This window comes from Alosa alosa, chromosome 7 (assembly GCF_017589495.1).
Source record: "Alosa alosa isolate M-15738 ecotype Scorff River chromosome 7, AALO_Geno_1.1, whole genome shotgun sequence".
Classification (NCBI taxonomy): domain Eukaryota; kingdom Metazoa; phylum Chordata; class Actinopteri; order Clupeiformes; family Clupeidae; genus Alosa; species Alosa alosa.
Window position 1 is genome coordinate 20,928,231 of NC_063195.1, and position 125,000 is coordinate 21,053,230.

The 125,000-nt window shown below is 42.9% G+C and overlaps 9 protein-coding genes, 1 long non-coding RNA gene and 3 other non-coding genes across 16 annotated transcripts in view; 9 read left to right on the forward strand and 4 right to left on the reverse strand.

Moving 5' to 3' along the window:
* Positions 1-12,900: 12,900 nt before the first annotated feature.
* LOC125298161 (alpha-lactalbumin-like) lies at positions 12,901-18,985 on the reverse strand. Of its 3 annotated transcripts, none has more exons than XM_048248873.1 (4): positions 18,615-18,985; positions 18,454-18,514; positions 18,298-18,348; positions 12,901-12,996 (listed from the first exon to the last, which is right to left on the reverse strand). In XM_048248873.1, exons 1-4 carry the CDS (start codon positions 18,769-18,771, stop codon positions 12,972-12,974), a joined length of 294 nt encoding a protein of 97 aa, XP_048104830.1. In that variant the 5' UTR covers positions 18,772-18,985; the 3' UTR covers positions 12,901-12,971. The 3 variants fall into 3 exon arrangements, with proteins under 3 accessions (XP_048104830.1, XP_048104829.1, XP_048104828.1); XM_048248872.1 differs by lacking the exon at positions 12,901-12,996 and adding an exon at positions 17,758-17,944; XM_048248871.1 differs by lacking the exon at positions 12,901-12,996 and adding an exon at positions 17,758-17,963.
* Positions 13,355-16,801, forward strand: LOC125298160 (small integral membrane protein 28-like). Its single transcript, XM_048248870.1, has 2 exons — positions 13,355-13,722; positions 15,707-16,801. The coding sequence occupies exons 1-2, from the start codon at positions 13,612-13,614 to the stop codon at positions 16,127-16,129; spliced, it is 534 nt and encodes a 177-aa protein (XP_048104827.1). The 5' UTR covers positions 13,355-13,611; the 3' UTR covers positions 16,130-16,801.
* A 5,060-nt stretch (positions 18,986-24,045) lies between the features above and the next one.
* Positions 24,046-27,673, reverse strand: LOC125298148. The gene is made up of 6 exons (XM_048248855.1): positions 27,576-27,673; positions 26,381-26,613; positions 25,343-25,828; positions 25,017-25,086; positions 24,801-24,851; positions 24,046-24,282 (listed from the first exon to the last, which is right to left on the reverse strand). Exons 2-6 carry the CDS (start codon positions 26,565-26,567, stop codon positions 24,207-24,209), a joined length of 870 nt encoding a protein of 289 aa, XP_048104812.1. The 5' UTR covers positions 26,568-26,613; positions 27,576-27,673; the 3' UTR covers positions 24,046-24,206.
* A 1,844-nt stretch (positions 27,674-29,517) lies between these two features.
* LOC125298191 lies at positions 29,518-33,808 on the reverse strand. The gene is made up of 5 exons (XR_007194178.1): positions 33,689-33,808; positions 32,892-32,988; positions 32,509-32,583; positions 32,202-32,368; positions 29,518-30,426 (listed from the first exon to the last, which is right to left on the reverse strand). It is a non-coding gene; the product is annotated as an uncharacterized LOC125298191 (long non-coding RNA).
* Positions 33,809-34,534: 726 nt separating this feature from the next.
* Positions 34,535-51,769, forward strand: akt3b (v-akt murine thymoma viral oncogene homolog 3b). Of its 2 annotated transcripts, XM_048248850.1 has the most exons (16): positions 34,535-35,007; positions 36,882-37,400; positions 38,911-39,036; positions 41,330-41,512; positions 42,692-42,701; positions 42,886-42,917; positions 43,674-43,711; positions 45,057-45,188; positions 45,398-45,463; positions 45,733-45,801; positions 45,906-46,028; positions 47,441-47,569; positions 48,318-48,532; positions 48,963-49,050; positions 49,316-49,418; positions 50,443-51,769. In XM_048248850.1, the coding sequence occupies exons 2-16, from the start codon at positions 37,352-37,354 to the stop codon at positions 50,526-50,528; spliced, it is 1,449 nt and encodes a 482-aa protein (XP_048104807.1). In that variant the 5' UTR covers positions 34,535-35,007; positions 36,882-37,351; the 3' UTR covers positions 50,529-51,769. The 2 variants fall into 2 exon arrangements, with proteins under 2 accessions (XP_048104807.1, XP_048104806.1); XM_048248849.1 differs by lacking the exons at positions 34,535-35,007; positions 36,882-37,400; positions 38,911-39,036; ... (1 more) ...; positions 42,692-42,701; positions 42,886-42,917 and having other exon boundaries at positions 43,687-43,711; positions 45,054-45,188.
* A 1,851-nt stretch (positions 51,770-53,620) lies between these two features.
* pus10 (pseudouridine synthase 10) lies at positions 53,621-61,954 on the reverse strand. Its single transcript, XM_048248802.1, has 18 exons — positions 61,823-61,954; positions 61,277-61,411; positions 60,739-60,999; positions 60,367-60,453; positions 60,152-60,186; positions 59,837-59,948; positions 59,601-59,662; positions 59,168-59,213; positions 58,953-59,017; positions 58,745-58,830; positions 58,082-58,207; positions 57,624-57,680; positions 57,158-57,234; positions 57,001-57,056; positions 56,742-56,859; positions 55,375-55,517; positions 54,525-54,624; positions 53,621-54,249 (listed from the first exon to the last, which is right to left on the reverse strand). The coding sequence occupies exons 2-18, from the start codon at positions 61,400-61,402 to the stop codon at positions 54,211-54,213; spliced, it is 1,596 nt and encodes a 531-aa protein (XP_048104759.1). The 5' UTR covers positions 61,403-61,411; positions 61,823-61,954; the 3' UTR covers positions 53,621-54,210.
* A 260-nt stretch (positions 61,955-62,214) lies between these two features.
* On the forward strand, positions 62,215-69,812 carry cct4 (chaperonin containing TCP1, subunit 4 (delta)). Its single transcript, XM_048248801.1, has 13 exons — positions 62,215-62,504; positions 63,107-63,159; positions 63,258-63,347; positions 63,443-63,551; positions 64,051-64,315; positions 64,712-64,844; positions 65,279-65,418; positions 65,848-65,944; positions 66,580-66,690; positions 68,070-68,200; positions 68,605-68,839; positions 69,179-69,292; positions 69,664-69,812. Exons 1-13 carry the CDS (start codon positions 62,387-62,389, stop codon positions 69,676-69,678), a joined length of 1,611 nt encoding a protein of 536 aa, XP_048104758.1. The 5' UTR covers positions 62,215-62,386; the 3' UTR covers positions 69,679-69,812.
* On the forward strand, positions 65,056-65,181 carry LOC125298685. The gene has a single exon (XR_007194260.1). It is a non-coding gene; the product is annotated as a small nucleolar RNA SNORA23 (small nucleolar RNA).
* Positions 66,007-66,178, forward strand: LOC125298683. The gene has a single exon (XR_007194258.1). It is a non-coding gene; the product is annotated as a small nucleolar RNA SNORA23 (small nucleolar RNA).
* LOC125298684 lies at positions 67,648-67,819 on the forward strand. Its single transcript, XR_007194259.1, has one exon. It is a non-coding gene; the product is annotated as a small nucleolar RNA SNORA23 (small nucleolar RNA).
* Positions 69,813-70,359: 547 nt separating the features above from the next.
* On the forward strand, positions 70,360-80,047 carry fam161a (FAM161 centrosomal protein A). Its single transcript, XM_048248899.1, has 8 exons — positions 70,360-70,667; positions 71,939-72,207; positions 72,711-73,829; positions 73,874-74,059; positions 74,789-74,956; positions 76,494-76,593; positions 78,749-78,903; positions 79,269-80,047. Exons 1-8 carry the CDS (start codon positions 70,512-70,514, stop codon positions 79,570-79,572), a joined length of 2,457 nt encoding a protein of 818 aa, XP_048104856.1. The 5' UTR covers positions 70,360-70,511; the 3' UTR covers positions 79,573-80,047.
* Positions 80,048-80,484: 437 nt separating this feature from the next.
* Positions 80,485-98,523, forward strand: xpo1a (exportin 1 (CRM1 homolog, yeast) a). The gene is made up of 25 exons (XM_048248783.1): positions 80,485-81,193; positions 81,983-82,112; positions 82,284-82,385; positions 82,518-82,590; positions 82,770-82,831; positions 82,946-82,990; positions 84,637-84,818; positions 85,120-85,168; positions 86,227-86,346; positions 86,977-87,105; positions 87,824-87,982; positions 89,147-89,344; positions 90,056-90,194; positions 91,086-91,267; positions 91,741-91,897; positions 92,089-92,252; positions 92,743-92,877; positions 93,386-93,569; positions 94,044-94,150; positions 94,466-94,660; positions 94,830-94,998; positions 95,759-95,893; positions 96,554-96,713; positions 96,966-97,062; positions 97,789-98,523. The coding sequence occupies exons 2-25, from the start codon at positions 81,987-81,989 to the stop codon at positions 97,933-97,935; spliced, it is 3,216 nt and encodes a 1,071-aa protein (XP_048104740.1). The 5' UTR covers positions 80,485-81,193; positions 81,983-81,986; the 3' UTR covers positions 97,936-98,523.
* A 5,808-nt stretch (positions 98,524-104,331) lies between these two features.
* usp34 (ubiquitin specific peptidase 34) overlaps positions 104,332-125,000 on the forward strand; it is a 68,572-nt gene continuing 47,903 nt past the window's right edge. The window contains 8 exon segments of the mRNA XM_048248898.1: positions 104,332-104,692; positions 111,285-111,372; positions 117,355-117,877; positions 118,540-118,590; positions 121,887-121,999; positions 122,001-122,031; positions 122,416-122,483; positions 124,611-124,803. Of these exon segments, the coding sequence (XP_048104855.1) occupies positions 104,650-104,692; positions 111,285-111,372; positions 117,355-117,877; positions 118,540-118,590; positions 121,887-121,999; positions 122,001-122,031; positions 122,416-122,483; positions 124,611-124,803 (1,110 nt within the window). The 5' untranslated portion in view covers positions 104,332-104,649.

The window sequence follows — 125,000 nt, forward strand, 5'->3', positions numbered from 1 at the left end:
GCCACTTTTATTATTATAGTTTAATTATTTTTGGTGGTATCCTTAGTCGGTACGTTTCGGAGGTTGTGGTAGGCTGCGCAATCGGTCTGCTGCGTCCTCACGAGCTCGACGTTTAAAGTACACCGGGTAGGGGGATCCACTGAAGACTAGTGAGGTTAGTTAGTTTTTTTTTAAAATTGGTAAGTAGGGTTGGGGTGTAGCAGCGAATCTCCCAGTCCTCCGGTACTCTGTTTTTGTCTTGATTTTGTACTGCATTGCATATAGCTTACTGTAGTGTTTAAACAGGCTGAGGTTGGTTGCAGTGATTTTCGGGGCTTTTGCCCATTCGTGTGTAACTTTTCCTCAACTTGTCAGTAGCCTATTGTGGCGTGGTCATTTTGGGGATTTTGCTGACTTTGTTTAGATTTTGTAGTCGTGTAGCAGCCTGTAGGCCTAATTTGTTTTTGTTTTATTTTGGATTGTTCGGCTATATTAATCATGTCTGTGGCTCTCAATTTTTTGAAATTGAGTTATCCGCTAATGACACGCCTAAAACAAAGTGTAAAAACTGTCCTGCTACCAGTTTTGGTAGAGAAAAGGGTTCTGCCTCCTGTTGATATGAGGGAATCTATCCGTTTAAAGGAGCTTTCGATTCGGGAGAGAATTGGATAACGAGAGAATTGTTGCGCTTAAAAGCCACAGAGAATGAGCTAGAGATTAAACGTTTGGAGTTTAGATCTAAGCAAGAGAATATTGACATTCACATTGGATCTTTTGACGTTAGTAAAAACATTAGGCTTGTGCCACCTTATATTGAGCGAGATGTGGAAAAATATTTTCCGCACTTTGCGAAAGTTGCGTCCACATTGAAATGGCCCAAAGAGGACGCTTCTAATTCAGTCAGTCTTAACTGGCAGAGCTCAGGAGGTTTATTCATCACTGTCACTTGAACAAAGTGCCGATTATGATTTGGTTAAGGAACATGTTATTCGCTGTTACCAACTGGTTCCCGAAGCATACAAGACAGCGCTTTCGGCAGTTTAGAAAGACGGAGCGTCAGACTTATGTCGAGTTTGCACGCGAGAAAGAGGCTTTATTTGATCGGTGGTCTTAGTTCATTCACACAGGAGTCCAATCTACCAGTCGCTCAGAGCAGGCATGTTTCTACTGTAAGAGGCCTGGGCACTTAGTGGCAGAGTGTCCTGCGTGACACTGGTGCTGCGCAATCGTTCATCTTGCACGGTGTTCTACCTTTTGTCTCGAAGAACAAAAACTTCCGAGAATGTGTTGGTCCGTGGCTTCGAGATGGGCTTTACTGTCGTTCCGCTCCATCTCATTGACTTAAAATCCAGTGTGATTACCGGCAGCGTTGCTGTTGGAGTTTGTCAATCGTTGCCCATTTCTGGCATTTCATTTATACTGGGCAATGATTTAGCTGGCGGCAATGTGTGAAATTGTGTGGGTTCTAAAGTTCTCCATCGGGTGGTTGCTGTGCCTGGCAAGCCAGCAGACCATAGGTGCGTGGAGAAGAATCCCAAAGGTATACCTTCCCGCGCTACTACATGCGCTGTGTCTAAAGTGAATTTGAATCTCAACTCCCCGGGGAAGGGAGAAAGCTCGTCCTCTCTCGTTCATTTCAATTTTTGTGATTGTTTTTCTAATTTGAAGAAATCTTGCCAGCCCTTATCCACAGATCGACACTTTAAAGAGGGCGATAAAGTGCGTGTGCAACTTCCTTTCCCTGCCCGTTTCAGTGGTCCGTATGTGGTAAAGCACAGACCATTTGAACCTGCATGAAAGGTGCTTGAAAGCATCTGATGCATGGAGCTTGATCATGCAGCCTTTTAACATCAAGATCAAGCTGGTACTGATAAAGTTACTATATTTATTAGTACCTTAGTCAATGTTTTTATGTCTGCTGTTACTTTGTAACTGTTGTCATGTGTTTTTTTTTTTTTTTTTTTTGTTTTTGTGTGTTTTGTGTGTTTGTTCGTGTTTCAGAATACAGCCTTTCTGTACATTTCTGTCTTGGAAAGTGTGTTGCACGCATCACTGCTGGTGGGGTGTTTGTGCATGGCAGACGAGTCACCATTTTGGTATGGGGGTGTTACGTCCCTCCACTACCTTTGGTGGTGCTGTTTCCTTCACTGTTGCTGTCTCCTTAATTGTGTGCAGGTGTGACCTGTTAGGAGTGGGCGGAGCCACCTTTAAATATCTGTGCAGCTGTGCAGTCCATGAAGACTTGTGTTCCGCTACCACGCCTATTGTTGGTCTTCCTGTGTTGGTCCTATTCTGTTATAGTTAAACTCCCTTTTTCTGTTTTGTAATTTACCCCATTGTTTAAATAAACCCCTAGACAAAACGAGCCCAATTGACATTTTTGTCAGTCTATGTTGTGGCCAGTGCACCTGGTCATAACTGTGTGTGTGTGTGCTTTTTGTAAGCTCTATTCACCACCTGCATTTGTTTGGACCAGAAGAGACATGTTCAGCTACATTGCATCACATTTGCCCATTTCATAAGATGCCACCAGTCCTCAGGAGAGACAGAAACAGGAAGCTGTTTCACCCTGCCAATTAAGATCAATCATTAACATCAACGAGGCAGGACACCTGGACACTGAAATGGGCTTATGCGTGTGTGTGTGCGCGTTGAAAGTTTTGTGAATCCACATTATAACTGTGCATGTACTTGTGTATTTCTTGTACTTGTGTGTTTTCTTTCTCCTTTGTTTATCCTTGAATGATTCAAATTCAATGGGAGCCTATCTAGAGACATTTTGTTTATCCCCTGGTGTGTTTCTCTATTGGGGGGGGCTGCTGCTATCATTTGGTCAAATGCAAATTAGGGTGCTGGAGGATGAGCTTCATGAGTTAGAACAACAGCTCACTCCCCTCTCTGTTGTTGTGAAGCCTGTGTCTCTCTTGATGCGCATCATTGAAAAGAATAAAGCCTGTTTCCTGTTTGACCTTCACCCTGTCTGAGTTTCCAGATAACTCTGGTAGGCCTACTAGGAAAATTACCATCAGTGTGTGTGTGCTGTCCCTTTCCCAATCACTCAGCCACCTCCTTACAGTGCAGTGTTCCTGTCAGATGGGTCTTGCATAACAGCAGTTGCCAAGAGTGATAGAACAACACTATACATAAATCTTCACTTCGCAAAATGAATTGTGAGTCAGCGAATGGCAGATTGAAAAACTAGTTGCTAGTTCTTCTTTTCTAGCATGCTCTCTTTCTGAGTGTTGGTGATTGTTCTCAAGAGTGATAGAACAACACTATAAATACATCTTCACTTCGCAAGATGAATTATGAGTCAGGGAACGGCAGATTGAAAACTAGTTTCAGAAAAACTAGTTGCTAGTTCTTTTTTATGTTCTAGCTCGCTCTCTTTTCTGAGAAAATGTTGGAGATGTCCTATGGTGACTGACACAATACTTGGCGATGAACTCAGTGACTGCCATTTTGTGGGTGACTGAGGATGGCTCTTTCGAAAAACTAGGTCCTGGCTTTTCCGAGAAAGGGTTGTCTTCATTAAGGTGTTTGACACAGTAGCTGATGGTTGTACATACATAGGAAGCATATAGACTTCTCCGGAATTGAGGACAGGAGTGAGAAAATCTGTTTGTGGTCAAGCCCTGTTGCGTAACGCCTAAGATGAGGCTTAACGATTCATGCTAAAAGAGCATCTATATTAAAAAGAAAGAAAAGAAAAACTGAATGGCTGACATGAAAATGCAAAGTGTTTCAGCTGCAGAGAGACGAGATGGGTCAGTGATTGCACTGAGGGTATTATAGTTAATCCTGCTTAAAAGGATAGCAGTTCTCTGCAATGCACATATATATGTGTCAAATTAACACCTGTGTTAATTTTCACACCAGCAAAGTGTCTATATGTATCCACACTCTATTGTTTTAACTTAACATTTTTGAAAGTGTTAAAAGTTTTTGTTGATTTAACACTCTATATTGTTAAAACTCAAGGTAACACTTTACGGTAAGGGTACATGAATTTTCATGCATGAATTAATTTATGATTTATGCATTACTTCATTCCTTTATGTCATGAATTATCAGGAATTGACATAAGTTCATAGTTTCTCATTCATGGCCTCATGCATGAACGACACATCAACTAAACCATTAGGTAAGATGGCATGAGTTCATGGCTCATGAGTTCATCATGTTTGTGGCCCTCAACTAAAGTGTGAACAATGGCATCCCAGATATAGCAAACATACACTGGGACGGAACTGGGCCACACCTACCACAACGTCCGGCACGGATCTGCATAATGGACCTGATCCGGCGTCCAAACGCACATCGGTCCAAAATTGGTCTGGATCCGTTTGACGGATCTGGTACCAATAAGGGCTAAGACTGGCCCAGTTCCGTATGGTAGTCTGTGTTACTGACGTGTTCCAGATCTGTTTATCATATGCAATACTGGTCCGCTTATTGTGTGTGGCACGGACCCGTTTATCAGACATCAGCCGGCTTTATTTGACATGTGAAATGTGATTGGTAATTAGGGCTAATTATCCTGAAAAATCTGTTTGCTACACATTTGCTAACAGGTTCGTTATAGGTTCACCCAGGCTAAAGTTAAGTAACGTTTTCCCAACAGCTCAACTGATAAACATATGCTAGGCTACAAACACAAGGGGTAAAAAAAAAACTTACACATAAGTGTCTTATTATTTTTTTTTATTCAACAACCTGGCTGTAGAAGTGCAATCCCAGACAAAGTTTACGTCGTGTTAATTCCACTGTTCCCATCGATATTCAGGCGGTCTTCCTCAGTTATCTCCATGGTCAATCTGAAACAACAAAAAAAACGCATGAGCCATTTATTCCTTTTTGAAAATAGGTTAAGTCACAATTACACTCGTTTTTTTATCATCAGTGATCCTGTTGGCGTTAGCTGTTACCAAAATAGGCTAGTTATTGTGATGGCTGTTTTGCTCAAGCTAAGCTAGTAGCCTAGCCTATATTGCTGGAAAATAATAGTATAACCTTACAGTAAAGTTATCAATCGCTCGTTTGCTTATTGTTGTCTCTGAATAAACCAACAGAGATAAAAAGCAGAAAAGCAGAGCCTACCTTGAAAAGTTGGGCTGTCCTAGTCCAGGCTGGCAAATCATGTCAAAAGATTGACAGTGAGCAAACCAAAGATTCTTGATTAACGTTACTGCTTGGACTTCTGCATGCGTGGCAAGAATATGGGGTTGTCTCATAGCACTGTTTGATCTGACACAAACAACAATTGACTACTTTACCACTGCTAGGTAATAATAAAAATAATGAAACGAGCATATGATCAATATTGAGCCAACTATATCTTCTTTTCCAGCCTTACTGTAGAAATGAAGTGGCCATGGGAACATAGTGCACCCCCATGGTTTCTAAATTTGTGCCATTCCAAAATACCTTTTTTTTTCTTTAGCAGCCAGTTGACAATGAAGTAGGGAAAGGTCAATTTAGCAGAATCAGCACCTTAATTAATATCATTACCACCTGGGTCTGCTGTGAAAAAATGGTCCTTCGGCTCATATCCGTATCACAGATTTGGGCCAAATCGGTGTTTTGTATTTTAAACGCATCTCCTGACTTCCAGTTAAGTTGCGGAAATTGGACCTGGGACAAATCTGTAAACCGGTGATAAAACAGCATTGCTAGCAGAGCTGAAACCTGTATCAGGAGCAGACCTGGCCCACAGTCAGATACCGTATGTCCGCTACAGGCGGATCTAATGGCTTTTATGCGGATCCGGCCCAAAGGAAATTGCTATCTGGGATGTGTTTAGAGAACTGCACAAGTTGTGTTCAAATCAGAATTTGAGTAGTGATGACCAATAATGATCATACTTAATCATAAATCATAATGATGTGCCCACCGTACTTAATGCTTTAGTTCATGTGTTGTTCATGTATGAGGTCACGAATGACAGACTCAACTCATGTAAAGATATTAAGGAATGAAGTCATAAATCATGAATTAATTCATGCATACTGTAAACTGTAAAGTGTTACCAAGCTCAACACTACACCAGTAAATCCTGCTGAAAGGATGGCAGTTCGCTGGGATCAGATGGTTGGGGTCTGCATGGCGGTGGCTGTTGTAGCTAGTCTGCAGCGGAGAAGAGGACTGAGAAGCGGTGGAAGCTAAGAGGTGAACCATAAGAGTCACGTTGCAAGGGAACACAAAAAAGAGGAAGAAGGTATTTTTGGACCTCGGCTTTTTAAGATGACATGGCCACTTTTACTAGGAGAAGCAGACCGGACAGACAGATGGAGGTCGAAAGGTCGACAGTAACAATCATCTTTCCATTAATCCTGACGTAGAACAGCAGTGATGATGTTGCCCGCTTTCTGGGAAGAGGCGGGAGTGTAAAGGAGTTTGCACACTGCTCCAGCAAACCCCAATAAACTCCACAAAAATGCTACCAGAGAGGTCGGTGTGCACCATCAGCCCTTGATGGTTGGTCTTTGTCAGATGGAGTTGTTCCAGTTTGACGCGTCCAAAAGTCATTCTTTTGAATTACGGTGTTGGCAATGTGAAGCTTGAAGTTTGTTTTCTAAACATTCTCAAGACTGTAATCAATTACGGCCAAATTTAGAATGTTATCATTTTCTGGTACAACGTGAAAGCACCATCAGAATGACGTAGACAACCCATCCAAAAGACCTCTTCTTTTATAAGGTGCACTTCCGCCTTATCAGTCACTATCAGCTGACCAATAGCGTTGATGGATATTAACCCTTGTGTTGTCCTCAAATCTTACCAACACTCTTTATCCTTGGGGTCAATTTGACCCCAGCTAAATAAACCCTCAGAAAATGATTATAATTCATATTGTTACCCAGTTTTTTTTGTGACAGGTACTTAACAAGAGTGTAATAACCACCATCAAAAGCCCTACAAAACAATCCCACCCCCCCCACACCCCTTTATGAACCTTGGAACCTTGGCTGGCAATATTGCCCATCCAGTGTCAGCAGCCCAAAGGCTTGCTGTTGCTTCCCCTTTTGACTTATACAGTCCTGCCAAAATGACTTATATGTAATAAGTACTTGTGTATGTAATAATGATAATAACAATATGTTCTCATACTATTCAAATAATAATATCCATAATGTGTCAAATATTCATGTATCTTATGTTTCATACAGCTGGGATCAAACTGACCCCAAGGAACATCAATGTACAAAATATTTGTACAGGACATTGAAAACATATTATTGTAGAAATTTCATGCTAACTCTGTTGTACCATTCAATTGAGGAAAAGCCATGAAACATGAAGCAAAAAAAATTAACCATATATTTTATGATGTTAAACGTTGCTTGGGGTCAAATTGACCCCAAGGATAACAGGAGGGTTAATCAGCAGGGTAGGGCAAGTCAGAAATGTATACTGGACAAGGGGAACTGCAGCTACAGGCAGAGGACCCCTTCTCAAGTGGTCCATGTGTTGCATGTGGGCTGTGTTTCTCCCCTTCAGGGCTTTGGTGTAAAATAGCTGTCTGGTCTCAGTCAAATTTCCCTGAATAAACAAATTATTATTATTATTATTATTATTATTATTATTATGTTTCTCCCCTTGTACTGTGTCTGAAATAAACAACTGTTTACTTGTATATTATCATTTTGTTTTATTTTGTTAACTTTGGTCAGTGAAAGCTGTGTTTTAAAAATGTGCTTTAAATACAATTTATTGACTTACCACTTGCTTACTGAACTGTAGCCTAAAGTCTCTGCTCTGGGGATTGGAAAAGGAACGCAGATTGTGAGCGATTCCCCTTCTCGTGTCTCGTGTCTCGTGCCTCATGTCTCATGTTCAGGTCTGTTACGCGTCATGCGTCACTCACTACAAAACACGACTGCAACAGATGCCCCAAATATTACCATATGCTTTCATCATTTGACCCTGTTTTTGTCTTTTGGGAAAATAGGTTAAACTCCGAAAAAGTCTCTACCTACTTTCGGTCATTTCAACTCTGAATGGCCTTTATCCTCGTCCTGTCATTCGAACTCTGAATGGCCTCTACAGGGTTCATCTCTTTTACACTCTGAATGGCCTCTACGCCATTTTCCTCTGCCTGGAGCTGACTCTCATATGCGCACACACACATGTGTGTGCAGGCATGCATGTGCACATGCAGATAGACTCTTGAACACTGTCCCTCGTAATTATTTTAAATGGCATATTTAATTATGCGTACACACACACATACACACTCTCAGTTCCACCACAACATAAACATTAATCACACATATATTATGTGCTCACAGATTTACACACTTAATCACACACACACAGGCTTAAATGGACGGATAAACACACACACATATGCACTCGCAGATTATATGGGAATCAACGTGAGAATCGACCCCATTTCAGAATCCCACTGTCTAGTTGTGAGCACCACCATCAGTGTTGACAGCAGGCTGACCTGGACTCTTCCCCTTTCTCCCTGACTTGCTCTATCTATCTATCTATCTATCTATCTATTCAATTAAATTCAATTAGCTTTATTGACATTACTAGCTCTCTCTTATATATATATATATATATATATATATATATATATATATATATATATATATATATATATATATATATATATATATATATATATCCCTTTCTATCTCTCTCTCCCTCTCTCTCTCACTCCCATTTCCCCTCCGTCTGTCTGGTTCAGAGGTCAGAGGTCGGGCGGCTGGCCCGCTGTGTCCCGTCCTGCTCTGTCTGATGTCTGTGTCTGGTGACATGTTGGGTCTGGTGCAGTGTCGGGGCAGGGCCCTGGGGAACACCCAGTGGAGAGCTGGACGGATGGACGGCTGGACGGAGACAGACAGACGGCTGGATGGATGGACGGAGACAGACAGACGGATGGATGGATGGACGGAGACAGACAGACAGATGGATGGTGTAATTGTGGCAGGAAGAGGCATGTAGGGTAACTGAGACGGGTGGCTGGTGGGGTGGATGGAGAGAGAAAGAGAGAGGGGGGGGGGTAGAGATGTGAAGAGACCGAGAGTGATGATGCCACATTTGATGACCTAGATGGGTGGCTCACACACACACACACACACACACACACAAACACAGACAGACACGCACACAGACACACACACACACACACACACACACACACACACACACACACACACACACACACACACCTGGGCCAAAACCCTCATGAGCCATGACCTAGTCTGATCTGCTGCTCTGGCGGAAATGGATCACCTGGATGAGGGCAGCCTGGACAGACAAGGGACATTAACGGATTTCATGAACGGAGGCCCCTTCCCTGTGTGTGTGGGGTTTCTGTAATCTTTGGCAGTGCACCAGCAAATATTAAAGGGGCAGTATGCAAAAATGTACCACTTTTTGAAGAACATTTTCATTAGCAAATACCGACATTAGAATTTTTATTTTTATAATTTATATTTTTCTAATTTATTTACAATTACATTTTTTATAATTCCAGTTTTTCTTGGTCGCTTTGGTGCATTTCTCAAATCATAATGCACGTTTGCACAACAGTGCTTCTCAAAATGCAAACTGGACCACATAGTGGATAACCTGCAAAAATATGTATCTTTCTCAAAATGCTTAGTTTATGCCTCAAAGCAAATATTTATGCCAACAAAATGGTAAGTGCAATTCATGATGCCATTGTTTATTTCAAGATAGTCAAACTGTTTTGTCTTGTCGTCAATATGACAGTTTACACTGTAAGCATTTTCTAATGAAAAATGTATAAGGCAGCACTATTTTCTATTTCAAAACTACAAAGTTACACATTATTACAAAGTTACCACTGTTGTCACGTTCTTGTTCTAGTTTTCTGCATTTCAAATGACACAGTGGAAGTGGGAATTATTGTGTGTGGAGGGGGTTGATTGCGAGACAGTGGATATGTTTCAAAGTTTTTTCTGTTGACAAGACCTGTAGAGGCCATTCAGTGTTCGAATGACAGGACGAGGATAAAGGCCATTCAGAGTTGAAATGACCGAAAGTAGGTAGAGGCTTTTTCGGAGTTTAACCTATTTGTCCAAAGACAAAGAGAAAGAGTGCAAGAGGTGTGCATGAGATGTTGTGCAGCTGCAGAGCATGTGACGTTGATACGTTGGAAAATAGTTGATTAGTCATAAAGATGAGCAATACTCTCAGCTAGTGTTTGATGTAAACAGAAAAAAGAGGAACAATAAAAAAAAAGTGAATGAAAAGACATGAATGAGTAAAAAGAAAAGTCGACCCCATGGCAGTCTAACAGGGAACAAAGCTTTTAGAAGGGGAAGTGGACAAAACGGAACGAAACAACCAAAATAAATAAATCCATGAGAAGGGAACAGCGTGTTACTCGCACTTTGCCACTGTGCTGTGTCCTACAGTACCGGCGGACACTAACTGGGCAGAACATCAACCTAATCGGCTACAACATTTTTATATCTGCTTTTGGGATTTGGACACCACAGGGAGGCCATGGCGCCATCAGCGATTTGGACATTTGGGAGGGCAGGGGAGGAGAGGCACATGTCCCTGTCTGGTCTTGTTTTATTTATTTATTTGTTTGTTTGTTTGTTTGTTTGTTTGTTTTATTTTATTTTTCCATTAAACTCTCAGAGGCACAACAGTGTCGTTGAGGAAGCACAGAAAGTACTCAAAGTCAAAGTTCAAAGTCTAGCCTGGCCAGACATACAAAGGCCATCCTATATCTTTGAAATGTATAGTCTGGAATCGAACCATTTACCATAGACAGTCAATAAAATACTAGCAAATAATCCAAGGGGACCTCAGAGAGAATTGTCTTTCAAACTGCCTAAATTGTAAAGTGTACAAGTGCAAGTGTTCGCAATAGGCCAGCATCCTTACAGCTTGGTGTATGACCATATCCGCCCAGGCTTCTGTATCCGGGGCAGGCAAACGGCAAATACATCCTTCTTCGAAAGGAATTACTTAAGTGCATTGTGTTGCTCAACTTTCAAAGAAAAGCACAAGTCCAACTCCTCCAAAGTTGACGCCAGATTCAAACAACCGCTCTTCGTTAGCCATAGACACCTTCCTTGTTATTCACCGTCACAGGACTGTCGTTATCCTGTTAAGCCAGCCTTAAGACTCTCTAACAAATTATAGTGCTGTGATTGGATGAAGTCCACGGCGTCAGCCAATAGAAATTCCTATGGTTTGATACTAGACGTACAGGCTGAGCAAATTAATTTGCCGCCGCTAGGGTGCATCTAGATTTCTAGGCTAACTCGTGTCCAGATTGGAATCAATTTGGGCCATTGGCAGAACCTGCTGTGGAAAGGGGAAGTGATGAGATCAGATCACAGACATCTGTTTGGAGAGTAAGATGGTCCAACCTGGGGTGTATTCCAAGTACGTGGTTTAGTGACAACCCTGGGTTAGTTAACTCAGAGTATGGGGTAAACCTCCTAATAGAAGAGCTGTGTGGCTTCTTTTTCCTAACAAAACAATGCCATAGGGCTCTTGTTGTAGGAGGTTTACCACTTACTCTGAGTTAACTTACCCAGGTTTGTCACTAAACCACGTACTTGGAATACCCCCCTGACCTGCATAGCACAGCTGGGTCAGGGGAATATAGCATTTGATCAGAGATTACAGGCGATCAAGCCTAGTCATTGGTATCATGTACTATGTGAAATCAAGACTATTAGTACTTACTCTGTGAGTATACTTCTGTGAGTATGTGAGTATACTAACAGTCTAGGGTAAAGACAAACTAAACCTTTTACAAGGACATAACTACAAAAGGTAATCCAACCTTCCTTTGGCTCTTTTAGAAAATGGAAACAATGCAAAGTCTACTCAAAGCTACTCAAAGATAAATGCTTGTTATAAAAAAAATCAATAAATTGCTCTGTCTGTCTATCTGTCTGTCTGTATTTGTGTCCGACTCCTAACATGTGGCTGTGCTGAAATGGTGCAGATGTCTCCACACACCCCCTGAGGAGAAAAACATCAGCTCATGCCAGGGGTCCTCCATGCATCTCCTTTATCCTGATGTACTGTAGCTATTTTAAAATAGACTAGACAGATAATAGAGGGCAAGCAGCACAACAGAGGGAGAGCTTTGTGGGGTTTTATTATGCTCTTCTTGCTATTTGTTTATTGTTTGTTTGTTTGTTTCACTAATTATACCTGAAAGTATTAAAAGTCACATTACAGTGACAGCTGCAGTTAAACGGGGCCTGACTCTGTTAAGGCCGGTTTACAGCTGCCTATGACTGATCTAGTAAGTGTTGGTGAGGAACTATTGATTTGAAGCTGAAATAACATTTAACAAACTCCGAAACGCTCATTTGATTGTGATGAGTGCAATGCAGTGGTGGGCAGTCCAAGGAGGAGGTTTACTGTAGATCGTATAAGCTCTGTAGTGTAGTCATCACTTCAAAGATGTCATTTGTGACTGGGAGAACATAATATACTGTTTAAAGAAATGACTGCATTTAACTTTCAGAAAGTGACAGGTATCGTCTGATCTTGCCTACGTTACCATTGAAGGTTTTTCAATTAATTTAAAAAAATGCTATAAGGCTTAGTGAAATATTTGATTTTGAGGGCATGACAATACATATTCCCCATCCTTGTTATTGCTTTTTATCACTCTTCCCTGAGAAACAATTTGTGTGTTGCCATGCATGGACAGCCACTGATTACATATATATATGCCTGAGTGTTTATTTATAATTTGAGTTTGGACAATGGCCATTGGATGATGGACCAGTAAATGGGTAACTTGAGAGATGACTGAGCCTGAGCTTCCCTGAGTCTTCGAATAGGGAACACATTTTATTAACATTTTATTTTATTAACATTGGATGATACAATTCTAGACTTTACACGTAACAGGATAAAATATTGAACGAATTGCATTTCGTTGTGGTTGTGTGGCAGTCCACGTGGGCGAGATTCAACTGACTCCGCAAAACAAAGCAGTCCGCGCGCTCATCCCTCCAAACTCAACAGATGTTTGTGACAGTGTACCTAGAAGTTCAAAGTGAATCTGATTACCACACACACAGTATTGCACACATACACACAGACACATACATGCTCTTCGGTTTGCACAGCTGTCAGGGTTATAAATGGGGTTTCAGAAGTGTGCTACACGTGCTTGAAGTTTTTTCTTTTTTTGGAGAACCACGCCCCTATACAGTGGCACGGTTGGCTATAAAAACCGACACCCATGGCTCGCTTGCATCCATGGCGCTGTAGGCTATAAATACAGACCAAATCCTGATGCATGCAGCTGTGTAAATCCCCTTCGTGAAAATTGCCTTGCGGCTTTTTTGCCTTGCGGCTTTGCCCCCGCGCGGTGTCATTGGCCGCCAGCTGCCCTGGATACTGGTGGATCTGCATGTGTGTGCGTGTGAGTTGCCGCTTATCACGCCACATCCCCTCCCTCGCGATTACAATCGTCTCCCACTCGTTTATCCGGCGGTTTCCCGCGCGGGTGGGTGTTGTTTTCTGTCTCTCTCTCCTTCCCACATCAGACTTCGTTCTGTCAGTCCACACGGCCGGTCGTGGTTCCACGCTCTTGTCCTCTCAGGAGGCATTCGCTACTGTCTCCGCCACGACTTTGCTTGCGCCACCAGCACCATGCGGACTCTGAAAGAGAGTAGTTGGATGAAATTTGGACCGGCCGGCCGGGGAACCTACGACTGGGTGACGGGGGCTCCATCGCCACCTCCTCTGGAGAAGCAACTCCAGGTGAGTAAAGTTCCCATTGCTCGAAGCTTCTGCCACAATCAACTTTCTTGAGGCCATTAAGGTATATTTAGACAAATTTGATTAGATTATCATTGATCAAATCCTTAACCCCAAATCAACAGGTGTAAAAAAAAGAAATTAGAAGAAATGTAAATCTTGGTAATCAGTGTGGCCATTGGTGTAACACACGCAGGGCAAAGTCTTTCACAGCAGTGCAATGTCTTTCAGAAATATATTTTTTACAAGGTTAAATCCACCATGTCGCCTGTAATGTTGTGAAATTGAGCAAAGATACTGGGTAGGCAGTAGGCTTGAGGGAGACACGAGTTCTGTCGAGTGACATTTTCAGCACCGCGTGCGCTGTCCATGGCGCTTACTCGCGCAGCTGGTTTAAACTCGGCAATTCAAGTTCAAGTTCAAAGGTGAGTTAAAGGAGACGTCATGGATTTCGCAGGAAGTCGTGTTTGTTTATGATTTATCTTTATATTTAAATGTATTAGCAGACGCTTTTGTACATAAAAAACATACATGTAAAAACATACAAACGTAGCCTACATTATATTTTAAGGACCAACGAAAACACGGCAAAGAGGTAGCTCACCCCTAGGCTATTCCCAGAGAAATTCCACCCAGGCGTTCGTTTTTGATTCGGGGCAGGCTGCCCCCACTATATGTTTCCAGTTTTCGGAACCGGGGCTTTTTTGTAGACAGTGTAATCACGGAATCGGCAGCTAGCGGTCGTGAGGAGACGATTGCTGAATGTGACAAAAAAGGGCTTGAAATCGCGTAAAATCTCTGACTGCACCACCACCTGCACTTAATCGTCTCTTCACTACAAATACACATAATCTAGCCTACATTCTTCTCTTTTAGACTTGCAATCAAACTTTTAATTAGGCTACTATAAAAAATATATATTATTTCATTATTTGTGCAATTAGCGGTGGTGGGCCTGCATTGGAAGACACTGAATAGTTTTCTGCAAGGATTTAGTGATTTAGTTGACAAACTGCGATGCCACATAGGCTGGAAAAATCCAGACTTTCACGAAGTGAATAGAGTCTGGAGACTCTTGATTGGGAAACGTTTACAACACTTGCATCTCGACGGACACTAACTTTGAAACCCAGCCTTACCAATCACATTGAGATTCCTAACAACACTTCCTACTTCGCCTAAACTTTACAAACTGACAATAAACAGCATTAACATTAAGGAAACAATGTATGTGGGTCTACCTTTGCTGTAAATACATTTCTGTATTTTTCCAACACATTTTTCTTGTCTGGGGGAATCGGTTATGAACTATGGTGTTCTAAACCTTCTTGAAAGAAGATGGGCGGGGCCAGGCTAGATGCAACTGGCAGTAATGGTGGACCCTCAAACCAAATTCCTGGTTCATTTGGGGATATTGGAGTGCGCCGCAGAGTGCCCGAGGATTGAAAACAGGGCCAGAGTCATCAGGCGAGAGAGGGCGGCATTATGTGATTAGTGATTAGACGCGGATGGAGGTTCCGCGTGAAATATGGGACACGCTTAACTAGACATGAAAAAAAAAAAACGTCTCAAGGTCACGGTCACTCATACTGTTGTGGTTTGTTCATTCAGTGACGTAGGCCTATCTGAGAGCTGTGTTGGGCGCCGTAACCACTTTGCTGATTGCACTGTCAAAATAATTCCACACAGAGTGCCAAGGCTGATCATCCGGCGCCGAATGGCACAGCCTAAAATACAAAGTCAATTCCAGTCTGGAGAACACAGACACTTAGACCCACTTTCAGTGCATGTTGACAATGATATCCTCACCATATCCTCACTGTTGATTGCCACTACAGCAAAACGAGGACTTGGCCTCACCATGCATTAACTGAATCAATGTACTCGCTCGCTAATGACATATAAAAGGTAATTGATAGGCCTGATATGTGTCGATGCGTTAATTGGTTGTTACTATGTTAACTTTTACATATTGTTTTCATTTAAGGGTTACCATTGGAACGAGCTCTCCAACAATGAGGACACCAGTTCTGAGATTATCCTCTACATCGTCCTGTCTGCAACGACCCTTCTCGCTCTCTGCATCTTGGTGTTACTTCTCTATCGTGGGTGCTCGCGGAGCAAGCTGAGCCTCGCCAACGTCATCGCGCTGGACTTCCAGGACGCCGAGAGCGGAGTCGAGATCCTCTCCTCGCTCACCGGCAAGTCCGAGAGGCTTCCGAGCACCAGTTCCGACGTGTCCGACGGCGTTTTCCTCATGGTGTACCTGCCGCCGCCCTACGAAGAGACGCTCACCAAGATCACGCGGGCCGCAAGCCTAACCAGCTCCAAAGACGTTGACTTCATGAAGATAGAGGACCTGGAGGCCAAGCTCTGCCCGGAAATTAAATCCAGCGGGCGCTACGTGTGACTGTTGGGGTAGTGGGGCTCAAATTAACCATTCAACCGCTAATTTCAGTTAAGATTTCTGTCAATCTTCATTTGTTTTTTCGCAGATTTAATGCCCAACAGTCGATAAGCAATGCTGAGTAGCCACGAAAAGGAGAACGAATTGTGCTGGACAATGGGGTTCCAACCTCAGCCTAATGTATGGGATGCTGGAAACCACACCATTGTCTTTGGATTAGACTACTTAATAACCACCTGAGCAGCCAGCAGGTATTGCTCTTGCATGGGGCCACGGGACAACTCACTCTCCGGAGAATGGTCGACTATGAGACGTAGTCCTAGGAAGTAAGACTGTGATGAGGTATTGGGGTAGACATGTGTAATCTGGTCCAGTGCAGGGGATCAACTCATGGCTGTGTGCAACATACTTTGGTCATATTAGTCCTTTTAGCTTAACGAATGTCAGTTTTCACTTGGTCATTCAGGCTTGAGACAAGTCTGTTTCAAAATGCAAGGGAAGATGTCGGGTCAAGTTAGCTATTATACTTAAAGTGTAATGCCCATTTTCCATTTAATTTTTACTTCCACCCATAATTTATCTATCTATCTATCTATCTATCTATCTATCTATCTATCTCTTTGCATCATCATCTGATTGTGTCTGCATAATGTGAATGTATAACATTGATTGTAACATACCATAGATAACATGTAAACAACATGTTTGCTATTTTTTAAATAAAGTGTTTAGATTCACATACTGCCATGTGTATGCCAATTAGCCAATTAACCACATTACATTAGAACACATAGACTAAAGCATTTCATTCATAAGGAACCATTCACACAATATACCACTCCACCATGTCAGTGAAAACCAGGTCTCAACTTACACGGTAAACTACGTCGATTCATAAAGGATATTTAAGAAGTAGCCCAACTAGTTTCTCCTTAACTCTACAACTATGTTGACAGTCATGGTACTGTTTAGCTGTCGCTAGTCTATGTTTTTTCAAAACAGTAACCTTTTAAAGACCATTCAAAGAGCACTCCATGGGAATTGTTCCTGCTTTTTGGGGTAAAATGTGTAATCTGTAATGTATAGCCTATGTATTTCAGTGGCCCATTTCCTTATTCTTTGTTTGAAAAGTTGAACACAATGTAGGACAATTATTTTCAATAAGCTACAATGTGGTTTCACATTTCCCTTTCATAGCCTCCTGAGGCGTTGATCCTCTCCGGACACAGAAACATGACCTGTGCCTTCTCTTCTCCCTTTGACTGAGACAATAGGTCAGCAATAATCCAGAAAAGTCAGCTTTAGTTTTACATTTAAGAATGAGCAAACGGGGTATCTCTCTCTGTGTGTGTGTGTGTGTGTGTGTGTGTGTGTGTGTGTGTGTGTGTGTGAGAGAGAGAGAGACAGGGAGAGGAAGAGAGGGATTTTGTGAAGCGACCAGTTGAATGAATTGAGATTGTTACAGTACAAAGGGACGCCTCTATAACACCTTTCATCTGACCTGGGGGCAGTAGTCAGAAACGTCTCTCAACCAACCCCTCTGTGCTATCTCCATCTGAACAATTTGTCTATTTGAATTGGACAAACTCCAAAAAACTCAAAAAATAAATTTTGCAGAAATCTATGCGTTTTATTATTTCTTTTGAGAAGGCGTGATTGCGTAGAACTGTTGCAATTTTACTACTCTACAAAATGCAAATAGGGAATGATTGCATTTATCCTACTCTTACAACATGGCCTTGAGTTGCTCACTGGCAGGCGGCAAAGAACTCCTTGTACTTTACAGCGCTGCATTCCGGCTGGAACAACAGCGCCATCCTGCGACAAGAGAGAAAAGCTAAACAGATGTTGGCATAGCTACAAACTGGCAGCTTGTGGGGCATGCAAAGAAAACACGGCGCTAGATAGGCTAGGTTTGGTTATTCATGGCAATCACCATTAAATACGTTTAAAACAAAAAATGTACATAATAACATACAAAAATACCGTGTTTATTTTAGGAAATAACCCCGATTATATAACTAAGCGATGTTGCAGACAATAAGCCGCATTTATTTATAGGCGAAGCGATTCAGGCTACTGCAATGTCCTTTCCTCAAACAAGATGACAGGCCGACTTGAACACTTGCCGTTAGTACTGTAAGCTATAGCCTTATTTCTGCTATACTCACATTTTCTTTAAGAGAGCCTTGGCCTCTGTTTGTTCATCAGGGTTGGACATCCTGTTTATGAGATATAAAATATCCGACATGAGAAGAAACATGTGTTGTGATAATTCCTTCTTTGCAAACAACCACAGTGGCCTATGTTATGTTCATCCCACTTACATTTTGGGTATAATTTTTACAGCGCAGGCGATATCATCAGCAATGTCATCATCCAGAAAGGCTTAGGGGGGAAAATAAAATACTGTAAGAATTGAGCTGACAATGACATTATTGCATCCTAAATGGCAACGTAATATTAGGCTATGACTTTTTTAAGTTACCTTGGCAGTCCATCTGACAGATGTTCAGTGATGGCACGGAACTAGAATTGCACATGACGCGGTCGCTCAGCTGGAAAATGCCGTAGAGGGTCCACAGTTCTCCGCGCTGCTCAGCCGACTCCTCGCTGCTCGGCCGACTCCTCGCTGCTGCTGCCATCACCAGGTCCCTTCTCGGACTTTGAGCCCATGAACATGGAAATTGGAAACCGCGAGCCTCCAGCACCGGCTGACCGTCTACCCCAGCGGCGCCCTCCTTGGCTTCCAGAACCCTTGGAGTCTTGGGGAACCGTTAGCTGGTTCTTAGCGCTGGTGTTGAACCCAGAGGTGAGTTCAACGTGGCAAACGACTTGAAGGCAAACAAATAAATAAAATAAAATGTTGCCTGAAAACAAGTGACTTGTTGCCCTTTATAGGCCTAGATCGCAGCTCAAAGTCCATTTGAAGCCCAATAATAGTCAGTCAGTCATTCTTTTTCTTTGCTGTTTATGTTATACCAGCAACATATCCGTCATAAGACTGGCAGCCTTAACCCTCTTACCCCCACAAGCACGCTATAGCCTATATGCCTCTTTGTCAGATGTCCTGTCCTCCTGTACAGGTGTCAATTGAAAATATTTACTGAACGTCCAGAATAACATAGTCCACACTCTGTTAGACCCAGTGTTCAGAGCTTTGTAAGTAATTAACACGTTTGTGTTCAAGGGTGGTCCACACTCTGCTGATTCAATTCACGGAACAGAACAGAAGACAGTTAACAAAAACAGTAAGCTAAACTCTGTGTCATGTCGGCCCAGACATAAGAAAACCCGCCCATGCAGAGATTGTATCTCTGCAGGATTCATGTAAGGCAGTGGTCCCCAAACTTTTTCTTCCGAGGGCCAGCTCACTATGCCTGGCTCTAAGAGAGGGCCAGAGACTCGGAGTATATCAACCATAAATAGCTTAGTGCTGTGAACAACAGCAGTCTACCTTAATTGAATATTCCATTACATTTAATCATAGGCTACTGCAATTTAATACCATTGCTAGCTGTGTTTATGTTGCCACCATGCCATATCAGTGTAAAATGTAGCTCAAATGAAATAATACTAATAAAAAGACTCAAGTTAAGAACAAGCAATATCCTACAAAAAAATTAAAGTTATCAAACTATGAGCGTTTTATGAAGTCCTGGGAAACACATCTGAAATGACCATTCTAACTTTCACTCACCTGATGAGAACTTTGAACTCTGTATGAACATTTGAATGTGTGAATAAAAAATAGAAATAATTATCCCAGAAAGTCCCAGAAATATGACTTGAATAGAAGTTAGTTATTAACGAATAATTTATAAACTTTTAGAATACTTTGAGCACTGATTCAGTCAGCATAGGCCTCTTACATTGTTTGCAGGTAGGCCTATATTTCATTCCGTTTTCGATGGCAAACGCGAAACAGCGCCAAAACAACCACCAGTGGCAGGGGCGGAGCTCGGGTATTGTGTGAGGGGGGGCGGGAGATGTTTGCCCCCCTCACTGATTGTTGCAGTAACCCGCACTGTTGCGTTGGCTTGCACTAGCGTAATTTCACCAACCTTTCCATTCACACATGTAATATGCAGTAGCCAACCAACCAAAATATTTAATATATGTTTATTCCAGGAAAAATAAAAAATAAAGCCTTTGATCATAGCTCCCTGTTCCGGTCAAACAAACAACAACTTTGCTCAACAACTTCAACTCATTTAGCATGTTAAAGGGACAACAACTATCCCATCCTTTTTAAAGAAAAGAAACGTAAATGAAAACAATATCCCATAGCCCTTGCCTAACAGAAAATGAGCGACTGTGAACTCAAGAACGTTAAAAGTTGGCCCACTTTTAAGAATTTCTCAACAAAGGAAAAAACAGACACGTAGCTTTACAGGCCTAAAAGGACATGCACACTGCAAAAAACATTTAATCTATTTTGAGTTTCTGCATTCTCTCCTTCATGTTTGCAAATCTGTCAATAACTTTATCCTTATTGACCTCAATGTCTCTCTCGATACAGAGGAGCGCTAAGTCTGACAGCCGCGACTCACCCATGGTGGAGCGCAAGAAGCTCTTAATGAGTTTCAGTCGGCTAAAACTTCTCTCTGCCTTCGCGCTGCTAATTGGAATCGTCAAGTAAATACGATAAAGAATGGCAAGATTAGGAAAAGCCCGATCCATGTCGTTTGCGATGAGAAATGGGAGGATTCTGTGGGTGTTTAAATGCATGCACAGCTCACTGTACATTGCACAAAATGTAACAAATTCATTAACCACTTCGTCGGCATTGGATAGATCCTGTGAATAAAAGTCCGCAAGCGCTCTAACTTTTTCAGGCGCATCAGGTAGAGTAAAATGTTTCGGGTTCAGAGCAGCAAATTTTCCAGCCATTCTCTTGAAATCTGCAAATCGATGTTCAAACTGAGAAACAAAGACGTCAAGTATGTGTTAAAACACATCGACTCTGAATCTGTCCCTGCTGTCTTCTAAAATCTCATCTGCGCGTTCATCTGAACACAAACGCTTTTTCTTACGAACTCTTCCCCTATCAAAATCGGTAGTTCCCTCACACAGTATAGCCAGCTCTCTGGCTGTGTTAAACAGACAAAAACTATGCCTAACCCAGCCTACATATATTTTTATTGAACATTTAAGTAGTAAACAATTCCGAATGGATATATGGTCAATAAACTGTATTTAAAAAAAATAAAAAAAATCCTACCAGTGGGGGCCCCCCCCTTGCGGCGAGGCCCCGGGTTGTTCGCGCCGCAGCCCCCCCCAAATCTCCGCTACGGACCAGTGGACAAAAAGAGTATTACATGTCTACTGTTAAGACTCGCCGTAGAGAATGAATGGGGAAATTACGGAGGTTATAGTTTGACGATGTCGTACTCCCGTGCGGGCCAGATGCTATATACCACGGACATGTTTGGGGTGCCACCTAAAATGAGTTGGCGGGCCGTAGTTTGGGGACCACTGATGTAAGGTCTAGTCAGTGTTGCGGCACCTGTCACTGGATACAGGCATTCGTGACCTTAACGAATTTTGAACACCCATTGTTGCAACTCTACGTTTATATGGCTCTGGGACATCCCCTCCCTGCAACCACATTATGCTTGTGTGCGTATGTGGGGGTCACACGTTTAAGATTTCAAAACTGCACAATGTGTTTTATTTATAAACTAAACTAAACTGTCGGTCATTAAGAAAACATAATGATTGTGTCGTTGTAGCTTTGTGTAACCCAGACATCAGCAACGCTCATTTTATACGACCAATCACTCTGGTGGCTGCCTGCACTTTCCCTGTCGTCACGGCTGCAACTCGCACTCGTTTTCTGCTTTTTAGTGGCGTGTTCATCAGACACCCGTCTGAGCCTCCATGAACCATGTCAACAATGAATGAAAATTAGCTTATTATCAATGAGTGTTATCAATTTGAGCGAGTATGCTACACATACATACATATACATACAAGGACTGCTGCAGACAATGAGCTGCCAACCATCATAATGTAATAGCAACCCAAAATAATGAACTTGCTGTCCGTATAAAAAAAGAAAATAAAAAGTTGGTCACTTGGTGACAATAGGCTACTCAAGGGAATAAAGCAATTAGCCTAATAAACAAAATATTTGTCTCACTCAGTACGTATATCTCGTAAATTGGTGAGCCATAGAATATCCCACCGTCAAGATTATTATATTTCAAGATTCCAATCTATCCCACCTGAATATGAAAAGTTATTTCTACTGACATGCTTCCTGGTGACATAAAAACACACATGGTTTCCCTTTGATATAAAGGCTGACATAAGAGACATAGCTATGCAAGATGGGTACAAATCCCAGACTTTCCTGAAAAAGGTCTCAAAGGGTTAATGCTTCTTTCCACAAAACTCACCAGAAGTTTATATTTAAGGGGTTATTTTTTAAAAATGTCTTCTGGGGAAGCATGCCCCCAGACCACCCTAACTAAGCTGAGTTACCAACCTTTTGAAGTGGGCCCTTTTCACATCTAGGGGCCCACTGGTTGATAATCCGTACATGTGTGCACACCTTTTGCTATATGTGCAAGTTTTACACAGTTATTTTAGTACATGGTGCACTTACCTTAGTAAATAGTGCACTTACTTCAATTCAATTCTACCTTCATTGAATGAGCACACGATTTAGCACACAAGTAAACATTTTAGTGAGTGAGTGAGTGCCCCCCTCCCAAAAAAAAAAAAAACTCACTCCAAGCTGAGCTCAAAACTTGAGAACCCTGCTAATAACACAGGTAATTAAATAATTGAAAAACCAGGCACTTTGTAGGTAGATTAAAGTAGGCCTATAAAGGCTTACATATGACAGTTCCAACGAGTTCCACAAACCATTTATCAGCCTGAGTGGCCCATTACTGTAATTAGTCATAGGCTAGGCTATATATATAGCTTATCAACATAAGACTAGCTTGTGCAAGTTTCTGCCTAGCAATAACATCAATGCTTCAGCTCCGCTAACCTTTCTCTCTGCCTTCCATCCATGTGTAAAATAGCAAGCAACCACGCAAATCCGTCGACTGTCAAAAATCCTGTAGTTTTCCCATAGACAGTAAGACTTTTCCTCGAACTTGATCGCTTGTAGGGTCATGCCATTAGACGGGGGCCCGCTCATTTATCCCCCTACATTTCTGTAAATAGACTTGACCTGCAATCGGTTCATTGGATAAACCAGAAACACATTCCCCATTCCCAAGAGGCTTTGCTCCATTCTAGCCTAGGCCTGCGTTAATTTAAGAACAAACAAACGAATTAAATTGTCTTTTTTTTTTATTGGTGACCATGAAAGTTCTGTAACGCCTGAATAAGACAAAAATCAATTAAAATAAAAAATGAAGGCTAGCCTTCGCAAAAATCAGCATGGGAGAGATGAGTGTGCAGGGTAAACATGAAGACAGTGAGCGAGTGGTATACATATTGGTTGGATTTCTAAGAACTTTGAATTGTATGTCACGAAGATTTTCTATATGTATTTCTCATGTACGACTCACGGCCGCGTTAAAAGCTGTTTGGGCCGGCCGGCCCACCGGGAAAACTCCCGACCATCCCGATTGCCACTCCGCCCCTGACGCTTGCATTCTTTCATAGTCCACACTGCAGGGATCTCATTGCCCTGAAGATAACATTGTCTTTGTGATGTGTGGCGACAGGGTCAGGCATAGAGAAGGAAGATCAGCCAAATTTGAAGAAAAATCATACAAGTTGACATCTAATTGTTGCAATATCCAAAACCTTGTGCCTGCAATGGCAATAACAGGGGCATCACCAGAAATGTTGAGCCCCATGAAAGGGAAAAAAAAAACAAGGTTTCACATTATTTTGTTATACTTTTCATATAAAATGCAAAAGATTCATGGGCAATGACAAGCTAATTCTTTCAGTTGTTCAAACAGTTTTTTATTTTAGAATGACAGAAGCTGATGGAAGCCACATTACACATGGTCCAGGTACAGACACCAGAACAGACTGTGTAACGGACATTGTATTTGTGAGCAGGATATCACAAGGAAAGGACAAGAGATCGCCCTGCGTCTCATCAGTCCGTTGGGCACTCGGCGAAGTAGTCAGCGGCAACAACAGAACGGCATTCCATGGGGAACATCATAGCCATCCTGCAACAACACATGTCTCTATTAGACTCAGGGGAAGATTGGTTTTGTGATCTTATAGCAGGCCTACTTAAGTTTATTGTATTGTATTCAAATTAATTTGAGATCAAACTCCAGGATTTTATTTTTTTGGTTGTTCAGATAATTTACACCATTGTCCAGGGTTCAATCAAACAATCAATCAATCAATCAATCTTTTGTAATAGCATTTTTTTTTTTATAGAAAAACAATGTCATTGTCATCAAGTGCTTTCATTGACTCAATTGTGTTGAAGGCCTCAATAATGGAAGCATCAGTTATGGTTGAACGAAGACTGTTAAATTAACAAGGAGCCACTGAGACTGGTACACTGTCACTGTCACTGTCACTGTCACACACACACACACACACACACACACACACACACACACACAATCAACAGAAATCGGGGCAAAAATACCCTTTTCAACAATTGATATAAGAGATTGCGATATGCGAGTCCTTTAATTGTCTCCTGGCACAAATGGTTGTCTCTACTTACATTTTGGCCCTCATGGCGAGGGCCATGAATTTCTGCTCTGGGTCCAATTTCCTGAAAGAGAAGAAGGGGAACACTTTAGCGGTCTGCACAAAATGTTCTAAACAATGATCTGTGAAAGATAGGCTACTGATGTGAAGTCCATTATTATTATTATTATTATTATTATTATTATTATTATAGTAGTAGTAGTTGTAGTAATGATATCAGATTCCTCACATTTTCTCGTGGGTTCTCTTCAATTCCTTCACACAGTCGATGTCATCACTGATATCATCATCAATCAAATCTATAGGGGGAAAAAAATCAACAATTACTATTATGTAACAATTAAGGCATCCACTCGCCCATTAGTAATGGATAAAGTACATCCTATCCTGCCCTTGCCTCTGACAGAACAGCATTACAAGGACCCCCGCTCAGGGGTGACACTACTGGGGCATAGTCCTAATAAAAGAGGCAACAGGAGCTAGTTAAAAACCGTAACTTATTTACTGGGGCACAGCACTTCAACCCCCCCCCCCCTTTGTCCAGCCCAGACTTACCGCTGCAGGGCATCTGGCAGATGTTCAATGAGGGCGTGTCCTCAGACTCACACACCACTCGGTCAGCCAGCTGAAAAATGCCGTAGAGCGTCCAGGTCGAGGAGTCCTCCTCCACCTCCTCCTCCACCTCCTCGGGCTCCTCCTGGCTGTCCTCCTGCTGGGGTCGCCCCCACGGCCGTCCCCCCATGGGGCGGAACCTGGGCATCACTGCCGGCTTGCCCCGTTGGGGAGGCGACCAGGGACGCCCGAAGGGCCTGCCCCAAGGACGACGCACCGGTCTCTCTGGCTTGTCCGCGGGAGCCTCAGGGTTCTCGGGCTTGGGAACCGGCTCACCCTCGCCCTGGCCTGCGGAGCCGGAGCCCTCGTCGCCGACGCTGGGTCTCCTGGGGGGCCAGGGCCTGCGGCCGGGGAAAAGGGGCTTGGGGGGGTCCATCATGGTCACCTGGCTCGTGTTGAACTGGGTGGTGAACTCAATTTTACAGATGACTGTGGGAGAGAGAGAGAGAGAGAGAGAGAGAGAGAGAGAGAGATGAGGAGGGGCAAAAGAATGGTCAGGGTTTTCTCAGCCTCTCCTCAACAGGGTTTATCATTCTATTCTGTGAGAGTAGGGCTTAATGCGCTAGCATGTCTTAGTCCAATTGTACATTACAGATGACTGGGGGGAGGAGAAGTGGAGGAGGAGGAGAGGAGGAGTAGGAGGTGGAGGAGGAGGAGGTGGAGGAAGAGGAGGAGAGTGTAGGCAGGAGAATGTTAGAGGAGCAAAAGAATGGTCAGGGTTTTCTCAGCCTCTTCTTGACAGGGTTCTCTCACTCTCTGACCCTCTCTGACTGTTTGGGTTCACAATGGTGTCGGTCAGAGGTGAATACCACTAGATACAAAAATTCACTCAATATTCACTACATTAAGTGAGGGAAATTAAGGATCATTAGTCACCCTTTACTGTTATAAACCACCAATAGTCTCTATTTTCAATTAAAACATAAACATTATTCATTAAACAATTAAAAACGTGTCTTTAATACAACAGGAAACTCTCACTCTTAGCCAGAATGTCCTCCATCTTGAAGGGCCTCTTCATGCCGTCGTCTTCATCGTCCATATCGGGCAGCATGGCCTCCAGTTCCGCCTTCATTTCGCACTTGGTCAGCACCAGTCCTTCAGCCGGACCAGCGACCAGCGCCACCACCAGCAGCCCCAGCATCTCACCCAGCGCCAGAGCCTTCATGGCAGGTACGCAAGTGGAGCGTCACTTAAACACCTTGCCTGTCAATCTGCAGAGAGTTGTCGAGAAGAGGTTGTTGTGTCGTGTCTAAAGGTCTGAGGCAGGCGAACTAGCTTTTATGTACAGTTCGAGAAGCAAGGTGGGTGGAAATGGTTGGTGTCGTGTTAAACTCCCGACTGTAATTTCCAGCTCTGTTGGGTACATATAATTAGGATCCCTGAAGAGTTGAGGGTGACAAAAGGTTGCTGTGATTATGATTAACTCGACTCATGTTAGCGTATAAGACCTTTCGGCCCCTCTGTCACGTTTTTCCTGAGCCGTGGGGTAAACATCCAACAGCCGTACATTGTCCACAGTGCCATTTAAAAAGAAAGAAAAAGAACACATGAGGAAACTTGAGCGACTCAAGGGATTAGTTCAACAAGTGGTGAAGCGAAGATTGCGTAATCATTGTTGAAGATAAGAACAAGCTCAGAGGTGACCCTTTTTTAATGAACAATGGAACAAAACTCTCATGTTGATCGAATGACAAAAAGAGTTATAAGGTGATGTGGGCGGTGGTAGTGTAGTGGTTAAGGAACTGGGCTAGCGTGCAGTAGCCTGAAAGTTGTCGGTTCAATTCCCGGCTACCACCGTTGTGCCCTTGAGCAAGGCACTTAACCCCAAGTTGCTCCGGGGACAATGTAATCCCTTGTAATATAGTTGACATATGTAAGTCGCTTTGGCTAAAAATGCGTCAGCCAAATGTAATGTAATGTAATGATGTATAGAAGGAAGCATTCAAATCAAGACTTTCATCAAAATCATTGACATGTTATGTGTCTACAAATACCAGTAATACCAGTGGCCATCTATGTTTCTGTAGTACTATATTATACATTTGATACAATCTGAATTTATAAACTCTATGAATATAATCAAACAACATCATATTAACAATGACAGTTATAACTAGATTTGGTATGCATCAAATGGAGAAAATTAATTGTTTTTCTCAATCAGTAGACTTACTTGTAGCCAAAGCAGGACCTTCCTGGACTCTGAAAGGAGTCTTTTTGTGCCTGTTGTGATGGTGCTGGCATGCTCTAGCCTTTATAGGGGGAGAGGCTGACAGACATAACCCATGGCTTACCGACTCTTGTTCAACTTTGACATGGACAATGACACAAGTGACCAAAGGATTGGAGGATAAACACACAGCCGCTCATTTCCTTCTTTGTGGATGGCAGATTGTTAGCAGTATGTTGGATGACAGATTAGCCACATAATATTCTTTTGCAATGAAGCCTTGGTTACATTGTGGTCTATTGTTGAATGCATGGCGTCTATTTGCATGTGAGACCCATATATTAACCCCCTGGCTCTCTCGGAGTACATGTTTGCCAATTCAACTGTTTGATCTGAGTGGTGAATATAAAGATTCAGTGTTTGGAGAGACTTTGAGGAGCTATTCACCTGCCATAGAAGTGATGTGTTAAAATGACACATTGCTGTGTGTGCTCAGGGACAACACATTTTGTGTCAATTTCAAAACAGCAATTGTGTGGCTGGGTGAAAGGTTAAAGACAAATTTCAGCTATCTAACAAAAAAAATCCTTTCACCCAGCCAGCCACACAATTCAGCTATCTACACATAATTGCTGTGTTGAAATTGACACAGAATGTGTTGTCCCTGAGCACACACAGCAATGTGTCATTTTAACACATCACTTTTTAGAGTGACACCCTCACCTCACTTAGGGAGACTCAGCTTTGTTGTCACACAAGTTTAACTGTACGTCATGACATAAAACATACATTTCCCCTCTGTAGGATGCAACATACATTTCCCCTGTCTTATACAGTACTGGTAGAGTGGATTGTGTGGTTTGGCCTTAAATGAAATGGAAATAGGTAGATAATGCAAAATAGTTTTAGATGTAGCTGTATTGTCATTGTATCTGTGTATGTAATTTTAGCTGTATCTCATTGTTCTCAATATACCTCTGAAGTTTGCCTACAAAAAAATAACCAAAGCTGCCGTCTTTGCCCATATAAGGAGATCCGGGTGTTAATTGAAGCTAACTACCTATGGCAAAGAAAGTTAGCTCTGGGGTAGCAAAAATCTAAGTTTGCCAACTGAAGATCACAGGAGCCACAGGCAGAGGACAAAAGTGTGTTGAGCAAAACGTCTGCATATATATGTAATAATTCCATAAGGGAAAATCGCAAGATACCGGATCTCAACGATGGCAGCTTTTTTGTAGGCAAACTTCAGAGGTCTATTGTAGATGCATCTCATTCTACAGCAGAGGAGTACGGGAGGAATTGGTGGCAGGGGGAGGTTGCTATGCAACAGTAGAAATTGGGAATCAGCTACAGAGACCTTCCTAGATTTCCAAACAATCAGGTGACCGGACCAGTGGTCTTACAGACACACACACTACTTATAAAGCTTTCTAAAACAGACACACAGCTTTCTAAAACAGACCCACACCACTTATAAAGCTTTCTAAAACAGACATACACCACTTATAAAGCTTTCTAAAACAGACACACAACTTTCTAAAACAGACACACACCACTTATAAAGCTTTCTAAAACAGACATACATTTACATACCTGATCAGCATTTTTAAATGATCTACTTATTCTCTTTCTTTTGCTTTTAGAGTGACAAAATATGTTTACATACACATTCACAGTGAGGCTGTTACCTGATCTATCAGAAACTGGGCAGGTAACCTCCCTCTCTCTTATATGTTGTTGTGCAACTACAAAATTGCTCAAATAAAAGCCTCGTTCTAGTTCAGTGAATCATGGTGGGTTAAGGCAGAGGTCACACTCTGAACACACACAAACACACGGTTAAGGCAGAGGTCACACTCTGAGCACACACACACACACACACACACATACATAAACACTACTCTGTATGACTACAAAGACTGTGTTTGATGTAACGTGCCTCCATCTAAGAGATACACATCATAAAGACACATTCTATTTTTATCTGATAACACAATACCCTCTACTACTACTTTAAAATCCATTTCCTGGACAAAGCCAGTTATAAACAAACAACAGCCTCATCCTAGTTCTTGCAAACCATTTTGATGTTCTGGTATTTGATCTGTACATAATGCACTACACTAAGACAATGCAATGAGTATCTTTTCCAGTTTCAGTTAATCCTGTTAAATTGCCGTTAAACTGTTTTGAAAAGGTGACTTTGTATGCCTCTTTTTACTGAGCTTTACCAGGGGTGCCAATGAATGAGGGTGTGCAATGTGTGCATATGGATATGAATAGATACAGATATGTTTTGAAGATTTGATGAAGAGATCATCGGAGGATTGTGAGGATACTGAGGATGCTTTTACATAATTTTGTAGTAAAATGTAATACTTAAATGCCTTCTTAAGCAGTTTCTGTCTATCAAACATCTGTGAAAATATGAAATAATGGTTTTATTTACCATTATCAATGGTTGATAAATACACATTGCGTCATCCAACCCGTCTAGGTGACCAGCTAAGAGACATTTGACGATGTTGCTGGGGTCATAGGTCAAGTTGCTAGTAACACTGTAGTCATGAGATTAGTTTTCTGGTTTCACAATCACATGACCTGATGAAAGCCACCCATTCACTCCTGTATTTGCTTTGGAAGTGTTGATATGCCTCAGTAATCTATGAGGTCACAAAAAAAAGTGTTTATCCATGCCCAGAGGTTATCAAAGATGCCAGTCAAGTCAGGCAAATCGAGCAGGAAACTAAATCGAGCTGACGTTGTGTTTGGGATGGAGATGTTGTCACTCTCTGTTCAGTGACTTGCAAGGGTTGTGGGTGGGAGTGCAGCGTATACTTGGTCTCATCAGGGGCTGTGGGGAAGAAACAGGGCACATTAACAAAAGGTTTATACTTTTATTGCATATATTTATTTTTTAACATTTCTGTTAGCGTAGATGTTTTAATCTTTGGAATTTGGTACAATTATTGTTATTATTGTTGAAGTAATCATTGGCGTTTTTCCTATAATATGATGGTTAATATTGTTTTATGTATTTTGCTATGTTGCATTATTTATAAACTTATTTCTTATTTGTTACTGTTTTTTGTTTTGTTTTATTTATTGTTTTATTGTTTTTTCTGTTGTGTTCTTATATTTTTTAAAGTAACTTTGGACAGAAGTGTTTACTACTAAATAACTTAAAGGAGAAATTCGGCGAGTTTTCACATTGATCTTCGCTTCTCGAGGAGTACTGTCGGTACGAAAAAAAAATGAAAGCGGTTTTACCTAGCTCGAGTTGCTACAGCCAGCAGCTAATGTAGCCAGGCAGCTACAGCGCTACACAGCTCACGGACATGCCCCCAGAGTGTAGCGCTGTAGCTGTAGCAACTCGACCTAGGTAAAACCGATTGTTTTCGTTTTCTTCGTACCGACAGTAATCGGTGACCTGGAGAAATGGAGATCTGAAAACTAGCTTGGATTTCTCCTTTAACTAACCAGTAGTTATATTAAGTTTACACAATCTTTCCTTTGCATAGTTGAGAGTAGTTGCATCCTCCCCATTTCACTGGATATGTACTTGTACTACCACGCCTGTGACAAATAAATGACTATGACTAACTAACTGCATGTTTTACTCCCAAGACCTGATGAAGTCCTCAGCTGAACCGATTGTTCCTCACCAGCCTGAAAGTGACCTACATGCAGCTGCAGGCAGCCTTCTATTTTTCTCCCAGGATCTAAGTTGGAGCGGATCAGAGTGTACCCAAAGATCCTGCTGGATATCACATCCTACTTCACTCTCAAAGTGTAGAGACAACGGTCTCAAGGAGAGTATAAATAGCCTGGAGATGCTATTTTCAGTGTGAGCACAGCTAATGCACTGTATACTCTATCAGCTGAAGTTATGAGGAGACAAAATGATCAAAATATGCCACAGTGGGATAAGGACACTGCTGGTATTGTACTAACAGTGTGTCCCTACCTGTGTGTGTGTGTGTGTGTGTGCGTATGTGTGTGCTTTGAGAAAATAGGTTACTCACTAAAAAAAAAGAAAAAGCTAGACAATATATAAATTCACTACAACACACCATACTCTACACACTATTACAAAACTGCAGCATGTAAGAACTGCTTTGGCCTAGCCTTACTTGTGGGCATGCTATTAGTTTTCACTAGCTCTATTGCAGAATCTGATCTGATCATCTGATGCTGTGTTACATATTTGTCTCATCGCACAGATACAGATGGACCTCAGAGTACTGAGTCTGGGAGCAGCTCTTAGAAACGGAAACATTGTAAAACACTCTCAGATGAAGCATGGAAACCCATATGGTCAACTCTGGCTATTGTCACGGTTAGTCCCATATATGGAAAAGGTCTCTAGATAAGACTGCTAAAGAGCTTGCATAAAGGTTTCGTACAAGAAATGGCACACTGACCTTCAAAATGCCAAGTAGGTCATAAATGAAAAATACATTTTATGTTTCTTTTTTAAAAGATCCCATACGTATGTGTGCTGATATTGTTACTTGATAGGAAAAGATCATATATGAATTTGACACACAATGTTCCATATGGGTCACTTACAGTGGATTACAGTGTCTGTTGACTAAATAAATATAGTGTAGTGAGACTGACACTGACCATAGAGACCTGACCATGTGCCAAACTGGTCCTGATAGGATGTCATGGCAGCAGTGCTGGATGGTGCCAAGGCCACTGCCTGACAGGCCAGCAGGTCGAAGTTCCGCAGGTGTTGATCTTGCTCACCACCCCCTCGGCAGGGGAACTCTAGGGTTGCAAACCTCACCCTATAGGAACACAGATTATCGTTTCAAAATATAAACTCACCAATGTGTGTGAATTTATTTGCAAAGTTAGCGAGTTAAGAATTCTTTCCCCAAACATTGGATAATAATTCATTAAGACGCCAAGTTTCTCTGCAAACTACCTGTGACTGGGTGAGTGTAGGGTGTGAACTCTTCCTAGTTGTCCTGGATACATGCCTCTAACATCCCTCCCTTGTCTATGTGGGGCACACACACACACACACACACACACACACACACAATTTTGAATGTATTCAGTTTTTTTTAATTCACAAAGCCGTGTGAATTCCATTCACATTTAGTCATTTAGTCACACGTTTATTCAAAGCCACTTACAAAAAGGTTAAACAATCAAAGTACAGTGTGACAAGGCCATGTTAGTGCAGCAATAAGAACCACAGAATTTGTATAGAACCAAGTGACAGTTCTAGAAAGGCGGGTAGTCTAGTGGTAAATGTTAGATTTAACATGTCCAGTTGTTGTACTTAGTTAGCAGCACATTTACCTCACTGCTTTCTTGGACAGCTGGTGTAACTCACTGCTGTCCAGCTTCCTCTCTGCTAAACTCATGGAGACGGATAGCCAGTCCTGGTCCAGACATCCTGAGGGCAACAGCAAAGCCATCAAGTCACACGGCCAGTGGGCACGACAACACACCAAGGGGGCTTCAATCTAGCGCATGCTAGTGATATTTCATATTATACTCTGACATAACACATGATAGAATGAAGCACAGCACGGACCATGGTGTGCTGAGGTAGGTGGCCGTGACTTGGTGAGGTTTGCTTTGTTGCTATGGATTATGCCTTTAGGCTAAAATCCAAACACCCAGACAACCAAAAGCAATTACACAAATACAGAGAAATACACCTTTAAAGTAACACAGTGCAGTTATTTTACCTCAAAATAAAAGGCTTCAAGCTCATTTGCCACACTGACTTACAATAAAGAGAATGGACTCCGACATTACTGTGGAGCATGGCCCTTTTTGTCAGTTAGACTAATTGGGTGCCCCCTAGCAATACGGGGACCCAGAACGTTGAAAGTAAATGAAAGGGGAGTTGTTATATTTCGTGTTAATTTAAAGTGATGTTTTTCAGTGTCAGGTTTCAGTCAGAGGTGGTGGGCTATCAGCCAGCTAAGGTTGAGTCTGATATCTAGATGAAGACATTGTAAAGGGATGTTATGCAATATGATCACACTCACTGCAGATTTCTATCCTCGTTTGGGTATCAATTTTGAAAATAAAAATATGCACAATGACAATGCACGAATACACCTTTAAAGTTAATGTCTTCTTACCTGGGTAGTTCAAGATGTCAGAGATGGACAGTGGACAGTTGCATATCTCTCTCTCTCTCTCTCCCCACGGGGTGTCTGTTTGCTCCTGTTGCTGAGGAACAGAAACCCGACCCAGGCAGGTAGCCTATCGCAGGGATGACCACACCACAGGACACCAGATGACTTCCTAAAACACCTGAACTCTAAGCTTATCAAAGAAGCTATGTGGAAACGTGTAAAGCGTTACAAGGATGCTTGTGTTGTTTTTAGTCAATTACTTCTTCTCTTTGTTGCCCTCAGTTTTGGCAGACAACATGCCTAAATATAAGCCTAGATTATCTGTTTAGACTATTGTCTGCTATATTTGATTAGACAATGTGTTGGTATCAAACTTGAAACAATTCAGTAGGTAGCTGAGACCAATTAGAAAATAAAATATGTTTTGTGGTAAAAATGCCATGCGTTCATCACATAAATCTATTTATGTTGTTAATTCTCTCAAAACAACACTAGGGGGAGACACATTTCAATCATCCTTCATATTCTGTCCTCAATCAAAAAGGCTTTCGTAAAAAAAAAAAAAAATCACAGCGAAACCTGACAGTATTATGAACATTTGATATTAGGCTACTTATCTTATCTATCTTATCTTAATCTTAGCAATCATGAAAATGTCAAGCCAGGCTCTCTTCGTGTCGTAATTTCAGTTCTTTGTTTCCGACTTGTTTAAGAGGTTGGATTAGAGATGCTTTTGTGAAACAAAGCACACCCCCATTCCAAAATAGTCTCACCATAGGATCTCACACAGAGGATAGGCTACTCAGACAAAAAAAAAAAACTCACGGAATGTAATAGAAAACTTAACTTATAACCCAAAGTCAATCAGTTTATTGGTTTTATTTTCAATCAGACATAAAATGCGAAATAGCTTAAGCCATTGCGCTGCCAAATAAGGTTGGGGCAGCCAGCAACAAAAGCCCGGCGAGTGACAAAGCCAGGAAGAGAGGGACGTGGTCCGAAATCTGCCTGGCGTGACGTCACAACATTTCCTCAATGCCAGCGATAGCGGCGGTGGCAGGTCAGTGACGGAGGCAGCCGCCGTCTCTTCTCCCCATCTTCCTCGTCGTTAGCCGCATTTCCAGGGTCAACCGAATTCGCCGGCAGTGTCGGCAGCAATGGCAACGTCGCTGTCCTCCTCATCGCTCGGCCCGTGACGGGGCTTCCCAAAATCTCTCCTGCCTCCCATCTGAGCTGGTGGTGGTGGGAGAAACCAGCATAGGCTACAAGGATCCAGAGAGGGGAGACACCCAGCGAATCCCCCTAGCCCGTTTCCCCGACAGGTAATGCATCATGGCTCGTACTGTTTTGGGTGGGGGAGAGTCTTTGAATGGGGTGTAACCACAATGATGGTACAAATATGCTAACAGGAGGTAAATATATTTCTGTAAATGAATCGGGGCCTGTTTCCGCTCACAGTAACCCACCCAAGCTAGCACTGGTACACAGCTAGCTCCTATGTTAGCATACGAAGAATGCACATCTGCAAGTTTGGGATGCGAGGCAGGGTGGACATAGTTAGATGCTGCAATCACAAGGCTTGGGCAGAGATGATGCTAGCACGCTAACAGTTATCTATTTGGTTGGAGGCCGCAGCCAAGCCTTGAAGCTACAGGCCTAATATTTATTTTTCTCGATTTGCCTTTCTTCTGATAGGCTACATTTAAACCGATTCTTAAGGTTAGTAGCCTAACATACGGAATGCCTCCATTTTGCTGTGAATGATGTGAAAAATATGGACTCAACAAGCACATCAGACGACATCGCTTATTTCCATCCCGCCAGCCAACGAGCCGTTTTCATATCACTACACTGATGTTGTATCATTAATTGCATTCAAAATGGCATTTTACTAGCTAATAGCCGCATGCTAGCTAGTCACGCTTGTAGGCATTTTCGGGTGTAACGGTAATTGCGCTGTCGGTCTATTATATAACTGTAGCCCAAAAGACACCACTCGCCCTTGGAACAAAAGCCGCTGTGTTATTGTTTGTTTATTGCGTGGCGGCCTAACTGTGTCGTCTTATTAATTGCTGGCAAATCCGCTGATTGTATAGAGCGGTGGCGTTAATGACGGGCTTTGCAGCGAAAGCCCACCGTTGGAATGCCCGTTGTAGTGTCAGCCATTGTTTTTGTTGTCATCTGGTGGGGGTGTTTGTTGGGCTTGTTTTCATAATTCATATTTACATTCGGGTGGCACCGAATTGATGATTTGATGGCATGGTCATTTGAGAATTATTAAGCGCTCTAATAAAGTGTCACTATTTAAAACGCACATGCTGAGTGTCGAAACAAACGAAGATGCATAGGGCAATATCAAAACAGATAGATTGGGTGTATTATAGCCTACCGTAAGAACATGCAAGACAAGTAGCCACACACGAAGGAGAGACTGGCCAAGTGTGACTGTGCAATGTCGTGTTTGGAAGTCTGCATCTTATCAGGCGATAGCCTACATTTGGCATTTGAGACTGCTCTCCTCGGGCTATCCCACTATGCGGTGGCGAATAGTTTCGTTTCATTCATGCTAACAAACAGTTATTCCCAATCACAGGATCTGCCTTAAACATCGGCTTCAACGCACAAATAAAAGCCTTTATCCTTGCGTACACAGCGAGAACCTCTTAGTCAGCTTTCATGTCTTGTCAATACCTGTGTCTGTAGCCCACATCACCATCGCTGAAGTCATGGATGTTGATAAGATAATGTAATTGGTCATCTGTCGGCTGTTTTAAGAGTCTATCTCGGCTGCCATATCCTGCTTGTGCCCGCCCCTGGCCCTGCATAGATGTGTGTGTATATGCAAGAGCCAGTCCGTGTGTGTGTTTTGATAAAGTAGGCTACAAGGGGACGGAGTGGCAGCCTTTACACGGGGGGCTAGAATCTTGCTTGTTCCGAGAGGAAAGGGGGTGATTTAACGGCTTTTGGCGCTGGGAGGGACGGGAAACGTGCTCTTGGCCTTAACAATGGCTTTATTTCTCACACAAGTGTTCACAAGAAACAGGAGGGAAGGAGGGCTGGTAGCAAAGACGAAAAGAGACTGGATTGAAAGAAGGATATTGCTCAATGTGCAGTTATAATAATATTATTATTATTATTTTTATTATTATTATTATTATTATTATTTTTTTTTTTTCCACTGTTTACTTCCTTCCAGGCTGAGTCACCACTGGAGTGTGACAGGGGGTAGAGGGAGGGAGGAAGAAAGAGAGACAGGGAGAGAGAGAGAGAGAGAGAGAGACAGAGAGCTAGTGAGAGGTTAAGTGATAAGTGATCTCAAAGCAGGGGTGAGAGAGGAAGTGAAGGAGTGGTACAGAGAAGGAGGAGGAAAAACGAGTAGGAGAGACCAGCCACGTTGATGCAGGTAGCAAACAGAACAGCAGCAGCAGCAGCAGCAGCAAGAACAAGCCAGATACAGACAGGTGGGTTGTAGGCTAGACAGTGTGTGTGTGTGTGTGTGTGTGTGTGTGTGTGTGTGTGTGTGTGTGTGTCTGTGTGTGCTGTTTCGAAACTAAGTAGAAGGAACAAGAGGGAGAGGAGAGGGACCGGATCAGAGAGGGTTAGAGTGGGCAGTGTGGACACTGCTGGCAAGGGACCACCGGGTTCAGAGCCGACCCGCAAGCCGTCATGAATGACCCGAACGTCGTGGTGAAGGAGGGCTGGGTCCAGAAGAGAGGTGAGTGGACCTGCTGTGACACACACGTGTGAGTGAGTGAGTTTTATTTGATTAAGAGAAAATAATTAATGTGAATTCACAGTGAGTTCACAAATTCATTTGTTCATTTTGTGAACATATGACCTTGTGCACACAGTGAACAACACCAGTTGTATGTCTCTGTTTTAGAGAGTTTAGATTAGAGGAAATGTATGATTGAGTGTTATATGATGCACAGGCTTTATTGATTTGTTTTTGTCTTTGTTTGTGTGTGTGCCAGTGAGGAAATTCAACTTTGAAATTTGACAGTAATGGTTTGTGAAAATGTGGGCGGTGGTAGTGTAGTGGTTAAGGAGCTGGGCTAGCATGCAGTAGCCTGGAAAGTTGTGGGTTCAATTCCCAGCTTCCATCGTTGTGCCCTTGAGCAAGACACTTAACCCCAATTTGCTCCGGTGTAATATAATTGACATGTGTAAGTCGCTTTGGATGAAGGCATCTGCTAAATGAAAATATTATGTAAATGTCTGTGTGTGTGTCGGTTGTCCAATAAGAAGGTAAACAGGACTAGGAATGAATTAATTAATGCTTGTCTCATGTTTCTAGCATCCTCTTGTGTGTAGACATTTCCCTGCATGCTTGTGGGTATCAGCTATACAGGTGGGTGGGTCTCAAAAAAAGAATATTGTGGAAAAGTTATTTTTTTACCCCCTAAATTAGTTCAAAAAGTGGATCTTTCATATATTCTTGATTCATTAGATTTAAAGTGAAATACAGTATGATGATTTGGGGTGCCATGTCATGCACAGTTAATGCAGCCTTCTACCAGGAGATTTTAGTGCACTTCATGCTTCCATCTGCTGACGAGCTTCATGGAGATCCTGATTTCCTTTTCCAGCAGGACTCGGCACCTGCACACAGTGCCACACTGTTACAGTAGTAACTGGTTTGGTTACCATGGTATTACTGTGCTAAATTGTTAATTGGCCAGCCTGACCTGAGCTCCTTAGAGAATCTTTGGTTTATTGTCAAGAGAAAAATGAGAGGCACGAGACCCAAGAATAGATGACCTTAAGGTTGCTATCAAAGCAACCTGGGCTTCTGTAACCCCTCAGCAGTGCCACAGGCTGATTGCCTCCATACCAAGCCACACAAGTAGTAATTTGTCCAAAAGCAGCCAGAATAAGTATTGAGTGTATAAATGAGATTAGTCAGATTAGTTCATTTATTTTCCGCTTTACCTCTTTATTCTAATATTTTGAGATACCTCTTAACCTCTTTATTGTAATATTTTGAGATACTCATTTTTGGTTTTCATGACCTGTCTGTACATCAAAAATGACTTAATGACTCATATATTCTAGATTCATTTTAATATATAATGAAATATTTCAAAGATCCACTTTTTGAACTAAATTGGGGGTGGGGTGCACGAAATTTACATTTTTGAGACCCACTTGTACTTTGTTGCTGTGGCTCAGCAGCAACCATTTTGGCTCAAACCTGTTTCTCTCGACTTCCTTACCCTCCCTAGGAGAATACATTAAGAATTGGCGACCGCGATACTTCCTGCTCAAGACGGATGGCTCCTTCATTGGCTACAAGGAGAAGCCACAGGACATGGACCTGGCGTACCCGCTCAACAACTTCTCTGTGGCCAGTGAGTGTGAACCTGCGGCTGCCATTTTGACATTTTCATTTACAACACACGACACTGCCACATAGCTGTAACTAAACCTGTTTACTCCCAATAAAAACGTTAGATTGCTGCTGTCAGCCGTGTAGCAGATTTATCCTGTTCTCATCAGTGTGGCTTTATGATATTTCACATCACACTCAAGTGACTAACTTGTGGCATTCAGTCAGTGAACGAAGTCCTGAGCACTAGTGTTAATTTTGTCACCTATTTTTTATTTAGTCTTAGTCTTAGTCTTGTGACGAAATGTCCTTTTAAGTCTTTGTCGTATTTAGTCATTCAAATATCATTTTTGTTAGTCAAGTTTTAGTCAACTAAAAGTCTAGTCCATTTATAGTCTAGTTTTTAGTCAAAAGAAAACTAAAGCTATCTTAGTCTCAGTCAGTTTTAGTCAAAACATTTTAGTCTTTTTTTATAACAAATTATTTCTGATTACCATTTCAGTCAAATAGTGTTTCACACATCTCAATTTTTCTAACAATATTGTGTGTCCACAGGGCTACTTTCGACTGTTATAATTACTCATTCTGATTTTTTTTGTCAGTCAGTACATGCACAGGTAAGTCGAGCTACAGTTATAGCTCGGCTGGGATTTGGCCATAGACAGTAAAAGATTTGACTGGACCACTGTCATGATCTTCATAGACCAGTGTTTCACAAAGTGTGGTCCGGGGACCACTGGTGGTCCGCAAGCTATCCCAAGTGGTCCATGAGCAGGCGTGGTAAAATATAATATAGATGAGTTGTTTGCAATATTGAACCAACTGTTCTACAACACTGTCTATGTCAGATATGCCAGTTTAAATCATATTAATCCTCTGACACAATTAAACAAAGTGCAAAGACAATAAGCAAGGTGGTTCAGTGAGTATTGTGTAGGCTAATATACTGCTAGGTCTATTTTTTTTTTTTTAGCTAGGTGGTCCGTGTGTTTCTTTTTTATTGATTAGTTAAGTGGTCCTTCATCTGAAAAAGTTTGAGAAACACTGTCTTGGACCCAAGTATGAATGTTTTACTCCATGCGCTAGATGGCGTATGTAAAACAAACACAAACTCTCAATCTTAGCTAACTTGCTAGCGAACTTTCCATATTAGCTTACTTGCTAGCAAACTTTGCATCATCAGTGTAACTAGTTAAATAGTTGACATTACTTGCTGAAAATTTTCGCATGGACATTCTGGGGATGTTAATTTGTATATGTATGAGAGAAGCTTCAACTTCTGGGTATGTAGCATTGTGGCATAAAGCCTAACTCCTAAATCTCCGGTGTTCTTGTTCCATGTAGTTTCCTGCTGCAGCCACAGGGTTGCAGCAACAGCACGTGACTAGCCTACAGGAAAGCTGCTGCACATGAACCATGAACTCATTCGAATATTTTGAAAAGGTAACCCGCTATTGTGTCTTCTCATTTGGTAGATCGAAAATGGAAGAGAAATTTTATCTTAGTTTTTATTTCATGCAAAACATTTTAGTCTCTGTCTTTTTAATTAACAACAATAATGCATCTTAAGATAGTCTTAGTCAGTGTTTCAGGACATTAGTGCAGTCTGGTCATCGCCTCGTCTTAGTCATGTAAAAAAAGGTTGTTGACGAACATTTTTCCTCTCGTCTCGTCTGACGAAATTAACACTACTGAGCACCATGCTGTACTGGGTGAGGAAAATGAGTTAGAACGTTTTCTTAAGTGCTTAGAGAGAAAATAACTAATCTGGACGCCTGTGAAAAACGCCCCCCCCCCCCCCCCCCCCCGCCCATTTTTTTTTTTATTCTCGTCTGTGAGTATAACAGCCACTGCATGTGCCAATGAAGAAATGAAGAGCCCCCATTACTTTAGCATGCAGGTGGTAACTCAGCACAATTACCTGAAGTGGGTCTTTTGAGTAGTGCACATGTTAGCCAGTGATGGCCTGAAGTGCCATTATGCCAGGCCTCCTTCTGCTGCTCTCAGAATGTCACGGAATCTCCTGATGGCTTTAAGGGGGCTTTTCAGGCCACAAGTGTTTTGGTATTTCACAAGTACTAAAGGTGTAAAGGTTTGTTGGTGTAAAAAAAAGTAAAACACCAACCACATATTCTTAATTGCCGTATGTAGCGTTTCATATCAGAGGTTTTCTTAATAGCCGTATGTAGGTTTCATGTGTGTTGACAGTTTAACTCCGCAGTTCAAGACGCCACATTTGGAAGTCATCTTTTCAGATTTATTTTTGTTGTGTGTGTGTGTGGTTTCTTATCACCCCTTTTTTTTTTCCTCCATAGAGTGTCAGCTGATGAAGACAGAGAGGCCCAAGCCCAACACCTTCATCATACGCTGTCTGCAATGGACCACTGTCATCGAGAGGACCTTCCATGTCGACACACCGGACGAAAGGTATGGCTGGCTCTCCCCTGCGGAGACAAATAGAGAAGCATATGGCTGGCTTTCTCTCCAGTCACCTAATGGTCATAGAGTAAACTGAACAAAAAGGTGTCAGTTTTAAGCATTCTGTTTGTATGATTTTCCCATTCTGACACATCAGCAAGCTGAAATTGGTGACATCACAAGAGACTGTCCAGATGTACCTACATTTGCGAACGAAGCTTTCAGACCCAAGTTTCCGTCATCAATTGTTCAATACTTTAGTGTTTATGTTTGTCAGTTGAATGAAGTTAACTGATGACAACATTCAAAAGAATCAAACGTTTAGCGATCATGAATAATACCATACATGATAAGATGTCAACAAGCAGGGAGATAATGAAGATCGGTAGTTCTACTCAAACTACTTGTGCACGTAGGCTATGGAAGATTGGTCAAATCTAGCAAGTAGGAAAGTTTAAGTGAATGACGAAAGTGAAAGTAAGGCCAACGAAAAAGGCAACGAAAAGGTTGCTTTTGATAGTACAAAGACTTACAAAACTGGTGCTCTAAATGGTGATTTTGTTGTCTTTGAAAGGTTCTCTTATTGACTCATTGAACTGCAGTTTGGATTAACACCTGCTTTTACAAGGTGGAAATATTTAGGCGCAGAATAGACGTGCGCTTTCACAAGCAGTCTTTGTACATACCGCGGAATACATAATTAGGCACTATTTACGCTTCCCCTCCTATCTCTTTATGCTAAACTCCCACTTTCCTCTGGATCCTCCCATGAATGCATATGCATGACACGAAAAACGCAATGTACCCTTTTCAGCTCCCGCAACAGGCAGTTTGCGCTTTAACATCTTTGCGGCCTGTTTGTACATACCTCGCAATGATTTTACACACACGTTGCGAAACAAATACGCCTGAAGTGGGCGCAAAAGTGTTAGTACATCTGGCCCTGAGTACCATGACAACTAAATATGTAACATAGCAACATATGTTTACTTTGTGGAGCTGGATCTTGTTCTTATGTTATGTCTGGATCTTATGTTAGGGGCTAGAATATCTCTTTATCCTGATGTCACTGCAAATGTGGCAGTAACACAGTAACTAGCCCTTCCAGCTGAGGCATTAACAGTTAAGAAGCAATGACTCAGAGGACTTACGGAAATGCTCAGATGTGAATCCTCTATATGTGGTCTCTACACTATCACATCAATGCTTAATGACAGCTGATGTCATCAGCAAGGATCATTAAGTCAGCTGTGAAAGAGGGGTCATTTGGTCATGGTGATGTCATCTAACTTTTAGGAGGTCATGTGACTCCATGGGAATTGGAGCGGGATGAGTCAGAGGCATCCATTTTGAAGGATGATATCACTGAGATCAGAGAATAAAATATTCCCATGGAGTGTTACTAGTCTGAGTGAAATTTCATCAGTCAGTAAACTGATTGGGTAAGGGGAAGTCGATGCACTGCACAGATCCAACCTGAAGTTAGTTTTTTTTTTTTTTTTTTTTTTTTTTTTTTTTCACAATCACCATGTCACGTAAAACAAACTGTCCCCCATCAGACTTATTAGCATATCATTATTTGTCGACCTAAATCCATGATCTTGGCCTCAATGTTAAATCCCAGTTAGAGTTAATGTTCACTCCAAAAAGCATCAGCAGCATACATCACAGACAAAGCTGGTGTTGAAATAGGGCCACAAAAGAAGAGAATTGTCACTGAGTAGAACCAAGGCATGCATGCTGTCCTCATTTGGCATCGTTTGCAATTGTATTGAGTCAGCTTTTATTCAAATCACTGCTGAAAACCACAAAGGTGTGTATACCATCACCAGCTTTGGTCCATAGGAGATGGATTAGTAGCCAATGGAATGGAACCAATTTAGACGTATTGCTGCTATTACTGTCGCCGTGGCAATGCCATGCACTGTTGCCGCGGTGTGTTACCGCAACCGCATGTGTAAAGAAACGGGGGTAGATCCCGCTCATCCGTCTCCGTTAGCCAAACTGTCACCTGTCACTTAACACGATGACTGATTGATTGACTGATGGCGCCGTTGCTGTGGCGATCAGGGGTGGCAATGGGCGAAGAGGAGGGATCCTGATCCAGATGGAGAACGACAAGCTGGACCATAAGCAGGAAGATGCTGGGGCAATGGATCCTGGGCAGCCCCTATGCTTGGGCAGATGGTAGAACGGAGCCATAAGTCATCCCAAACGGAAGGAGATGGGGCAATGGTCCAGTGGAAAAGGAGCCGGTCATAAGTCATCACAAACGGAAGGTATGCTGGGGCAATGGAAGGTATGCTGGGGCAATGGAAGGTATGCTGGGGCAATGGAAGGTATGCTGGGGCAATGGTAGTATAGTGGATAAGGAGCCGGGTCTATAAGTCATCCCAAACGGAAGGTATGCTGGGGCAATGGTAGTATAGTGGAAAAGGAGCCGGGTCTATAAGTCATCCCAAACGGAAGGTATGCTGGGGCAATGGTAGTATAGTGGATAAGGAGCCGGGTTGGCATGCTGTAGCCTGAAAAGTCGATGAGTTTGATTTCCAGCTGCTGCCGATGTGCCCTTGAGCAAGGCACTTAACACCGGAATCTGGCCCTGCAATTTTATCATTTAATTGACATCAGTAAGTCGCTTTGGATAAAAACGCCAGCCAAATAAAAATAAAGATGTACAGAGATTCTTGCATGCGTGCCTGCGTGGTCAAAACAAAGGATGCAGATAAACGCAGGGTTCCCACGGGTCATGGAATTTCTGTAATATCATGGACTTCTAGAAAGTCTATTCCAGACATGGAATTCTGATTATTTTGATAATTTTTGGGGTAAAGTCAGGGAGTATCAGAATTTTGTTGTAGCAGTTTAACATTTTCTTGCCAAAATACACTAATACAAATATATTCCTACGCATAATTGGTGTACATTTGCTTATTAGCTTTAGTCCTTGCTTGAGTAGCCCAACTGTGTTTATTCAATGCCCATTTATTCATCTCCCGCTCTAAAAAAAGATTCTTGACCACTACACGGGTGCTTTGAAGTCATTGGTCGGTATATTGTACTATTCATTGTATAGTAAGTCCTGGAAATTCAGGTTTTTTTGTCAGGGAAAGTCATGGAATTTTACATTTGACTTAGAGTGGGAACCCTGTTAACGTCATGTCACTGGAGGGACTGTGCCTAGTAGTTATAGGAAGAGCAGAATGTCACATACATTGCCTGACATACCAGTGGGAATAGAGGAATGTAAGTCACTGTAATATAGGTCATTTGATTTGTATAGCACATTTTAAAACGACAGTAGTTGAATTCCCCATATATATCTGTACTGTATAAGGAATATCCATAGGCAGTGGCGTTCCAGAATGTACCAAAAGGGATGCTGTGGTGCACACATGGCGGTGACTGGAACATCCCCTGTCATTCACGAGTCACGACCCGATTAGAAATCATCACATTAGTGACCGACTACAGTCCGTGAGCATGAGAGAGAGAGAGAGAGAGAGCTTTTAATATAATGACAGTTCAGCATGGGCTAGATCAGCTAAAGTCGTGCTTGCCATGTGATTACGTCGCTCACGTTTGGCTTCGTCGCTGTGGCGGCGACTTGCTCTTCCTCAGCAGACAATGAACGACTTTGACTATCTAAAGCTGCTGGGCAAGGGCACGTTCGGGAAGGTGATCCTGGTGCGGGAGAAGGCCAGTGGAACCTATTATGCAATGAAGATCCTGAAAAAGGAAGTCATCATTGCAAAGGTGAGTGTGTGTGTGTGTGTGTAGCCTCATGCTTTGCTCATTGCAAAGGTGTGTGTGTGTGTGTGTGTGTGCATACACTCATCTTTATGTATTTTCATAGACTCGTCTTTATGTATTTTGTGTCAGTCATTGAACGGTTCTGTAACAAATCCTGCACCTCATTTCTCTCTCTCTCTCTCTCTCTCTCTCTCTCTCCTTTCTACTTGCAGGATGAGGTGGCCCACACACTCACAGAAAGCAGAGTACTGAAAAACACTAGGCATCCATTTTTAACTGTAAGTACCATACTTAACTGTATGATTTCAGTTCAGTGCTTTATTGGCTTGAAATTCAAAACATAGGCTAGCCAGATCTCTAGCCTTAAGTCGAATAAACTTGTAGCTTAGGCTATGTTATGTGTACAGAAATGTAAGTACATGTAGCTGTCTCCCAATCCAGGTGGTCTTGGCTCATTTGTTTTGTACCGAAACTGAGTGTGATTGCTGCTTTCACACAGACCCAAAGGTAAAAGAGTTAAAAAAATTCTTATTTTTACATCCTGCAGTCCCTCAAGTGGTCTTTCCAGACAAAGGACCGCCTCTGTTTTGTGATGGAGTATGTTAATGGTGGTGAGGTACGATGGATTTGATCTCTTTACTTATAACAATGTTATCATTGCCTGCAATTGTAAATAATTACAGGCACGATTAATGAACTGTTATAACTTGTCTTGGGCAGCTTTTTTTTCATTTGTCAAGAGAACGGGTGTTCTCTGAAGACCGCACACGCTTCTACGGGGCGGAGATCGTCTCTGCTCTGGACTACTTGCATTCTGCCAAGATTGTTTACCGTGATCTCAAGGTGAGTTTTGAACATGTGTGCCAAATCCACATGTGGCCATTTCTTTTTTCCAAATCTTGTTTATTTAACCATTTTTTTTTTTTTAAACAAATTTCATTCACCTCACTCAGATTCACAAACACTTCTAAATGCTGTCCGTTTGCATCACATGTCTCATCGTTGTGTTGGAATTGGTCCAATGTGTTGTTGGAGGAATTGGTTCGTTGGTAATTAGGTCTTTATTGTCCTTTTATGTTCCAGATAACACATTAGCTAAGTATTCACACACATTAGCACTGCTCACACTATATTGATTCAGTAATCGATTGAAAGGATGAGTGATCTTGTAAACAAACTGGTTGGAAAAGCAAATGTTCTTATTCACTCCCATTTCACTGTAGAATGTAGTTCTAACATTCTTCTAAGACTCTCTTCTGGGCCTTGTTTCCCGAAAGCATTGTAAGCCCAAGTAGTTTGTAAAGTCCCTCTTGCGAACGTCTTAAGATTTGCAGCCCTATTTTCCGAAAACATTGTTGTTTAAGAACGTTGTAAAAACACTCGTAGATCTACGAGTGATCCAGAGGACTCGTTAAAGGTGTCTTAACAGGTACTTCACTGAGGTCACCCGCAAGACATACAGGGAAATTGCAACTAAGAATAGAATTGTCCAACATGCGTTCCCATTCTCTGTTATGTACTTTTACTGAATCCGATTTTAGCGAGCAAAATAGCATACATTTAATGCTCATAATAATGTGATAAGAATGAACAAACAAAAATCCAATTAATTTATGACAAAAGACTTTTTATCTTTTGATAGATAGATAGATAGATAGATACTTTATTGATCCCCAGGGGAAATTCAATTCATTATTAGGCCAATAAGGTAAGAGCAAAGTAAAGGAACATGTGGTTGTAGTCTGTGCTGCGTCAGAATCTACGCCTATGTTATGTAAGCCTACACATTTCCTCACTATCTTACTCGACTTTTTCCGTATTTAAGTGAATTAATGTAGATCTGAGTTTAAAGGGTAGCTGTGACGTGCTGTCACCTGACATCACCAAATTAGAGTACATGTCAGAACTGTTAACGTGGACAGCTCCCCTTAAGAGCATCTTAAGAGCAGTGCACGCACGTTCATGCTACGAGCATGTGCGGGAAACCGTCAGAAAAACCAAACGAACGATCTTAAGATGACTTGTAGAAAACCTTTGTAAGTGCATGTACTGTATCATTATCAGGAAACGAGGCCCTGGCCAATTGTAGAATTAAGCACCGGCAAATGCCCTTCTGTTTCCAATAGCAGTTGTGATATCGGCAATGTTCACAAATGGAGAACAGCAACATTTGATATTGGTTTGACTATGATCTTGATGGTGGTGGTGATGATATTGATGATCATGACGATGATATGAGTCCTTCTTCCTCCCAGCTGGAAAACCTGATGCTGGACAAAGACGGGCACATCAAGATCACCGACTTCGGCCTCTGCAAGGAGGGCATCACTGACACGGCAACCATGAAAACCTTCTGTGGCACCCCCGAGTACCTGGCCCCCGAGGTAAAGAAGCTCACAGGTCAAAGGTTAAAGACTGGTTAAAGGGGAAGTCTGTCAATCCTTTATCAAAGGTTGTTGATATGGAAACTCAACAGCCAATCCAATTACACCTCCCTGCCAAAGTCCTCTCAGGAAACACTTTTCTTTTCTTTTTTTTTTTGTCGGTTTCTCACTTCCTGTTCTTTGTTAATGCTTCTCGAGCAAACGTGTGAAAGTGTGAACTAAAAACATACACAGAGAAAGATGATGTCGTTGTCTCTGCCGGTAATAGTAGATGATCTACATCACCGTCATGATGTGGCCATAGAAACAGGTGAGGTCACTCACTATAAATTGGTGAGTGATGATGGACAACCTTTTCCTCCAATCACATGCTAGTGGGTGATGACTGAGCAGATTATAACATTCATTAATATTTTACATGTGTCTTAAACTCAGAGTGTAAATTATGCAATGGCAATGGGGAAGTTTTTCTTCTGAGTATACACTAGAAAGCACAACGCAGCTCAACCACACATTTACAGTGATACAAAATGCTACTTTTGCCTTCTTTGGGAGGATACAAATTTTAAATTATTTTCAATTAGATTCACTAAAGTGTATCAAAACATATCAGCAGAATCTGACAGCTATGCTTTCTACTGATGTAATCTGCGTGTGTGTGTGTGTGTGTGTGCGTGTGTGTGCGCGTGTGTGCGCCGTGTGTGTGTGTGTGTGAATAGTAAATAAAGGTATGCATACCTCTCCTCAGGTGCTGGAGGATAACGATTACGGCCGCGCGGTGGACTGGTGGGGTCTGGGCGTGGTCATGTATGAGATGATGTGTGGACGCCTGCCCTTCTACAACCAGGACCACGAGAAGCTGTTCGAGCTCATCCTCATGGAGGAGATCAAGTTTCCCAGAACTCTCTCTTCTGACGCCAAGTCACTGCTAGGCGGACTGCTCATCAAGGATCCAAACAAGAGGTGATTGATCAGTCATTGATTGATCAGTGGGGAGATTTCATTCATCATAACATCGTAAAGGGGCGTTCACACCAAGAACAATAACTACAACAATAATGTAAAATAAGTTTCGCTCTTGCTTATATGAATGACAACGTCTACACACATTATAATGACAACGAAATGAAGAACAGGTGTGTGACTTGAAAGTAGAAAAGTAAAATGGCCTTAAAGGTGCAACGTGTTGTGATTTTGTGTGTGTATTTGTTTTTTAATATAAAAAACATAAGTAGAAGCCTGTTGTTAGGCTGTCTGGTCAGGTCTCTACAGGGTATTACAAAAACTAAAGCTCCACTTGGAGAAGCAGTGGAGGTAGCTTTCAACCACATTGTCATTGCCATGGTAACGGGTAGTCTGGAACATTCCACTGATTGCTCGTATGTTTTCGCAGACTTGGTGGAGGCCCTGACGATGCCAAGGAGATCATGCGACATAGCTTCTTCAGTACACTGGACTGGCAAGATGTCTACGACAAAAAGGCAGGGAGTTGTCTTCTGTTAATCAGGCATAGGGTTGTAGTAGTGCTGTTTCTTTGTTAAACATTTTATGTAACTGAGTTTCTTAGTTGAACATTTTTTCTTTCTAAGCCTCTCAGTTATGTACTCTCTCTCTCTCTCTCTCCCCCCTTCTCATTGCTTTTTCTCTCTCCCTGTTCCTATTATTTGTTTTTACCACTTCTCTTTTATGATCCTTCTGTTGCTGCTCTTGTTTAATGTGTCCCTCTCTCACTCGTCCTCTCTGTAGTTGGGCCCACCCTTCATGCCCCAGGTGACCTCAGAAACAGACACTCGGTATTTCGACGAGGAGTTCACAGCACAGACCATAACTATCACCCCTCCAGAAAAGTGTAAGACTCCTCATCTCTTTGCTTCTTGTGTTCATTTTTTTTATTTACATTTTTTAACGGCATAGTCTCCGATTCTGGCCAGAGGTTGCTCATATTTCAGATTAACTGGAAATGGAATATGGATCGGCCCGATCCACTTTGTTTCCCTTTTCCAGATCTAGAGGACTGGGGAGAATTTTTAACCAAGTGTTTTACATTAGAATTGAGGACTACACCTTTAACCTGTCTGCGTCTAATGACTGCCGATAAGATACAAAAAAATTACTCGACATGATGCCTAACTGAAACGATGCCATGGCCGAAACCTTAAACCAGACATAGAATGGAAAACCGTTTATACCTTGGTTTTGTTGAATGAGGAAAGTTGCATGGTGCATGGCTTCAAAGCTACCATATAAATCTTAGACTTTGAAACTAAAAATGGAATCCCTGATCAATGTGACTGGTGAGACTGGACCAATGATTTCAAAGTAAACGCTATGTCTACACCCGTCACCATGCTAGTGTTGGAAACGTTTTCCAATCGTGAGTCCCCAGACTTTTAACCCCAGCCTAATGGATTAGGCCTAGATGACAGAATGTAAAACTTAAGGGAAATTATGGTTCAACAACAACGACCTGTTTTTGGATGATAATGTGTGTACTTTTTCGTGTGTGACCAAAACGACGTCATTTGGTGCAGTTTTGAGTAAGACCAGAATGTTACAGCTGCAACTTCCACCTAGATACTAAGTGGGCGTGGCCAAGCTACCATCTCTTGCCAATGATGGTCCTTGTTGAATGTGCCTCGACCATTGTTGATGATCTGAGATTTTGTTACATTACCAAATTGGATTGTATTGCTTGTATTTGATTTGATTGGATGTACTGGCTGTGTGTGTCATGGTTTGACACAGTAGTGTGAGATTTGATTGATTGATTTATGCAATCAAAATAATGTGACCCATCTATGCTTTCAATACAATTCAGTATTTTTTTGCTTGTCAAGACTCATGTCTGCTTTGCTCTTCTTCTTTGTCCTTAGTTGATGAAGACGGAATGGACGCAGCTGATAACGAACGAAGACCACATTTCCCACAGTTCTCTTACTCGGCTAGCGGACGCGAGTGATTTGAGCCGCTTATTCGGCTAGCAGACCCGAGTGATTGAGCCGGCCCCTACTTACAGGAAAATACGTAGCCATGCTAGGAAAAGTCTCCCCTCTTTTCTCCTTCTCTGTGCTTGCTTATCGACCAGGGAATTTTATTTTTTATTATTATTATTTTATTTTTTATTTTGTGTGTGTATATATATTTTTTGGTTCATTTAGTGGGACTTAAAAAAGGGGGTTTTGCACAGTGGGATTGACTAAGGACGGTCCACCCACACAAAGAAAAGACAAGAAAAATGAAGAAAAAAAATAGAATTCTTGTGACATTTTTCAGCATTTGTTTACAACAAGTTTTTTTGTTGTTATTTAAAATATCTATCAGTATTGAAATTGATATTGAGCTATTTGTTTTTATTATTTTTTTGTTTTCTCGTTTTCTTTTCCCTTGTTTGAAAAAGAGCCGTATTGGGGAACAAGACCAAATATGTTGCCTTATGTGTGTGGTCAGTCGGTCAGACAGACAGACAGGCAGGCAGGACAGATCCAAGCATCTGGGGACAGTTTTGTGTAGCTGTAGTTTGTGATGACTTCTTTTTCATAGTTTCTTTTCCCCCTACTTCATTTTTGATCAGGGTGTGAGGCTTTATGCCATGGGAGCACACAGGCCCCTGTTGTCACGGCTACAAGGAACATTCTCCATAAAATGGAAAAAAAAAACACACACACAGGCGCTAGTGAGGAGGAGGAAGTAAGATAATAATAATAATAATAATAATAATAACAACAACAACAACAACAACAAGTAAAATACAAAATACAAGCGCTACAGCATTTAAATATACATTCAATATAATTTCATATTTCTTTTTTTTTCTCTTTGTTCTCTGGAGAGTATATAGAGCCTAAAACAGAGGTTTTATGTTACCGGAATAACACTAACAGACATATACAAACAAACAAACAAACCAGACTGCCAGGCACTGACTGACAGCACTCAAGCCAAACACACCTCAGAACCCTGCACCGGACAGAGAGTCATTGTACATCTCTACTACAGGTAAACGTCTCTCGTTATCTCTCCCCCCTCTTTCTCTCTTGTTTTGCTCCACATGACAAGGAGACTCACTCAGCATCACTACTACACTTTGATACACTAATGAAAGGAAAAGAAAGTCTTAGCCTTTTGAAAAGATACACTACAAGAGACAAATGCAGATTTTGAAAGACTATTGAGGTTGTGTTTTTTTTTTTTTTTTTTTAAGTATACATAGGGGAGTGCATGATACTTTTTTTCCCTAATTGTTTTCAGTCGTAACAAGTGCGAGGACACTTCAGAATACTGTAAGTGTGGCGGCCAGCAGAGGCACTCACCAGTTGGTATGGGGGGCCGATTAGGGAAGTGGAGTTGTAAAGGTGTGTGTGTGTGTGTGTGTGTGTGCGTGTGTGTGTGTGGTACACATGTGTATGTGTATAAGATCATCCAACCAACTCTGACAGACACTGAGCCATGTAATTTCAGAGTTGGACGGGGGAGTTAGGGGAGGTCGGGGTGGTCATGGGGCAAGTGGATTGGGGAGAGTGGGGGAGTGATTGTGAAATTGAGATGGCATGTGCTGGGGATGTTCTCAAAAGAACTTCCCAATACATTTTTTTTTTTTCTTTTCTCATTTTTTTTTTTTGGTTCAGTGATTGGTAATGTACATATGCAATGCCTTCTCTCTTTATTTTACATGTTTAGTCTTGGTCACAGTTTTTGAGCAGACAACTAGGAAAAAAAAAAAAACCTGACAATTTTTTGTTTCCATTCGTGTGACTGACTGTCGTGTGAATACCCGGCTGATAAAAGAACATGTTAAAAAAAAAAAAAAAAAAAAAAAAAAAAAAAAAACATATGTTTAGGGTCGGGAGGGGGTTCTAAGGACAGAACAGAACAAATACACAGAACTTCTACTTCAGAGTTTGGGTGAGGGAGGGGACCAGAATGAAGGAAACCCATAACATTAATACAGGAGCCTCCTCATCCTTGCGCTTTTTTTTTTTTTTTTTTTTTTTTTTTTTTTTTTTTAAATGTCGGTGTTGTTTTGTGGTTTTACCATGGAAATGGTTGCCAAGGTTACAGTTATGCCACCTCCCCTCCCACCTCACTCCCATGCAAGCCCCTTCTTCCCACAGGTAACCTGGTACAACAGATCCGTCCATACTTTCAGTTTTGGGCCACAGCACTACCGAATCATGTGTTCTTTTTTTTTTTTTTTTTTCTCTCTCTCTCTGCAAGACATCAACAAATGTCTCTTAAGACAACCTTAGCTACATCAGGCTGTCTTCTGTTTATTTTCCTTTACTGCTCTTTGTAATTTTGTACTGTTTCTTGTAATAGTTTTATTTTGTTTATTTTTGTTTGTTTGTTTTGCTCATGCTGTTCTCAACAGTGTTATCCTCCTTCCTGAAGCATTTGTCTTTCCATGGACGGAGGCTGTGACCAATGTATTTCAGAAATATCTTCTTTTTTTTTTTTTTTTTTGGTTAGTTTATGTTCTTGTTTTTTTCCATTTGCCCGTTTCGCCTGTTTTGATTTTTCTTACCAAAACACTAGGGCAAGAATCCAGTAGTGGTCTTGCATTGCCATTTGGTAGTATTTATTTTAAGTTATAATAAAATGCTCAAAAGTCTATCTGTGCCTTTTGTGTATGCTTTACCCATGATCTAGATTTAACCTTGTGAGTTAATAATAGTTCTTTGAATCTTTCACGATGGAACAAATAGGATTAGGAAGCTATGAACAAAACAAGAGTATAAGGAAAATATATAATTCCAACTCTGGTATGATGGAAGAGAATTAAGTTGGAGTGGTGAAAGGTGATATTAATATTTTGTATTCAATCAGCCAGGGTGCCCAGTAGGTTAAAGGTCAAGTAATTTCAAAGCAAGAATGCACAGTATGGAATAAGTGTTGACCAAAGGCTTGAAACGAAGCCTCTCAGATCTCTCACCTATCTCTTTCACTGGAAAGTGTCACTGATATATTACAGATTTGCCATGATAAACACTGACCATCACATAGTGTGAGTGTTTTTCTGGTGAATAATATTAGTAAAGAATTGGAGAAGAGATGTGTGTTTGTGTGGGGTAATACATCCATGACTGTACATATACCCATAACGACAGACATGGTGATTGGTGGAAAATAACCTCTTTTAATCGGATCATAGTAGCCATCCTTGAAAGAATTCAATAGGTTTTTTACCTTCGAGATGCACTCAGTCAGACAACAAAACAGATCATCCACATACACACAGAAAAGAAGATGTTTCTAACTGACATAGGGGACTATGCAAAACACTGTTTCACTTCCACACATTTCACTTGGCGGGCAAATAAACCAAAAAAACATTAGACTGGCGACACTTAACTGCCCTTGTTTAGCTTGGTGTCTCTGACTGAACGTCTTTCACTAATGGATCCACTGCCAGAGGGTGGCTTGGCTTGCCATACAATATGGATCCACTTCCAGAACTTGGTGCGGTGGCTTGGCTTGCCATACAATATGGATCCGTCCGAGATATCCTTTATGTTCTCTCCCATCCATGCATTTGACAATAAAGTTACCCAGTTCTGGCACCTCTGTTGTGAATGCCTGGAAGAGCTCTATGGTGTGCAGAATTCCTCGATGCATGGTCAGGTCAGGGTGAGAATTCCGAGAGGTTATTCCGGAACTGCAGGGGGCCAGTCCACGTCGACTGACTAAGGACATACAAACACAAACAAGCATCATCGTCATGATCTATTCTAAATCACAATATTTATAGACTGGATTGGATATTATATCTCAAGGAAAAGCATTGCAATTCATACAGGCAAACGCAACGGTCTGTCTGATTCCAGAGAATCCAACTCATAATTGTACTTTTCTTTGCACTCAACTAGTTAAAGGTACTGCTCACAATTTTAGCAAAACTACAGGAACAGGAAGTCGTTTGTTCTATAAAGTCTCAGAGCTGCAAACCCCTGGACCGTACCTCCACGTCCAGCTCCAGAATGTCCACCTCTGTTTTCATGAGCTCCCCCAGGTTGGGCTTGGTGCGGCCAAAGTCTCCATGCACAAACTCCTTTATGTAGCTGACCAGCGGCTGTTAAGGGCCAGATCAAGACCACCAGAGACTTCGCAGATTCAGAGATGAACGAATGACACCAGGCCTGCACTGCACTTACCTGCACTCTTGCCACATCATCACACACAAGGTGTGGTTTTTTAACATTCTAACATAAGATTCCGTTCCGCAACAATTGGAGGTTCTAAAATTAAAATGTTGAATTCAATGAACCCAGATATTCTTTAGAACGTTCATTTTCCAACATTCCTATCACACCAGTGTGACAGCACACCTTTTAGGGATAATAGCCAGTCTCCACAAGTGTCAACTACAGCAGAAAAATGGATGAAGACTAGCATGTCATCTAAGTAAACACCCAGCACTTACTTGAAAGTCTCTAGTTTACAATTGGGATCATTCAGTCTTTCTGAGAGCTCTCTGGAATGTGCATCAAATGAGCATAAATTATGTTGTGCTACTGTGTGTGCGTGTGTGTGTGTGGTGTGTGGTGTCTAGCTAGTGGATGTATGTTGATGTGTCTGCGTGCCGTGCATGAAGGGTGGTGGGACCGAGGAATAGATCTAGGTATCTAGGTGGTGTAGGTGTGCAGATGTGTGTCCAGTAAGGATACGTGCCGGCCTGCGTCCTGAGCTAGGTATCTAGGTGTAGGTGTGCAGGTGTGTGTCCAGTAAGGATACGTGCCGGCCTGCGTCCTGAGCTAGGTATCTAGGTGTAGGTGTGCAGGTGTGTGCAGGTGTGTGTCCAGTAAGGATACGTGCCGGCCTGTGTCCTGAGCTGCAGGGTGAAGTGGTGTGGGTTCAGGAAGCTGGCGCTCATGCTGTGGATCACACGCAGACGCACCGCCAGAGGACGCCGGTGCAGCACCCGCAGAGGCGTCTTCTGGGCAATCTCCAAACTCTGACCACACACACACACACACACACACACACACACACACACACACACATAATCAGCACCAACATTATATGAATCAAAAATGCTGTAGCTGCCGATCTTAGACTAGACAAAGATGATAGCAAAACATTGGAATCTTTCTAAGATGTGGCTGGTTTTTCTATTTTCATACTTAAAAAAACCCAAAAAAACAATGTAATTGTCAAAGTCTTGTAATCCCCGTGTGGAAAAAGTTAAAGGAGAATTCCGGTGTGATATTGACCTAAAGTGTATTGAAACATGATACCGAGTGTGAACGTATGTCTCATAGCCCATCTCCGCTTGTCCCCTGCACTCCAAAATCTGGCGCTAGTTAGCCGATGCTACCAACAGCTTTTTCAATAGTGGTGCTTGACGCGGGCTAGCCATGCAAATAAATCACTGTTTTTACCCATTTACGAGGGGCTCAATGTATCTCCACACTTCATTGGTAGACTTCCGAGGGCCCTGACATTTAAAAGCGAGACATTGAGAACTTTGAAAAAAGCACTGGTAGTTTACTTACAAAGCGATTTATACAGACAGTATCTTCCACGAAGTTTAAGCGTTTGCAGCCATCTTGAATTTAGTCACCCGATAAGTCGAGCAATGAGTAAGAATAAACAGGTATGATAGGGACCAGATTCCAAAAATAATTCAGTGGAAATGCATGGATTCCAGTTTCTTCCAGCAGCAGCAACTGGAATCCATGCATTTCCACTGAATTATTTTTGGAATCTGATCCCTTATCATACCTGTTCATTCTTACTGCTGTTTGACTTATCGACTTATCGCGACTAAATTCAAGATGGCTGCAAAACGCTAAACTTTGTGAAGATACTTTCTGTATAAATCGTCTTGTAAGTAAACTACCAGTGCTTTTTCAAAGTTCTCAATGTCTCGCTTTAAATGTCAGGGCCCTCGAAGTCTACCAATGAAGTGTGGAGATACATTGAGCCTCGTAAATGGGTGTAAAACAGTGATTTATTTGCATGGCAGCCCGATGCCGGCACCACTATTGAAAAAAGCTGTTGGTAGCATCGGCTAACTAGCGCCAGATTTTGGAGTGCAGGGGACAAGCCGAGATGGGCTATGAGACATACGTTCACACTCGGTATCATGTGTCAATACACTTTAGGTCAATATCACACCGGAATTCTCCTTTAATAGAATTTCAAGTTTTACACATGCAGAGTTAACAGTAGTTACTGTGATGTTGGCGATGAACTTTAGATCATCTTCGGTTATGGCCTTCTGGCTCCAGATGAGGGCGCTGTAGGACTTCGTCTTCTCCTCCTCTCCCTCCTTCATGCGACTCATTGCTTCTCTATTGACACACACACACACACACACACACACACACAATTTTACACAATTATTATACACACAAATGTTAGAAAAAAATGTAAAAGATGCTGTCTAAGTTTCTTATGAAAGGCCTGTTCAAAATGTCATATGTCTTCTTTACCTGGTGACAATCTGCAGGTCTCGTACGCGGATTTTATCTGAAGACTGGTTTATCTCCTGGCAAGCAAAACAAACAAACAAATAAACAAAGCAAAACAAACATCAACACCCAAACAGATGCTGTGTGTGTTGTGTAAAACACGTGTTGTGCTGCCTACCTCTTGTAGCTTGCGTATCTCCATTTTGTTGAATTTTGATCTGTGTGGGTTCAGCAGCTCCATAGCAAATGGCCGCCCTAAGAGAACCAGCCGCACAGAGGAGAACAAAGTTACACAGCAGGAGTAGGAGTGTGAACTGTGAATGTGTGAGAATACAGAAGGCAGAACGTCGGTTGATTTCGATGGATTTCAGTCCATCAAAGGCATAAATGTCCTTATGTAGGTGCAAATCTGTGTTTGTCAAAAAGGAGTCTTTACACCTGAAATGTCCAAATAGTCCTGAAAACAGCTGTACAGAGAACGTTATCTGCTTAGGACACAGGAAGCTTAACAATTTTTTGAGTGGGCTTGGAATGTTTTTTTTTTTGTCTAGACTAGAGTACTCAGACAAGAGAGATAATATTTTCTCTTTCTGACTTTATGAAATAGGCTGGACTTTGTGGCTTGACAAGCGTGTGAGTCCTACCATTGCCCAGGGTCCGGACGTCCACATCCTCTCTTCCTGATGAGGAGAAGTTAAAACCTGAACCACCACACACACACACACACACACACACACACACACACAGTGAGAGAATCATAAGGTCATATGACATCCATCTAGACAGTACATGCAGGACACATCACACAGTGGTACCTATTAGTGAGACATAAACCAGAGATCTCCATCACAACTCCTATGAATCCTGAATCTTCCACACATGCCATGTTACACTTTAGACACTAAAAACTATTGGACTTTTTACTGTCCTGGACTGATTCAGATTAGAGAAGCCCCATAAAATGTTACACTTGTCAGTGTTCCAATGTAACACTAAACCCTACTGGATGTGATCTGTCTGTGACAGTACTGTCCAGATCTGTCTGTGATAGTACTGTCCACCCCCATTTTGTTTTTGTTTCTGGCCATTTCTGATCTCTCACTCTCAGAGTTGAAGGCGTTCAGCAGCGGCGCAGCGATGAGCTCCTCCACCGACGACTCCATCCTCCTCTCGCCGTCAATCACCCACGGCGTCTGCGGCAGCTCCCGAGAGAACTTGTTGTATCGCCCTGACAACAGGAAAAGGACACATTGACATTAAAGACAACCATTATGGGGGGCAGTTTGAAGGCATCTTAGCAGACAAGAAAAACAGTTATGCATCAGGCTGTGGAGTTTCTTGATGCCTAATGCTAAGATCGATTTTATTCTTTTATATCTTTTATTCTGATTCAGACAAATCCTGGGTTGTCAAATTGGACGAATTTGGCATTTTGGTCGTCACACATCACACAATATCACGGGACACTGGAGGCTGTTGCTGTTATTTTTTTTTTTGTGAATGCCAAATAGTAATTAGTTGGCCATTTTGAACAATGTAACAAAATTATTCTTTTTGGTGGCGAACAACAGATGATGACTGGAATGACAGCTATCACACCAACGGTAGGGTGAATACATAACAAGCAGGTAGCTGCAGAAATTCAGGCGCATGGATGTTGCCACTAAAGATTTTTAAATAGTAACTGGCTAAACCCTCTCTGAAGGTTTGACGAATACATCTGACAATTAAGAAATCAGAATTGATAACAAAAGCAGAAACTCACCTGCCACAAAAGCAGACACGTGTAGGCATGATGTTTCTTGAGCGACGCATGCAGTCTTTGTTCTTCTCGGAGGGCAAGGGTACTCTCTGTCAGAAGAAGAGTGGTTTCAGAAATTACAGAAGATATGGGAGAGATTATTTTCTTTTCTGAAACATTTCTCTTGAATTTGAACTGTATCAAGAACCTGTAATAGCCTCAGATCACTTACTTGAGGAATTGTTTATCAGTGATCTTTTCCAAAGCCTTCACAACTGCCATTCTTGTAAAGACAGACTGCAGCACAAACAAGGGAGTCATGTGTCAAACAACCTGCCTGAATCAGCTAACAACCAACTAATCTGACATCTGGACAGAGAACTTTTAGTCTGATATCATATTTACAAAATTTGAATAACAATTTGAAAACCTAATTCAAAATCTTACCTCTTTGTTTTTAGTTGGCTTGAAACAGTCAGAGCAAGCTTCTGCCCTGCATTTGTTAGAAAAGGCATGAATACATGCTGTGTAATTTATATGTAGTCATTATGAATGCGTTTTGAATGCAGCTAGCGCCAGTGCAGTGAGCAATCGAGAGGAGAGCATGTAGAACTAGTGATTTGCAAGGAGTTGCAGGAGTAGGGGACAGAGACCAATTGAGAAGCATGATTCATTTTTCCTCACAGTACATGCAGAACATACAGTTGTCATAGCATCTATATCGCTATGTGGTACACCTACTTTGCGTTTCAACAATTCGTGATAAGCAATGCATAAAATATTCAACTCATTATTGGACATTGGAAAGTTAAGCATAGCCACTACACAAAACAACCTGATGTATGAATTTGTAGGTTTTAATTACACCATCACCACTTACAGGAAATGGCAGTCTCCATCTGTATCAGGGTGGATGAATCCAACTCCCACCTCAAACGGACTCTACAGCATCAGGAAAGAGAGATACATATTATGTTGTACTCAGACCATAACAGCATCTAGTAATAAAGTAAATGAACACAAATACAAAGCACTCACTCACGCACACACACACACACACGGTTAAACTGACTGCATACAGATGCTGTGCTGCTTACTGCTGTCTATTGAACTAACCTTGGTCACCAGGGAAACCCCTAGTTCTTGTGACAGCAAACCCTGGACAGTCCATTTGAAGGCCTCCTTCACTTGGATAACATCCTCTTTGTCCAGACACATGCTCTTTTCTCTGGTCAACAAAGCACAGCTCTCCATGAAATATCATACACATGTTCCAGAAATAAGGGTGCTGTATGACTGCAATGCCAAATCATAATACTACATCCAAAAGTGGAAATCGTATGATGGTAAGCACATATACATGGCATGCGATGGTACACAACACATAGTAGAAGGGTATGATGGGAAATGTAGTTTGTAGGCATACACTACCTGACTTCTTTTTTAATGTGAAGCCAGCAGGAGTGCTGGTGATGAGAAAAACACATGGCAGTCCAGGAAGAGACACCAAGAGAAAGTAATGGGGAAAAAGAAAAGAACAAGTTATTTCTGATGGCAATGCTGTAAAATGTTTGCAGATGTTTGTTTGTTTGTTGGTTGGATATGTTTGTGGTCCAAAGCGGTTTAGTGGAATTGGATGACCTCACCTCTCTGACGGACAGCTGGGCTGGGAGTGACAATGCTAGCACCAGGCTGTCAAACTGATACTCTTCAGATTTCACATCCTCTGCTATCTGAACACACACACACACACACACACACACACACACACACACACACACACACACACACACACACGTTTAGTAAAAGGGAGGACACAAACAAGTATCTGAACACGAGAAAGATCTTCTCATTTACATTTCTAGTCTAGTTTTTTTTTTTTTTTACACGAGATAGATCTTTTCATTCAACATCATAGGGGTTTCTAAAGATAAAGCTAACAGTCAAACAACAAGAAATAACAAATTAATACAAGTACACAAACTTAATTTACTGCAGTGGACACTGAAGCTAAGCACCTTCTTGGTGAAGCTGGGGCTACAAAAGTCCTGTAGCACCCCAAGACACACGACACACACGGAGGACTCTGTGCTGTCTTCTGTGGGGTCCGTTGTTTCCGTGGAAACCTCCTTGCTCTCACCACCATCTGCCTTTACATCGGAGTCCAACTTTATTCTTTTGGAGGGAGGGTCATCTGATGGCGTCTGGTCGGCAACATTGTCTTGTTGTGGTGCAATGTCTGAGGAGCCAGCGAAAGCATGCAGCTCCTTCCACAGGTTCTGGATAGATAGAGGAATAGATTGAATGACAGCATGACATGACGTAGCTGTTTACATTTCATTGCATCAATTCATTAAAAAGTGAATGTTCTATGCCAGTGTATAAGAGAGGAACTGGAGCAAGATAACTTGGTAGAATGTGACTATTTCTGCCATATTACTGCCAGGACTTTTCAACCAACAACACATCCTTGGTCCTGTTATGATCTTAAAGTTCATTAATTAGTACTAATCTATATATAACACAACTCTGGCAAATAGCCCACATGTTACAAACCTCATCGGAGAGTCGATAAGCAGACTGAGTCCCAATACAGCAGAATCTGAGGATACAGCGGCTACAACAACCAGCCTCCAACAACTTCTGAATGATGGGCCTGTCCTTTTCCTTCAGGGACAACATGACCACTTCCTTCAGGGACAACATGATAAAAAAAAACAGAATCAAGAGGAATTGAATGCCTGGAAGAAAAGAAAACGACACAACGGGAACTTGTGGTCTACGCTTCATGCAATTAAGAGAAGATTGACTGCGAAAAGTAGAAGCAGCTATACCCAACCACACCGTGTGCTCTAACTAACCTTTTGAAATATGTAGCGTGATAAATCCACAATTAACTCTTGATAGTGTACATCATGTTGGTCAAATCTAGCTATTAATTATTTAATTCAAGTCTGCTTGAAAGTAACTTAAAATTATTTTGACATTTAGGAGCACCTTATGCCTCTTCCTCCTCTACGTTACGAAGTTGATTTTTGACTAGATTTGGCAGTTCCCGATCATTATGGGTGTTCGAGGTAAGTGGTTTGTTTCAAGACTTACCTTGTAAAATATTCTGCAAATTCCAAAATACTACTAAATTCAAGTTACAGGATTTGAATTTGAAAGTGCATGGACACAACCAGCATCATGCGTGTGTGCTGCAGTTCATTTGACATGTACAGACATAAAGAACCGAGTACCTAATCCAAAAAAAAAAAAGGACTGAGGTCGAAATACGATATGTGACGAAATGCACACACAATTAACAATATTTGGAAAATATAGGAGTGACAGAAATAACCTTAATGTTAGGGACAAAACCAAAATAAACTACGGGAATTTGATCGATGTTTTCTTTGGTTTATTGACAATGCCTGAAGTACATGATTTCTGAATGGCATGTTTTTGTACTACTAAAACGTCATTTTCATGCGCGCTCCATTACCATTTAGGGTCCTTTCTCTGCCTCTGTCGCAACCGGTTGATCTGGAAGGTTCTGGTGGGATCAGGGGACTCGGCCGAATCTTAACCCATCCTGCACTATATCAATCTTTAGTGCATTTAGGGTGGAATTATTCCATAAAGCCATCTTCCAGGAACATAATTACCCAAATATAACTGAAGATGCCCGAAATAATGGCGGCACCAAAGGCTCAAGTAAGAGGCCGAAACAAAGGAGGTGCATATGTGGACCGTGACAAGCCGACACAGATTCGGTTCAGTAATATTAATGCAGCAAAAGGTAAGTTAATGGTCCTTGTCCGCTGTAGTGTTCCTGAAGAAGCGTACTTTTTATTTGGTGTTATACATGCTGAACTTGGTCACTGCAGAGTGCAGCATCCTTTGAAACGGAGGCGTGTTTGAATGGAGGGATGCTCTGTTGAACCGCTAACTAGCTACATAGCAGATTAGCTCAATTGTTAATCCCGAATAACACCTACAAATTGAATTGTTATGAACGTCTTATTGCTTGGAAGATGAACGTGATATTGGCAATGTGTAGCCCCTTACTCGGTTTCACCGTGTTTTTTGTTGTTGCCTGCTTTCAAAGCAGGAAATCATGTAGACGACGCTAAACTGTCAGGGTTGCTGCATCATGCCCACATGAAAATTGGGCTTAGCTGCTAGCACTAGAACGTTAGCAACTGGGAAAACTGCATTTACGCAGTTATTGGTGTGCAATTTAAGTAATGTCGTGTATGGCAAGATGTTGGATCATTTTACCTCATGGGTCCTGTGAAGTAGAAGGATCGGTTAACTACTGCCACTGAATGCGGCTGTGGGGCTCATGATGGCCATATATGGGTGTGGCGTTGTAACAGTACCAACATCTTTGTTTGACAGCTGTCGCCGATGCCATCAGAACGAGTTTGGGGCCTAAAGGCATGGACAAAATGGTAAATATTACCCATCCGTCAATTCACTTTTCATATGATGCCATTAATTAATTATTCAATCAGTATTAACTAAATTATTGTTTTTTTCTGGTCTCTAGATCCAGGATGGCAAAGGAGATGTTACAATTACCAATGATGGCGCTACCATTTTGAAACAGATGCAAGTGATCCACCCAGCAGCAAAAATGGTAAAGAGTTTTGTGTTGTCACTACTTATACCACGAGATATATTGACATTCATTTGTCATGGGGATTGTGTAACAGTTTGTTCTTTCATTTCCAGTTAGTCGAGCTCTCCAAAGCCCAGGACATTGAGGCTGGGGACGGCACCACATCTGTGGTGGTCATTGCCGGAGCACTTCTGGAGGCCTGTGCCAAATTGTTACAGAGAGGTATCTTAATAACATTTGGTGCTTTTCGTGACCAGCTGACATACTCTTGTGATGTGTAAACTCACTGAGATTTTTTTCAGCTTAATTTGATGGACTGTTAGGGTCAGTACATCTATAGTTAATGTGTTGTAAAGTGTGGCTGTGGGCGTATGTTGTGCGTATAGTGATCTGTCTGTCCCACACTCGTCCAACGGCCACAGATTGACTAGAGGGGATATAGTACTGGTCCAGTGACCCCCACCACTAACCAGTTTCGCAGCCCTCTTACATCCCTGATCTTGTTTGTGTTGTGTAGATTTGTATTATTTACCTTTTTCAACGAACTGAAGCAGAAGTGAAGTAACATAACGAAGCATTTAGTTAGAAATGCTATTTTCTTAATTGTGTAATATTCTAATGCATTGATGCATTTTCTAATTCTTACTTCTGGTCCTTCTCTCTCTCTGTCACTCCTTTCTCTCTTTTTTTTTTTTTTTTTTTCTTTTTCTATCTCTCTCAGGTATCCACCCCACCACCATCTCAGAGTCCTTCCAGAAGGCGGTGGACAAGGGCGTGGAGGTGCTGACCAGCATCAGCACGCCGGTGCAGCTGAGCGACCGCGAGACGCTGCTCAACAGCGCCACCACCTCACTCTGCTCCAAGGTGGTGTCACAGTACTCCAGCCTGCTGGCGCCCATGTGCGTCAACGCAGTCATGCGCGTCATCGACCCCGCCACCGCCACCTACGTCGACCTGCACGACATCAACGTCGTCAAGAAGCTTGGGTGAGCGAGACCGAGCGTGGGAGGTTGTGCGGGATCTGAGAGGAGTTTAAGGTGGTGTGACTGTCCCTGTGTTAGGGCACTGACTGGTTTCATACGCATGCTCTTTTAGGAAGTATTGTTGCGTGACTGCACAACCAGGGTAAAAGATGGACGAGTTCATGTATGGCCATCTAAACAGAATTGTCCTTATCAATACCTGGATTTTTCCAAACTCATTACACCCATACATAGTATCCATCCCTCCATCCGCCCTTTTAGAATGAATTGAAAGGATGCTGAATGAGAATTCTTGGTTCTATACACACTGAAGACAATTCATCTTAAGATCATTCCATTGGAGTTTGGCCATTTTATGTTGTAGACTCTCTGACTTGTAAATTTGCCTGTGGTTTCCAGAGGGACCATCGATGACTGTGAGCTGGTGGACGGACTGGTGCTCACCCAGAGGGTAGTGAACTCCGGCCTGTCCCGCGTGGAGAAGGCCAAGATCGGCCTCATCCAGTTCTGCCTGTCCCCACCCAAGACAGATGTGAGTACCTGCTAACATAGATGGAGCTGTAAGACTAGTGTTATAGACAATAAGACTAGTTGCCTTTGCTATTGTTGTTGACAGTTATGTCTTTCTGTTTGGGTGCTGTGAATCCACTCAAACTACACAGGAATTCAAAACTTTGCCGGATCTTTGATGGCCTTGTGGCGTCTACATCTATAGTTAATGTGTTGTAAAGTGTGGCTGTGGGCTTATGTTGTGTGTATAGTGATCCGTCTGTCCCACACTCGTCCCACGGCCACAGATTGACTAGAGGGGATATAGTACTGGTCCAGTGACCCCCACCACTGACCAGTTTCGCAGCCCTCTTACATCCCTGATCCTGCTTCTCCTCTTATTTCTGGGTGGAGGCACTTCAATAACTTAAGGACGTGGTTATTGCCATGATTTCATTTATATTGTCTTGGTCACAGATGGACAACCAGATCGTCGTCTCCGACTACGCACAGATGGACCGCGTCCTTCGTGAGGAGCGCGCCTACATCCTCAACCTGGTCAAACAGATCAAGAAGGCCGGCTGCACTGTCCTGCTTATCCAGAAGTCCATCCTCAGGTAAAGGGACGGCCCCATGATGGTGGGGCTGTTACTGTGGTCAGATCAGTACCATCATGTCATGTATCCAAGCGTGTAATGTATGGGGGAGAGTTTTCATCTTAATTTGATGGCCTTGTGGCGTCAGTATATCTATAGTTAATGTGTTGTAAAGTGTGGCTGTGGGCTTATGTTGTGTGTATAGTGATCTGTCTGTCCCACACTCATCCCACGGCCACAGATTGACTAGAGGGGATATAGTACTGGTCCAGTGACCCCCACCACTAACTAGTTTCGCAGCCCTCTTACATCCCTGATCTTGTTTGTGTTGTGTAGATTTGTATTATTTACCTTTTTCAATGAACTTAAGCAGAAGCTTTTAACCAAAGGGACAATGACCAGTTCTAGTCTAAGTGACCCTATGTTGAGGACTGTCCTCTGTGTCGTCAGGGATGCGCTGAGTGATCTTGCCCTGCACTTCCTTAACAAGATGAAGATCATGGTCATCAAGGACATCGAGAGAGACGAGATCGAGTTCATCTGCAAGGTATGTTGCCACCTCAGGTTCCTCCTCAATTCCATAGTTGAAATGCTAGAAAAGTGGCTGTGGGTGTGTGGTGTGTGTGGTGTTCGTCTGCGTCTGGTGCGGCAGCTCGTCTGTGTCTTACGGATGCTGCTGCTGTGCCCACACCGATCCCACGGCCACAGAGCAACAGGGGATCATAGTACTGGCCCTGTGAACCCCTCTACCACTGGTCAGCCTCCAAACTCCCCAACAACAATCTATTTGATTTTATTGATTGACATGCATTGTGCAGTTATTCATTTCAGTATGTTGTCATTACTTTATATAGTACAGATCATGTATCAGTGGCATGTTATGTTTAATAAAGTAAAGAAAGTGCACTAATGGCTGTTTAATAAAGTGAGCTGTTTCACATGGCTTATGCTCTCTCTCTCTCTCTCTCTCTCTCTCTCTCTCTCTCTCTCTCTCTCTCTCTCTCTCTCTCTCTCTCTCTCTCTCTCTTTCTTTCTCTTTCTTTCTTTTCTCTCTCTTTCTTTCTTTTTCTCTCTCTCTCTCTCAAATGCGCACACACACACTTATATTCTCTCTCTCTCTCAAATGCACACACACACACAAACTAACTATCGTCTCATTTGCTTCCCTCTCTCCCCCACCAGACCATTGGCACCAAGCCCATTGCCCACATCGACCAGTTCACCCCTGAGATGCTGGGCACGGCGGAGCTGGCGGAGGAGGTCAATTTGGATGGCTCTGGCAAGCTGGTGAAGGTAAACGAGTTCACTCCCTGGCCCTTAAATAGGCACTAACGAGATAGTCATGCACACACACACTCTCTCTCTCACACACACACACACACACACACACACTTTGCACCAGCTGTCACTGTGAGAAGACTTAAAAGGATGAGTGTGTTTGGGAAAGAGCATCATGAATCATAGATGGGTGTGATGTGATGTGTATATTCACTGGAAAGTTCTAATCATTTTCACAGCTGTTGGTAAGGGATGCTCTGAGTAAGGCATGTAGTGAGGAAGTACCCTCTGCTTTACATGTGTTCGGTCACAAAGGCCTGTTCAGATAGAACCTTCCAGGAAAAGCATGGCATTTTGGCTAATAGTCACCTTTATGTCCACATAAGAGCATTACGTTCTAAGGTCTTTTAACTTGTGTTCACTTGTGGGTGAAAATTGCTATTCTGATCTCAAATTATGTTAAAGGTAAACTCACATAGACCTAAATTTTCCACACAGACCTCCATTTCTCGAGGTCACCGAGTACTGTCGGCACAAAAACAAATCAGTGCTACCTAGCTTGAGTTGCTGCAGCCACTAGCTAGAGTAGCCAGGCAGCTTAGGTGTTGCACACTGGGGGCATTATTTTAAAGATGCCCCTAAAATCGTCAGATTTCTCCGTTAAGTGTTGTGTAAAACATTTTGGTTTGCACAGAAGCCTGACATGACTTAACGCTGCAGAGATGGCATTTTGCCTTAATCTTAGTATAACTCACAAATAATTCCTCCTCGTTCCTTCACCTTGCTCAGGCATCCCTCTGACCTGTGATGTATTTTCTGACTGAGGCTACACATTTCTCCTGTTTCTGCATCAGTTGCCTTATTAGCCACCAGTGTGGTCAGTTTTTTTTTTTTTTTTTTTTTAATGATCTCTAAAATGTATTGGCGCCATCATTATGCACTGCCTTGTGTTCATAGTTTGAAGTGGCCGTGGGTGTGTGGTGTGTGTGGTGTCCGTCTGCGTCTGGTGCGACAGCTCGTCTGTGTCTTACGGATGCTGCTGCTGTGCCCACACCGATCCCACGGCCACAGAGCAACAGGGGATCATAGTACTGGCCCTGTGAACCCCTCTACCACTGGTCAGCCTCCAAACTCCCCAACAATATCTACCCTTAGTAGCCCATGTGACTTTGTACATTCATATATATTTATACATCTATTTATTTAGCGGACACTTTTACCGAAAGCAACTTAATAAATGAGGATAATATTCCAGCTACAATGCCACAATGCCGAGAATTGCTACCATACAGTACTCGTCTTTTCTCTGACTGCTAGACACTAGGAGGAGGTTGCTTTTATTAAGTTATTGTATCGGTTTATCTAAACAATATATCTGGTTGTACTTGCCCTAGATCACTGGCTGTGCAAACCCAGGCAAGACTGTGAGCATCGTGGTGCGCGGGTCCAACAAGCTGGTGATCGAGGAGGCCGAGCGATCGATCCACGACGCTCTGTGTGTGATCCGCTGCTTAGTGAAGAAGAGGTGAGGCTGTTTTTTTTTTTTTTTTTTTCTCTCTCTCTCTCCTTTCTCTGTCCTGCCAAGATGAAGGACGATCAGAGTGTGCTTCCGATGCTTGTCGGGTTTGATATGTATTACTGTGCTCTCCCATGGAGTAGAGAAGAGGAAAGCTATATATTACCGTGCAACAGTGAAGCAATGTAGAGAAATATCTCAATAATAGGAAGTTCATGATGACACCGCAGATTATGATTTTCTTTTTTCTTTTTCTTTTTTTTTTAAATGTAAGGAAAGAGATGGACGGTATCGAAACCAATTTGTGTTTGTGTGAATTTTAGTGTTTTCTGTTTTGGCACTCTGTGTGTATTTTGGGGGGAAATATATATTTTGTAATTTCATTTTCCTTCCTTCGTGTCCATCTGTCCCAGGGCCCTGATAGCAGGCGGCGGAGCCCCTGAGATTGAAATGGCGCTGCGCCTGGCGGAGTACTCCCGCTCCCTGGGTGGCATGGAGGCCTACTGCGTGCGCGCTTACGCCGACGCCCTGGAGGTCATCCCGTCCACGCTGGCCGAGAACGCCGGCCTCAACCCTATCTCCACGGTGACGGAGCTGCGCAACAGACACGCCCAGGGGGAGAAAACAGCCGGGATCAACGTCCGCAAGGTGCGGTGGTCCCCTTGGAAACCCATAAATATAGAATAACCTGGAAGTTACATTGGGGCAGTGTCTTGGGCGTATGCAGCAAATATACCATTTTTTATGATTTTTACCTTGTATTGACTTGTGAACATGTACATGGTCGTTATAATAAACTCAAGTGTATATACTTTTTAAGATATATATATTTACAATTTATTTTTATATTATTTAGGGGTTTAACTATATTCATAGTTTATTATATTATGTTTTTTTAATATATATTTATAGTTTGTTTTTATATATTTTAATTGTTTATATATATTTTGAATACTCATGTTTTCTCCCCTTGTGTCCCTCCCACAGGGTGGCATCTCTAACATTCTGGAGGAGCTGGTTGTGCAGCCTCTGCTGGTCTCCATCAGTGCCCTCACCCTCGCCACGGAAACGGTTCGCAGCATCCTCAAGATCGACGACGTGGTGAGTGTAGCATAGGCCTCAGGAATGAAGCACAGGCCTCAGGAATGAAGCACATTAATATGTTGGGTAGCTCTGTTAGTCAAACTTATAGCTTAAAGAAATTAATATAGGAAATTTACCCATTTTTAGCCTTCAGACTGGATAAGGGGTGAACGATCAAATAAGAGATTCCAATTTGAACTGTCAATTGTCTTGACTAGCTAATCATGATGGCTATTAATTGGTTTATCCCAATGCCCCGAAGACTGGTAGACAGTGAGTTGGGTAATGAGGTGGACAATGGCGAAGACAAAAGAAACCAGTATGCAGAATTAGAGATGGGGGTTGATGTGGTCTAAGTAATACTCCTAATCCATTCTGTTGTTTTGCAGGTAAACACCCGATAAGGAGCGACAGTGGAAAACCTGTCTCAACACTCCCGTCTTGGACTGTGCTTGCAGGAAAACCTTTACATGTATAACGCCGTGTTTAGTTTGTCACCATGCGTAATATAATAAACACATTTTTTTTGTGGACTCCAGCAATGTCTCATTGTTTTGTCTGTCTTTGGTGACCACCACACTCCTTGACCTCTCAGCACGGCAGACTTGATCTGGGGCCAATTTTGACAACTGCTTGCACTGCTCTGACAGTGATAAGTAGATAATCCTTAAATCTAATTGCCTGGTGGCATGTGACCTGACACACATGGCAGGTGGTATGACTGACTTTTTTTTTTTTTTTTTTTCCTTTTCTTTTTTTCAAAAAATAAAAAGTAAAATAAGTAGGAACAGGGCAAGCAGTGTTGACATGGTTCACATAATTGTTTGATCAATGAAATATGAATATTTGGTAAAGAAATGTGAAACTGGTTTTCATAATAAAACTAATCTTATTTTAGAAGTTGGACCAATTTGATTTGTTCAAATGTTATAAAAAAGTTATGGATTGACACTGTTAGCTCAAAGGGGTTATGCAGTTGTGTAGTAGAGCATCGATTGTAGAGGGGGAATCCTGACTGCCTCACTTCCTCCATTAGCTGTGTCACTTCCTTGGATTCACCACGGAGCGTCGTTGCTCTGCAGAGGTACGCCGGTGTAACCACTAACGTTAACGTATTTTATACAGTCTATGCCAGTAACCAGTCCAGCATCCATCCTGGCAGTGGCAGACCCACTAACTCGAAGTTTTGCGAGAAAGACTTTTTTTTTCTCATACAACGATTGTCAGTTGAATAACCATGCAGAGCAATCATCGAAACAATATCATCGTTACTTCGTGTCTCAAAACGCCGGTAGACCCATACACCAAGACGCCACTGGCTTTATATGAACGAGAGAGAGTACTCCCGTACGCGACGAAGGGACAACTGGAGAACCGAGATTATGAGAAAGAGGTAATTTTACAAGAGGAAGTTTGAAAAAACAATGTCTCTGGTGACTAATTGGCTAACTAACTACGATAATGGTAAAGGATTCTGAGCTATGATATAGCCTACGTTAAGTTATAGCTGAATAGTCAAGAACTAAATAACTTGCAACCTAGATGTCTTCACTGTGTTTGTCTGCTAAACAGGGACTTTGACCTTGGGGGTAATTTACTTGTCAGTCGTACAATTTGTTCTGACCTAAACTTGAAGACTGCTCATTCACCTTTTTCTGCAAGAAAGTAAATCGATGCACTAACTGGGCTGTTGTTGCCCCCTTGCCCTTCATTAGCCTGGTGGTTGTGTACAGTGGTACATGATGCCCTGCTTAGCACTAACAAATACAGACACTAGACCTGTTGACCGTATAACCAACAACTTGCCCTGGTTTCACCTTTTGTATCTTGTTAGTAGCTGGAATACGCCCAGGGAGCAGCAAACAAAGCCACACTTCTGAAGGAGGGTCTTATGTAGCCTCTGTTAGAGAATCTGCTGCTAAGACAAGTGCCCTCTGGAAGGATTTTCTTGCCATATGGCATTCCAAGCTGACATACTGATAATGAGCTTAAACTGAGGGTTGCATGTCTTCTTCATATTACACCGACCACAGTGTGAGTGTCCTATTACGCCTCACTGTACAGAATCAGTCATATTTACCTGTTTTCATATTGGTTTGTGTTTGTGTATTGGTTTCATTCACCTAGAACTACACATGGATTAAGTATTTTAGCCTACCCTTTTCCAGTGTTTGACTTTTCTTATATGCCTACTCTTCTATTATATTGCCCCTGACATATAAGGTTAAACAGCAACTGATTGGTTAATCTCTACATTGAGCGTCCATTTTTGCTCTGTGTAGAAGTCCAGGCAATATATTTGAACACACAAAATGAGGTGATGAGGCATTTATGCGACTATGTTGATTAATTATTTAAGGCAATAATATACCATAATGACTCCTTCTAATTTCATTATAAGAAAGGTATTCAGAATCACATTACATTTGGCATCTGTATTAGGCTTTTGTTGATAATTATCTGGGATAGTTGCAATTGCGAAACCAAAACACATTTACATTGCTATTTCACACTATTATTATAGATCTCCAGACATTGAATTTTTTTTATTTTAGATGACAACTCTGTCCTGCTTATTGCACTCTCAGTCCTCATCTATGCGCTTCCCCTTAACTAATCCACCTCCACGGCCCTGACCCCTCCCCTACCTTCCCGTCCACTCAGATGGAATACGACTCGGAGTGTGACGTGCCGGCGGCGGAGGAAGACTCTCCGGGAAAGGGCTCTCCGCTCCTGATTAAGGACTACCGGGTGACGGGCGACCACATCGACCTGCGCGAGTTCTACTTCTCCAACGAGGAGTACTACCGTAAGCTGGAGCAGCTGAAAAAGGCCCACCTGCACACCATGTCTCAGCTGGAGCAGATGTACCGCAAGAAGCTGGAGCTGAAGGGAGGCCGGGGGCCGGGGGGCGACACGCAGCACCCTCAGCAGTGAGTGGCCAAAAACAAACACTTGACACAGACGCTTGTGATTTGGTCAGCATGTGAGGTATTACCTGTCATCTGTGCAGATAGCTACTCAGGCAGGATGGAAGAATAATGTGTGTAGTTACTATCCAAATGGATCTGTGGATGGACTGTGTAAAACGACACCACAATTTGACCTCAATTTTTTCACACATTCATTGTCGCGGAAATACACGGCTAGGCTCAGCAGTGAGTGCAAAAAAAAATAAATAATACGCAAGCTCAAAAAATTGGTCAGAAAGTTCCATCGTGCACCTGTCACAAGTGCTGTTTGTACAAACCAATACCTGGATAACATGCTTTGAGGGTGTCAACTAGAGGTGTGCTCATGGGGTACTGAACCGATTACCTTGGTGTTTGTCAGCGTCTAGTTCTGCCTCTTGAGCTTTAGAAACAGATGGTCAGGGGACAGCAGTGACTTTTGTTTGATTGATTGATTGTTTGTTTGTTTGTCTATTTGTTGCCAGGACGCAGTGGGGAGGAGGTGGCTTAGTGCCTCCAGGGTGCCGTCTGAAGAAGTCCCACTCGCCCACGAAGCTGTGTCAGGCGTCTGACGGGTCGGACGATGAGGATGAGGAAAACAGGCCGGAGAAAGGCCTGTTGCTCTCGCCCAAAGAGCGCATTAAGAACATGTGGCAGGACTTCTCGGTGGACAAGCCCCTCCGAAGTCGCCGACGACCCGGGCACCACGACTCCTTCTCCTCGCTCCAGAGCCAGCCGGGTGACGACGCTGACCGGCAGGACCTGGCACGTGGCAAGGTCAAAGGTCGGCGCGGGATGCGGAAGAAAGTGGTGGAGAAGAGAAAGAAGAAGAAAGAGGAGGAGGAAGATGGCGGCGGTGAGGGAGGAGAGGGTGGGCGTCCGCGCGCGACGGTCCCGCAGCCGTTCAACATGACGCTGCGCGAGGCCGAGCGGAAGCGGCGCGGGGTGAAGACGCGCGCCGAGGTGGAGCGCGAGAACGCCGAGCTCCGGCGGCAGCTGGAGGACCTGACCGAGTGCCAGCGGCAGTTCCGCGCCAGCCCCATGCCTGCGCACGTCCGCCTGCCTCTCTACGAGGAGCTGCAGCGTCGCCGCGACCGCTCCGCCGCGGCCGAGGACGGCACCGCGAAGACCTCCCGATCGCCCCCGGCGTCGCGGCCCTTCAGCTTCCTGGAGCGCGAGCGGCTGAAACGGGAGCAGCGCGAGGAGGAGCTGCGTCGCATCGCCCAGGAGGAGGCGCTGGACGCGCGCGGGCGGCCGGCGTTCCGGGCCAAGCCCGTGCCGCGGGCCGTACGCGAGGTGGCGGCCGCCAACGAGCGGCTGAAGGAAGAGCAGCTGTACCGCGCCATCAAGATGCAGATGCGGGCGCGCGACCTGCTCCACAGCGCCTCCATGCCACCCAGCATGCTGGCGCGCCGACTGGAGGAGCGAAAGCAGAAGGAGGAGGAGAGACAAGCGGCCGACAGCGACAGGGCGAGCCACCGGCCCAAGATTAACCCCGACGTGCCGGACTTCGACGCCAGCTACCGGCGCTTCCAGAAGCAGCTGGAGCGCGGCAAGCGCGAGTCCAAGCCGCTGACCGCCTGCGAGCCCTTCCGGCCTGCGCCGCGGCCAGCCTGCCCTTCACTTGGCGCGGGAGGCGTGGCCGCAGCGCCAGCGGGACGCGACCCCGCGACTACCGCTGGCCGTTCCTGAGCTTGCCGTCCTCGTCGCCCCGCCAGCGTCGCGGCCCGCCCCGCACCTCCTCGTCCAGCCTCTGCTCCTCGCTGTCCGGCAGCCAGGAGGTGCTCAGCGCCAAAATCACCGACGCCGCGCGCAAACGGCAAGACGCCATAAGGTAAACTGGTGCCCACACGCACGAGCTGCCCTCTCTAGTGGAGGGTTGCAAATGCCCATGGACCCGTGTTCGTGTTCTAACGACCTCCATTAGTATCCGCTTGTCCCCGAAGCCTTGCTGGTGTCTCTGGATGGTGCTTCATAAACACTCCAACCCTTGTGTGCCTTCTGATGTTGTACTACAGTGTTGTGTTCGTTCCTGGCCCCCTACACTGACTCATAAGTGGACATGCTCTAGAAGCTGTGACTCGTAGGGTGTGGTGTGTGTGTGTGTGTATGTGCGTGTATGTATGTACTTTGTGTCATCATTTTTGTATAGTCTTTGTTCTAGACTACCCTCTGTAGAGTCTCTACTGAGCAAAGTAGAATGTGTGTGACTATGTCCTCTAAAATCCAAGAATCCCAAACCCCCACTACGCAGTTTAGAGTATCTTCCAATTACTTCCTTCTCAATGCTGTGCACCCTTCTGAAACAAAGAGAACTTCCTGAACTGCTTCCATACCAATGTGAGTGTGGCTCTCCCAAACTCACCGACCTCACCCAAATCTCCACCTCAGTGTCTGGACGTACCCCCTACACCTGCAACCCTTAACCTGTCAAAGAGCCTTTTTACCCCGTGACCCCTTACTTTTCTCTTACTTATAATCACCTCGACCCTCTTCATCATGCTGGCTGCCTCTGCACCCCCCAACATCCCTCCCACCCACCTCCCCATCTCCGTGGAGACAGGAAGGTTCTAGAACAGAAGCAGAAGGCGGAGGAAGAGGAGAAGAGGTGGCTGGAGCGTCAGCGGGAGCGGGAACGCCGTCTGCAGAAGGTGATCACCCGACGGGCGCAGGCCATCGACCCGCACCAGACGCTGGCCCAGACGTGCCCGTCCAAACTCAAGGAGTTCAGGTAGAGACGGAGAGAGAGCCCATGCCGGTCCAGCTCGAGACTGAAAGGGGGTGGGTGTGGGGGTGGAGAATTCAGATTACGTTAGACTTCAGTAAAAAAATGAAAGCCTGTCAAATTACCTCAATCTCAGACAAAATCAACTCTTTTTACTTAATATTTGGTATTCAGGGTGGAGAAAAAGGCCAAATCGCCTCAAATCACAGACTCAGGATAACTTTATTCTACTAGGTAGCTGTCGTGAAAGAAAGCTAGAGCCCTCGGTGGGGTAGCACTAGCCTGCATTTTCCATTGACAAACTTCAGAAGTTATGTTATCTCCTTATTGGGGGGTTTTACAGAGAAACTTCAGACTCCATATTCTGTACAACATACAACGTACACAGAGATCTCTTTGAAGGTTTCCATACTTTCAGGACGGACTCTTTGTGGAGTTTCTGCAGTTTGAACAATATCATGTGTTTCTCCACATTTTTTTCACTGCCATCACTTTAGATTCAATTGCATTAGCCTTCTAAAATTACTATATTATAATAAATATATTTATATTTTTCTAATGTGTACATTTTTCGATAAAATAAATATTTTGTGAGCAATATGATGTAGTGTCTCTTAACATGCTATGACTTTATTGTATTTTTTTCAATTTTGAGGAGTGGTGTATGTGTGCAATTGTCAGCTTTTTGGTCAGTTAACTTTTTGTTGCTTAAAGGAGAATTCCGTTTATCAAGGTCACGGAGTACTGTCGGTACGAAAAAAATCCCCCAAAACAATCGGTTCTACCTATCTAAAGTTGTTGCAGCCAACAGCTAGAGCTACCAGGAAGCTACAGTGGTACACTCTGGGGGCATGTTCATGAGTTCTCCTTTAAAGCGATGCTGGGTAACAACACTTCTGTTGACGTTAAAACAAAACAGAAAGCTAGCTAGCTACTTCCTCCCCCTCCCTCCCGTGCAATCGAAACTCTCCTAAATGTGCATCTCGTCGGTGATTTGCTGGAACAATTTTTTTATGGGCAAAGGTTTGCCCAAGTTGTTTTGTGGCTGTTTTTGGAGCCTGGGTTTTCCACAGAGATCACATTTTTTAAAAGTGTATTCAGGACACAGACAGCTAACAGATGGTTAGGTGATGTTTGCTGTAAGTGACAAAAAATATTTTAGCCTAAAAAACATATGACATCGCTTAGAGCACCCTTAATATATGCCAAAACAGGTTAAGGTGGAGCTGATTACAGATAAATGCCCTTGAGACACTTTTGCTAGAGAGAGTGTGTTTTTTAGGGCACACAACCTGGCCTCAATAAACATCACTAGTGCAAATAAAACATCACAGTAAAATTGACACAGGTAATCTGCCAAAATTCTATTTGAAATAAATTCTTGTTTGATGTTTAATTCAGTTGAATGGATGAATGTAAGTGAACAAGCAAGTGAGTGTATGTTGTGTGTGTATGGATATATAAATAAATGAATGAGCAAGTGAATGTGCGTATGAGTGTGTGAATGTGTTGATAACGGCGGGGCTGGTGTGTGTTGGGGCAGAAAGCAGGACCAGCAGCGGAGGAGAGAGTACAGAGAGGAGATGAAGGAGATCCAGGAGAGGGTCAGGGGCAGGCCTCTGCTGCTGGAGCAGGTGGCACGGGTAAGGCACACACACACACTCAGACTCAGAGAGAGAGAGAGAGAGAGAGAGATACATACATACACACTCAGAGAAAAGGGAGAGTCACACACACTCAGAGAGAGGGAGAGCCACACTCACACTCAGGGAGAGAGAGAGAGAGAGAGAGACACACACACTCAGAGAGAGAGACACACACACTCAGAGAGAGAGACACACACACTCAGAAAGAGAGAGAGAGAGACACACACACTCAGAAAGAGAGAGAGAGAGACACACACACTCAGAGAGAGAGACACACACACTCAGAAAGAGAGAGAGACACACACTCAGAAAGAGAGAGAGAGAGAGACACACACACTCAGAGAGAGAGACACACACACTCAGAAAGAGAGAGAGAGAGAGACACACACACTCAGAGAGAGAGACACACACACTCAGAAAGAGAGAGAGAGAGAGACACACACAGAAAGAGAGAGAGAGAGACACACACACTCAGAGAGAGAGAGACACACACTCAGAAAGAGAGAGAGAGAGAGAGACACACACACTCAGAAAGAGAGAGAGAGAGAGACACACACACTCAGAGAGAGAGACACACACACTCAGAAAGAGAGAGAGAGAGAGACACACACACTCAGAGAGAGAGAGAGAGAGAGAGACACACACACTCAGAGAGAGAGACACACACACCTCAGAAAGAGAGAGAGAGAGACACACACACCAGAAAGAGAGAGAGAGAGACACACACACTCAGAGAGAGAGACACACACACTCAGAAAGAGAGAGAGGGGGAGTCACACACACTCAGAGAGAGAGAGAGAGAGAGAGACACACACACTCAGAGAGAGAGACACACACACTCAGAAAGAGAGAGAGAGAGAGACACACACACTCAGAAAGAGAGAGAGAGAGAGACACACACACTCAGAGAGAGAGACACACACACTCAGAAAGAGAGAGAGGGGGAGTCACACACACTCAGAGAGAGAGACACACACACACTCAGAAAGAGAGAGAGGGGGAGTCACACACACTCAGAGAGAGAGACACACACATTCAGAAAGAGAGAGAGGGGGAGTCACACACACTCAGAGAGAGAGACACACACACACTCAGAAAGAGAGAGAGGGGGAGTCACACACACACTCAGAAAGAGAGAGAGGGGGAGTCACACACACAGAGAGAGAGACACACACACAGAAAGAGAGAGGGGAGTCACACACACACAGAGAGAGAGACACACACACACTCAGAAAGAGAGAGAGGGGGAGTCACACACACTCAGAGAGAGAGACACACACACTCAGAAAGAGAGAGAGGGGGAGTCACACACACACTCGGGGAGAGGGAGAGTCACACACACACTCAGAAAGAGAGAGAGGGGGAGTCACACACACTCAGAGAGAGAGACACACACACTCAGAAAGAGAGAGAGGGGAGTCACACACACACACACACACACTCAGAAAGAGAGAGAGGGGGAGTCACACACACTCAGAGAGAGAGACACACACACACTCAGAAAGAGAGAGAGGGGGAGTCACACACACTCAGAGAGAGAGACACACACACACTCAGAAAGAGAGAGAGGGGGAGTCACACACACACTCGGGGAGAGGGAGAGTCACACACACACTCAGGGAGAGGGAGAGTCACACACACATACACACACTCAGAAAGAGAGGGAGAGTCACACACACACACACACACTCAAAAAGAGAGTGAGAGTCACACACACACTCAGAGAGAGGGAGAGTCACACACACATACACTCAGAGAGAGGGATAGTCATACACACTCAGAGAGAGAGAGAGACAGTCTCTCACATGTGCACACACATATAGACTCAATCACACAGAGAGAGAAAAACAGTCTCTCTCTCTCTCTCAAACACACAGACAATATGAAATGAATGATACGAACAAATGAAGATGATACGAACAAATGAAGATGATACGAACAAATGAAGATGACACGAAGCAAATTAATACACTTCAGCAATTTATATATTTAGATTTATTCAAACTTATATTTAGATCTTCCAACTATTGGTGGGTATTCTATTCCAGTATTTCACATCCATCTAATCGGTAGAAAAATAACTTATGTGAACCATAAACTAAGTAGAAAGTTAAAAGTATTCACATGATCTTTTTTTTTCAATCTCACACAGAACAACGCAAAGCAGGCTGCAGAGAGACGCTACGTAGAGGCCCTGAAGGCGTGCGGCCTCTCTGAGGATTTTGTGCAAGACAAGGCGCTCAAGAACCGACGCTCTCGAAGCGAGTCGCCCTCAGTGCGGTCGCTCCAGAGTAACTCCACACGCAGGTAGGCCCAAGGGATCCTGCCCACACCACTGTCCTCCAGGGGGTTTAAGAGCAATGGGGCATTTATTTATACCTCACAAGACAAGAGGGGGCAAGAGTTTAGTGTTCAAGAATATACAGCCATGTTGAGATGTAGCTCTGATTTATTTTTTTGTTGTTGTTTGTTTTGTATTGACCTTGGGAGGCATGCAAATAGTCAAGTCAAAAAGTACGGAGATATACTGAAATAGAGGAAAATCTGAGCTGAGAATACAGAAATACACAATATAATTGTCCAAATTTCAATTTGCCTCAGTGTAATACAGTGTGTTAAATGACAGGATTTACCTCATATATTCAAAGCTAAGTGTAAATCTTTTGCTGTAGGGGTAAGGATGCAGCTCGGACAGACTCAGTCAGTCTGAACGGATCCCTCCATGATTATCAAGATGATTACGAGGAGTACCAGGATGGAGAGGATAAAGATGAGGAAGAGGGATACAGGAAAAGGGAGTACAGTCAGTACGAGAGTGACGGAGAAGACCAGAGTGACCCTGAGAGGCGTGAGGGGGACAGTGTCTCGAATGACAACGACGACCCGGATTACAACGAGGATGACCAGGATGAAAGTGACAAAGGAAGTGACATCATCGACAGACACAAGGACAGCCAGAGCAGCAGGAGCAACTAGAGCAATCACAGTTACCATGGCAGCAAGGGCAGAAAAAGTAGAGAGCACTCAACTGTTTTTTTTTTCAACTGTTTTTTTTTTCTCTTTTCTTTTTTGAGAGTGAGATGATGAGATGGAGTTAAAGATGTAGAGTAGAGATGTTTGTGTCAGATAGATGGGTGGATGCACTGACAGTGACAGGCCGTGGTGTAAAAAAGCATGGACACAATCAATGCCTGGACGTGTTGTAAATATGGTCATATTAGAGAATTGTATGCAATTGTTATTATTTAAATATATACATTATTTGTACAAATTATTTCAGACTTATGGAAGACTATATAAAATTGTAATATAAATTGGCATTAGTATAGCCTGTATAAGTAACTAGACAAAACATGTAAGCTAAAGCCGTGGCTTGTAATTAGCTTCATAAATGAAATATATATAACTCATAAACTATACATGTTTATGTCTGAAAGTATTAAATGCCAATGGACTGGTAGGATTAAAAAGTGTGACAAATAAAGTTTTCACAACAAGTCTCCAGTAAGCATGTCTGCATCCTGCATGCTGTGGTGGAAAATAAAAATCCATTCCATATTTCATGTAGAGCTCGTACAAGCAGAATTGTAAACCACAAGACGCTTTTGGCAGATGCCTGGTCTGATATAGTGAGCATATTTTTGGTAATACTCCAAACTGTTCAGGGTCGTGATGGCTCCTCGTATGTCTGTATCTCAAAACCCGCCTCATACTTGAGACCAAGGACAAATGTTGCAGTAATGTGTTGGCTATAGGAGTGACAATGTTACTGCCCCGTAAAAAGACCGGGAAACTGTTACAAACTGTAGCAACCAGCCAATCTGCTGTCGCATTGGGTGTGTCCACAGTCCAAATTTTACGCGGCGCTATGGGCTGAAAACTAAACCGAGATGGAATATCCCAGTCTGAACCGGTTTCAACCGGTCTTGGGTTGATGCATGAGATGGGAGAAAGAAGAGCTGGGTTTTCACTTTCAAAGAGCTCTACTTTAAAATAATAATTTTGCATAGTTAAAGTAATAAACTAACGACTGATTTGTTTTGTGTATATGGGCAGGAATCGCGTCTTCAGTTATGGTACCGTAAATATAGTTAGCCTGCTAGCTTGAGGACTCAGAAGTCATTGGTGGCCATACATAGCAAGCTAAGTTGCTAACAGGGGACCTAGCCGTAGCTAGCTAATTCGTAGCTACATCGAATTCATTGTACGCGTCAGTAAGCACTTACTTGGATAACGATAGACACTTCTACGTAGATGGGGATTGACCACATGCACAATAATTGCAAGTAAATACTCTTCTGGTCTAAGATAATAGTGTAATGTAGTTCGCTAGTTTATTAGCCAGCTGCTAAGCAACTGTAAGACCTATCACGTTGCTAATGAGCAAGAACACCAGCTAGCGTCAGGATACTGCTATTGCTATCATGAGATAACTTACTGTCGTTAGCGTGAACGTCAGCTACCTTTTGAAGAATTTGCGGGAACATTGATAACTTTTTTTGATAAAGAAAGACTTTTGAAAGTAGGGAACCAAATAGCCAGTGAGTTGCCCTGAAACTGCTATTCTTTCATCGACACGAGGAGTATTTTAAATCAGGTAAGTTGGGTAAGGGGCAAGTTAGCCAACTTTGTCAGCTAAAAAGACTAACGTTAGCTATGGTGTTTTTGTTTAAGAAATCAAATTAAAATACACATATTCCAGAAATTAACATGCTATTATTATTTTTACCACTAACAATACATTTATTACACTTTTTTGTTTTCGAAACTAAAAGCTTTTGAATGAACCAGCGCTGCCATGCGTAAAGCAATGCATGGCAGTGCGATGCTTGTCCGTCATTGGATTCCGTAGCTAGCAAACCATTCCACTGGCAAAGCTCAGTGCGTTAATGTTGCTAGCCTTTGCTAGCTTAATTTACAACGACAAATGCGTTTCGAAATTATTGAGCCTCAAATCAACGAAGATGCTAAGAAAGTGTTAATGATCAACTAACGCTAACCACCTGAAGTATTTTAACATTTAGACTACAGGTTCCGCAATCTTCACTAAGATTAATATGTCCACCACATACATTAGACATGTTGCACATTATCGCTACTTGTATCGTAAGCTATGACGTTATGGACTTTTTTTTTTTTTGATAATGTTACGTTCACTTAACTACTATCACGTCGTTGTTCATTTGGCCAATACATAGTTTAATAAAATCTTAATAAAGACGGGGAAGGTCAGCATGCGTTCATTGAAGTGAAACTACGAGCCAGTTTGTGATATGAAATATATGAAATCATGTTATTATAAATCGAGTGGCTCGTAAATTTTAATCAAACCAATAATTTATGTGTTTATGTCAACACTGACCTATTGTTTTGAACATTCTCGCAGCTCTATGCCAGCAGAGATGACAATGTTAGCGGACCATACAGCACGTCAGCTGCTGGACTTCAGTCAGAAGCTAGACATCAACTTACTTGACAATGTGGTCAATTCGATGTACTACGACGTGGGATCACAGGTGAGAATATTTAGAAGCCAATACTCAACCTTAAGGCACAGTGTAGCATTCGTTTATTTGTCAAAATCACATGATGGGCAGAAGAGTGTCATTCAACACTGACATGAGATCTTTCCGTGAGAACTGTGTGTGTGACCCACACTGACCAGTACTTTTCCATGTGTCCCATAGCAACGAATGGCACAGGAAGTCTTAACTAATTTGAAAGATCATCCTGATGCATGGACAAGAGTGGACACCATTCTTGAGTTCTCACAGAACATGAAGACAAAGGTATGCCCAGTTTCAGAGCTTCCCATTTAATTTTGAATGTTTAATACTAAATGAGGTCAAGTAGTATTTACGCAATTCTCCACCAAATGATTCTGAAAGTTTTTCCATATTGCTGAACTTTCCTTCTTGTAGTACTATGCACTTCAGATTCTGGAGACAGTGATCAAAACTCGTTGGAAAATCCTACCCAGAAACCAGTGTGACGGTGAGCATTAAGCCGTTTCACAGAGTGCATCATGTGCATTACATAAAGCATGCATTAAAAGCATTTAAAAGGGATTTAGGATCCCCCCACACACACACACACACACACACACACACACACACAATAAAATCTTAGCTGGCCACAGTGCAATCAATTATTTTAATTCCTTATTTTTGTAGGTATTAAGAAGTATGTGGTGGGGCTCATCATCAAGACCTCGTCTGACCCGACAAGCGTAGAGGTAAGGAATGTCTCACCAAACAGGCAATAAAAAGTGCAGTTTATATGCAGATCTAGCAGGGGATGTTTCCTGGACTATTTATTTACATGTTTATTTGTTATTGTGTGTTTGCAGAAAGAGGGAGTGTACATCGCCAAGTTGAACATGATCCTTGTCCAGGTAAATCCACTACCCCTGATCGTGTGTCAGCTGGCCTCTCTACTCTTCTGTGTGACCCTCCTTCCTCTTATTGAAAACAGTCAAGCACAGAACATATTTAGACTGATAAGTATATATACTCTTTTGAACCCGTGAGGGAAATTAGCCAGGATAGCCAATCACAAAGCGTCGTTATGGAATAGTACTGTTTTCGGGGGCTGGCTGATAAGCCTCTAGCCGCGTAGCAGACCTGTTGGTCTAGGGCAGAAGAGGTTGTTTGTTCATAGAGAATTCAGATAGCGTTATTGTTGTCCAAAAGGTAGACTGCTGTCAGCACATGGCTCATCTGTCATGCCACACTGATGAGGGAAACGTCTAAATATGGAAACTGAGTTCACTGACCATCAGCATTGCTTCATCCACCCCCAGGGGAATTGGGTGGGGTGGGTGGGGTGGGGTGGGGGCAGTAACCCAGAGTACCGGCTATGGAGGATTAACTAGGTAATAGGAAGACTATAGTTGGTATGAAGTTGGATGGCTGCCCCGACACACCACAGTGTTTTCCACTAAGATGACAGGTATGAGAGTTGACCAATCAGCAGCCGCATTGCCTGGCTGGACCTGTTGGAATGCAAATGTTTCACTCAACCCTTAGTTTGGAGTAATTCAAGGTGTGTGTGTGTGTGTGTGGGTTGAGATAGATAGATAGATAGATAGATAGATAGATAGATAGATAGATAGATAGATAGATATAAATAAAATATATGCATAGTACTGTGTGTAAGCCGAGCAAGGTTAAACAGTCCGAGAGGGAAATAGCATAGATTCCCTGAATTGGTTAGGCCTGACTGTTGTTTGTATGCAATGCTTGGCACAAAGTAAATAGGTCATGGAAGTAAATGTTGTGCAATACCTCTGCCAAAGCATGCAAGTAATTATAAGATTACACATATAGTATGTATTGGTGAAGTTCAATAAGAAGGGCACTATTTGTGCAAAGTACAAGGTGCCACTTACTGTTGACTGGGGTTGACTATATGAAGTGGGAAGATGTTTGTATAGTATATGTTTATGTATTGGTGAAGTTCAATAATAAGGGCACTATTTGTGCAAAGTACAAGGTGCCACTTACTGTTGACTGGGGTTGACTATATGAAGTGGTCAGATGTTTGTATATGGTATGTGTTTATGTATGCTAAAATGGATTTGGGGGTATTTCCAAGTACATGGTTTAGAGACCAAGTTCACTTAGATGAAGTAGCAGACCTCCCTGAAAAGAGCCCTGTGGCTTTGTTTTCGCTATGGGAATGAGGCCGTGAGACTCTTGTGTTGTCCATTAGCTCTGAGTTAACTCACCAAGGTTAATCACAAAACCCTTACTTGGGGTACCCCTCAGGGAGAACATACCCTGTTTCCAAAATACCCTCTCTTTCACTGCGTAGGGCACTTTATCATGAATAATGAAAATATAGTTATTTACTGCATACTGCTCTATGTAGTCAATGACAGGATGTGCTGAACATGGGGAGTTTGTGTGAATGCTTGGATTCCCCCGAAGCAAACTGCTCTAACTTAGTCTCTCTGTCTGCCTGTCTGTCTCTCTGTCTCTCTCTGTCTGTCTCTGTCTGCCTCTCTGTCTCTCCGTCTGCCTGTCTGTCTGCCTGTAGATCCTGAAGCAGGAGTGGCCCAAGCACTGGCCAACGTTCATCAGTGACATCGTCGGGGCGAGCCGGACCAGCGAGAGCCTCTGTCAGAACAACATGATCATCCTTAAGCTGCTCAGCGAGGAGGTGTTCGACTTCTCCAGCGGACAGATGACCCAGGTCAAGGCCAAACACCTGAAGGACAGGTAACGTGACCTCGATCATGAGTTTAAGGATAAAGGTTAATGTTAAAACTAATCCATGTGTTTTGATTCATTACTTGACATGTAGTACTTGCTACTTAGGTCAACTGTTTATGATTTTGAATTGAAAAATTGGGTAAAGGATTAAATTTATGTTTAGTTTTTGATTCAAGTCGAAAGATAAGTATTAGTGGCAAACAGACACAGTCTATTTAAGTTTCAGTCCCAACCTTAGAGTAGAACCACCGTCTCACAAACACGTTGTCAAAATCTTTTAATTTATTTTTTTTTTATCTCTTTACAGCATGTGCAACGAATTCTCCCAAATATTCCAGCTTTGCCAGTTTGTCATGGTGAGTCAGCTGCTTCGTCCTCCTTTGTGTTGTTGAGTGTTGACTTTGTGTTGTTGTTGAAAGGTGCTGCCCTTGATTTGTAATCCACATTCAGTCAATTTCTCCTTTCTGTGTGTTGACTCAAAAACAAACAAACAAACAAAGCCACAGTGTTTGTACACAATGTGACTCTCACCAAATGGGAAAGAAAGGAAGTGGCCTGGTGCTGAGTAATACTAAAGTTCTTTTGGGCAAGTCCCTCCACTTGGTGGCCATATTGCAACACTTTTTGGGCACTTATCAGGCATCTATTTCGGCAGAAATACACGTGCGCAAGGCTTCACGACACCAATCTTGCTCCAGCGGCAAGATCACTACACACGATTGGCACGATGTCTTCGCAACACACCAAATTATTGGCTCAATGTATTCACAACACAGCACATAATTGGCTCAATGTATTCACATGTCGACGTTTTGCCGCGGAAGGGGTGCGATATGCGTAGACAACTGCCGTTACAAACTAGCCCCATGCATTTCTATGGAGACTTTTTAAGTGCTCTGTCTCCTCATTAGAAAGTCTCTGGTAATACCCTTTTCCAGCTTATCAACAATGTAGCCTCCAGTGCAGGAAGGGAATGGTTGCCCAGGGCCTGCGGATGCAAATGAGCTACTCGGCCATATCACTTTGGCCCAACGGTTGTGTTGTGCTTGAGCCTTTGGTGCACCCACTACACTACCATCCTTATGTCTGTAGGATCAACCATTCCACTAAACTGCTGTGTTTAATAATCAGGCTACTTTTCTGTTTAGCTGCTGGGTTGGACTACTCCTCTTCCTCCTCCTCCTCCTCCTCCTCCTCCTACTACTGCTACACTACTAAACTAACCTCTTCCAGCAGATCAGCACCATCCTCCCAGAAGCAATGAAGGGAGAGAGGTGTATTTGATCAGCTGTTTCCCCCCTCAAATTCACCACTGTGACTTTTTGTATAAGTAGCAACTGAAAGACACATAACGTATTGCATCAGGAAATGATGATGACTAATCAAGTATCTTCTGCCCCTCCCCACCCCACAGGAGAATTCCCAGAATGCACCACTAGTCCATGCCACCCTGGAGACGCTGCTGCGCTTCCTCAACTGGATTCCACTGGGCTACATATTCGAGACCAAACTCATTAGCACACTGGTGTACAAGGTGCGTGTTTCCTGCCAAAGTCCCCTCTCAGATATGAGCATTGACTAGATATGTAGATAGATACGATGGATTATGACCTCAAGTGACCACATTGTCATATAGCTGTGTTCTATATCCATGGAGATGCACCCTCATTTGAAAATATGCTTGTTGCATTGGTTTGAAATTATACCATAGACCCTTAAAGGAGAATTCCGGTGTGATATTGACCTAAAGTGTATTGAAACATGATACCGAGTGTGAACGTATGTCTCATAGCCCATCTCGGCTTGTCCCCTGCACTCCAAAATCTGGCGCTAGTTAGCCGATATCATGTTTCAATACACTTTAGGTCAATATCACACCGGAATTCTCCTTTAAGTCTTCTTCCAGTGATCAGCTTATTTTTTTTAACGGTCACCCACTCAACCTCTCACAAAGGCGTGCTTGCATTGGTTTTGCTTGCAAGCATGTAAGAAAAAGAGGAATATAAAAGTTAACTCGGGCCATTTCAACGCTGGTTTGCTACATGCTGCATTTCTGGCACGTGCCTCGGGTTCCTACAGCTTTTCTGTTTCTTGAACTGTTGTTGCCACGAGAGCGTGATCAACACGGCTGAAAATTGGGGTGTGTTCCTCTTCGCTTTTGTAGTTTTTGAATGTGCCGATGTTCCGCAACGTGACGTTGAAGTGCTTGACGGAGATTGCTGGCGTCAGTGTGAACCAGTACGAGGAGCAGTTTGTCAACCTCTTCAGTCTGACCATGATGCAGCTCAAACAGGTAACCAAGAGCTCGGCCTCAGTACACACACAATACAATGCATGCACATAGACACAGAACCAATGTGCAATGTTGCCCTCTAGTGGTTTGTCTTGGACCTAACCTGGCCTCTTAACTGAATTTGTAAGTAAAAGTATATACACTCTTTTGATCCCGTGAGGGAAATTTGGTCTCTGTATTTATCCCAATCCGTGAATTAGTGAAACAGTCAGCACACCGTGTACACACAGTGAGGTGAAGCACACACTAATCCCGGCGTAGTGAGCTGCCTGCATCAACAGCGGCGCTCAGGGAGCAGTGAGGGGTTAGGTGCCTTGCTCAAGGACACTTCATCCGTGCCTACTGGTCGGGGTTCGAACCGGCAATCCTCCGGTTACAGGTCCGAAGTGCTAACCAGTAGGCCACGGCTGCCTAAATTGCATTGCAAGGGGTTTGTATTTGGGTGGTATGGGTGGAAAAAACAAAACAAATAGAAAGGTTTTTGCTCATTATTGATGTTTCTTAGTATAATATAATTCATGTCTTTAGATGTGTCCTTGAATTTCCCTTTGGGGATCAATAAAGTATCTATCTATCTATCTCTATCTGTGATCTTGTGGTGTGTGAGACCCGTGTGCTAGTCGTTGTTCTAAACTTGACTTTTGAGTTGAAATCTCAAGAACATTATGCCCTCCCCGAATTCAGGTTCTCTTATTCTGTCTTCTCTATCTGTTGACAGATGCTTCCACTGAACACCAACATCCGTGTGGCGTATGCAAACGGCAAAGACGACGAGCAGAACTTCATCCAGAACCTGAGCCTGTTCCTCTGCACCTTCCTCAAAGAACACGGCCAGCTCATCGAGAAGCGGCCCAACCTGAGGGAGACACTCATGGAGGTGCCTACGGCATGGGGAACGAACACACACACCCTTAAAACACACACACACACACACACCCACCCTTAAAACACACACACACACACCCACCCACACACACACACACACACACACACACACACACACACACACACACACACACACACACACACACACACACACCCACCCTTAAAACATTTAAAAACAGTGTTTTCTACAGAATTGATTTCTAGTTGTGGTGGTAGGTGACGGGGGGTGTTCAGAGTTTTTAACATGCATGCAGGTTTGTTGAGGGACAGAGACACAAGGAGAGGCTGCGCATAGGTGCACATTAGATTTCATCCAATTTAAGTAGTGCAACATAGAAAATCATTGTGTGGTGGTAAATGTAGATATTGTCGTGGGCCGCCACAAATAAGTCAATGGATGGGAAACACTGACAAAACACACACACCCTTAAAAAAAAAACACACACACACACTGTATGATATCTAGACATTCCCATTGGTTTTGCGTAACATCTCTAGTGGTGAAACACAGGTATGCACAATATATGTATAGACACATTCAGCCATTTATCCAGGCCTTGAAATTACATGTAATGGGCTCCATATAGTCCACCAAATATAATTAAACTCCTATTTATATAACAAATAAAACAAGTTAACATTATTAAGAGTAAAGGGGCTTCACATTGCACACGGTATGCACTGCACTCGCCGCTAGGTTGCTCTTGGTTGAAGTAACGTCCCAAAGACTTTTGTTGTGCTTGCCGCTGGGCTCAGCGCAAAATACCAACGACTTACTGCGCACCGCGGTCAAAATTCAACCTGATTGGACTTTTACCGCGGTACACACAAGAGCGGCAAAACGGCAAAATGTGCGGCAGACCAGTTTTTGCGCGCTTAAGCCATTGACAATAATGCATTTCATAGCGCATACTGGGTGTAATGTGATAGCGTCTTTCTTAAACTGTAAAGGGCCTAAGTTCTCTCTGCTGGAATTGAGGTATGGGCCAGATTGTGTTCTAGGTCAGTGGAGTGCTGTAAACCATTATGGCTGAACTGCACTCAAGGTCATTCAATGTGCTTTACATAAGCAAAAGCAAACGGTAATAGCAAATAATGGCCTAGAAGGGCAATAGAACAGCGTGTGACGTGTGACTTCCTGCGCTGGGCTCCACAGGCGCTGCACTACATGCTGCTGGTGTCGGAGGTGGAGGAGACGGAGATCTTCAAGATCTGCCTGGAGTACTGGAACCACCTGGCGGCCGAGCTGTACCGCGAGAGCCCCTTCTCCACGTCCACCTCGCCGCTGCTCTCCGGCAGCCACAGCTTCGACGTGCCGCCCCGGAGGCACCTCTACCTGCCCGTGCTCTCCAAGGTGAGCGAGAGTGAGACCGGGGGGGGGGGAGGAGGGCTGTGCTCATTGCTCTTGTTTGTCTGTGTGGATGCGTCTATGTCTATGTCTCCCTCTCTCTCTCTCTGCCTCTATCTATCTTTATCTATCTATCTTTATCTATCTATCTATCTATCTATCTATCTATCTATCTATCTATTCTCTATCTTTTCTCTCTCTTTCTTTTCTTTCTTTCTTTCTTTCTCTCTCTCTCTCTGTCTGTACCAGTATCTTCATCATGATGCCTGTGTTGTTGCTGTTTTGCGTGGGACAGACCATTGCTATCTCTTTGACCCTGAAGTTGTGTGCACTAATAACAATACTCCCACTCCATCTGTGAATAATTCTCCAAGAACTCCATGCCCCTCTTCACTGTCTTACGACTCAGATCTTCTTGACCTTCGTCCTGTCGGCTGAAGCCTAGCTCACGGTCCCTTTTCGTACGAAAAGACACGTCTGTTTCACATGCTGATCCGTTCCGTCTGTATCTGTAAGCTAGAAGCGAACGGATGAAAGGCCGGACAGAAGTATGGTCAGAAGACTCGGCACGGCCGTATCCACGTTTATTTTTTAGTGCTGAGCATGAACGAGCTTGTTATGCCTTCTGCGGACTTATTAGTGAGCTGCATGGCTGTGTCTTGTGTCCGGTTCTTTTTTGGCGCCGAGCGTAAATGATCTCTGTTGTCCCGTCCGCAGGTGCGTCTGTTGATGGTGAGCCGCATGGCCAAGCCCGAGGAGGTGCTGGTGGTGGAGAACGACCAGGGCGAGGTGGTGCGCGAGTTCATGAAGGACACCGACTCGATCAACCTCTACAAGAACATGAGAGAGACGCTAGGTAGGCTAGGCAATCCTGAATAAGGCCACTAAACGTTACACAGTGAGCTATGAACTCTGTGACCTGTGTCATTTTCATGCAATGATTTATGGTTACTCTTTTTATGCTCACACACCCACTCAACCTCTCACAAAGGCGTGCTTGCATTGGTTTTGCTTGCAAGCATGTAAGAAAAAGAGGAATATAAAAGTTAACTCGGGCCATTTCAACGCTGGTTTGCTACATGCTGCATTTCTGGCACGTGCCTCGGGTTCCTACAGCTTTTCTGCTAAGTGTTTCTTGAACTGTTGCCATTTCAACGCTGGTTTGCTGGTTTGTTGCATTATGGCACGTGCCTCGGGTTCCCACAGCTTTACTCTCAAGTTTGTCTTGTAATATGTAATGTTTATTGATTTTTCAACATTGATTTTACACAGCATTGGTCAATAATGGTCAAATGTTCCCTTAACCCCCAATCCCTTACCAATACATGGATCAGCATTAGTCAGCGGAGTGCAAATACATGTTTGAAGCAATCATACAAAATAAACACACATACACATACACACACACACACACACACACACACATACATTATAAAAAAGGATTGAAAGAAAAGAAAAAGAAAGAATCAAGTTTGTCTTGGAACAGTGAAATTGGAACTGTCTTCATGTCAGTTATGGCAGTTTGGATGGACTTGGAGCAACCAATAAAAACACATGCATCACAGTGACAGTGCCATTTCAGTTAAACCCAGAAGAGGATGTTAACTCCAGCTGTCAGCATGTTCTGGCTGATTTGGTGATTTAGCATATTTGGCTGCTAACCAGAAAAATGTAGCGGCTTTACATCTTTTAGGTTATCTTTTGGTCACGAGCTGCTATAACACTTCCTCTTCTATCTCTCCCGCAGTCTACCTGACTCACTTGGACTACGCCGACACGGAACGCATCATGACGGAGAAGCTGCACAACCAGGTGAACGGGACCGAGTGGTCGTGGCGGAACCTGAACACGCTGTGCTGGGCCATCGGCTCCATCAGCGGGGCCATGCACGAGGAGGACGAGAAGAGGTTCCTCGTCACGGTCATCAAGGTCCGCTTCCGCTCTGCTGACCTGCTCAGCCTCTGACACACACACACACACACACACACACACACACACACACATACACACAGTCTGTGTCTTAAGACATTGTCAAAAATGCACTCTTGTTATGCTGACTCGTTTTTGGACGCGCTGTCTGAGCTTTTCCGTCTGAACCCTCTCACAAAGGCGTGCTTGCATTGGTTCTGCTTGCAAGCACGTAAGAAACAGAGGAACATGAAAGGGGACAGAGACATCAGTAATGCTGCTTTGCTGCTCGCATCTCAGCAGCGCATCTGCTCCTACACCTCAGATTAGACTGTTGCCCTCGACCTAATTGAAGCAAGTTGAAACCGGTCTGGGCCCACCTACCACCTAGAATAGCTACATTCAAAGTAAAGTTAGTTTATGTAGTTTTGGAAATCAATGTTGTGTGTGTGTGTGTGTGTGTGTGTGTGTGTCTCGGCTGTCCTGTGCTGCAGGATCTCCTGGGGCTGTGTGAGCAGAAACGAGGGAAGGACAACAAAGCCATCATCGCCTCCAACATCATGTACATCGTTGGACAGTATCCACGATTCTTACGCGCCCACTGGAAGTTCCTCAAGACTGTGGTCAACAAGCTCTTTGAGTTCATGCACGGTGAGTTCAGGTCACCCCCATTTATAAATGATGTAATTGGAATCATAAGAGGTGTGTGTGTGTGTGTGTGTGTGTGTGTGTGTGTGTGTGAGTGGTATTTACATTGAGTAAATATTCAATCTTGCTCCAGGGCAGAAGTTTAGCGATGTGTCCCTATTTCTTGTTAACTCCGATATGTCTGACCGATGCAGAGACCCACGACGGCGTGCAGGACATGGCCTGCGACACCTTCATCAAGATCGCCCAGAAGTGCCGGCGGCATTTTGTGCAGGTGCAGGTGGGCGAGGTGATGCCCTTCATCGACGAGATCCTCAACAACATCAACACCATCATCTGTGACCTCCAGCCACAGCAGGTCAGCACCCCTCAACCCTGGCAGCTTAGTGAGGCTCCCCCTTCACTGTAACGGGCTTTGGGTGCCTTGATAAAGCACTATATAAATGGTAGAAGTAGGTAGTAGTAGTTGTAGTCGTCGTTGTAGTCCAACCCAGCAGCTAAACAGAGAAGTAGCCTGATTATTCATAAACTATCAGCTAGTTTAGTTGAATGGTTGATCCTACAGACATCTCACTGGTGCAGGGTACCCGTCAGCATTACTTTGTCATTAAGGCTGTTGTAATGAGTTCATGGAGTTGTAGCACAACCATTTACCCAAAGCCTGATTGCTTAATTTATGAAAATGAGAAATCAGAAGTAACGGGGCTTTGGTAAATTATGTGTACTTTTTGACAACAGCTTTTTTTTTTTGACCAGGTCTTTTATATCGATCTCATTTTTTTTCTATTTTCTACAGTTGATGCATTCTTTTTCCTCATTTAACACTGTTATTTCCTATTCTGGCACAGGTGCACACATTCTACGAGGCGGTGGGCTACATGATCGGGGCGCAGACGGATCAGACTGTGCAGGAGCACCTGATCGAGAAGTACATGCTGCTGCCCAACCAGGTGTGGGACAGCATCATCCAGCAGGCCACCAAGGTGAGTGTGGGAAATGTAGGTATTTTTAGGCACTTTGGGGCAACCCAGGGGTTTTAGGCACTGGTGATAAATCTCAACAATAGGATGCATGGAAATGCATGGTGTTCTTTGGTCTATGGAATTCTGTTATAGAATATTTCATTCTGTGCAAATGCCATCATTTGTAGAGCTAATTGCATAATATGATCAGTACATGCATGTCTGTAGTGAAGATTAAACCATTATTGTATTGTACCGTTTATACAATTGTACTCTAATTACGAAAACAAAACAAAAAAAGGCTATGTTGCCATTTTCTGGCCCCCGTCCTCCGGCAGGAGTATTTTACAGACTTTGCCAACTCGACTGCCTAGCCAATTCCACCAGTTGGACACACACACACACACACACACACACACACACACACACACACACAAACACACACAAAAATGAAGGAAAAGTGTAGTGTTGCCTGTACATACATAATGCATTTTCTGACCCTGACCATCCTCCACTGGTGTCTTGTCAGAACGTGGACATTCTGAAGGACCCGGAGACGGTACGGCAGCTGGGCAGCATCCTGAAGACCAACGTGCGCGCCTGCAAGGCCGTCGGACACCCCTTCGTGGTCCAGCTGGGGCGCATCTACCTGGACATGCTCAACGTCTACAAGTGCCTGAGCGAGAACATCTCCTCTGCCATACAGACCAATGGTGTGTGTGTCTCTGTGTGTGTCTAAGAGTGATTAGAAAGATAAATTAGTTATGGACTGTATGTCATTTTGATAATGTAGCCTGCTGAGTATAAACCAAGTAAAAAGTAACTGTTAACTGTGAATGTTAAAAATGCCATGATGAGGCCTTGAGGTGCTTTTTCATTGTTTGACAGTCGCGTGCCTTGGTGAACACGTTTACTTTGAACTGCTTAATTTGAAAGCTTTTGTGTATACATTCCATGTCAACAGTAAAAAACTACCGCCACAGAATGTTTGTTAAAAAACGCTCATGCCATGGCAAACTCAAGACAAACAGAACACTGTTTGCTAGGCTTTTAGAACGTTTGCCAAAAGTTTGCAAATTTGAAAGCACCTTAAATGTCCTCTTTTATCAACTTGTTTATGGGTTTTGTACCTTTCTGAGTTCCTTGTGTTTGTGGGTTGTGTCATTTCCTCTGTGCTGTGACCTTAGGTGAGATGGTAACGAAGCAGCCGCTGATCCGCAGCATGCGCACGGTGAAGAGGGAAACGCTGAAGCTCATCTCCGGCTGGGTCAGCCGCTCCAACGACCCCCAGATGGTCAGTCAGGAAACGCACACATGTACTTTCTGAGACTGTCCTCTTTTTAATGTAACGAGAGATGTTGTCTCACATTAACTAAAGAGGTCTTTTTAACTGAGCTGTTGAACAGAGAAATAACATAAAAAAGCAACATGACGAACAGCATATAAGTGTCAATTATAGACATTACTCTTGCACATATATACAGAAACTTACTTTTGAAGATGAGCGAGTACACTTGGCTAGCATTTCTGACATTAATAGCCTGTCTGAAGTTCTTTCATGTTCTCCATGTGTCTCAACCTTTGTTCCCGTTCTGTTGTGCTCTCACAGGTTGGAGAGAACTTTGTCCCACCCCTGCTGGAGGCCGTCCTGATTGACTACCAGCGGAATGTTCCGGCAGCCAGAGAACCGGAGGTTCTGAGCACCATGGCAACCATTGTCAACAAGCTGGGAGGGCACATCACCGGAGAGATCCCCAAGATATTTGATGCCGTGTTTGAATGTACCCTGAACATGATTAATAAGGTGAGGTTCGGGCTGTTCCAGCACTTGCCTTTAAGCTCACTCAGTTCATGCTTCTTTTTGTCCGTCAAAAGTATCTGTAGCTGTTTCAGCCAAACCTAACCAGCACATCCTCTAATGTAATTTTATGTTTGTTTGTTTGTTTGTGTGTGTTTGCTCATTGTCGCTGCAGGACTTTGAGGAGTACCCCGAGCACAGGACGCACTTCTTCTACCTGCTGCAGGCTGTCAACTCCCAGTGCTTCCCTGCATTCCTGTCCATCCCTCCGGCTCAGTTCAAGCTGGTGCTGGACTCCATCATCTGGGCCTTCAAGCACACCATGCGCAACGTGGCTGACACCGGTCAGTAACACCTGTCCTGCTAACAGCAGGAATGTTTGAAATGCAGCAATTCTGAATTAGCTCGAAGGGGAAAAAACAATTGATTGCTTAAAGGGACACCAGGCAACGTTTTCGTGTTAATTAATCATCTTCGTAAGTCGGTATATGGTTAAATGACTCATTACGGGGCGAATGAAGGCTCTCTCGCCCGCCCCTACTGCCTGTAGGAAGAATATCCCACTTGCAAGTTCGGTGTATCCTACCCGCCGACCGAAGCAGGATCAGTTTACAGCACAGAGGCAGGCTAACGAAACGCTAGTGATTGTTGCAAACGTGTGTATAATGGCAGAGCCGGCGAAGAAGCAGCGAAAACCCTTGACGGAAGACGCAAAGAAAAGGAAAAGAGCTTCAGACCGAGCGAGGGGGAGTTTCGTAGAGAAAAAGCATCAAGCTTGCATGGTGTCCCTTTAAAAAAATTTGGGAGCTTTATGCTTTTCAAATTTTTTTTTTTTTTTTTTTTTTGCCTACAATTCCTTACTGTGGCCAATGATTCATTCTAATGTTTCCTAAACTTCCTTAGCCTTATACGTTTCCTCACTTTCTGAAATTGCGTACACTTTTTTTTCATTAACGAGGAACGTGTCACGGCTTAGGGCCATCGGGCTTCATCTCTCCGCATGTCTTGTTTCTGTCTCTCCGAGACCTCTTTTACGAGTAGAACTAAATCAGTCCCTCTCTTAACAACGCGTCTGTTCTGTCTGTCTGCCCCTCTGACCTGCAGGCCTGCAGATCCTCTACACGCTCCTCCAGAATGTCACTCAGGAGGAGGCGGCTGCCCAGAGCTTCTACCAGACCTACTTCTGCGACATCCTGCAGCACATCCTTTCCGTCGTCACGGATACGTCTCACACGGCTGGTGAGTCACCAGGCGACCGTCTCAGATCTACAGAGATCGGCCTTGAGGTCGAAAGGGTTTGTGGGGGATGAGTAGATGGATAAATGTTTATCGTGTCTGCCTATCCTGAATCTGGTTTTAGAGCAAACTTGGGCTTATACAACAGTGTTGCAGTCAGAGCTTTGGTTGCTCAGTATGACTTCAGTATGATGTCTTACCCTGTGTAGTAAAATGGAGGAAATTTGGTGCACAGATTGACAAGTAGAAAGATCAAGCTTTTAAGTATCCGATTAGACACAAGCTTATACTTTTTTTTTTTCCAGTTATAGATATGTCATAATTGTATGAGTTTGTAAATTTTACATACCAGTCATATTAACATGATATATATATAATACTGGTCCCAGATCAGTTATTTTAGTGTCCTTGATGCTAGGGTTGAGTAGATAGATAATTGTGATCTTGTTTTAGAGCAAACTTGGTCTTCTACAACAGTGTTGCAGTAAGATCTTTGGTTGCTCAGTAGGATTTCTTACCCTGCGTAATGTATTGTTTGTCCATTTTACATATGGGTCCTTAAATCAAATGATGGTAATGTTGTATGTTAATAACACTGGTCCCAGATCAGTTCTTTAGTGTCCTTGATGCATATGCTCAACACCCCTGTGTGCCTCTCTCTAGGCCTGACCATGCATGCCTCCATCCTGGCCTACATGTTTAACCTGGTGGAGGAGGGCAAGATCAGCATTGCTCTCAACACCGTCTCAGCGGTCAACAACCAGGGCTACGTGCAGGAGTATGTGGCGAACTTGCTCAAAACAGCCTTCCCCCATCTGCAGGAGTAAGTTGGACAAGAAACAAAATAGTCAACAAAACCACAACTAGACAAAAGTGTCAATGGTCACCCATATGAAACATCCATGTAGACCTTCATTCCCCAGTAAATTACACAAACGTTATTTAAATCGATATGCTTGACTGCGATGACCGTAGTTCCATTGTATATTCCAAGTATTAGCGTAATGTCACAGTTGCAGCTGTCATTTAATGGTCGGTTCCTGACTTTCCTTGTTGGTTGTGTGCTTGTCTGCAGTGCCCAGGTGAAGATCTTTGTCACTGGACTCTTCAGCCTCAATCAGGACATTCCTGCGTTCAAAGAGCATTTGAGGGACTTCCTCGTACAGATCAAGGTCAGTGACCCACTGCTGTTCACCCACCCACTGCTGTTCACCAAAATAAGTCATGTAAAGTGTCTCTAAAGTTGTCTCTTAGAAGTTTTTCTTCAAATGAGGTGACTTAAAGGTGCTCTAAACAATGCCATGCGTTTTTTAGGCTAAAACATTTTGTCACTTACTGCAAGCATCACCTAACCAACCACTAGCTGTCTGTGTCCTGAATACACTGTAAAAAAATGCGATCTCTGTGGACAGCCCAGGCTCCAAAAACGGCAACAAAAACAACCTGGGCATACCTAGCCCATAAAAACATAACAAACTGTTCCAGCAAATCACAGAAGAAATACGCGTTTAGGAGAGTTTCAATTGCACGGGAGCAGCACAGGAGGGAGGTGGAGGAAGTAGCGGGCTAGCTCTCTGTTTTGTTTGAAAGTCAACAGAAGTGACGTTACCCAGCATTTTGTTTTTTATTTATCTGTTTGAAAATAATGCTTGAATACAGTTTGAAAGCCTAAGGGGCAAAATGACCCCTTCAGCAGTTGTAGTTGTCATGGAAGTGTTGGTGCTTTCTAGTGTTAGAAGAAGGGTGGTCTGCACACTTCAATTGCTCCAAGAATATAAACTTTATTACTTTTAAAAACATTGCAACGTTTCGATCACCCTGGATCTTTTGACAGGCATGCTTTCTAGTGTCGAACAGAAAAAGCTTATGTCTCCACTCCTCTGTCGGTCTTGTTCCAGGAGTTTGCCGGCGAGGACACGAGCGACCTGTTCCTGGAGGAGCGGGAGACGTCGCTGAGGCAGGCCCAGGAGGAGAAGCACAAACTGCAAATGTCCGTGCCGGGCATACTCAACCCCCACGAGCTGCCCGAGGAGATGTGCGACTGAGCATCCTGCCGAGGCTACGCCAAACATTAGAAGAAAACACCGAAGCAACACCGCATGAATGAGAGAGAGAGAAGAGAGAGAGTGAAGAGGAAGACAAGACGGCGTGTGAACGAGTCACCTGTACAGATTTTGATTTATTTGTTTTGTTGTTGTTGTTTGTTTTTTCGTTTTGATTTTTCAGGAAAAAAGGTTGAAAAAAAAAAAAAAAAAAAAAAAAGGAAGAAAACAAAAAACTGTTCGGGGGTCGTGGAAACTCCCCTTGATCAAAACTGTGTGTGTGTGTGTGCGCGTGGTTTGTGTGTCGTGTGTGTGTGTGTGTGTGTGTGTGTGTGTGCGTGCTAAAATGAGATTGATCATAGGAGGAACAGATGGATGAAGTGGTGATGTGGAGTCTCTCCACTGTTTTGTCGTCGACCAAAATCAATGCCAATCTATAAACGAGAGAAGCGTTACATTGCACCATCCTTAACCCCCTTTCCCGTCCTCCCTTGTCCCTCTGTAGCGTTTCCCCACTGTCCCCGAAATCACATTTTTACACACGACTGCATTTTATACAAATAAATTAGTGTGTTGTCTGTCTGATATCCATCTTGACTTGTGTTGAATTGATATACATTAACATACGGTATATATATATAATTATTACCACACGTATATTTTTTTCCACTCTCTTTGAAGAGAGATGCATGAAGTTGAAAAACAAAATTCACTCACTGTTCTTTGCCCCCCCCCCCCCCCTGTGTGCCCCAACCACCCCCCCCCCCCAAACAAGAACCTTTGTTTGTTTGTTTGTTTGTTTGTTTGTTTGTTTATATGTAATATACATTTACACAGGTTCTATGTAGGAGTAAGAGAGAGTGCCTGGGAGATGGTTCACAACATGTGCTTGTTTGAGGTCTTTCTGTTTTGTTAGAATTTCTTTTGTTTTTGTTTTTGTTTTCTCTTCTCTGTATCTGAGGGGTGGAACTTGCCGGACCAGTCAATGGGTCTACCCCCACCCCCACCCCCACCCCCTACCCCCACCCCCATCCCCACCCCCACCCCCACCCCCCTCCAATGGCAGAAAAATGTGAATGGTGGAGGATTTCTGAAATGAAAGAGGCTGCTTTTTTATGTTGTTCTTTTCGGATTTTTTTTTTTCTTTTTTTTTTTCTTTCTTTTTTTTAATGGGCAGCACAGGGTGAAGGTGACCTTGTGGCTGCTGCTGTTGTGGAAAGGGATATGGTCGAGAAACGGCAGCGCCACGCAGAAAGGAGGCAGGAGAGTTAATGTGCATATCGTTCCTGTTTGTAAAGTCTTTAGTACTATGGGAGCATAAAGTTGGTTATTTTTACAAACCTGACGTGTGTTGGTGTGCTTTTTTTTTTTTTTTTTTTTCATCTAAAGCCCCAGATGTAGGAAAGGTGGCGTACACAGATCCGCAAGTAGAAGGAAATACGGAAGGGCTCCATTTTGCCCCTGCGCCCAGGGACACTTGTTTCACTGCCCTTGCCATCCGTCTTTCCTCCACACAGGCCTGCTCTTCAGCCAAAGGCCAGGTCCTAAATCTGCATTCCCCCACTGCTGGAAGAGTGCAGAACCGAGTCCTTTTCGACTGACTCAAGGGTTTCCCCCATGACGTCCTGTACCTTCAGAGCGCTCACTGCCTTCTGTGTTGGCTGCCCACTGTCCCACTAATCTTGAGTCTGACCCCTTGCTTGCTTTACCAGGTCCCTTTGTCTCTCAGGCTTAATGAGACTCATGAGAATGAATTTAGCCCCTATGAATCCCTCCGCCACTGCAAGACCGGAGGAGCTGTACTTGGCCAGATAAGATGTAGAGGCCCACGGAGCAGAAGCTTGGGGGAAATTCCCAGCCGTCTCTGCAGGTGTCCTCGATGCCCTCTACAGCAGTCACGGGGAACTCGTAGGCTGTGAGGAGCCAAAGAAACCAGGGCAGAAGGTTGTGCTGCCATAGCCAGGTGGAATATAAGATTTGTTGATCTACTTCAACCACTCATCGGTCTACTATCGGCCCCCCAAACACTACTGGGAGGATGGAATGATAATAGACTTGGTATAGTCCTGTGGCCGTGTCCTGGGCACACAGCGCATGATGGAAATTTTGTCATCAATGCAGCAATGTGTGGGGGTGTTGTGTGCTTCCCAACAATTGTGAAATTGCGAAATATACTGTACATGTATGGAGGAGCATAGACCCTTTATTTCTCCTTTAGACTCAACCTCATCCTTTATTTCTCTTGCCCTTCTCGAACTCCTGTTCAATAACATCCTTGCCCACATTGTCCAGGGTTTCTAATATATCATCTTGTTTGGACATGCAACATGGTTGTTATTGTGATGTCATCCATGAACCCTCAGAGTGCGGGCTGGGCAATGCCTGACTCTAGCATGGGGCCTTGAGTTACGCCTTCCGCTGTTGTGATAGAGGTTTATGCCCATGATAAACAGGATGGGGGAGATGGTGTGCCCTCTTGGAATACCTTTCAAAGATCCTGCCAGGTGATTGTGAACTGAGTTTGAACCCTCCCAGGTGTGAATGAATGAATTAAACTTTTATTGCCCTGAGGGGAATTTGTCTCGCACTCAAAAGGGCCACACTGAATGTTAAACACACAACAATAAATAATTGTTGGTGATCATGTCTCAGGTAGCCACAGGAATGCAGTAGTGGTCCAGTCTTTGGATGACATCATGTGGAATTGACCCCACAGTGTTGGAAAGTGAGGAACATGATTACATAAAACACAAAATATGAGTATTAAATACAGTGACTATTTAAATGGGTGATATTCAGAATACAGTTGCACACATGGAACTAAACCATGTAGCCTGTATCTCTCAGGTGTCTCATTTCTCGTCCCCCCTGTTTATATTGATAGCCTAAATAACAACCTCTCAGGGAGAGTATAATGTAACGTTTATTTTGTTGTAGTGCCTATATTCAGCCAGCATGTTTTAAGCCTGTAGTCTTTTAAAACATCTGATGTAGGTTTACACAAGCACATTAACAGTGTTTCACAGCAATTAAGCGGATATTAATCAATCCACACTGTAAAGCAGGGTTGTGGGTTGCTATGGATCTTAAAACTTCACATAGCTTCACATTGTTTTTTCATTCACTATTAAAAAAATGTAATACAATGCTGATGTAATCCGAAATATTTGGAATACATTACTCACTGTGAGCAATCTATTGCAATATATTACAAAATACATTTTAGATATGGCCATTTTAGACAAAGTAACCTTCCAGATTACCTTTAGGTCATCTCTTCTGATTAGCCTCTCAAATCAGTTGGGTACCTCCTTTTTGTATGGATGTGTTGATATATTGATTCGATGTCATGTACTTATACTTATTCACTTGGCTTACATTTGTATCCAAAACAACTTACATAGAAGAACCCAGAACAACTTGGGGTTAGGTGCCTTGCTCAAGGGCACAACGGAGACAGCTAGGACTTGAACCCACAACTTGCCTGGCTACTGCATGCTAACAGTTCCGTAGTTACTACACTACCATCTCTCCTGAGATTAGCCTTCTCACAAGCTCAGAAGAAGATCTTACATTCCGCATTCAAGTTGTCCTGAAATGGGCAATTGTGTAGGAACCCTCTTCCTTTAGAAAGCATCCCTATGTCAACCTTCAGCTTGATGGAACTATGCCTTTGGCCCAGATCTTTGTCATTATCTTCCACAACCTCCAGAGTTTGGGGCATTTTTGTATACCTTCTACAGCATACCGTTTTGGACCTGGGGCAGCTAAAGCTTGGGGTTTCCGGATGATGTCCTGAATTTCCTGCCATGGAGGCTCCTTCATGTTCAGCTCAGTTGCTGGTTTTCCAGCCTTGCATTAGACTCCTTCAGGCGTCGCTGTATGCATCCTGCAGCAATGCCTCTATACCTCTGGCTTTAAGGTGGATAGTGGACCCTTTGTTGCCTGAGAGTCCCGGCGAGGCTGTGTGGGTCGTCATCAAACTGCATTCATGCCGTGTTGTTTTGATCCTCTCTTTCTGTGACAAATGGATTGGGGTAACTTGTCAGACGCTGGGGCAGCTCAAGTGTAGAGAGTCTTCAGCGCTGTGGGGTGGGTGTTGGTTGGAGCTCTCTTTAGCCTCACCGGATACTGCATCTGTGTGCTGTACTTGGATCAAATACAGCACATCTGTGTGCTGTACTTCCACAAACAGACCTGCTTTGATGTATCTTGAGCCCTTGTTTTTGCAGACTCTGCCAAAATTATACCTCGTCATGAATTGCTCTCCAGTCAGCTTTGCTTGTTTCATCTGTCTCGGTCATATTTCCTGTCCTTGGCTGTAGTCAGAATATCCTTCCCCTCGAGTCTCTCATCCTCTCCCCTTCTCGGGAGACTCTCGGGAGACTCTGGGTATTGCTCTTGATGTTTGTTCACACCTTGAGTGTGTCCTCTTATGAGTGCTTACAGCATTGCTAGCCTTGTGCGTCTGCCCTGCGCCAGTCTTTCCTGGAGGTCTTTCCAACGTCACCGACCTTTCTTGGTTGCCATGCAGTCTTTCTTAACTTAAACCAGTCTTTGGTAAACCAGTGAATCCTCCCGCCTTCTCCATATCCAGCAGGAGGCATGTTCTACCTCCTCTCCCATCTTAAGACCGGCCTGTTTCTCGCTCCTCTCATCAAGGCCCAGAGCAGACAACAACTGGCAGGTTGATTTGGCAGGCGATTTCCACAGGGAACAGTAATCATGCAGCCGATTTCCACAGGGACTTCTGCAGCCGATTTCCACAGGGAACAGTAATCATGCCTGCCATTCCTTGTCCTTGCAATTCTGAACTAGGGACTGGTACTTCAAGGCCTTCCTTTCATGGGCCTCATCACATTCCTCCTCCCATGGCACCATCAGCTCGACCAGGATTATTTTCCTATTCTTGGCTGACCACAACACTATGTCTGGGCAGAGAGTTGTATACCTCTGGGAACTGCAGCCTCTTTCCCACGCATTTTGCAGAACATTGGGCTTTGTTCTTTTGGTTGAAGAAAGGCCTGGCTCCAGGGGCGTCACTACACCCATTTTACTGGGGCACGTGCCCTAGTATTGAACTGCTGTGCCCCAGTTAAGGTTGTTAACTAGCTCCTGTTGCCTGTTTGACAGCAGATTATTATTATTATTATCATTATTATTATTATCATTAGACTGGACTGTGTCCCCAGAGAGTTTTGGTCTAATGACACCCCTGCCTGGCTCCCTCCTTGATGAAGTCTTCTTCAAATCTGTACTGACAAGTCTCTTCTTGTATCTCTCCCCCTCAAGCCTGCAGCAAGAGACAGAAGCACTTTCATCACTAAGATAATGTAGTTGTATGCATGTGTCCTTGCATTACAATCCATTTTATTATGTACAAACACAGAGCTGTTCACCAGTGTGGTCCATTATGTCGGCATTTTAAATGGCCATGCTATTCGGCTAAGTGCTTGCAAAAGCTGAAAATGCTAGGGAATACTTCATTACTGCATGGTCGATGCCAATGTTAATCACAAAGATGCCTGCTTCTGTTGCCTGAGTGTACAATACTGAACGAAAACAAAAGATACAGATACAAAAGATACAGCAGCTGCTCAGTAATCCGTTTGTAATCTTAGTGCAGTGACAAGATGGAGACTATATAGGCTATTGTAGGCTATCCATATGCTGCAAGAAATGTCATGTAAACCTTTTAATTCACACATGAAAACAAAAGAGATGAAATATGATTTGATCCAATTGGATGCAATCTGCACAGTATATTATTATTATTATTATTATTTGCAATTTTATAACAATATAATATTTTATGATAATCTGAATTCCCCCTTCTATAAGAAATTATACAATAATTATGATTATTATGATTCCAAAAATCATTTTTTGCAGCATGAGCATTACTCCACATGCTTTTTATGTGATTTTATTGTTTAACATCTAGTAATAAGATCAAGACGCATGAATCAATGCAAACATGGAAAATAGCATAGCCTATAATATGCCTATTTTTGTGGCATATTGATGCACGACATGCCCATAAATGATTGTTCCCTGCGCTATTCTCCTGTTAAACCAGAAGATAGAGCTTACACTGTCAGAAGCATAGGTCAGTGTTGGATTGGACAACATAGCCTACACACAATACAAACTTCTGATATAGATAGGCTATATCTTTTTATAGACGATTTAGTCATAGAATAGCCAATAGTAGCCAACAACAAAGATGCGTTGACTGCATAGACACCACAGCTCAAAACCAAAGCAGACTAAACTGAAGAGTAGCCTACATGGTAGACGTGTTTGTATCTCTGGTTGTCCACAGAGGGAGTGACATAAGGGAGTGACCGCGAGATTGCCGAAAATCGTCGAGTGATGCGAAAGAGACACACGGAAAGAGACGAAGCTTTACTCAATGTTGCCCCCCCTATTCAATATGGCTGTCGTATCTGCTCTTTTCAGTAACGCTCCGATTGGAGATTGACTCGACTCTGCATGACTTGGTGCCTCTCTGTATTGCTTGTTTCATCGTGATTTTTGTTAATAAGTTGTTGTGCATCTCCAAACAACCCTTATTTCGTTTCTTAACCAGCCTCATCTTAGGCATTGCGTTGGGCCTTTACCCCTAAACAGCCAGCTGCCAACAGTCCGAATTAATCAACAATTTCCAATGGTTTGAGTAACGTTACACTTTTCGCTCTTTCTTCTTAATGAACAATGTGTGAAAACTGCGCCGAGCTGGTGGAGGTTTTAAATGAAAGTAAGTGAAGTATTTCTCTAATTTTACAAACCTTGACTGAGTTCACTGTGGTTATGTGAAGCTAGTTAGCTAGTAATAGCAGGGCTAGCTGTCCAGTGCTTGCTACCTAGCCATGATGCTGGTATGCTCCTAAGTAAGCTGCTTGCTAACTAGCACCAGTCTTACTTTATTTAGATATTATTATTTTGTAGTCATGCGTTTACTGCTTGTTGGTAGGGTGGTAATACTACAGCATGTGTGGATACGGCATTTCCCCGGCCTCTCAGTTCCCTGACAATCTTGAAGGCCTCATATTTCAGTTTGCCAAATTATGAACTGCAGTTCTCACCGGCTAAAACTCAGCAAGTTGACAGTATTTGTTGCTAGCAATGCAGCGGGCTAGCTACTGGTACAGCCTTTATATAGATAGTGTGTACAAATGAGACATTTGTAACTTGCACAATATTCTTCTAACATTGCCTTTGGGAAATTGGCTGATGCATTGGGTGTATTTTGTTACATTATTTTTCAGTTCGACCAGACTGAGGTTGAGTGGCAGACCTTGGTAACTAGATGCTTTTGCAAGCTAGTTGAATTGTTTGGACCTTGTTTGACACTATGCTCAATACGTGCAATAGCTAACAAGGCTATGAAGTTTGGGTGTCTAGCTGGACATCAGTGGTTAGAGTTTTGACATTGTGCTTTGCAAAATTCTCCCGAAGTTAAAATGGCTATCGACAGCTAGCTGGGTGATTCACAGATAGTTATACATACTATCTGTTGTAATCAATCGATATTGTCTTCCTTGTCAGTGTTACACATTCACATCTTGTGATTCTGCTTTTTATAGTTTAACATAGAACGTTAGCTATTAAGTCAATATTAATATGGAGCTAACGTAGCTAGGTTATGTTACTTGCTAATAACTTTGGCTAGGTGGCTAGCTGGCTACACCTGTTAATACTGTCCACGAGGTAGCTGTCGCAAGTCGACAATCAAAATGTTATTCGATGCTATTTGATATCCTAAATGTAACCCGGGTCGTTGAATGGATGTTGCCTAATGGTTGATTTAGTATGCGCTCACGTTAGGTACTCTCTAACCACCATAGCTGAGTTAGCTGTCTCGCTGAAGTAACGTTAGCAATAAATGTTGGACGTGTTACTTTAGCTGGAGAGATGGTTTCAAGCTGTCCAGTTGCACTCACGCTAACCTTGCTGTCAATTGTTAAACACTAATGCACGTAGACATTTTGTGTCATACTATCTCAAGTACCTGTGCTTAATTTACGTTTTCTAGTTTGATTACAAATGCAGTGTGGATCATTGAACATTGTCCAGTGCATTATCCTTCACCGCCAGATTGTCAGATATGGACAGCTAATACTTTGAAGAAAACGAGGCCATGTTTTTTTTTATCCCTATGCATTCTGTTAGCGTCTCGATGTATTGATCTGATTTGCATTGCCATTGTTTTGCCTTTGTCTTATCAAAACGCTTTTTTGTTTTGTGTGAGTAAGGTAACGTTATGCGAGTGCCAAGATCAGATGCTTGTCGTCTTGTTTATGCATTTAAGATATTCACGATCATCACGTTAAAGCTTTGTGTAAGTGTTGAGTAGGCTAACTTACAACAAATACATCTATTCGGTTTTCTTAATGTATGTCCTATTTGTCAAATAATGTACGATGTCGCTGTTTGTAACGTTAGTTTAGTAGCGAGGTTGGTCACTAACCATGCTAGTGAGCTTAAGGGTAGGTGACCTGTTTTTTCCCCTGTTAGCTTGGTAGCTAACTCTTGCTGTGTTGGAACAACTGACAGTAGCCTATCACCCTCCGCAGACATGCCAGGAAGACACTGAAAGTTAATATTGCCTTCTCTAGCACAACGACGAGCTAAATCGGTCGAAATGCCAGTAAAACTGAATAAAGTCAGTGGTTGTCAAATATCATATTGTCATAGATTTTCATCGTTTTGTGTCATAAGTTAAAGCAAAAATCTGCAAAATGTGAATTTCAAGCCTCGAATTGGGTCTAGAAACAAATCAAATGTCAATACCGTGGCATGCCCTTAAGGGTATGGCAATATTGTTGTTGCATACCCCTCAACAAATGGGAAGCTGTGTCCCTGCTTAGTAGTGTGTGGACTGTTGTCCAAGTCTGTTGTCAGAGGGGGCCCTGTTTGGAGTGGCAGTCCCAGGTGTTTCTTCCTCATTTGACCTTTGACCTAGGATCAGAGATGGATTGTGTATGTGTTATCTCACCCATATATTTAGGGTCCTCTGTGTAGATGCTTAAGAATGATGTCCTAACCCCTCTCAAAGTCTACTTTCACACTGAAAAGTTACACTGTGTGTGTGTGTGTGTGAGAGAGAGAGAGAGAGAAAGAGAGAGGGGGAGGCTTCAGAGACCATGCATGCAAATCAATAGCCCACCACTGTCATATAGACTAGCCTAGAATGTAGATATTCCCAATAAATTCTTATGAAAGTGAATATATAAAAATATTTTTTTTTCTTTCATATTTCTGAAGTTCTAAAGTTTATTTTGACACTTTTGTGTTTGAGATGGCATGACTGAGACTTGGGTGTGGAAACAATGGGCTTGCTTTGCGATATCCCGCTCCTCTTATCCGCCTCAGAGTTTGTTTTTGGTTCAGCCTGAACACAATGGTTGAGGGGTGTCCTACAATAGGCAGGACTTTGTGTTCGTTTGAGCTGCGGTCTTGGATCCAAAAGAGGAGGGGAGGAAAGGAAAATAAGAAAGGAGGAATAAAAAAAGAAACATTTTTTTTCGTCTTTTTTTTTTGTAAGACAAAACAAGGTCCGGATTGGCCAGCTGCTCAAGCTGAACTTTGGACCTTGAGATTTTAATACAGCAATTTTCTTTCTGTTGCCCTGGCGAAAGAAAGAAAAGCCATTTTTGACACTCATTCCACCCTCTTCACACACACGCACACACACACACACACACACACACACACACACACACACACACACACTGCTTTGAGTCAGCCGTTTTGTTTCAAAAATAAATAGCTTTAATTATGCATGAAGCAGACATCGTCAGATTACTCCCTGCGCTGCCTGCTTGTCTGGAAGTCAGGGAGTTCCTGACTGATCAGTGTAAATCAGTACACTGGGATGGGGAGTACTCTGGAGCATGAAAACACGCACACACACACACTAGGGGTGGGCGATATGGACAAAAAATAATATCTCTATTTTTTGTGATTTTGACGATAACGATAATTAGTTACTTTACAGCTCATTATTTATGAATAGCATCATTACAATAATAACCAATAACCTAACCTGTGACTTTTTAACCAAAAAGGATTCACTGTAAAACTAAGCAGACCAACAGAGTACATCTCAGTTATTTCCTTCGATGTTTTGTTTAAGAGCAATCATGTAGGCTAGCATTCCAAGTTACAGAATAGAAACTAATGCGTTAGCTGAGAAATCCCATTGAGATGCTAACGGTTAGCATAATCAGTAAACGTAGATATTTAAAGCGAACTTCAGTCCATTTACAAAAGAGTAACATGAGAATAGTTCTTTGTTTACAACTGACCATTAAAATACTCAAAGGCTAATGTTTTCTCTCCATATAATACCGTGTAGGAAAAATGTGACTGTCTCATCAATGCTACTTGAACAGAAGTAGCGCATAAAATCCCAAGTAGGCTACTCTCGCTGCACAAAATAAACATTAGGCGTGCGTGTGACAACGTTGTGACCCACTAGTGATCACGTGCAGCTCTGCTGCAGCCAGGGGCTTCTCCCGCATACACCTCCTGTGAATGTATGAGTCTTCAATGCGTGATTTCGAGTGTTTTTTCCCCATAAGTAATTTAAATACTCGATAATGTCAATTTCCCCCTCGTTAAAACAACAATCACGATATTATCGCAGACGATGTATATCGCCCACCCCTAACACACACACACAGACACATTCACACGGCTGATAACCTTTACTTGGGCACTTGAGCTTCTTTTGAGGCCTCAGCTGTCAGCCACAAATGCCCAACTGAGCTGAAACGTGTGTGTGTGTGTGTGTGTGTGTGTGTGTGTGTGTGTGTGTGTGTGTGTGTGGGCAAGATTGAACTTTGATAGAGAGCGAGTGATAGAGTGAATATGTGTGTGTGTGTAAACGAAGAGTCATTGTGTGTGTGAGTGTCTCTTTTGTGTGTAGGGGTGGGCACACAGAGGGTATCCGCTTACAGCCATACCGGGACACATGGCTTCCTGTACCAGCCTCACTCGCAGGCTTTGTTGACAAATTCCCGAGAGAGTCTACTGTACGCAGTCTCAGGGGAAAATCACGGCACACTCAGAGCCTTCTGATCGTCTCTGGGCGTAGTAGAGTGCAAGTTTCGCTGGCTCTCAGCGGACCCTGTCTGGATTCCCCCGTAACGTTAGCAACGATTATGACTTCACAGAATTCTGTGGACCTTAACAACTACTAGAGCCATCCCTCGCTCACCACAGTGACACGCCTAGCTGGTTTTGAAGAAAAAAAAAAAAATGCGCTTGCAGGTTGGGAGAAAAACATTTTGAGAGATAAACAAGGACTGAGGCTGTGGTGTGTGAGAGACTTTGAGGTTCTTCATAGAATCTTCTAGTAGAGTTGTCTTTGTATATGGAGCCATTTTAAGGGTCGGCAATGCACCACTCGGCACAATAAAAAGACTTGTTGAGTTCTTGGTTTGACAGCATTGGTGTCTGGGGAGAGGAGGGGTTTTCCTCAGATGTGTCGATCCTTGTTGTTGTTCTCCCGAGCATATCAAAAACTTCAGTGCTTCATTTCACCTGTAATTATATATCACAACATACTCCTGTGTAGCTGAGCAGGTGGAGGGAGTTGGACATTTTATATCTCCCCTTACGGATATACAGCTTTTGGCAAATTGTCACGTATGAATGTGAAATTATCATATATCTGTGTTTTTTTTATATATATATATATATATATATATATATATATATATATATATATATATATATATATATATATATATATATATATATACTTATAACTGCTAGTATACTAGTACTATGTGCTTTTAAGAACATCAGCATATGAAGTCCAGTCATGAGCTTCATGGTTTGCTTGATGTCATCTCTTGATCCCCATTCCCATTGTCCTCCTTATGTATGCTAAGTAGGTATGCTAGGTATGCTAAGGCTACTGAATACATTAGTTGGGCTAGTAGTTAGCGTGTGCTTTCCTCTGTGAATCGACTGGCATAATTAGCATTGTTGGCACTTCGCTCTCACTTTGTTACCGAGCAGCTGACTTAAACAGGAACACACTTCCAGCTGCTTTTTGCATTTCGGGGTGTTCCACAAGCATTTCACCAGCTCAGCCCCACTCGGGCACCCCCTGACAAAACCAGCAGCAGCACATGCTACTCAGATGCAATGAGTGTGAATCTCTTCCTGCCTCCTCAGTGATTTTTTTTTTTTTTTTTTTTTTTTTTTTTTTTTTTTTTTTTTTTTTTTAATTCTTGCTTTGAGATGGGTGATAACACCTTTAAAAGATGGCGCAATAGACCTACATTCCTGTTCTATTCGTCACAATGATTAGAGGGGTAGCACATGGTGTCTTAACACACAGTGAGGCCTACGTTGTAATTAAGTGGTGAGAGGTGGGATGTGTTTTTGTTGTTGACGTTGTTTTAAATCCTTGTTTGTGCGATGGAGTTAAAATGCTGGAGGGTGTCAAGAGTTGTTGTGTTGCTGTATGATTGACGGTTGTCATATTTATTCAGTCATCACTTTTTGTTTTTGTCTTGTTTAACAAGCAGCAAGAATCAGCTTGTTTGCCAATGGCCATCCTCAAGCAGGTGTGTGTGTGTGTGTGTGTGTGTGTGTGTGTGTGTGTGTGTGTGTGTGTGTGTGTGTGTGTGTGTGTGTGTGTGTGTGTGTGTGTGTGTGTGTGTGTGTGTGTGTGTGTGTGTGTGTGTGTGTGTGTGTGTGTGTGTGTGTGTGTGTGTGTGTGTGTGTGTGTGTGTGTGTGTCAGTGTGTCAGTCACGCGCGTGCGGTATTTGTCAACATCAATTTGTGTGTGTGTGACTGTAAAAGATGTCCACAATGCACACACACACACACCCTTCTCTGGTACAAAGCAGAATTGGGAGAAAATATGTCTCCTTGGTTTTATTATGTAGTTTTGTTCTCATCATTTAGTCTGTTTGGTTTTAAATCTAGTCCCTCACTTACCCAGCCTGATTCAGGCATTTGTTTGTAAGAATGTGGGGAAATTTGCAAACATCCTGCATTTCCTGGAGAGGGTGACTGGACCGCAGAGTCTGAAAGTATTTGTGTCATATTGTGGCAGCATCTGTGTGTTTCAGGTTTATGTATGTTTGGCTAAAAATGTGTCCGCCTAATGTAATGTAATATAATGTAATGTTTACATTTGGAGACATGCTAGTGCTCCGTATCTGTGACAACTTGTAGTTTTTTTTTATAGCAGTGTCTCAGCCTGGCCTGATGTCCCTCGACAGGGAGATGGTACTTTTTAGGGACTTCCTGGTTAAATAAAAGGTTAACTGAACATAAAGAACTACAAATGCTAATGTCTTGTTTGTCTCTCCTCTCCCAGTCTCGGATGCAGATAGCACTGATGGCCTACAGCTGAAGAAGGAGCATGCCTTAAGAGTCTTCAACTACATAAGCTCATGGACACAGAGGTCAGTGCACCCACAGTTCACTTCCGGGTCACCGGGACATCACTTCCTGGTCTCAAACGTTCTCATTCCTTTCACTTCTTGGTAATGGTGCTTGATTTGGTGTGGCCTAGTCTGTTAGATGCACTATATGGACGTGTATTGTAGGGACACCAAGCTTTACATTATACCGAGAGGAACTTTTATGACAACCCATTCTACATCTACAGGCATAGGATAGTTAAAACAGCTTCTGCTGTTCTGTGTAGGCTTTCCGCAAGATTCTGAAGTGTGACTGGAATTTAGTGCTGGGCGGTATACCGGTTCACACCGTATACCGGTGTATATTTTCGTTATGATATTAATTTTTAATATACCGCCATACCAGTGTATTTGATTCAGGCATGCAAACTCCTCACCTTTCGGCGAAATTCGCCGTTTTGGATCCAAAATGACTGACTTACGTGGTTTGTGCAGAACCGATGAGAAAATATTTGGGGGGGGATCAACGTGAGCTGAGTTTACTATTGTGCAGACGCAAACACATCTTGGTGTTGCCTATGCCATGTGCGTTTACTAAACATCAGTGGAAGCTTGTTGCTGCAGAGGCAACGTGAACAGAACGCTCGCGCAGGTATAGCCTCCTTTTGTGAGCGCAGATAGGCCTAGATGCGTCTGAAATGTCAGCTGGAATGTGAGCACGGCGAGGAGAGGTGCCTAGAGATGTCACAGGTGGGCTAGTTGAAACTTTCAACTTCTGTTAGCAAAAGACGTCGAGATTAGTGTAGCATTGGCGGTTTTGTTTTAATGTTAAAGTTAGCGATATGAGACAGAAATATAGACACAACGAGTTAATTTGATGAATAGGTTACCTGCTGTATTTGGTCTAGATCGGCAAAATGTGAAGCAAATACACAGACCTTATCAGTATAGCAAAGGCTAATGTGAATAACCTAAAGAGTTAAATGTCTCCTAAACTGGGCTGTGCAAAACATTTAACTCTTTAATTATTCACATTTAACACTTTAATTATTCACATTAGCCTTTGCTATACTGATCTTTGCTATACTGATTTTGCTCAGAGACAAAATCATTGTTGATTGACATGTCTTTAAGAAACGTTCAGTGACCTGATCAGAAGTAGCCTGTGCCTATAGGGTAGGCTACAGTTTAACATGTAGTGTGAACACTATTCACACAACACAACTTTATTGGTTGGTTAAACAAACTAACTAGCACAATGCCACAATCTGTAAGTAACCTAGGCTGCAGGATAACACTTGTTATGAAACAGTGTGCCCTCCACAACACACCCACCCCCCTCTCCCCCAACATTATAAATCAATTGCACCATATTGCTAGCATAGTAATGTTATACACCATTTGAAAGCTTGGACACTTGGGAATCCATATATGACAACCTGTACATGTACAATCTGTATAGTGCGTTACATTGTCAGATTAATCTTACTATGTCTCAATTAAATTGTATCAAATTGCCCTCCTCCCCCTCCGGTGCTTCCCTAACTTCAAATAATGGTCTAAATGACTCATTTTTCATTTTATTTTGATCTACTTTTGCACACGGCTTCACAAGACCTGGTCTAGACACAAAAATGCCCATTCCATAGGAAGTTAAAACATTTCAAATCGATTTGACAAATTAGTCTAGTCTACCCTATTTTATATAATGTTAGTCTGAAATAGTGTGTGTCTCAAGCGAGTTTCACCTGGTTTGGTTCAACAAATATTCAAACTTATCATCTTTATTCTAATACTATGCCTACTATGTCTTCATGTCCAATAGGCCTGAAATCTTCAGAAATGTCTGAACTTCAGGCACAGAGAAAAAAGAAAGAAAGAAAACTCATGTAGATTGCTTAGGAGGAGAGGAGGGCCATGCTGAAGCATGCTGCCAAACAGTGCAACGGGCCCCTCACACTTAAGGAGAAATAGGAGAAGACACTTTTTTTATATTCACTTATTTTTATCATACATATGATATTTTTGGCCACAACAAATTTTTTAGTGATTTTATAGTTTGTTTTCTTTGTAAATCTCTGGTTTTGGGCCATTTCATACTTCGTGGAAGCTATGCACTATTGTCACTTCGCATGCCCTTCTCACCTTTTTCACCTCTGACCAGTTTGCATGCCTGTTGATTACACAACGTTTGGAACGCTGCGCCGCGCGACAGTGTTTCAGACAGGACTTTCTTCACACGCACGGTGCCAATGCGAGGTATAGTGAGGGTAAACACAAAACACCTTAAGTTTTTCCCCTGAAGTATGACCCTTAAGGCTTAATTTCTCCTTAGGTAGGGGGTTTATTTAAGGGTGTTGCACAGAATACCTTAAATTGTTTCTTTAGTTAAGGAAAAACGTTAAGGGATACTGCATTGAAAGGGATTTACCGTCACGAAAAAAATTCTATTGAGATTGTTTAACAGCTGTAACTAGCTGGCTAGTAGGTGATGTCGTTAGCAACCCGCCAAACACAGTGAAGTTTAATGTTCTTATCATTCATCTCAGCTTAAGAATATTCGCTGAAATTATCCAGGTAGCAAGTAAAGCATGTTGTAGACATGCACTGAGCAATACTAGCTGGCTAGTTAGAAATGATCCTGACTTTCATCAGTGAACCAAAACTAACTTTTTTGTTAATGTTTTGCCTAGCGAACCGAAGCTCATGGCAGGCTAACAAGACATCCACATCCACATGAAGTTAACGTTAGCCTACCACTAACGTCATGTAAACCACACAATAACAATAAGGCCTGTTTCTGATAGGCCTATTTGAAAGAGTAAGCATATTAGCACTAATTATTTTAAATTGTATAATTTTCAAAAAAGTATAATTATTGCAAGTTGAACTACTTTTTGTATTGGTTTTATACAAGATGTTTGTGAAATTTGCACAGTAAAAGTTCTGTATTTTGACTGCAATTGTCTTTGCATTCTGATTAGATTCATGATAGAATCATGAGTGGGTCTTTGTAAACAGCATCATTTTCTGGGGCCATGCAAAACTGCATTACCACTAGTCAGTGTGGAGTTATTCTACATTAACAGTAAAATAGACCATCCTTACTCAATGTACTGCAGCAATTCCTCTCCTAACTTGTTATAAATAAATAAACTTGTGAAAAATACTGTGATATACATTTTTGGTCATACCGCCCAGCACTACTGGAATTGTTTTTACTCATTTATCCAGAAGAGTATTTGTGAGGTCGGGCACTGATGCTGAATGCACTCTCCGTTAGTCCATCCCAAAGGAGTTTGATGGGGTTGTTGTTAGGGTTTTTTAGTTTAGTTTAGTTTATTCGTTTTGTTTGACAGGGACCATGCATAGAATAGCTTCTATACCAGGGTTAGCTAAATAGCTAATTTGCACCTGTAGTCCCTGGGCAGGATGTTCAAGCACAGTAAAAACATAAACAAACACAGACATGAAAAGACAACAAGATAAACATTACAAATAGAAGAAAAACTAAGTGAAAAACAAAGATCAATGATCACAAGCTTGATTGTCCTTCAGCCATGTCTTCAAAGACTTTTTAAAACGTTTAAAACTTAGAGTCTCTGATATGGAGTGGGATTGAGTTCCATTTTCTAATTGCTTGATATGAAAATGCTAATTGGCCAAAAGTGGTCTTTTTGAATGTAGTGTAACTGTGCCTGCTTAGTGAAACCCTTCCACACCAAACTCTTTATGGACCTTCCTTTGTGTACCCAGTACCGTGCTTGAATTCCCGGAGGTCTTCAGAATGACCCATTCTTTCACGAATGTGTGTGAATGCAGACTGCATGACTAAATGCTTGATTTTATACTCTCTGGCAATGGGTCTGATTGCAACACATGTATTCAGTAATTAAGTGATTTGCTCAAATACTTTTGTCCAATTTAACATTAAAATTGAGATGTTGTCGGTTTTAATAGAAAGTTGTGTGATCACTGCAATGGCTAATGCAGTGCTGTGAGACAGAGGCACTGACTTCATTCATTGATAAATGGCAATTATGTGCTAATGTCATTTGTTCTAATGTTCATTTGTTGTCATGGAACATCTAAATTCTGTTCCACTGTTGATCTTTTGCAATATCCACTTATTCATTACATAGTTAATACCATAATGAAATGAGTTAATGTTCCCAAACACATAGTTTGTGATGCTTATTTTTGTGGAAATGACTGTTAAAGTAAAAGTCAAATTAGTGTATTGTAGCTTGGGATACGGATTAGCCATTTGGGTGTTGGCAACTCAAATTCTACTGGAGGCATACTAAATGGTACACGTTTGTATCGTGTACCATGAACAAGTTTAAAGAAAAAAGTGACAAAAAAACCCAAAAGACTTTTTTTCTTTATATCTCCGAAGCTATTCCAGTGTTTAACTTAATGTTTGAACTTATGGACCTCTGTTTTAGTTATGATGGGATAGGCTATAATCCCTGAAGCGCATTGTGGCACCTTTCTCGTCTATTCTAGTAAGACACCCTCTGTCCTTCATTAATCCAAATGTGTGAGTGTAACATTAAACCTGCCACTAGCTCTGTCTACTGCGAGTTGCTGGCATCAAACAAACCAGCCTGCAGCTCATTGGCTCAGAGAGATGGCAGCAGCTCCCTCTCTTTGTTGCCATGGGACCCTGCGTTGCCATGGTGCAACCTGTGGAATGATTTTTTTTCCCCCTTTCTTTCTTTCTTTTTTCAATAAAGCTGCAGAAAAAAAGGTTGACCTCTTGGAACAGCCCTTGACCTCTGCCTGTTGTTCTAGTGTGAATCTAAAATGCAGTCAAGCAAGAACACAGACCTGAATCTAAATGTATTCTTTGTTCTTTCTCTCTCTCTCTCTCTCTCTCTCTCTCTCTCTCTCTCTCTCTCTCTCTCTCTCTCTCTCTCTCTCTCTCTCTCTCTCTCTCTCTCTCTCTCTCTCTCTCTCTCTCTCTCTCTTATGTTCTCTCTCTCTCTCTCTCTCTCATGTTCTCTCTCTCTCTCTCTCTCTCTCTCTCTCTTATGTTCTCTCTCTCTCTCTCTCTCTCTTATGTTCTCTCTCTCTCTCTCTCTCTTTATGTTTCTCTCTCTCTCTCCTCTCTCTCTCTCCCTCTTATGTCCTCTCTCTCTCTCTCTCTCTCATGTTCTCTCTCTCTCTCTCTCTCTGTCCCCCCTCTCTCTCTCTCTCTCTTATGTTCTCTCTCTCTCTCTCTCTCTTATGTTCTCTCTCTCTCTCTCTTATGTTCTCTTCATCTTTGAAGAGAAGTGTCTGTAACAGAAAACAAACTAGTGTTGTATACCTTCAATTTAGGTCGATTATAGCTTTAATTTATGTCGATTTAGCTTTAAGTTTAAATATCAAGTTGTTTGTGTTTGATTAGATACCTGATGGGATTTCTCTGGAGGCGTTATGCAAACATTTTCCATCTTTTAAAGCATGTTTTTATGAGCAGTTAGCAATATTTAGGATGCTAAGTACGTTCTCATTCTAGCAAGTAGGGGTGGGGCAAAATATTGATGCAGTATAACCTCTTTTCGCAATACATTATTGATACGCTGCCACCATATATCATTATTTTTACTAAAATATTAAATTTGTTCATAAACACTGAAATGAGTCTAGAAACACTGGATTTTTTTTTTTTAAAAGAAAAAAATATAGGCACATTTTTTTGGATTTGTTTCAAATCCATTGTGCGATGCAGTTATTTAACATATTCAGCTTTTTTCCTGTTTTCTTCTATATTTACACAGACATCTTGATGTATCGTGGATTAAGCTTTTGCAATGTACTGCTGAATCGTGATATTCATTTTTTCGTGGGGCAAAGTGTTGAGACTATATTGATTTGTGGCTTACTCTGTGATTCCCTGCCCTACTAGCACGCCTCTGCCAGTGCCAGTCCGATTGCTACTATTTAGTCAAAGCTCGTTAAACGTGTCCGTGGTAACTGCCTCTTTGTCTGATTGGCTCTCTCTATCTTTACTTCCCTCCTTCCCAATCTGCTCAGGCAATGTCTGTGCTGCTTCAAGGAGTACAAACACCTGGAGGTGTTCAACCAGCTGGTCTACGCCCTCATCAACCTGGTCATCGCCCAGGTGACCAGCCTACGGGACCGCCTCTGCACTGGCAGCGGCGTCAGAGGAGACGGTGGCAGCAGCAACATCACCGGCGGTAACCCCGGCGGAGACGGGGCGGAGTCAGACTGGGGAGGCGGGGCTTGTAACCAACCCCGCCCCCAGGCCTCGCCCATCGAGGACGAGCCGCTGAACGTGGAGAGGGACTCGGCGGAGGAGGACGGCGGCGGATCGGAACCGCTCGGAAAGAACCAGAACCAGGAGCCGCAGGGGAGGTCGGAGAACCCCAGGCTCGGCGAGGGGTCGGTGGGGAGTGGCGGTGTGGAGAACCAGGACCCCTTTGGATCCTGGACCACGGAGGACCGGGAGAAGCTGCTGCTGTGTGTCGCCAAGATATTTCAGATCCAGTTCCCCCTCTACACCGCCTACAAACACAACACACACCCCACTATAGAGGTATGTTGGAGATAGAGGCAACGCCTGGAATGCATTCATTCACGAGATGTGAGAGTGAGATGTTAGTCAACACTTCAGATACTCCTCATGATGAATAATTGTACCATGAGATGATTTAAAATACAAGTTTTGAATCCTGTGGCGGTTAAAGTGGAGCCCCATAATGCGTTTCATGATAAATGTTTGTAACCTCCACACACACAGAGGGTTATCGTGGAACAAAGTACTTACAAGAGTACGTCTAGTGAGGTTCCCCCTTAGCTGTGCAGCGCTTTGAGTGACGAGAAAAGCGCTATGTAAATGTAATGTGTTGTAACAGTATTACAATGATGATATTATCTTATTGTGACCACAAAACTTCCATTTCATGATGAACGTTTGTAACCACAACGCACATAGAGGGTTATTGTAGAACGAATTACTAACAAGAGTCCGTTATAACAGTATTATAATGATGATGATGATATTATCATGACAGCAAAACTTTTACCCACAGTGCCTTCTGCTTCCCAATGCCAAATCTTAGAGATCTTAGAGCATAAACTACTGCGCCCCCCTGCACACTAATACAATAAGTCCTGCTGCTTCAGCTCAGCTCCAGTCATGTCACGTGATCCGTTATGATTGACACCTGTCATCACTCTTCTCTCCTCTCTCTGCAGGACATTTCAGCTCAAGAAAGCAATATCCTGGGCTCCTTCTGCGACATGAACGTAAGTCTCTCACCACTCACTCAGCAGGCGATTCTTATCCCGTTGTGTGTGTGTGTGTGTGTGTGTGTGTGTGTGTGTGTTTGTGTGTGTGAGATCAACTTGCTATTGGTTTTTAAAAACCTGGCGTGATCAATTACCCTGGAAAGTGATCTGTATTGTCCTGGAATATTTTAATTACATTTTAGCCCCTCCTCATTTTAGATTGCCTACTATGTGAACGCATATTTGGGGTGATGCAACTGTCTCTGTCTAGTAGCGGCTGTATTGCTTGTAAATGCATGGATGATAAAAAGTCGAAGGATGCAAGTGGGAAAGCAAAGGACTGTTGCATAGCTGCTGTTGCATAGCTGCTGTTGCATAGCTACTGTTGCATAGCTGCTGTTGCATAGCTACTGTTGCATAGCTGCTGTTGCATAGCTGCTGTTGCATAGCTGCTGTTGCATAGCTGCTGTTGCATAGCTGCTGTTGCATAGTTGCTGTTGCATAGCTGTTTCAAGTTCTCTATGAAAGGGGCAACAGAATGTCCCCAGCTGTGTGGAATCCTAGTGTGGGGCTGAATCAACGTGGGGTAGCTGATTGCCGTGGGAACCTTCAGTTGCTAGAGCTCCCTCTGGGGTTCGCCACACAAGGCCCAGTGGCCTCATTGGAATCAAATAAGATGGGGCGCGGATGGGAATGGGTCCGGGGTATTCTGATTGGATGTCAGCAAAGCCAACTACTGTACCGACAATGCTATAGTCACCATGGGGCGTGTCCTATTGCTGAACTGCTAATTTTATCGCCATGGAATTCCGTGTCAGTTGTCATGTTGTTTTATTTACCCCGATCCATATCTCAAAACATGGTGTCTGGGTCATGGGCCTGGAGAGTCTTTGAAAAGTCCTTGAATTTGTCGTTGAAAATAATAAAAAATATTAAAATGATCATATTGACCCTACTTAAGGCCCTTACACACCAAGTCGAAATTTTCAGACTAAATATTCACACGAAATCACGCTGGTATATAAATACAAGTGTTCTTATTAATCTGCACTCAACAGGGACAGAATTTGTCACAAATCTATTTTCGCATCGCAACGAATTTCATTCTTGGCGTGTGAAGACTAATAAGAACATCTGGCAAGGCATCTTCTCATGTGTCAAAGAGCGTGCTCATTGGGTTATCTGTAGTAGATAGGGAACAGGTGTGTGTGTGTGTGTGTGTGTTTGTTTGTTTGTGTGTGTAGAGTATCTGTTGCACAATCCAGACGGTGTCTTGCAAACCAGAAATGACCCACTGCATCTGATTCAACAGAGTGGCATTGAATAAACTCAACTGGTGTGTTACATTATGTATATTTCTATATTTATTTTATAATATATCTATAGATTCTTTCAACAATAAAAACAAAAATAATGCTTGAACATTCTATTTGGTTCCCAATCTACTTCCTCTGCATTAAGATAATATATGGAATGTTAACAAGGAAGTCTCGTGGGGCCAACTATGATGCTGAGAATGGAACTCTCCTGAAAGGGTCCATACAGAGAGGGTTAAAGCGGAGTAATCAAGGATCTTTGGTCTATATATATATCGTGTGTCTGTGTCCCTTTCTCATGCTCTTCCTTCTCCTTGGGAGTGAGTCCTGCGCTGGCTCCTGATTTGTGTCATCTTGGACCTATTTATATTTTATTGAGGAGCTGCACGAAATAGAGGCATGCCCAGAAAGATCCACAGCTGTGGCCCATTTTTTTTTTCTTTTCTTTTTTTTTTATTATCTCTTCTGCATGGCACAAGGAGTCTTGCTGCCATGCTAGTCCTGAGTCAGCTAAACTTCCCAGATTTGAGTGAATCAGTGATTTTGTTGAGTGTCTTAATTGGCGAGGTAGAAGTGACTGTTGTCATTTTAGAAGGCGTCGTTCATACATCCCGGTTACGTTAAATTTATTTGTAGTATATTGACTTCTTTGTATTGACCAGATATGTTGCGAGGTAAAAACATTATACATGTCAGTGTCACTTAGAATCAATATGTACAGTATATAATACATGTGTAGACTAGAGTTGTTGAGCAAGCTACCACTGTTTGGATTAGAATGGATGAGAATTAAAAGTTGGAGACTCAAGTTTTTGGCCATGGATGAAACAGTGATTTGGCATTTGTAGTATTTGAATGTTGATGATGAACCAGTTTGAGCTAAATTAAAAAAGGGTGTTTTTTTCCTAGCCATTGAATCGCTTGTGAAATGTCAGACATAATGCCAGTCGTCCTTGAGCTGCTTTTAGTCAAGCTGACCGAGAATGACTCATCATCTTAACTTTATTTTTTACATGTCATAAACGTTGTCACTGCTTACGGATTAATCAGCGTTAATCTAAAATAATGACAGGCTTGTTCGAAATCATCACAAAGGGATTTTCACGAGAACATAAGAGCGACCTTGTTTGACCTCGCCACTGCAGTCATGTGACTGGCTGCTGACTTCCTCGTTTGTAAAAGGCTTTTCTGGTGGGGATTTCGGTCGGTGTGTGTGTGTGTTTTGTTCCCCCTTGAAGGACAATAGAGTTTCTCAGAGATTCTTCGGGTTTTTTTTTTGTCATTTTTTGTCTCTTTCCTAAACAAAGCCGTCTCAGTTCAATGTAATTTACTTTACGTCCCCCTGTCATGTCAGTCAGCCACACCATCCCGAGTCGAACAGGAAGTGGAAGCTTTTTAGAGTCACTAAAGGAAGCCGTATAAGCCTAATAAAATGAATATTGTCCGGTCATTATCGGAAAATATCATCATGTCAACATCGGGCGAACAAAACACCGATGCGAAGCAGAGTTGATATGGCTGGCCGTAGCCTACAGTATTCTCACAATTGATAAGCAGCCGTTTTTTACACACACACACACACACACACACACACATTAAGGGGAGTGAAATGTCATTTTTGGTATGACCGTTGAAAACTGTGAAACAGTTGAAAACTGTGCATGGTGAATAGCTCTTTGTGTTTGAGTTTCAATATGACATTGTTTTAAATGGATTAAGGCAAATTTGGCTGATCGTTTTAGTGCCTTGAGAGGTCTGTGAGGTCTCCCCACCCAAACAGTTATCTCTGTAATAATAAATCTTGGAATCCTGGACCTTGGAATCAATAGTGATCTATCATACCATTAATCATTGTCTGCCTAGCAGAATCACTGTGTCACGATGCTCATTTTTGAGGTGTTGCTCTGTGATTCTTACCCCTTGGTATAATCATGTAGCTCACAAACGACCTGTGTGTGTCTGCGCTTGTGTGTCTGTGTGTGTGTGCGTGTGTTGTAGGACGTGGAGGTGCCCCTGCACCTGCTGCGCTACGTGTGCCTGTTCTGTGGGAAGCACGGTCTGGCGCTGATGAAGGACTTCTTGGCCGGGCGCACGAGATCCCTCCCTTTCCCCTGCCCACGCCTTCATCTGTCGTCTCCAAAGCGTGAAGTCTCCCCTGCCACCCCAACCCCACGGCTCAACCAATCCCGCGCCACCTTCACCTCGTGTCGGGACACTTCCATTGGCTGCGATGACTCCCCTGCAGTCAGCAAAGAGGCTGACACAGGAATGAAGAAAAAAAAAAAAAAAGAAAAATACTTCATCAATGAGAGAGCGAGAGGGAGCGAGACTATCAGTGCGAGAGCTAGCATTTGCATATGTGCATAATAGGCCTGTGTTCACACACGGTCATTCAAGTAGGTCATTCACATATAACGCGTGACTGTCCATGAATGATCCCAGTCTTGTACATGCGTTCTTCTCAATTTAGAGGCTGATTGACTGACTGGGCTGTTTATGTTTGTGTGTTTGTTTGTTTGTCTTGCAGATCAGAATATGGTTGCACATTCCCGCTGTAATGCAGCACATCATCCCTTTCCGCACACATGTAATCAGGTAAGACTCGGCATCACTCGCTCTCACTCCCTCTCACTGGCATTTGCTTTTCCTCTTTCTCTCTCTACCTCCTCCCTGGCACTATTCCTCTCTTTTCCTCTTGTTTCTTTCTCTACCTCCCTCTCTTCTTGTCCTTTTCCTTCTCTCTCTGCCTCCTTTTTTTGACTTCATTCTTCTCTTTTGCCCTTAATCCTTTTTCACTCTCTCTGTCTCTTTCTCTCTGCCCTCATTCATCCTCTTTCCACTTTCATTTCTTTGTCTCCTCTCTCTTCCTCCCCTCCCTCATTCCCTCTCTCTTCCCTCCCTCTCTTCTCTACCCATCTTTTCTGCTCTCCTTTCCTCTCCTCTCTGCTTGAGTGATCCTCGCCATTCCCCCACACCAGAAGCCCGTCTCCATCTCCTGCCGTGATCATGTCTTCCCAAGTGATCTTGTTCAACACCTTTCGCTGTCCTGAAATGCTTCCATTTTAATCAGTCCTCCATGCCTCACCTCTGCGTAGACATAAGACATGCATCCTGAGTGCTGGGTCCTGAGGCTGGTTTGTGGGTCAGAGAGTTTAACGGCGTTTTTTTTTTGTTTTTTTTTGAAGTTGAGGATACGAGGCGCCGCTCAATTGAATTGCACCTTCCGGCACTCGCGCTGCGTGAGTTTTTATTGGGGTTGCAGATGTCACGGAGCGCAGTTTTTGGGAAGAGTTTAGAGAGAGACTGGGCTCGCTTTAGCCTCAAAGCGGAGTAGCATATGAAAATGATTTGCCACTTCTTATGTAACCTTGTGCCTGAGCCAAGTTTTGGATTTCACACATTCTTTTTTTTCTTTTTTTTTCTGTCTAAATCAAAATGTGAAAGAAAGAGAGAGGAAGGGTGTGATATGTTTCTGCTAATGTTTTTTTGGATTTGTTCATCATCACACACACACACACACACACACACACACACACACACACACACACACACACACACACACACAGAGAGAAGATACTATACCACTGCTTCTTGTGAGCCACCGCTTCTTGTGAGCCACCGCGCCCGCCCGACCAACCAGCCTCGCGCACAGACGTAAACACACATGCTCTCGAGTTGCTAGGAAGAGCATCCCTCACCATGGCAACAGTCGGCACCGCGGCCGCTCGCTCTCCTCACATGACCTCGTCGGAGCCAGACGGCTGGCGGGGCCACCGCTCCGATCCTGGTCATATGACCAGCGGAGACAGGATTAGAACAGCTCCGTTGGGGAGGAGGGGGTCCTTAAAGAGACAGGACACGTATTCATCCCACTCTCTTATGCATGTCCTCATTACATTGTAGCAATAATAGAACTGGAATAGAATAGAATTATAGCAAAAACATAAAGCACTTCTTGAGTAATGAATTATTGTAACAATATAATGTAAATTGTCTATTGCTGCACGCTACAAACCTCATATACGCCTACAATGTGCGTTTAATTAATTATGATTAAGTCCATATTTCCTGATGTGTTTGCAGCCAATTTGCTCCTTCTTGCTTTGGATGATTGAGAACATGTTTATGAAGGACTTGTAGGCTAAATAATCATTTAAATAATAGTATTTATATTATATATAATTGATATATATGATTTAGATCATCCTTGGTGGTAATATGATAATAATATGATTTGATTATGATGAAAGGACCAAATAATGTTACAGTATATATTGATTTGGGCTTGGGTCCTCTACATCTGCAAACCAACAATTATATGCACACACACACACACACCATAATTTCCCGACTATTAACTGAGGTTTATACATTGATTTAGCTAAATTTCTTCAGCTATGAGGTTAATACATGGGGACGGGCTATACATGGGAATTCTTTTTCTTTATCGTTGAAGCACAATACTGATTCTGATTCATTGTGCTATTGGGCACTGTGGTTAATACACAGGTGCAGTTAATGCATTCAATACATACATACATTTACATTACTTTCATTTTTATTTTAATTAGCATAAAACACTGTCCTGCCGTTTTCTACACAATGTGGCTAATACACAGGAAATTACTGTACACACAAAGGAAATGACTACACACACACACACACAGCACTGAATGCCAGTTGAGTGATTGACGGCTCACTCTCTCTCCTCGCCCTTGTCAGGTATCTGTGCAAGCTGTCGGACCAGGAGCTGCGGCAGAGCGCGGCGCGCAACATGGCCGACCTGATGTGGAGCACGGTGAAGGAGCCGCTGGACAGTGCGCTGTGCTTCGACAAGGAGAGCCTGGACCTGGCCTTCAAGTACTTCATGTCGCCCACGCTAACCATGCGGCTCGCCGGCCTCAGCCAGATCACGGTGAGGGCAGAGAAGGGGGCACACACACGCGCACACACACACACACATACACACACACACACACATGCGCACAGACTGTTTTTTTAATAAATGAGTTAGTTAGTAGGTACATTTTATTAGATATATTATTTAACTCCTAATATCTCATAACTCTGACCATCGTCCTAAGTTTTAGGAGGATGGTCAGCCCTTTACTC

Excerpts from the sequence above, each read along its gene's own strand:
- LOC125298160 (XM_048248870.1), top strand. The coding sequence starts at position 13,612 with ATGCGGACTCTGAAAGAGAGTAGTTGGATGAAATTTGGACCGGCCGGC. Across the intron at positions 13,723-15,706 it reads CTCTGGAGAAGCAACTCCAG|GGTTACCATTGGAACGAGCT; the intron begins GTGAGTAAAGTT and ends TTTTCATTTAAG.
- LOC125298161 (XM_048248871.1), bottom strand. The coding sequence starts at position 18,771 with ATGGCAGCAGCAGCGAGGAGTCGGCCGAGCAGCGAGGAGTCGGCTGAG. Across the intron at positions 18,515-18,614 it reads CTGTCAGATGGACTGCCAAG|CCTTTCTGGATGATGACATT; the intron begins GTAACTTAAAAA and ends TTCCCCCCTAAG. Across the intron at positions 17,964-18,297 it reads AAGGCTCTCTTAAAGAAAAT|CTTTTCTCTCTTGTCGCAGG; the intron begins GTGAGTATAGCA and ends ACATCTGTTTAG.
- LOC125298148 (XM_048248855.1), bottom strand. The coding sequence starts at position 26,567 with ATGAAGGCTCTGGCGCTGGGTGAGATGCTGGGGCTGCTGGTGGTGGCG. Across the intron at positions 25,829-26,380 it reads GGAGGACATTCTGGCTAAGA|TCATCTGTAAAATTGAGTTC; the intron begins GTGAGAGTTTCC and ends TCTCTCCCACAG. Across the intron at positions 24,852-25,016 it reads AAGAGAACCCACGAGAAAAT|GAAATTGGACCCAGAGCAGA; the intron begins GTGAGGAATCTG and ends CTTCTCTTTCAG.
- akt3b (XM_048248850.1), top strand. The coding sequence starts at position 37,352 with ATGAATGACCCGAACGTCGTGGTGAAGGAGGGCTGGGTCCAGAAGAGA. Across the intron at positions 48,533-48,962 it reads ATCAAGGATCCAAACAAGAG|ACTTGGTGGAGGCCCTGACG; the intron begins GTGATTGATCAG and ends ATGTTTTCGCAG. Across the intron at positions 49,419-50,442 it reads TATCACCCCTCCAGAAAAGT|TTGATGAAGACGGAATGGAC; the intron begins GTAAGACTCCTC and ends CTTTGTCCTTAG.
- pus10 (XM_048248802.1), bottom strand. The coding sequence starts at position 61,402 with ATGTTGTCCCTGAAGGAAAAGGACAGGCCCATCATTCAGAAGTTGTTG. Across the intron at positions 59,663-59,836 it reads GGGTTTCCCTGGTGACCAAG|AGTCCGTTTGAGGTGGGAGT; the intron begins GTTAGTTCAATA and ends CTGATGCTGTAG. Across the intron at positions 54,250-54,524 it reads TTCTGGAGCTGGACGTGGAG|TCAGTCGACGTGGACTGGCC; the intron begins GTACGGTCCAGG and ends GTATGTCCTTAG.
- cct4 (XM_048248801.1), top strand. The coding sequence starts at position 62,387 with ATGCCCGAAATAATGGCGGCACCAAAGGCTCAAGTAAGAGGCCGAAAC. Across the intron at positions 64,845-65,278 it reads TGTCCCCACCCAAGACAGAT|ATGGACAACCAGATCGTCGT; the intron begins GTGAGTACCTGC and ends TCTTGGTCACAG. Across the intron at positions 66,691-68,069 it reads GCTCTGGCAAGCTGGTGAAG|ATCACTGGCTGTGCAAACCC; the intron begins GTAAACGAGTTC and ends TACTTGCCCTAG.
- fam161a (XM_048248899.1), top strand. The coding sequence starts at position 70,512 with ATGCAGAGCAATCATCGAAACAATATCATCGTTACTTCGTGTCTCAAA. Across the intron at positions 70,668-71,938 it reads ACCGAGATTATGAGAAAGAG|ATGGAATACGACTCGGAGTG; the intron begins GTAATTTTACAA and ends CCGTCCACTCAG. Across the intron at positions 76,594-78,748 it reads TGCTGGAGCAGGTGGCACGG|AACAACGCAAAGCAGGCTGC; the intron begins GTAAGGCACACA and ends AATCTCACACAG.
- xpo1a (XM_048248783.1), top strand. The coding sequence starts at position 81,987 with ATGCCAGCAGAGATGACAATGTTAGCGGACCATACAGCACGTCAGCTG. Across the intron at positions 92,253-92,742 it reads GTGACCTCCAGCCACAGCAG|GTGCACACATTCTACGAGGC; the intron begins GTCAGCACCCCT and ends ATTCTGGCACAG. Across the intron at positions 94,999-95,758 it reads GCGCAACGTGGCTGACACCG|GCCTGCAGATCCTCTACACG; the intron begins GTCAGTAACACC and ends TCTGACCTGCAG.